Genomic DNA, 141598 nt, shown 5'->3' with positions numbered 1-141598 from the left:
TGTACCTGTAAAACAGAATAAAAAACTAATCCTCACAAAAGACCTGGAATAAACAACAGAATAAATAAGCAACAATTTAATTTGCTTATTATCATTTCAGGCTGTTATTATGAGGAGCAACTAATGTGAACATAATGTATTCTCACCATAATAAAACACTGGCTTACTATGGAGCTATTTTTTTATAGTGAATGGAAGTATCCTGAAAATTAGATTGCTCCTCCTACTCGTTTTGATAGGCAGAACTAAAATCATTCCTAAGAGTCAGAGAGCAACACTCTCTTACAGCTACAAAATCAAAAATCAATAAGAGCTCAAAAAGATTTCAAGAGGAAAAACCAGACAATATGTACAGTATTTTTCTGACTATAAGATGCTCCTGACCATAAGACACACCTAGCTTTTGGGGGGAAAAACAAGAAAAAAACCTGCTTCTTCCGCCCAGCAATTTGCCTCCTTGCAGGAAACAGCCTGGTCAGCTTTAGCACAGTCTGATTTAGCACAAGCAGTTGATTGAATTAAGGACATACCATGGAGATTCAAAGGTGACAAAATTTGGATCAAATTGGAAAGTCAAGATTTAATTTCAATCGATTTATCATTTGATTTAGTAAAATGTCTGACTCTCGTGGAAAAGTATCAAATGCCTGCAGCTGGTTCCTCCCCCCCACCCCGCCTACAAAGGAACAAAAGTAACAGGAATAGTAGACCTTTTAGAGGACATTAATCCTGTTTCAGCCAGATAGTTGAAAGGCTTCTGCTTCAAACAGCCTTTCAAACAGCCTGGTCAGCTTCAGCACAGCCTGATTTAGCACAAGCAGCTGATTGGCAGTTGGTTCTGCCTCCTAGAACACCTCTTGTAAGCTGTTCCAGGCTACAGGGATCACCACAGCTCATTGCTGGCTGTCACCACTCATCACCACTGCTGCCTAATGCCACCCCACGCACCCTATTATCAGCCTCCGCATGCCCCAATTTTCAGCCCGTTCCAGGTGGCAGGGATTGCTGCCTATTCCCGGCGCCTGGAACAGGCCAAAAAAGGGCGCACAGAGGCTAAAAACGGGACACACGGAGGCCGAAAATGGAATGTGCGGAGGCTGAAAATGGGGTGCAAGGGGATGATTAGCGGCAGTGGAGACGGCAATCCCCACAGCCTGGAACAGCTAATAGGTGGTATTCTGGGAGGCAGATCCAACCGCCAATCAGCTGCTCGTGCTAAATCAGGCTGTGCCTAATCTGACCAGGCTGTTTGCTGCAAGGAGGCAAAGGCCAAAGGGTAGGGGGAACAAGATTCACTATAGAAGATGCAGAGACATTTCCACTCCCTTTGGGAGGGGAGTAGTGTTTTTTATACACTGAAAAATATTACAATAGAAGTAATTTCCTACAGCAAAATTATCTCACAAGAGATAAACAGATACCCACTGTAGAAAAGAAACCATCAAAGCAAGTTCAATGATCCATTTTCGTATAGTGGAGAAAAATATTCTGAAATTGTTTCATAAAAGAAATTCAGGACTCAATCCACTTTGAAAACATAGGTGGGGAGGCATTACTTTTCAATATGACCTGAGAAGATATACTGTAACTTGTACTAGAAAGAAAGAAGTAATGTGTGTCTTACAAGCTTATCTGCTGGACTTATGTCCAATCAATGTTTGGCTTAAATGTAAGCAAAAATTACTGCAAAGCAAAGTTAGAAAAGTTTATATGCAATTAAAGATTAAAAATTAAAGGACAGTAAAGAAACATATGAACTCTGAAAATAATAGAAACATGTTTTTTTCTGATGAATAGATATTGTTGTAAGTTGAAGACTGTATTGTTAAGTACAATCACCTCCTTGTCACCTGGCATAAAGTAATGGAAATCACTTTCTGATAATGTAGAATGTGTTGCTGAAGAAATGAAACAGAGACTAAGCTGGGATTTTTCCCAAAAAGTTGGCAAACCACTTTTATATTGTTGCCAAACCCACAATATAGATATATGAACTCACAAGTTGAGTTCAGTTTGAAAGTGTCTTAGCTTTTACTAGAGCAAGTGAGAGAAGCAAACCAATATACAGGGTAGAATTCTCTGTTGTATCGAAGTATATACCATATTTTTCGCTCCACAAGACACTCTTCCCCACCCCAAAAAAATGGGTGGAAATGTCTGCGCGTCTTATGGAGCAAATATTGTGTCCCAGATCTATTTTTCTTATTGCCCGCCTCTTCTGTCTCTTTTCTGCAGTGCAGGAGTCAATAGGCAGAGCTGGCACATGAGGATACCTATCTGTGGTCCTCTCAGGCTCCGTCTCCTGCCCTCATTACACTGCTGCTCCATGTTCCCCGTTCCATATTCACACTGAGATAGCAGTCCATATTCATTTTTTTTTCTTGTTTTCCTCCTCTAAATCTATGTGTGTCTTATGGTCAAATGCATCTTACAGTGCGAAAAATACAGTAGATAGTTGTGGAAAGAAAAAAATATTAGCCTTCAAAAGTAAAGCTAGCATTTTGTGTGTTTACAAATGCTTACTCTGTAATAAGATCTTTTTAATACATAGGTAAAAATCTTAAAACAAATTGCATTCAGAGGCAAATTGTGTATTTTGCTTTGTAGCATATGGATAGATGTAAGCAGAATGGAACCTCCGGATACTAATTTCTAAACAATTAAATTTCTTTTATATGGTTAGAATATGGTAATTTCACTCATTTTTGTCAATGAGTTAAAGATTATATTCAATTAATTTCCGGGCAGCTTTTTTTCAAATGCTTCTTTACATGGGTTCTTTACGTTGTCTCACATTTATTCTCAAGGAACAAAATCAAAAGCAAACGATACATTACAGCCTCAAATGTAATATCCCCCATTTAAAAAATAGGAAAGTTGCTGTAAAGCTTTCAAAGGAATATAAGACATAACAATTGAAAGGCAAAAATTGAGTATTCCTGTAATGGTGGCTGATAACAAACTGATAACAATTCATATGGCCATTGTCTATGTATTTGAACGGAGATCAGTTTAGGTTCCATTCCTTAATTATATCTTAAAGTTATGAGAAACAGACCCTGAAAGTCTTTGTCCTAATGTAGAGTTACATTTTGATTCTAAAGGAAAATGTTTCATTTGCTGGCATTTTTTCAGCATACCTGCTTTCATCTTAAGAAAACTTATTTTTTTAAAAATGGGGACATTCATGCTTGGGAAGAAATCAGTTTTGATTGAGACACCTGCCAATGCTCTGGCATTCCCTTGTAAAATACTGGATATGGCGTAGGATTTGGAAATCCTGAGATCTCTTCCAAAATCTGAAGTGTCTTATTTAAACAATGGGTTAACATTAAATCCCATTTAATTGTTCTTAAGGATGCATTTCTACATCTGAATCATTCATGGAATTAAACATTCATTTAAATAATCTTGACTTCAATTGTTTTATCTTCCATTTTAAATAATTTCCTTATAAAAGTTTGTCGAAGAATAAATTTAAAAAGTTAGAGTTCATTGGATGGGACCAGTTAGTTACAAAGTTCTGATGAGTCTGACTTACATTTCTTTAAAGTTTCTCACGCCAGAAAATATTTTGGGTTATGGGTACTTTTTAGAGTCAATATCTACCTTTATTAAGCGTACATCCCATGAAAAACCACAAATATAGTAAAAGTACCACATTATCGGTAGAAACGATTTGCTATTTATAATGGTAACAACTCACTTGACAGAGCTTTTCTTCACTGTCAGATTTACAAAGTCTCCAGGTATGTCAATATAGCAGGCACCTGGGCGTCCATAAATACTGGTTCTGACAGCCTAGATTGATTAGAGAAGTTGGAAGATAAAATACATGGCAGTAATCGTAATTAAGATTTTATTTTATTTTTAATTACACCAGCTCTTATTGATAAAAATGCATTAAGTAAACAATGGACAAAATAAATATCCCTCTACTGAAGAATGAATAACTTGGATTCAGTCTGTAAATAAGCATATCCATGATTTATTTAGCTCTTTGAACAAATAAATTTGGAGTCATCAATCAAAATCCTTGGCTGAATTCTACAACAAACATGACTCCTAGATAGATATTCCTTGAAAATGGGCTTGTTTTTCCTGTAGCAAGTCTTCTGTATCTTGGGGTTGTGCATAGCAGCACAGCCATGCTACAACAGTGACTTCCCCCTCAAAATGTAAATTGAACTACAGGCTCATTTAAAGACTCCTGGAGCAAAGGCTCTAATGTAAGGATTCTTATAAATCATTTTTATGGTCTTTTGTAATTGACAGTTAGAAATTTTGTCAATGTACAGTTTTTCTAAGCTCTGATAACCACTAGGACCAGCATCTCTGGTTTATGCCATTATTATTATCATGGTTGGTTGAAATCAACCAGATGTTTAGACTGGATTTTCCATTTTTATCCACTATTGAGTCCTTCCTAAGGACCTGAGATAGGCAGATGTTGTTTGATGATGTTATAGGTAATATTGCAGAATGTAAGCTGTTCCAGTAAAGCTGCCTTTAGCAATTGACTGGTGGTGATTGTGTCAATCAATTATATATTATAAGCTAAGTGTGTATGTATACATTATTATCATCATTGTATTGTATACAATCATACTGTATAAAATTACATAGCTAATATATTTATGAAATAATATTAACATATAATGCTATCATCTTAAAAGATACTGGTCATTTTCTAAAGTTAGATGCTGTTTTGATTATTTATTACCCTGAAATATAAATAACTGAACCCATTCATTTATTCAGGCATCACCAGCCATATGACAATTTTCCAATGCTATTTGTGCCTCATAGAGCTACATGAGAAAGAATTATGTATTGCTACTTTTTATCTTTTACCTTCTCGATAATTGCAGGAATAGCTTCTAGACTGCTTGGTCTGACAGAAAATTTGCTAAAAAGTCTACATGCTTCAATCTGAAAACAAACACATATAATATTATTTTTTTAAATAACAAGAGATTTTACAACAGGAGTTGATCAGTCCAACAATCCATCTAATTCGCGTCCCACTTCCACAAAAAATAATGAAAAGCAGGGAACTACCGCAACTGCTTTGCAGAGATATCCTAGAAATTAACATGGAGGTTCTATTTATAAATGCCACAACTATTAGTTAATTACAGAAAATGCAAGGATTACTCACAATTACTCTATCATAATTATCTGCAGAAAAGCTTCTTTATAAAGATTTTCAATCACACATTACATAATATCTACTCTTAACACAAAAGGTTATGATTTGTAAAACATACAGCATTGCCATTTCAAAAGTTATGATTATTTGAAAAATTAGGAAATGACGTTTTATATTTAGAAACTCAAATAATCCTAAAAGATGGCACAAGCATCCATGTAAATTGAACAAATAAAATTAATAGCATTTGGCCATATGTGGGGCAAAGGACACCAGATCATATGTCATTTTATAATTGTTTATTAATGGAATAAAGTCTTAATATCATTAATGCCCCAATATTCCAAAACTGTTCCAGGGGAAACTTAAGGTATCCATGAGAGGGGCTAGGGAGGAGAGTAAGAAAAAACTATGTGTATATCTGCTTAATGTTGATTTTTTGGAGGAGAAGATAAATCAATTATCAATTGCTGATGATCACAAGAATAAATCCCTGAAGTTTTCCTGGTCCAAAGTCACTTAGCTTCCTTGTGCTAATGCAGACCAAGAACACAGTATCCCAATTTCTAGCCCAGTACCTTTAATCCCTATACCAACTGGCTCTCAATACTGAATATAATGTTAATATTAATTAAGGTCAATTTGAGTCCTTATAAATGAAGAAATGAGGTTGGAGAAGATCAGAAAGCACTATAATGTAGCAGAAGATACCAGAAAAGACTAGGCAAAACAGCTGTCCTTTATATTTACATTACATTAATGTAATGTAATTTCTAATTTACATTAAAAAGAAACAGAAAGCAGTTTTCAAAGAGCCAAGTAGTTGCAGATGACAAAGATTAGCTGGTGATGGTGAATATTGATTTTTATGTAAAATATTCAGTAAAGGGGCTCAGAGAGTATATTCTTATAGGTAAAAACAGGAGAAAGGAAGGTTTATTCAATTCAATCTGGTTTTTTTTTTCATTTTATGCCTATCAATAATATTTATTGAGATATGAAAATCTTTGTGAGGAATACATGGTATAAGAGCATCAGCTACAATAATGTTTCTCAACCTTGACAACTTTAAAATGTGTTGACTTTCAACTCTAGAATTCCCTGGAAGTTGAAGTTCACTTGTCTTAAAATAGTCAAGGTTGAGAATTGTAATTGGAAGATGGGTTTCTAAAGTATCCAGGTACTCTTTTATGAAAAAAAACAACAGAAGAGATGTGCACCTGTGGGAATTCTTGAAAAGCTCCCATAGTCTCTTGATTTCTGTCAGAGGAGCCTCCAATGACAATCAATGGCCTTAAAAAAATTAAACAAAAGTTTAATTCCTTAAAAACAAAAGCTAGATTCACTTAATTCTTGAATAAGCAACTTATATTCCTAAATACTGCTTGCTTTAACATTCAATTAAAACTGATAACTTATTGCCTGGGAAAGATGTTGTAAGAACTTGTTTCATCAGTTAGATCAAGTCTTTTGGGAACTTTCATCGATTCAAAAAGAAGGAAAAGATAGTAAGGAGAAAAAAGGAATTAAATACTGCTTCACTAGTTTGTTCTATATTACTATTGTCTAAGTTTGTCATAGCTTTTATCCGAAGGAGCAAGTATCCTTTAATTTCATGGCTGCACAGTATGCATTGATTTTGGAGCCCAAGAAAATAAAATATGTCACTGCTCCCATTTCTTCCCCTTCTGTCAGGAAGTGATGATACTGGATGCCATGTTAATTTTTTAAATGTTGAGTTTCAAGCCAACTTTTGCACTCTCCTCTTTTACTCTTATCAAGAGGTTCTTTAGTTCCTCTTCACTTTCTGCCCTTAGAATGATATTCTTCTGGATATGATATTTCTGCCGGCAATTTTAATTCTTGCTTGTGATTCATTTAGTGCAGCATTTTGCATAATGTATTCTACATATAAATTAAATAAGGAGGGTGACAATACACAACCTCGTTGTACTCCTTTCCTTATTTTGAACTAATCAATTATTTCATGTCTTATTCTAACTGTTCTTTTTTGCATACAGGTTTCTCAGGCAGTGACGTGCAGTCAGGGGAGGCAGGGGAGGCGGAGCCTCACCACTCTCGTCATGAAAATAAAAAAGAATTACTCCAGGAAGCCGTGAAAGTGGCTGGGAGAGGCGCGCGGCTTGGTTTAGCCTCCCTGGACATCTCAGCAGCAGCCCCAAGTGTGCCGATCTCGCCATTTTTTACATCGGGCGAGCCCAGGATCCTTGCAAGGGGAATGGGACCACGTGTGCAGGAGGCTCCTCAGCTCCAGCCTCAATCAGCGCAGCCGCGGTCCCCTTCATCTTGCCTCAGGAAGGAGGGGAATGGGACCACGTGTGCAGGGGAAGGGGATCGCGGCTCTGCTAATCTGAGGCTGTGTGCTGAGGAGCCTCCTGCACACGTGGTCCCATTTCCCTTGCAAGGATCACAGGCTCGCCCAATGCAAAAAATGCCTAGGTACCATGTTTCCCCGAAAATACAACCTGTCCTGCGCTCACTGACCTAGCGTTATCCCGAAAGTACCAAGTTACAGGAGCCGGGGGTGGGGGGAGCGCTCACGTTGCTTGCCGCCTTCAATATACCGCTAGGTTGGGGAGTGGCGTTCTGTCCGGCCAGAGGGGAGAGTTGCCGGGCGGCTGCTCTCTTGTGAACTGGCTCCCGAAGAGCCGGGCACAGCCTCAGGGGCGAAGTAGCCATGAGGTAACTATGCTCACGAGCAGCCGCCCGGAAAATCCCCTCTCTAGCCGGGAAAAGCGCCATTCACTGACCTGAGCAGCCGCCCGGCAAATCCCCTCTCCAGCCGGGAAAAGCGCCATTCACCAAGCCCTTGCGCAGCTCTCCCAGGCGACCGCCGCTGGCTGCTGCTGCCCGCCCCGCCCGCCGCCCCGCCGCTCCGCTCCGTGCATAACTTCCAAACTCCAAAACTTCCAGCATCGCCCGCTCTAGGAGTGCTCTCTATGGTGGGCCGGCTGCTGGAAGACTGTCCGGAAAACTCTCTGTCCAGCAGCCGGCCCACCATAGAGAGCACTCCTAGAGCGGCCGATGCTGGAAGTTTTGGAGTTTGGAAGTTATGCACGGAGCGGAGCGGGGCGGCGGCGGGCAGCAGCAGCCAGCAGCGGTCGCCTGGGACAGCTGCGCAAGGGCTTGGTGAATGGCGCTTTTCCCGGCTGGAGAGGGGATTTGCGGGGCGGCTGCTGAGGTCAATGAATGGCGCTTTTCCCGGCTGGAGAGGGGATTTGCGGGGCGGCTGCTGAGGTCAGTGAATGGCGCTTTTCCCGGCTGGAGAGTTTCCCGGCAACTCTCCCCTCTGGCCGGACAGAACGCCACTCCCCAACCTAGCGGTATACCGAAGGCGGCAAGCAACGTGAGCGCTCCCCCCACCCCCGGCTCCTGTAACTTGGCGCTTTCGGGATAACGCTAGGTCAGTGAGCGCAGGACAGGTTGTATTTTCGGGGAAACACGGTACCCAGGCATTTTTTGCATTGGGCGAGCCCGGGATCCTTGCAAGGGGAATGGGACCACGTGTGCAGGCGGCTCCTCAGCGCACAGCCTCAGATTAGCAGAGCTGCAATCCCCTTCCCCTGCACACGTGGTCCCATTCCCCTCCTTCCTGAGGCAAGATGAAGGGGACCGCGGCTGCGCTGATTGAGGCTGGAACTGAAGAAATTTCTCCGTTTGGGCTGCGCCCCTGCGATCGGAGCAACCACGTGGTTTGATGACGTCACCAGCCTCACCAGTCATAAACGTCACCGCACGTCACTGTTCTCAGGAGATAGATAAGGTTGTCTGGTAACTCCCATATCTTTAACAATTTGCCCAGTTTATTGTGATCCATAGAGTCTAAGGCTTTAATGTAGAAATAGATGTTTTTGAAGCAAATGTTTTTTGGAACTTGCTTGTTTTCTCCATAATCCAGCAAATGTTGCCAGTTTGGTATCTAATTTCTCTGCTTCTTTGAAACCCAGCTTATACTTCTGGTAGCTCTTGGTTCACATATTGCTGAAGACTAGCTTGTAGAATTTGAGCATGATCTTGTTATCATTTGAAATGAATGCAATTGTATAAGAGAACCACTATCTTTATCTTAAAGCAAACATTCTTATGTTTCTATCAGATAATTTGACAGTTACCAAAAATGACTTACTTTTTTTTATAAAACACAACACATAAAATCTTCCTTCTTTACATACTGTAGAAAGTGTATCAGTTGGTTACAAAATACTTTTGTGCATCTCTTCCACAGTCATCAAGCATAATTCATATTAACTCAAGTATTTTAACTCAGATATTTATACATGTTACCGTCATCATACCTCCATTTTCATTTGGCTATAACTGTTTAAACGTCCTTCGTCATAAAATATACCAAGATTTAATACATGACCACATACTGCCATTTCATTTACTATTTCTAAAATCCTCCAATGACACTAAATCCTTATGTCCTATTCTAGCTAGACATCCATAACATTTAATAACATAATTTTCTAATCCTTCTTTCCAAATCACTGTTTACAATTTATATCCCATTTCCTTATGTTGTACCCATACATATATATACATTATTATCATTATCCCTCCTTTATTTGACTATATTCTGCATCATATCATTTCCCCCCTAATAATCAAAACTTAACTGAATCTAACTTAATTCTTTTTTTATTATTAACCTTTATATATAATCCAAAAGAGTTTATAATCTTCCTTTCATGGGTACCATTCAATATTCATATCCAGTTATTACTTATCATAACACTACACATTGTATACATTATCATCATTATCAATTATTTATTTAACTATATCTATTATCACTAAATTTCGCTAAGTTTAGCTAGTTTTAAATTATACTCTTCCATCTATCAACCTGTATCTTTCCAATAGCAAAACAGTCTCATATCTTCTGCCATTTGTGGTGTCAGTCCTCTAATCATCTCCTTAATCAACTTTGTATGGACTCCTCTTAGCAACTCTTTGCTTATAAAATCTCTCATGTAATTTTGATGCCCTTCTTCTGTTTCCTTAATCAGCTTATCTTTGATTGTCGGTAGTGTTATCAATGATATTGCTAATAAAATTTCTCTCTTTAAATCCATATTTTTTTTTGTTTTCTCTTCTTCTATATCTTGCCATCCGGGGTAGATTTCCCCTCCATTTAATTCCTCTTTCAGTATTTCACTCTTTCCCTTTTCAGAGACAAACCAATCACCATAAATATCAGCAATTTTAATTTCTTTATATTCATTTTCCTCTTTCGTTTTTTGAATTTTAACTGCCACTTTATCTATTTGATAAACATATTTAACTTCATCATATTTTGCTGTTAGGTGGACTAAACCTTCCAACTTCTTCTCTATCCTCTCACGTATAACTGATAATTTCTGTATTTCTAAGAGTATCTTTTGCAGACTTAAAACTTCTTTCTGCTGTTGAAATTGTGTCATTATCTCCAGTTAACAAATACTGCTGCTCTATCTTAGAAGGTTTTAACAGGATTAAGCATAGATTCACAATAACATTTCACCTTTCTCTGGTTAAAAATATACTTCAAAGGAACATCAGTGTGCTTTTCTTCTAATCACTCTTTATAAACAAGCTGTGAGACTTTGAAGTGCCAAGCCAGGATAATCAGTGGGGAAAAAAAGTGTTTCGTTTCCAATACACAAACCTCCAGCCTTCGAGTAGCAGTGTTACAATGTTACGATTTCTTTGTTTCTTTTTGTATCTTTTTTGTATTTCAAGTTTTTAAAAAGTCCGATTCTTAAATGAGTTAGAAAAACACTCACAGTAATGAAAGAGGAGAATTTTAGTCCATAGATTAGAGAAAATAGTAAAAGAAAAAAAATAGAAGAAGGAATCTTAATCCATTCGTTTTAAAAGGCTTGCATAAATTCCATCCGTGAAGACAGCGTTCAAAAAGTAAGATAACTCACTGTCCAAAACCAGTCCAAATTTAATTCTGCCACTTATTTCTTCTGTTCTACAATTTAAATTAATTTTAAGTTTTTTTATAGGCAGTCACTTTTAAAACAGTAAAAATTCCTCACCAGCTGGAAACACTTTCTCTTTCCATATCCTTCCATTTTGGAGCCGGCCTGATTTCATCAGCCAAATGGCTGGATTTTTTGTCACCGGCTTGAAGAACTTCTCTTGGATCAATCAGGGACTTTGCGGTGTCCCTGAGATCAGCAAGACATATTCTTCCTGTTCACCGTCTCTGCGGGACGGTTTAGGTCCATTTGGACCACCCAGTGACAAAAGTATCGACTGCTATCTCAGAGCATTGAGATCGCACGTCGTGACGTTGAGACTTCGGCTCCCCCCCCCCCAAAAAAATGACTTACTTTTTAAAGAAGCACCAAGTGGTATCATCAACTTCTCAAAGCCAGGGAAGGTTATATGCAATATACGGTTAATAAAAGGCTGCTACAAAAGCACAAAATCTTTATGCAAAATCTGTTTGGTAATCTTCCCCAATCTTCCAGTGTTTATAAGTCCCATCATTACTAGACCATAGAGATCACTCACTAAAATGGGGAAGGCAATGGATTAAAGTACATTAAGACAATCCTTAATTCTTGTGATAAAACATGTCATATTTGTGTTCTCCCTTATGTAGATGTTATCTACTTAAAACTGAATAAAATGGGAGGGGAAAGGTGATGAGGATATGATATGACTATCTGCTTTGCTGATAAATAGTATTTGAGTCTGTGTATTTGGAAATAAAAGAGAAAATACAGATTTATTACCAGCAATTCATGTTTGCATTTGCCATTCCAGCCAGAGCATTTACAAGACCAGGGCCAGAAACAACAAGGCATACGGCAGGCCTAGAAACAAAAAGAAAAGCTGCTGAGGTTTTCAATTGAAGCAAAACAATAACTTCGGAGGCATCATATACAAACATTCCTGAAGGATTAGTTTGAAAGCAAGGCAAATTTTTCATTTTTATTGAACTGGAGTATTTTAAATCTACTTTCTGCCCTCAGCACAAAAGAGAAGGTCAAAACATTGTAATATATAAACTAAATAGAAAAGAAATAAGAAAACTAAGTTGTAGGGCAAGTTATCACTCACGTTCATCTACAATGCTGTTTACAACCATAAAATATAAAATAGATTTAAATGTAAATGAAATCATTTACAGGTCAGAGGTGGTACGAATGTTAAGCAAGTTCAGCATTTTTTCATTTTTGTTTTTATTTATTAATATGCACTTATCCTCAGTGATAGAAAACTGAGGTTGTGGTAGTGGGACTAATAGAAACACTGCTGCATAAACTACAAAAAGCTTAGATGAACTCAAAATTCTGAAATACTATTATATCAAAATCTTAGAAGCCAAGAGAATAACTTTTATAATAAACTTACCGGGCAGTCAGATACCCCACAGCAGAAGCTGCATAAGAGGCCTATTGAAAATGAAACATTAATTAACATCTGAATGGAAAGAGGTAGTACACCAAAACAATAGATTTATATACAATTTTGTAAGGCTTAGCAAAGCATTTGAAAGACTGGCACAAATGAAGCATCCTCCATTCAAAAGATTTGATGCAACTGTTTCAAGGGTCTTTCCAAATTGTCTCTGCATTGTATAAAGTTATTAACAATTCTCCAATGTCTACTAGTGAAGTGAAGTGGTTATGTGTGCAGAGATGATCTGGTTTAATTCTAATATCCATATCAATACTTTCAGAGGCTGCAGTTGACTCACAATTTCAATCAACGTATATAATGTCCTTTACAAAGAAACTCTTCAGGTATTTTTCATAATCTATAAATCAAAAGCTTGCCTATTGATGAGACTGCTATTTTGTATACATAGAAGCTGTGCCTATTTGATTTCAGACTTCAGTTGCCTCTTTGTCACCACTGTCATTTTCAATCATTAGCCCTCCCACTGCAGCTATTCATTTATTCCATTTTACTTAATTGAAAGATCTCCCACTCTTCCCTGCAGGATTATTTGACACTGGTATTTTCCCATTTCTTTCTTTAAACTTTTTAAAAATCCTATTCAATAGTGTCCTATTTCCTGCAGTTTTCTTGGCAGGATGTTTCAGAAGCGTTTTTGCCATTGCCTTTCTTTGGGCTGAGAGAAGGTGACTGGTCTAAGGTCACAGAATTGGCTTCATGCCCAAGGCAAATTCAGTCTCCCGATTTGTAGCCTAATATCTTAACTACTATGGGTTGCGAGTGGAGAAAAAGATAATTCTGTCTAGAATCAGATCAGCTATTTTCTTGTGTAATGCAACAATTGGCAGATATTTTCCATGCTGAATTGTGATGTGCCGAGTAACACCAATGGAGAAAACCAATTTCCTTATTTATAATTATTGGAACTTGCAAAAATCAGATCTTGAAAATCATTTTCTGGCAGTAACTTGGACAGAGACTGACCATCAGATTTAAAAAATTATGTTGATATTACTTTGTGCCAATTCAAAGATTGTGACAGCTTTTTAATTTAGCAGTGGGAACAAAAAAAATTAACAAATGAACTCATCTTGAATTCATATTGATAGCTTTAACTGAAAGTTTTTTAATGGGATATTTTCCATCCAAACAATACACAATTTAGGTACAAAACCAGGTTCATAAGCTTCACATTGAAAATATTGTAATTATTAAATTATTTAATTGCAATTAAATAACTATTATAATTACATATAGAAATTCATATAAAATATAGAATACAGTTTCTTCAAAAATGATTTGACTTCTTTCATTTTTCTAGATTAAAGCAGTATTTTCTAATCTGGTGCTTTCAAGCTACAATGACTAAAGAATATGAAGTTTAAGTCTCATATAGCTGCATGGTACTAGGTTCGGAAGCCCAGCCTACATTAATCTAACAGAAAAAAACATGCTATTTTTCATGCTGAGAGTTGAGGATGGATGTAATAAGCTTTTGGGTTTTGGCCTACCTTAATAAACTACAATTATTTTATTATAAATTTTAATTAACTTTGCCATTTTGGACGTTTAGAGTTACTTAGATCAGGCTGGAAATTAATATAGCAAAATAATAGGATACATCTTGTCTTTTACAGTATTTATGCAGCATACCTTTAGGGAGAAGAAATGATTCCCCTCCCACCCCGCCCTCAATGAGGTCTAGCCATAATATACAAAAAGCTTGTGAAAAAAATTATACTTGAGAGACTGATGATTTCATGAAGCGTCATTAGAAGACAATATGGGACATAGTACAAGAGTTAAATTACTAAAATTGCTAATCAGATTTAACATGATGGCTGTGAGTGGCACGATGGGTGCAGTACTATTTTTTATATAACATGTTTCAAAAATTAAAACTTAAACACCAGAAGGTAATTTATGCATTTCCATTCTATTTCTGAAAGAAAAACATGCCAAGTAATGTAGAAACAGTTAAAGATACCCAGAGTGGGTGTTCTATTGGCAAAACTGTTTGTACTTAAATGCCATGATGCCATGACAACACATTGTCAAACCAAGTGGCAAATTAAAATGCTATATAAAACTTTGCAGATGCCTGGAATGATTATTCTTATATTATGTAATCATTTTTGCTGATTGTAAAAGAAAAATGTGCCACTATTTGTAAGTATATTTTTTGTTATGGATAAATTTCAGATATATTAATGCATGTCATTATACAGATAATAGATGAAAAAAATCAGCAAATGCGTGCCCAAACTTTTCTTGTGCCAGTTTTTCTCCAGCCAATAATTTTAAGCCTTTGGTACAAAAAATACTGGTTCATCATTATTATTTTTCTTTTTAAACAGATTATGAAACTTCAATACTTGATAATACATTTCAGTAGTATAAAATGTCACTGGAAATTGGAAAAGGAAATGAATCCATGGTTTAAATATCAAGAATAGTGAATATTAAGGAGTGCTCTTCTGCTGCAGAATAGTTTCTACAACTAGTATTCAATCAAGCAAACAAAATATAAGAGAAAAACTGCACGAGATAGAATTCTATATCATTTATTTTTATATAATGAGAGAATAATATATTAAGTCAAATTCTGATTATTCAGGCTTGACCAAGTGAGTGTGTTGGACTCTACTTTTTTAAGTAAACATCTGCAGCAATCATGACATGTACGCAATCTTCATGCAAATCCTGCCCTTATACACTTGCATCTTGAAGTCTGATGCAAGTACATAGGTTGCAGAATTTGTAGTAATATTATGCAACTGCCATAATTTCCCTTGACCCTCTCTCCTCCCAGACAGTTGCCGGATCTTTCCTAGGAGCATAGAAAAAGGGAAAATGTAACTTGTGACACTGCAAATAATTAACAGCAACTCATAATTCTGCATGCACCGGGGAACTGCTCTTCCGGTTTCTGGCGCTCCATGTGCTCCTGCTTCATGCTCCCCCGTGTGCTCCTGTTTCGGCACTTGATGCCAAAAAGATTTCCCAACACTCCCTTATTACAACAATGCTGTAAGGCACACTAGACTCCCATTCCATTATTTCCAGAGAATGCTTTGGGGAAAAACCACTTTTGTTAAAGACAAAAAAGTGTAGAAATTACCATCTTTCTGAGGCAATTCAGCAATAAGTAAATAAAAGTGTTTGATTCTGTGCTGTCAGTATGTCAGATTATGTAACAGTAAAATGAGCTTTTAGCATTGAATAGTTATTGAGCAAGCAGAGACACTAATTAACCCCCAAAATACTTACAGCTTGTTCATTGCGCATTCCTATATATTTAATTCCACTTGCTTGTGCAGCAATTGCTACTTCTGTTATAGGAACACCAACAATGCCAAACATATATTCAATTTCCTGAAATAAATAAATTTTATTTTAATGCATCTGTTTAATTTAACCAACTATCTTCAATGTCTCATCCCTATCCCCATTTGGAATTTTATATAATCTGACAATATCAAAGGCAAAGTGAGATTGGCTTTATACACAAGGCAAAATTAGAATTTGTATAATCTGTTCCAAGTGAAACTGCCTTTTGCAACTGATTTTGATTTTGTCAATGCCCATGGTGTTGAAATGGTGCTCCAGTCATTCTGCTATTGCACTCAAGAAGCCTATCACTATTGGAACTACCCTTGCGTTATTGTTTTTGCCAGTCATTCTATTTTTTCAGGTCTCTGTATTTTGTTATCCTCTACAGTAATTTTCTTCTATTCTACTGTCTCCATGTACTCTCATGTCCACTATTTTATTCTTATTGTCATATTAAAATTATTGGCTTTTTATAAGGTTAATGACATTATGAGATATATCTTATTAATCACAAAATGAGTTTGTAATTCAAAAGAACCCATTTTCCCACAATGCTCTTTTCTTGCATCTATTTTTCTAAGTACTATTTATTTTTGTTTAACCATAAAATCTAAACTTATGGATTCTGTTCAGTGTTAGTTTCAATGTCCTAGACTCTAGGACCTAGAGTTAAGATAGAAATAAATATATCAATATAGAGCAGGATAAAGGACAATAGTGAAACAACAGTGGTTAGTTTAGTTTAAAATAAACCAAATTTTCTTTGTCTACAAATCACCTCCTCTGCAGAATTAAGGAGAAAAAACCCCACCAGTACCTAGACTGAAAATGCATGTAAGGCTTTGTTGATCAGAATAGAATTTTCTTCTAAACAAATGCATAGATTCCTAGTGTGAGTAGTGTTTATAACAGTCACCGGGTGAGTATCCCATAAATATTCACACTTAAAATAATAAACATTTAGAGCTTTCTAGAATAGGTGCAGGTAAATACCATGTAATTTTCTTGCATATTCCTGTAATTACCATAATTATCACTCCTGCCTTGGCAGATGTATCACGAAAGTTTACGTGGATGTTTTAAAGCGAATCTTCTATGTCTGTTTCGTGCCATTTGATTAAGATTAACAGCACTATGTCCTGATTCGCACAAGAAATATAAACTGCTTTCTTCGTATTGATCCTGTACAGCAGGAGTCCCCAAACTTGGCAACTTTAAGATTTGTGGACTTTAATTCTCAGAATTCTCCAGCCAGCTGGCTGGGGAATTCTGGGAGTTGAAGTCCACAAGTCTTAAAGTTGCCAAGTTTGAAAAACTCTGTACAGTGTGTCAATATACTCCATTGTGGCTTATTCAATAAACCGTTCAAACAAAACGCGTCAGAGGCAAGTTTTGTCCGTGCAAGGGAGGAGTTTAGCAGCGGCAGAGATCTTCTGATCGCTTTGCCCGCCTCTTGGAATTGATTCCACAACTCGGCACCCCTCGGCACTTCGAAATGGTCTTTCCCATCCCGCTGTTCAGGGTGAAGCCACACTCGGAGTTACCCAGCGCTCTTACTTGTATCTTTAGGGACTCCGCGATAAGCTGAGCCCCGCTGACGACCTCATCTTCCTCCAACAATAGCAGATTTTGCGAGGCCATTTTCGGTGGAATGGAGACAAGGACGATAGCCCCGCCATTTATGCTGAGGTACGTTTCTCTCAACCAATGGGAAAAACCTAGTCTAGGGTTTGGGGGGGAAAGCCAGCCATTGACGAACTTGTGGGCGTGGTTTTACAGAGATTCTTGTGAAACGGCGCAGCCCCAGGAATGTCAAAGCAGCTCCCTCTGAATTTGACGGCTGGTCACGTGACAAGAGGACGTGTCAGATCAATTTTCTGATTGGCCGGCTTGTGCCAACCCACTACCCTTCATTATTTGCCAATCTGTTGGGAAGAGGAGAAAGTCCAAGGGTTTTTTAGTTCAGGGATCTGTGGAAGAAGTCAAAAGCAGCGATTGTGTAATGCAGTGTGCTTGAAATATGTGACAATAAAGAAGGTGTACATCCCAACGAAAACGAGTTTTGTGACTTTCTTAAGCACTACAGCACTGAACTAAATCTATTAATTTGACTTATTTTTCTGAATTTGCCCAATCCTACATGATAAATGAACATAACCTTTGGCTGCTAAAGGGTGGTGCCAGTCAGTATGATGTATGAGTACGGCCTATATTTATAAATTCATAAATAAACTATCCTGAAATGCTGAACTTGAAGAATATTTTAAGAAACAAGTGAATGTAAAATTAGGAGTTAAAATCTGGATAACAAATATTGCAGACTCTCTTTGTATTATATCTAAGAAATTTAGAATAACATATATTATCCCAATACACATATTTCTTTCAGAGGAACAGATACTTGATTTATTATTTCATTTTTAAGGACATCCATCTCCATAGCAACCTTGTACAGCTTACAATTTAAAAAAAAACAAGAAAAAAAAAGAATGTTTTCCAAGGACTGAAGAACAAGCAGATTTTTAGCAGTTTACAGAGACAAAAGGGTGGGAGCAAATATGGATTGTGGGGGTTGATCCATGTGGTGAGTTTGACAGTTTATTGGAAATTAGGTGTGTTAGATCAAGTAATGGACAAGTACACACAGGCTAACGGTAACAACAGCTCTTTATTATAACACAACAAGTAAGAACAATTCAGCGAAGGTTGAGTCTGACAGCAGCCCTTTTATAGGGAGCTGTCAGACCCTTCAACCAATGAGATTAAACCTCTGTTCCCACCGGAACAGAGGACCTTGGTGGAAACCATTATAACTGAAGCTAGTATCTAACACCCCTCCCCTTTTAGATGGAATAATTGTACTAGTAACATAGTCACGCAGGTAGGCGGGCTTTTTCGTAGCTCTGCTTGACCTGCGCAGTTCAGTCGGAGGGTGTTCTTCGGACAGGTCGGACGGACCATGATGCTTTGGAACAGTCCAGGGGCGATACTAACTCCAAATTGCAGGCGGTGACATTTGAATGCACCCCTGTGCGTCACAATGGTTTGCGCCTCCTCATAGCGCCATCTACAGGCAATTGTTGGTATGCCTGCGCCATGTCCAATTTAGCAAATACTTTGCCGGGGCCTAATGAATATAATAAATGCTGTACAATAGGTACAGGGTAAGCGCTTTGTTGTAACGCTTTATTGATTGTGCATTTGTAGTCCATGCAGATGTGGACAGACCTGTCAGATTTGAGATGTGTCACTATAGGGGTCTCCCAGCATGCATGATCAACCGGCTCTAGGATTCTTTGGCCTACGAGCTTGTCAATTTCCAGATTAATTTTGGGGCGGAGAGCAAACATACTCTCCTGAGCTTTAGCCTTATGGGAACTATGTTGGGGTCCAAATTAAAAGAGATTGGAGTCCCCACATATTTACCCAGACCGGTGCCGAAGATGTCCTCGAACTCCTTAAATATTGCTTCGGCGCTCTCGTCTTTCAAGGCTTTGATACTGGTCACTTCTAGCCCCAGGGCTTCGAACCAGTCAAGCCCCAGGAGGTTCTGCAGATCCCTGCTGACCACTGTCACTGGGAACTGGCTGCTGTAGTCTTTGAATTGCACCTGGAAGGTGCCTTGGCCCACGATGGGGACTCGGTTCCACTGGTAATCGCGGAGGCAGATGTCGGGGCCACGTGGATGCTGCTTCTTCAGGCTAGAGATAGCCCGCTTGAGTGTAGACCACAGCATGATGGTCAGTGATGACCCCGTGTCGATCTCCATCTCGCATGGAGAGTCTTTGATGAGGACTGTGACCTTCAGCTTTTTTGGCTGCCTAGTGCGGACTTGGCTGATTGAGGTGTGGTACGTGACTCTGGTGTCACCCTCTGAGCGCCGTGGCGACTTCTGCCATGCCCCTTGGTTGGGCCTCTGCTGGTGGTTAGCTCGGCTTCTTGGCTGCCAGGTCGTCATGAGGTGCTCGCTTCTGCAAACTTTAGTGATGTTCCCCTTTTGCTCACAGTGCTGGCAGATAGCGTCACGGAAACAGCAAGCCAATCGGGCATAATCTCCGCCGCAGCTAGTGCTAGCCGGGAGTTGTGGTTCAAATTCGCGTGCCGGCTTGGCGCGGCTACTGTGCATGCAGCAGCTGTCATCTTCTTCACCTTCAGAGCTCTTGGCCTCTGCAGCCTTGCGATGTATGCGTGTGCTCTTCCGAGCATCTTGCAGAGTGCTTTGATGCTGCAGGGTCTCTGTAGACTTGATGGCTGATTCTGATGCCCTGACTTCGTCTAAGGCAATTTGTAGAGTGAGGTTAGATTTGGCAAGTAACCTCTTCTGTAAATTAATGTTCCGCACACTGCATATGATGCGGTCAAGAATAAGTTCATCTAGGTCTCGGAACTCGCAGTACACTGCGGCCTTTCATAGCGCCGCAACGTACTCATTGATCGATTCGCCTTCCCTCTGGTTGCAAATATTAAATTCGTGCCGGCGGACGTGCTTAGATGGCTTGGGAGCGTAGTGGGTTCTCAGCATCTGCTGGAGCCCAGACCAAGCGACCAATTGTAGCGGCGTTGGTTCTGACAGGTCTTTGGCAGTTTCGAACACTTCCCATCCACAGTAACCAAGGAACATGTTCTTCTTGCGGCCTTCAGAAAGGCCCATGAGGCCGTTGGCTTTGAGGAAGCAGTCGAACCTCAGCATATATGAGTCCCAGTACTTGGTGACTGAGTCACATGGAGTTGGTGGGGTGTGTATGGCCATTTTGTGTTCTGAGGGCGTTTTGAGTTTGCCGCTCAAAAATGGCTGCTCGAAGCCGTGCTGAGCTCCGGGCTGGATGTACTTGCTGGATTGCTACGCTCTTTTTTGGTTCACCTAGTTGCCTTCCAATCCCATCCTCGTCACCAGTGTTAGGGTAATGGACAGGCACACACAGGCTAACGGTAACAACAGCTCTTTATTATAACACAAGTAAGAATAATCCAGCAAAGGTTGAGTCTGACAGCAGCCCTTTTATAGGGAGCTGTCCGATCCTTTGACCAATGAGATTAAACTTCTGTTCCCGCTGGAACAGAGGACCTTGGTGGAAACCATTATAACTGAAGCTAATATCTAACAAGGTGCCTCTCCCTTCTGCTCTGGAGATTTATTATCCCCAGGCAGAATGCTTGTGAGGTATCAAGTAATGCCAACAAACAATTGTAAAACATATGGAAGGAAAATAATTGCCACAGAGAAGTCCTGGGGTTTTAAGTTACCAATAATTAGTTAAGTTGAACAATAAATATAGCTGATTTTTAAAATATTTTGTGTCTTATTAACCTGAAAATGAGAAGGCTAGATTATCAGTTTTGTTAATCCATAGGAGGGTGGTTTTTTTTTTACAAAATAAAGTTGTTACCAATATAATGCTACAGGTTTGAGTCAGATTTAAATCCACATATTTAATTTTTATTGAAGTTTTCTAGAATTTCCATTCTTCTTTGATTAGAAACAAACCCGTATGCATATATTTTACAAAAATAACAACCAGGATAAAAATATGTTCAAAACAACTTAGTGACATACAACAATATATTTTACACATTTCTCCTTAAATGTTTATTTCAGTTTTAGTCGTTTACATTGCTACTTTTTCTGGTTGTTGCTGATTATATATGGTATGTACTACTTTTCAGTTAGGTTTGGCCTCTTGTTTTTTCTATAATTTTTATTTCACTTACAGGGAGCAAATTCCATTTTACCTTCTTTTTAGCCTCTCTTTATCCCTAGTGTATGTTTTAACTCCATTGACATGAAAGATTGGCACTCATTTTGACAAATCACGACACGCGCATTCAGGTTTGGGGGGGGGGGTTTGCCTTAACTGACTGGTAGTTTTTTGAACATCTGGTTTTCTACTTGTCATACAGACTATGAAAAACAATTTTACATTAGCTAGTAGTAACATTAACCAGTAATAAAACAGTTTCATATTGTTCTGTTAGTTGTGATAGTTGTGATTTTTTTTTACTTATTACATTTCAAAAAGTATGCCAGGATACAAAATCTGTAATCTTGCAGATACTGTTCTTGCCCATGGGTTATGTTTGCTGGACTTGTTATGATATATCTTTGATGATATTTAAAAGGTCACCGATTCCCCATATTTGATATAAAAAAGCAATACTTTTGAATGTAGTTAGTATATGAAACAAACTTTTAACATGTTAGTGTTAAACTGGAAAGAGAATTTGCATACAGTTCCTGTTAAAACCGTGGATTCTGTTCATATTTTTTCAGTGCATTTATTAATAATAAATAATAAATTTAATTTGTTAGCCGCTCCCTCTCCACAAGGGACTCGGGGCAGCGTACAATAAAAACATACATAAATACATATAAACATACACATACACACATACACATACATATACATACACGGAGGAGGTAACAATTACATATATCACAATAATAATAATAAAATTAACCATTAAAAATACCCCATAATAAAAGTACAAATTTAAAAGGACTGTCAGGAGGAAAGGATAAACTACGGTTGAACCAGGCCAGATAATTGAAAAAGGTGGGTCTTGAGCTTTACACGGAAGGAGCGGAGATCGGAAGTAATCCTGATGTCAAGGGGGAGGTCATTCCACAGGGCTGGGCCCATCACAGAGAAGGCCCTGCTCCTGGGTATCGCCTCCTGACACTGTTTAGCGGACGGCACCCAGAGAAGTCCCTCTCTGTGTGAGCGGATTGGTCGTAGGGATGTATGGGGCAGGATGCGATCCCGCAGGTAACTAGGTCCTGTGCCATGGAGCGCTTTGAAGATCGTAATCAAAACCTTGAAACGCACCCGGTAGACCACAGGAAGCCAGTGCAGCTCGCGCAGGAGAGGTGTTACATGGGAGTACCTAGTCCTCCCCATAATCACCCGCGCGGCCGCATTCTGGACCAACTGCAGTCTCCGAGTGCATCTCAAGGGAAGCCCCATGTAGAGAGCATTGCAGTAGTCCAGGCGAGACGTCACCAGCGCATGGGTGACTGTGCGTAAGGAATCCCGGTCCAATAAGGGGCGCAATTGGTGCACCAGGCGAACCTGGTGGAACGCCCCCCCTTGCCACGGCTGTTACATGGTCATCCATGGACAGCCAGGCATCCAGGAGGACGCCCAAATTGCGCGCCCGCTCCATGGGGGCCAGTTGCTCGCCCCCGATGGCCAGAGATGGAAGTAACTGGTTGAACCGGGGAGCCGGAAGCCACAGCCACTCCGTCTTGGAGGGGTTGAGTTTGAGTTGGTTGTCACCCATCCAGACCCGTACGGCTTCCAAGCACCGGGACATCATTTCGACGGCCTCGTTGGGGTGGTTCGGGGTGGAAATGTATAGCTGAGTGTCATCAGCATACAGATGGTATCCCACCCCAAAGCCACGGATGATCTCGCCCAGCGGTTTCATATATGTGTTGAACAGGAGTGGCGAGAGAACCGACCCCTGTGGCACCCCACAAGTGAGGCGGCTCAGGGTCGATCTCTGCTCTCCTGCCAACACACGTTGCGTCCGGCCGGAGAGGTAGGAGCCGAACCACCGTAAAACGGTGCCCCTAACTCCCAACCCCTCCAGCCGGTGCAACAGGATACCATGGTCGATGGTATTGAAAGCCGCCGAGAGATCTAATAGGACCAGGATAGAGGAACAACCCCTATTAAAGGGTTGGGATGCAGGGAGATGTTTACATAATAGCAAATGTCATCCTAATGTATGTAAGATCCCCAGCCAATAATTTCTTGAGATCAATCCTCATGTTTGCACTCTGATACCAAAATCCAATCAATGGAACAATGCAAAGTAGAGGAACCAATAACTTGCAAAGTCAGTGAGGTTAGATTTCCATTTCATCAAACAAGAATTTTAAAAACAATTTTCTTCTTTTGAAACTTAGCTAAGTGTTGCCAAATCTACAGTAATTAAAACAACTTGTTTTATAAATGTCATTAGAAATCACAACCATCTGTGCTAAGAAATTAATAAACTTTCCATCCTTCCGAGGTTGGTAAAATGAGGAGCCAGATTGTTGGGGGCAATATGCTGACTCTGAAAACCACTTAAAGGACTGTAAAGCACTGTGAAGTGGTATATAAGTCTAAGTGCTATTGCTAAGTGCTACACACATTTTCAACAGTGTAAATACCGTTTTTCTTCTATTGCATGGCCTATCAAATAAAGCCAATGTCAGCAGACATTTGGCTAGAATCCTGATAAGTTTTTTTTAATGGAATTTCACCTTTATTTTCTTCCAGAAGTCTTTGATGCTGGAGGTCTTCATGATAATCATTATATAAGTATGGGTAATTCTTATAATAATGTACTGTCATACTTGCTGTTCGGCCAGTCTATGTTGCTAAAAGATATTTCCCAAGTGATTTCCTAAGTACCGTAACAGCTTCACAGAGACAGGTCTAACAAGGCTCATGAGTTGGCATATACTCCTATGTCTTCATATATTTTTCTTTCTTTCTTTTTTTAACTTTCCCCCCTTTATTACACCTTTTTTCTTTGTTTGTTTCTTTTTGTTTTTCTTCTTTACTCTCTATTGGTATATTATATTAAGTTTTAATAAAAACATTACTTTTATTTTTATTTAAGTTTTAATAAAAATATACATAAAAATAGCATATATTTCTTATGTGCCTTCCTTACCAATTGCAACAAGTAATTAAAAGTGTATCCTTTCCCTGGGCAGAATAACATCATATATCGCTCGTCTATATAGTAATATATTACATTACACACACTCTAACTGCATCTGTATTTTTTAACAGGCTTTGCACAAAGGAACATTTCTTCTTGTGTTTAAGCTGTTCAAACTCTTCTGTGTGTTCAAAACAGCAGCTGAATTGTTCTCTTAGAGCAAGTAAATCAATTACCAGAAGAGAACATTCTTACAGGAGGCCAAAACAGTGTAGCCAGAACTTGCTTTAAAATAGCTTATGCTAATAATCACATCTATTACAATAGCATTTCCCAATCTAATAGCTTCCTGACGTGTTGGGTGTACTACTGTCAACTTTCTCAACTCACATTGTCTTGAAATTGTGGGTGCTGTAATCCCAACCGTTTTAGAGAATATTATATTGAAAATGTGGTTTGAATATTAGGTGATATATATTTTTGCCCAAAATAACCATTCTGCTTTATTGTCTCCTTGTTATGTTATTGTATAAAATGTATTAAGAAAATTGTATTAAATATTGAATTGATCTGTCCATTATGAAATGGACAAATAACTTTCCATGCTGTATGTCTTTGAAATTTTATTTGGTATCGTTGTTTTTGTATGTTCTTGGTTGCAACTTTAGATTATCTTTGAAGCTGAGGCTCACTAATGATTTGTCAAGCTTAATTTTTTAAAAAACTAAAAGTTAATAACTAGTTTCTCTTCTACAATCTAGTTCCCTTAATTTAATTGACATGAAATCCCCAGATTTATGGAAAGAGAAACTAGAACACTGATGGCAAATCTATGACACTTCTGGTTTGCTCGAAGTGTTGTTTTGAGCATTCCGAAGGCTTCAGGGAAGCCTCCGGATGGTTCCTGAAGCCTTCGGAGCGCTCAAAATGACCCTCTGAGCAAACTGGAAGTCCGTTCTCAAACTTCCGGTTTGCCCGTAGGGCCGGTTTTTTACGCTCTGGAGGCTTCACAGAAACTCATGAAGCTCCGGTGGGCCTCCGGGGGGTGGGGGAGGGTCTTTTCGCCCTCCCCAGGCTCCTATAAAGCCTCTGGAGCCTGGGGAGGGTGAAAAATGGATTTTAAAAAGGGTGAACTCAGCTGGCGAGCGCGCGCATGTGCGCTGGCCAGCTTACAGGGCAGCGCCTCGCGTGCCCTGACAAATGACTCTGCGTTCCACCTGTGGCACGCGTGCCGTAGGTTCGCCATCACTGGTTTAGGAGGTTCTTGTACAATTTTCTTTTTAAAAAATTTTTTTATTTATTTTTGAATAAACACAAACAGACAAAACACAACAAACACCACAAAAATATCTTCCATTACAAATTGTAAAGAGTGTGCCAATTGGTTACAAATTGGTTGTGCATCCCTTCCACAGTCATCACCTACAATTCATATCAAGTTATATGTTTTAAATCAAATATATTTATATATATATTGCTATCATCATACCTCAATCTTCATATGGCTATGCTTGTTTTTATGTCCCTTTATATAAAATATTCCAAAATTTAAATCAAAACCACATGATGGCATTCCGTTATCTATTTTCAATATCATCCAGCAACATTACATCCTTATGACACTTTCTAAATAAAAATTAATTATGTTTAATAACAAAGTTTCTAGACCTCCTTTCTTAATCACTGTTTACAATTTATGTCCAATTTCCCTTTTATCATGTCAATACAAATATTACATTATTATCATTATCAATCATTTATTTAACACTATCCATCATAATTTCATTATTATTTTTTTGGTCTTAGTTTAACTAAATTTGACTTACCCTTTTTTTATATTATAAGCTTTTATACATAACAGAGTTTCTAAATTTCCTTTCATGATCACCATTTAGAATTTATACCAAATTTCCTCTTATCAAACCAATACATATGTGTACATTGTTATCATTATCAATTATTTATCTAACTATATCCATTATCACTTCATTTTTAACATAATGCTCTAATTTTAACTAAATTTGACTAATATTTTATTAGTTTTCATATCTCAACCTGTGTCTTTCCAGCAATAGTGCAGTCTTATGTATTTTTCCATTTATGAAATTAATCTTCTGGTTATTTCCTTAATCAAATTTGTGTGGACTTCTCTTCGCAACTTGTTGCTTTTTGCATATCTTGTAAAATATCAAGACCCTCCATCAGCTTCTTTAATCAGCTTATCTTTGGTTATCAGTAGTGCTTTTGTCAAAGTTTCTCTCCTTGAATCAATCAATTCTTCTCTTTCTTCTTCTATACCTTGAAATCTGGGGCAGAGCTCCTTTCCATGTTCCACTTTTTCCATCTCCAACCACACTCAGTTCACTGTCAGTATCCACAATTATCTTGCCTCTTTGTTCATTTTTTCCTTGGGTTTTTAGGACTCTAACCTCCACTTTTTCCATTTGCTGGATATCTTCATTTTTTCCATCGAATTTTACTGCATTACAATCTATATTTTCCAATCTCTTCTCAATTCTCTCTGTTGTTTCTAACAATTTTTGAATTTCAAGCATAATCTGTTGTAATGTAATGGTTTCTTTTTGGTGTTGTGCCATACTTCCAATTAGTAAACACTGCCACTCTAGTTTCAAAACAAGGTTTTGTTTTCACTTCTCTCCAGCTGCCAAAGAGCACCAAAGAGCACCTGTATAAACAACCCATGCTCTTCTCCTTATCTCTTCTGTAAGCAAGCTGAAGCCTTTTTTTTAAACAAAGTTTTATTGGTTTTTAAAAAAATAAAAAGGAAAGGGGTGGTGGAATAAGTTACAAATTTTGGCAGTCACAACATGTAGGAGGTGTCCCCACCCCCCGTGCTCATAATTTCCATTTATACATAAATCAGTTTAATACTAGGTAACAATATTTTGTCAGCATGTAAATTCAAATAATAATTTCAATCAATTTATATCAAGCAGATTTTCTTACTCATTTTTGTGATCTGAGTTTTCTTGGTATTGCCCCTTCTCCCCCCGCCAGCCGGGCTCCGGCCCCTCCTGTGTCCTGTAGGTCTGGTGTAGAATCATCGGATTTATCTAGGAGTACTTTATTTTTTTCCATAAAGGCCTGAGCCTCTGTGGTTGTGTTGATTCTAACTCTTGTATCCTCCCAGAATATTAACATGCCTTCAGGCATCAACCATCTGAACCACACCCCCTTCTGGTATAACTTCTTCGCTAATTGCGAATAGTTTTTTCTTTTCTCTCTCACCTTCTTAGGGATCTGTTTCAGAATGGTTATTTCTCTATCTTGATATTTCAAAGCTTGCCCCCTTTGTGCACTCAGAATCTCATCTCTTGTAGTCTTTCTAAGAAATTTAATGTGTACCTCCCTTGGAACATTGTGTGTTCTAGCGTATGCTGAGTTTACTCTATAAACCAGATCCAAGTCCCACCCCATCTGTTGTTTTTCTTTTTGAATATATTCAGCCAAAAGGTTTGTCATGATGTCCCTTAAATCTTCATCATCCGCCTCAACCACATTTTGAAACCTAAGGAAAAAGGACATTCTTTCAAATTCCGTTTTCATCTGGTGGATCTCAAGCTCTTGATTCCCCTTCTGCACCCCTTTCACCTCCCCCCTCATCTCAGCCGTCCCCTCCTCCAAAAGATCCAGTCTCTGTGAGTTTTTACTCGTCTGGTCTTGGTTCTCTTTAAGCTGATCTTTCATCTCCTTAGGTTGACTTTTTATGTCCTCCTGTCCCTTTAAAATTTGTTGAAACATCTGCTGGAAGTCCGTTTCAGAAGGTTTAGGCTGTAACAGGGAGGTTAGGGTCTGTTGTCCACTGGGACTGGATACTGTAGATGTCGGGGCGGAGACAGCAAAGCCCGGCTTCCCCGGGGGTGGTCTTTTAGGTGGCATTGTGATGAGCAGAAAAAGTACAAAGTCAATACAGAGAGGAAACAATTAGAGAGGAAAACCGCCAAGAGAGATTAGGAGGCAAAGAGTCCAAACAGAAGGGAGCTCTTTCTAGTTATAGCTTCTGGCAATAGAGTAATAAAATCCTTTGTTCCAAGCGAGTCCAATATAACAAGAGATTTATCTGAGTGTCACGGAGACAAAGACTAGATGCCTGAAGTTCTATGGGTGGAGTCAAATTTCAGTGTCTGTGAGGACGACGGAAGTGTGCCATCTTGCCCTGCCAGCTTCGGAGTTGAAAGGCATAACAAAAAGTTTTCAAAGTTTCCAAAGTTTTCAGATCATCACCTTATTTATAAAATTACAATCCAAAATCCGCCTTTGTTATGAGCGTGAATTCATTATTTGGCTCTCCCCCTTCCTCCTCCTCTAGAGCAGAGGGCGAAACCGTTTATAGCCGCCTGTCCGAGGGGGGGGGGAATCCCCCTCCCTCCAGTGACGCTTCTCCAAGCCGAGTTGAAAATGACTCTAAAAGCAGCTGGCAATTTTTTTTCCTTTTTCAAGCAAGCAAGGGAACGGGGGGAAGTTTCCACCTCACCACACAGCAACTGCGTCCTTCAGATCGTGCGTTCTTCCAGCTGCCTCCTCACGAAGACGCCGCAGCGCCTCCCCATCATGCCTCCTGGTGCCTAGGGCGATGCGAGGAGCCCCCCTGGCTGCCGCCGACTCAGGGGATCCCCCGCTACGCTGCCCCTTCGGCAGGAGCCCCTCCAGGGTGTCCGGTGCCCCCCAAATAATGGGAAGCCCACCAGAAGAGCGTGGGGCGAGCAGAGCCTGCCCATCGTGATCAGCAGCCGGAACCGGAAGTCAGCAAGCTGAAGCCTTTGAAGTGCAAAGTCAAAATGATCAAAGAGAAAAAAGAGAAAGCAATGTTTCCAGGACTCAACCTCCAACCTCCAAGTGGCAGTGTAACTTCTTTTCCTTCTGATGTTACTACCCTCTTTATATTCCTTTTATATCTTCTTTATATTCCAGGCTTAAAAGAAACAAAATTCTTAAATGGAGCAAAATAAAGAGAAAAAGCCCATCCAAATCAATATTATAAAAATAAAGAAAAAGATTTAATCCATAGGTAAAAAAAGAAATAGAAGACGAAAAACCAATACTTTCACTTTAAAAAGTAGGAAATATTTGCTAAACTTCCATCCATTAAAAAAAGGATAGCACACTGTCCAATATTGCTTAATTTCGCTGCTTTTTTCTTTTCTTTACAAGTTTAATTTAGCTTTGATTTTTTGGGGGCAGTCTCTTTTTTAACAATAAAATTTCCTCACCAGATGGACATACTTTCTCTTTCCGCTTTCCTCCCATTGCGGAGCTGTCCCAACTTCAGCAGCTTTTGGCTGCGCTTCTGTCACTGGCAAGAAGAGATTCTCTTGGATCAATCAGGGACTTTGCGATATCCGTGAGATCAGCAAGACATACTCTTCCCTGTCACTGTCTCTTTGGGGTGGTTTAGGTCCAAAAGGACCATCCAGCGGCAAAAGTATCAACTGCGATCTCGGAGCTCTGAGATTACACGTTGTACCATTGCAACGTCAGCTCCTGTCTGCAAGGTTCTTGTACAATTTTCAAAGGCTGCAGATATTGTGCAAGAGCAGGCCCTTTCACGTGACTTAAAGAAGGTGTGGAGGCCATGCAAGAGCATATCACATTCTTATGTGGCCTCTGCAGCCTCCACAAAGTGTGTGATTTGAATTTCTGAAGCCTCAAAAGGCCACACAAAAATAAGGTATGTTCTCACATGGGCCCCAAACCCTCTGGAGCATCCAAAAGTCACACAAGAAAGGGGCTTCTTGTTCTGTTGTTTTTTTGGAGGCTGCAAGGCTACACAACAGCATCTCTGACATTTCCAAGCCTCATGTGATGTAAAGCTGCTTTAGATGCAAAGATAAATTTGAAAAAATATTTACATTTCTTTTTTGTACATGCCACCCATAACATTATCTAAAGTGACACTTTGTTATGAACTGTTTTTCTTTTGACCTGGGAGGAGAGGGGTTAACACTCCAGCAGAGTCAGGTAACTTATGCTTTTTTGACACTGCAAGCTCATATGGTTCAACATTACTGATCTAGGATGTTATTGGTCATGGTCATATTCATCTGCTTTCATTTTAGGTTCATGGCAAGTGTCATCTTGTTTGTTCTTGGTCATCAAGTTCTTTCCATAGATATTCAAAGAAGAAAACATTATGTTGCTGCTGTATATGAACATCATGCCATTCTGAATCCCAATCCAGCGGCCATCATTGATCGACAAAATGCATTACAATTAATGAAGATGAATCTAGACATTTATGAAGAGCAAGTAATTAATGCAGCAAAACAGGTAGAATATTAGTCTTTGCCATTTTTAATATAAAATTTGACTACCATTGGAAGTCAGTTGAAAATATCTTATTGTAACACTCTAAATTGGCACAGACCTAAATAACAGTGAACAGATTAGCTTCAATTTTATAACATAATACAGTAGTATTATTTAGCAGTATGGTAGTATTATAGTCATTAAGTTATTAAAATGTAGATTTCAGATATTTGGACTGTTAAGAGATTATCACCTTGGTTTCTATTATGAGTTCCCAGAATCTTAGATCACCCCTGTGTTTTTTTTTAGATTAATTAAATATGTGACGTTAAACAAGATGCCTTATACTTATACTGTAAGAGTTTGTTTAGGTGTCCTATAAAGTGCTTGAGGAAGGAATGGTTGCATTCTGTGTCTACATAACATAGATTTGTTCGTTTCTAAAATTAGTATGTTTCAGTCATAATTTCCATTTAATTTCCATTAAAATACAAATACAATCTATTAATTTCTCCATAATTATGTAATTATTTGTTAATGAAAGCAATTATATGCCTTAAACCATAGTTATTTAATAAACAAATCATTTTGTTTCACTTTTGGTCTTTGGCTGATAAATATTTTTTGTTACTGTTAGGGAGCCCAAATAATTATCTTTCCTGAAGATGGAATTCAGGGTTTCAACTTCACAAGGGCATCCATTTATCCTTACCTGGATTTCATTCCAAACCTGGATTCTCTGACATGGAATCCATGCAAAGAATTTTACTTATTCAATGACACTGAGGTAATTTCTTTAATCAATGTAATTTTTTCCTCTATTTTCTTAATGCATTCTTCCAAATAAAAATCATTTAAAAGCTAAAATTGTACCTACCGTATTTTTTGGTGTATAAGATGCACTTCTCCCGCAAAAAAGTGGGTGGAAATGTCTGTGTGTCTTATACAGCGAATGTTGCCAAAGCCCCCCCCCCACCTTACAGCACCCACCAGAGGTGGTATTCAGCAGGTTCTGACCAGTTTTGGAGGACCGGTAGTGGAAATTTTGAGTAGTTTGGAGAACCTCTGACTGACCCCGCCCCATCTATTCTCTGCCTCCCAAATCCCAGCTGATCAGGAGGAAATGGGGATTTTGCAGTAACCTTCCCCTGGAGTGGAGAGGGAATAGAGATTTTACAGTATCTTTCCTCTGCCATGCCTACCAAGCCATGCCACCCCCACCAAGCCACGCTCACAGAACTGGTAGTAAATTTTTTTGAATCCCACCACTGATCCCCATACTTCGGCCTCTGCCTCCCAGCAATTTGCCTCCTTGCAGCAAACAGCCTGGTCAGCTTCAGTACAGCCTAATTTAGCATGAGCAGCTGATTGGCGGTTGGATCTGCCTCCCGGAATAATGCCTATCAGCTGTTCCAGGCTGCAGGGATTGCCAACACCTGTCACCACCCATCACCTTTGCTACCCATTGCCATTTCCATGTGCCCCATTTTCGGCCTCCATACATCCTATTTTTGGCCTCTGTGCACCCCACTGTTGGCCTGAGCACGTCCTGTTTTTGGCCTGTTCCAGGCGACAGGAATCACTGCAGTCTATCCGGGAGGCAGATCCAACTGCAATCAGCTGCTCGTGCTAAATCAGGCTGTGCTGAAGTTGACCAGGCTATTTGCTGCAAGGAGGCAAACTGCTGGGAGGCAGAGGCAGATTTTTTTTCTTGTTTTCCTCCCCAAAAGCTAAGTGCGTCTTATAATCTGGAGCATTTTTAGTCCGAAAAATATGGTAATTCAATAGTCAGTTAACACAATACTGTAGCTAAATGTTTTTATTTTTTATATAAGATAACATTCAATTTTTAATATTTTAAAAACCTTTTGCTTTTATAGGTTCTCCATCAACTCAGCTGTATGGCGTTGAGAAACCAAATATTTTTAGTTGTAAATTTGGGAACTAAAGAGCACTGCATGCAAAGTGATCCCCACTGTCCACCAGATGGAAGATATCAGTTTAATACCAATGTAGTATTTAATGACAATGGCACACTGATAGCCAAATACAGAAAACAAAACCTATACTTTGAGTATGCCTTTAATACTCCACCAGAGATTGATTATACAGTTTTTGATACACCTTTCGCAGGCAGATTTGGAATCTTTACTTGCTTTGATATTTTATTTTATGAGCCAGCTGTAAATCTTATAAAGCAATGCAACATAACCCAGGTGGCATATCCTACTGCATGGATGAATCAACTCCCACTTTTGTCTGCTATAGAATTTCAACAAGCTTTTGCAATTGCTTTTAAAATAAATCTTTTGGCAGCAAATATCCATCATCCTGACTTGGGCATGACAGGCAGTGGTATATATACACCATCAAAATCTTTCACTCATTATGATATGGAAAGCATTAACGGGAAACTTATAGTTGCAGAAATCCCAGTTATTACATCAGATCATGAAACTAATATGGAAAACAATGCAATGTCCCACAATGGTCAAAAGAGTTCTTTGAATTTTTATAGAGAGAAACAGATTTGCCATAAAGATCAAGAAACTGACTGTAAAATAGAAGAAAAGCCATCCCAAGAATTTTTACCAGTATTTTATGGAATCATGATGTATGATAATTTTACCTTAATGCCCATACTAAATGCAGAAGGAAATATAGAAGTTTGTTCCAATACACTTTGTTGTAATTTAATCTATAAGCAATTAGAAAAAACAAATGAACTTTATGTTTTAGGAGTTTTTGATGATTTGCATATAGTGCATGGAACATACTATGTTCAAGCCTGTGTATTAGTTAAATGTGGTGGACTTAACTATTCAACCTGTGGGCAAGAAATCACGGAGGCATCTGGATTGATAGATTTTCAGCTCCAAGGAAATTTCAGTACTACTTTTATCTTTCCTCTCTTGCTAAGATCTGGGGTCACTCTAGACTTTCCTGACTATTTGGGCTGGGAGGGAAAATCCTATGTCATGTACAAAATGGGAGGATCTTCTGGTTTAATAACAGCTGGGCTATATGGGCGCTGGTATGAGAGGGACACAAATAGTTTTTGATACCAATATTGTCTCAAAATTATTACTGCAAGGACCCAATAAATATTCTTCAATGTGATTATTCAAAGCCTTTGGACTTTTATGGCACATAAACAGTATATGGAACATACTATGATTAAAGTTGAATTATTTCATCAAAATGCCTTGTCCGTTAGAGAATTTCACAGGTGTAGCTTCAACGTAGCAGAACATGCATCTCTGACATCGTACACTTGGAAGCAAGTATATATTTGGTAAAAATCCAGGCGTAACTCCAAACTGCCCTTTTTTACTGGAAGGGTCATTTCAATTTGCTAATACCTAAAATTCAGCATTTAGCAATTGATTTCATCTTTCAGCTCTTTCACCCCTCTGCTGTGTTTCTTCTCTCCCTGTTGTGGCAGAGGATGAAAAAGCTGTTGCACTGTTGCGGCAGAGGCAATGAACAGAGCCTTAGTGCAGGAGAGAAGCACTTTTGTACTTGCCTTTGTGTGGCAACAAGCTTCCACCTTCATCATGGTACATTTGCTGTTGCTGCGAGCAGAGGGATGTAAGAGAATGGTGGGGGTAGATCTTGTGGGGTGGGGTAATCCCCCAAGCTTGGTCTTCCTCTTCCCTTGTCGGTTGGGCCAAGAGAAAGAAGGGGGCGGTGTAGGAAAGCGATCCCCTCCCTGGCCAAGCACCGAGCACAAAAGCCCAGCAGAAAGTGGGGCGGCTGGCCCGGCAGAAGTGCTCCCATTGGTGAGTCAGATGGTAGAGAGGCTTGGCCTGGTTCTCACAGCAGGACCCTGTTTGGCACCTTCAGACACGAGCTGCCACTTTTGAAATGCACTGCGCTTTTGAGGAAGCCATGCAGTGATGGCTGGGGCTGTGGAGGCGGCGGAAGCGGAGGCAACAGGGCTGTTCTCCCCCTCCTCAGCAAGCTGTGCCTGGAGGAGTACCTGACAGCTGGAGTGTCAGGAGACACACTATGATGTCACCCCAACCTGCATTTCCAGTGTGTGTGCCTCTGTCCCAAAGTGGGATTGAGTGGGGGGTAGGGCAAAGGGAGCAGGGAGCAGGGGGAAGGGTGGGGAGGCTTGAAGGAGGAGAAACTTGGCTTGCTTTCCTTTTGGTGTGGGGCAGGGGGAAGACCCAATACCCCCCCCCCCAATGCCTTGCCTGTCAGGCCTGCAAGCCATCTTTTCTTTTGGACCTCAGACCTGCCACACTTTCTATTATTCTACTATGCATTTTCTATTGTGGGAAAATTAGAGGGGGATTATATGGAGCTGTGTGATATGCAGCAGTAACAAAAAAAAATTATAGAAAGCCAAAGTCATCCTTTGTCTCTGCAACTCTGCACGTGACTGGAACTGGATGGGTGAAAGCTGCCAGTATGGCAGATTAGATCATGTGATGGACTTGTGGGTGTGGGGGTAAGATCTTGAACTTTCAACTGGGTGGGAAAACCGGGAAACTTTCAGATTTGGGTTTTCGTAGATGTACCAACATGGCTCTCTTTATAAATTGGAACTTTGAGGAATCCTTTGACTCGGACTCTGATTTAATTTTGGATGCTATTTGGAACCTTGGCACTGCCTGCTGCTCTCGCGCCTTGTGCAGCACAGTGAAAGCACGCTTCACAATGGGGGAGACTGGGTTCCCTCCTCCTCCTGGAGTCCATTACAACTCAGAGCCACAATGCCACCCTGCCACACTCGCCCCTAGCAACTCTCTTTCTTGGGCCAGAGAGCAGGTCGCACATCTAGCACCAACCAAGTTCAGAAGTAGTTACCCGCCATTTCCTGCTGCAGTCAAGCAGTGAGAGAGACTCACGGAGACAGATATGGCTTGATTTGACCTCTTCTGCTCTCTGCCTTTGCCCAGTTTTGTAAGAATTCAGCGGACACTGCCTTTGTTATGGGTGGGGGTCATCCTGTACTTTGCCTGACAAGTGTCTTCAGGAGCGTCTGGCAACTATATTTTCTGGCCATTTTGGACTGAGTTGCAGGATGCATGTCTGGGGGACTGTGCTGCTGCTTGGGATGATGCTTCTCTGAAGTGCGTATGGTTATCTAAGGCAGCAATCTCGTGGTGCTGTGATGTAACAGCCTGGCAGTCACTCCTTTTGCAATGCAAGATTTATTTTTGTTTCTTTCCAGAGACAAAACATGGCTGAATTTCCTTAATTATTCCCTGGGAGTGTGTTGGGAAGTGGGGGAGGGGGAGTAAGAGAAAGAAAGAAAAAGAGAGATGAGAGGGGGGGAGATAGAAAGATGTGAGAGAAAGATGAGAGAGGGGGAAGGACAGGGAGCAAGAGAGGGGGAGAGGGAGAGGGAGATAAAGAGATGGGGAGATAGAGAGAAAGAAAGAGATGGGAGAGAGAGAGATACCGGTTCCTATAGAAAACACCAGAAGTCACAAAACCTGGGTAGGCATGGCTGAGTGGGTCATGTGACTGGGTGGGAGTGAGTGACATTAAGTTGGCCGCACCCAGCGATTTTGTAACTCCAGGTGTTTTATGTGGGAAATGGGTCCAAATGGCTCTTTGAGCTTTTAAGGTTGCAGACCCCTGATCTAGCACTGTGTTTCAGAATGTCAATCACATGGTTTCATTGGTAGAATGTAAGAATGGCTTATCACGGCAACCTTCTGTACTATATGAAATGATGCTCTTATCATTGCCACTAATCATCCATTCCCAGCATTTTCCTACATTATTATTGCCCAATATATTGCCCCCCTCACATCCACACATGAAACAAACAGTGCATAACATCTCAGATAAGATCCTCACCAAAGCTGAAACCAATGTCCTTGCCAGAGGATTCAACTTTGCAGTTGCTCCCAAACACATCCCCACTGAAACCATTATATGCGGAGTTGAAACCAGCCTGACCAAAATCAACCCCGATGACGCTAACAGAATCAGACTCGAAATCACCAACATCCTCTGCACCAGCAAGCCCCCCAAAAGCAACTTACCCAAAGAGGAACAGACAGCACTACTTAACCTAAAAGAAGACACTAGCATAATAATCCTTCCAGCAGACAAGGGGAATGCCACGGTGGTCATGAACACATCTGACTACCAAACCAAATTAACCAACCTACTCCAAGACTCCACTTACAAACCCCTAAGCACGGATCCCACCACCTACTTAGAAAAAACCACCAGATCCAAAATAAAAGCCTCCCCCATCAGCGAAGAGATCCAGCAAAGAATCATTCCCAGAGAAAAATCATCCAGATGCCCTAAGCTCTATGGTCTCCCCAAGATACACAAAGAAGGAACCCCACTCAGACCCATAGTCAGCTCCATAGGCTCACCTCTACAAAACCTAGCCAAATTTCTCACCAAACAACTACAGCCCTATGCAGAATCCATCACCTCACACGTAAAAAACTCATTCCAGTTCATAGAGATCATAAAGAAACAAAACTTACAGCCCAGCGACCTACTCGTGAGCTTCGATGTTGTATCACTCTTCACCCAAGTTCCAATCAAAGAAGCCTTGACAGCTATCCAAAACAAATACAACCCCCCCAAACATATCCTAGATCTGACCAACCACTGCCTATCCAACACATACTTCATCTATAACGGACAAAAATACAAACAAATAGAAGGAGCACCCATGGGATCACCCCTCTCACCCGTCATTGCTAACCTCTACATGGAACACTTTGAAACCCAAGCTCTAGAAAAATCCGATCACAAACCCAAACTCTGGCTCAGATACGTAGACGACACCTTCATAATCTGGCCACACGGGAAAGATAAACTGGACAACTTCCTCACACACCTCAACAGCCTACACCCCAAAATACAGTTCACCATGGAAACAGAAGCCAATAACCAACTCCCTTTCCTGGATGTCTTAGTCTATAAGAAATCCGATGGATCCCTAGGACACACCATCTACCAGAAGAAAACACACAAACCGCTATTTGCACGCACTCACACCACCACCCAGCACAGATCAACTCTGTAGCCAAGACACTCATCTCCAGAACAACACCTCAAAACCGAACTACACACTCTCACCAACGTACTAACATCCAACGGATTCCAAAGAAACAATATCACTAACCTAATCGAAAAAGAAAACCCCACTAAAATCCAAGACAGTGAACAAGAAAACGGCAAAGCCCTCCTCCCATACATAAAAGGCACCACAGACAGAATCAGCAAGATCCTCCACAAACACAACATCAAGACAGCATTCTACACAAACCGAAAAATATCCACCATCCTGAGAAACCCCAAAGACAAAATAGAGTTAGAAAATCAAGGAGTATATGAAATCCCATGCACCACCTGCCCCACCACATACATCGGACAAACCAACAGAAGAATAATGCCCACCACGGAGATGTGGCACGACCACAAACGCGAAGCCAAACAACAGTAACGCAGCTCACCAGCTCAAATCCCTCTGCAACTCAGACTAACACAAGCACAACCAGGCCCCCACCCAAACAGAACACGCCCCCATCCAATCAGAGCACAGCCAAACTCCCATCCAATCAGAGCACAGCCAAGCCCCCTACCAATCAGAATACACCTCCACCCAATCAGAATGCAGCCAAGCTCCCACCCAATCAGCACAAACCCCCACTGGCAGTTAAAAAGAGGAACCGGCTGAGATCTCACATTGCTCCTGGAAGCACCAAGCCAGAAGCACCAAGCCGGAAGCAGCAGCCTGAAGATGATGAATGAGACTTCATCGAAACGTCGTGAAGATACTTCCAATTCTACGCGGGAGAAAACCCGAACAACCAAATATATATATATATATACCTTTCCATCATGATAAAGCACCACAATATGCCATAGCTCTGGGGAGAAAGTAAAGTAATATTTGACCTGTAATCAGGCAAATAGATTAATTGGTCTCTTTACATAAAACAAATGAAAGTTTTTAGTTATGCAGCTTAAAACACTGCACTCAATTTTGTGTAATCCTCTTGAATAAAATGCTATCCATCTTTAATATGCAGACATCAGTATTGGATAAAATATTGGATAAAATAAAATATAAAATATTACAAATACAACTATTAATACAATAAGATAGAGTTTAAAGCAAAATGAAGAATATTAGTAATTTGCTGGTTTGTTTTTTTTTTGAAAAAAAAATACCAGCAAATTTCTATTCTGAGATCCAGGTATTTAAGGTTCTACAAAAAATACTTATACATTATTATTCTTTTGAGCAGTGATGTGGCCTAGAGGTGGAGAAACTTGCTTCAGATGGTTGAGAGTTCAACCCTAGGCAGCGGCATATTTCTCTATCAAGGGCACAAAGAGAAAATATCTGCTGCAAACTCCACATACATGTCAGGAAGGGCATCCAACCGGTAAATACTCAGCTCCACTCAGGCACCTTGTCTCCAACCCAAATAAAGTGATTACAGAGTTGTAAAAGAAAAGGAATACATTATTCTTCTTTTATTGAATTTTGTTGAATCGATTCATTCACTTTTTTAGAAAATCAAAATAAAACTTTACTCAAAATTATTGCAATCTTTAGTGATAACCTTTTTTATTTTTTCAGAACTCATATTCTGAGGTTTGTGGGGAGGATGGTATAAAATGTAAACATAGAATTACCATTTCCAAGGTATACATATTAAACAAAACTGAACTTTCTTAGAACTAAAGGGATCTTTTCAGGTTTTTTGAACAGGACTAATTTAAGACTTCTATTGCATTGTATCAAGTGTTGAATGTAACCTCTGCTTTTTTATATATCCAATTCCTTGTAGAAAAGCACTTATTATAGAAGCATATTCATTTCAAATGCTGTGTCAACCCCCTTTGCTTTGGCATTACATTCCAATTGTAGGTAAGAAACTGACTTAAGTAGATGTCCCTAGAACTGAAACTAAAAATAATGCATTGTTGGCGTCTTGGGATATAAACTGGACTGTAAGAAGTTGATGTAATGTTCAAGGACGAACAGTGTATTTGCATTTTTCATGAGAGGACTGGGGTATGTTGAGACTTGCTCATCTGCAATATGAAGTAGCACATATAATAGTTTTATGTTGTTTCATACACTGTCTTTTACATTTGATGGTGAAATAGCAAAATTGGTACCAAGTTTTGGAATATTACAGTATTCTTTTTATTCTGTGCAAATATTATACTCATTACGGTTGTGTTTTACTGTTCCAGAATGGCCTTTGTCTTTGTGTGTCCGATATAATCTTCTAAATTATCAAACTAGTTGGAGCCATATTTTGTGTCTACCTTCTTTGTATTGCCTGCTTATATTCCAAAAGGCACTGTATTAGATCAGAAAAAAAGCTTTCACAGCATTTCAATTCAGGGAATTATGTGCTCTGAATATAAAGTTGGAATCCAACTGATTTTTGTTTTGCTTTTTATTGAGGATTTAAATGAAGAAATAAGGAATACATTATTTATCAGTTTTAGCTGCTCTGGATTGAATTATAAGAATCTGAATAGAATTGTATGTTTTTAAAACTGACTAACATAGATTTTATTTTGTTGCTAATTGCTGATGTATAGATCAATGAAAGATATTGGAAGTTATTATTTAAATAGGGTAAATATGACTTTACTGTTTTATTGTGTTTTCTTTTTCCTTCCTAAAGATTTTGAGAAAAATACAAGACAAATCAATGATTTGATTGCGTAAAACAAGTAACTAAATGTCTCATAGTTCATCATCAATTCAAATGTTCAAAAGGTTGGTAGCTTCATTTATAAAATAAATATTGATTTCAGAGTTAATTGTGAAGTAAAAAGGAAGTCTTATGAAGAGCATGTTGATACCCAGCTAATTAATTACTAGACTTTTATATTATTCCATTTTAGACATTACTGTATATAAAGTGATACAGAAAAGAAAACCTCAGACTTTCAAGATGTTTTCAACTGCCCAATAATAGCTATGATTCTTTCAGAAATTAAATCCAAATTAAATAAAAAGATAACAAGGTCCCCAAAATATATATTTAAATATCTGAATTACTGCTAATTCAGATACCAGTTAAGCTAATTATTGCTTTAGAATAAAGGGAAAAAAAGCATTGCACAATAAGATTTATAAATCTGAGGTTTCAATACAATAAATTTGAATTAATTCTCAATACTCCATAATGATACATAAATTATTCATTATACAATTCTCACATTTGGATTTTATTATATTCTGTAAAATATACACAGTAATCTTGATGTACTGAAAGAGTGCAGGTAAGTACAGTATTCAAGCAAATGCTATTTCTATGTACATGCTCGTTAATTCTTCAAAAAACCCACAAAATTATCAAATAGATCAAAATACTGTCTTGTGTTTTCACACTATGTTCAGAAAACAAGATGATAGTTTACAATGGTATTAAGGTTTCCAGTTTCACAATACAAAAAGAATAAAAGAAGGTAGGGATCCATTTGCTATAACCTTATCATGCAAGATAGTCTTGCATGTACATAACCAAAGCAAGTAATAATTATACTATTTAATTTTTCAATTAAAGCAGAACCAAATAAAGTTCTATTTGAACAAGTTCTATTTTAACAAACCAACTTGAGGGGAAAATGCCATTCTTTCATGTTTATATTTTTTACAGGAGCCTATTATAAATTAGACCAACACAGATAGTTTTTTACTGTAACAGAAGGATCAGCATCATTTGAAAAATTATAAAATGAACCACTTCTGTTTGTTTCCAAGATCCGACATTGTACCTTTTTGGTAAAAGTATTTTATTGTATTCTGTTCAGTCATATTCTTAGCCTTAAAAAACATTTTTAATTATATGTACACCATAGAGGCACCAATATCATTCATTAAATTAAGTAAAATATTGGGTGAATTTAAGAAATAGTATTCTATAAGGCAGCCTAATAAAATACCAGGATATTGCAGTTATATTTTTGATGGTTTGACTTGCCCAGAGAATCCCCCTCCCCCCAGTCTGTATTTGTGTGTGTGTGCGTATCTTTGCATCCCTCTTTTTTCTTTGTGATAAATAAAAGAAAGCTGAGCAGTGATTACTACATTGCTGCATTTGTATTCATTTTACCCTTAAAATTCCTGGTTCAGCTAGTAACAGCTTTAGTACCGTAAAAGTCTAACTAATTAAAAGCTGTATTTTTATGGTACATTTAATAGTGTCGGAAGGCTATCAGATGATTAAAAACAAATCAATAGTTAAAACCAATTTGAGATTAATTGCTAGTTGTAATTTAAGGGTTAAGACTACTACTTGTTTAAGATATTCAAGTGTTATCATAAATGGTTTTTAAAATTTAAAAAAAGTCTTAAGTTATTTGGTCCTTTGGCAATTTGCAGCACAAACAATGCCTTCTGTACCAAACTCAATTATTGCCTTCAAAATGATCTTAGTTTTTATAGTTAAGATTTGAATGTATTGTCCATTTTGATGTATAATTGCATATTTCTTTATACAAAGATGCACCACCATTGGGATTATTAATTAAAACCAGTACATTGCAATTAAATAACATTCTCGGTAACTTTTTCAATCATAGATTCCAACCATTTCTTTCATAACCAGCTTTTAAAAAATCTCTCGTCATATTTTTCGTATATCCCCATACTTTTGTTAAAGAAATCTTCCCCTTGGGTTGTCCTTTTTTTATATTCAGCAAGACATCTTTCTCCAATAACAAACTGGAAATTCAGCAAGTAAGTTTACTTTTCAGACTTCTAACGAAGCTTTTTAATAGGTTTCCGAATCAGAGTCATTAAGTTCATCTTCTTCTGTATATGAATAGCCATCTTCCCTCCCAATGTTGTTGAAACTACAAAAAGAGCTATGTTCACTTCGAGTAATTGGTGAAGAATCAAAGGTAACCGCTTTTGAACTGGTAGTATAATGATTAATGGAATTAAATGTAAGAGAAGGTATTTGGCTGCTTGATGAAACAGGCATCATTGTAGCCAGAATGAGAGCTAAGCAGTCAGCCACATCTTTATTTGGAGCACAGGCCAATGCTGGTGTATAACCTAGAGGCGAGAGAAAAGTAATAATTTTATTTTACTTTCTTTGAGTTCTGCTGTGGATGTAAAAGCAAAATGTAACATTTTTATGCTTAAAAAATAAATATATAATTCTAACTGGATTATAATTTTGCATTTTAATTTAAATAATTATGGGGCCACCTCTAAAAAACATTAGCACTATATTCCTGAAATCATTAAAAAAGGAAATGAATCAGAACTTCTAATGTGAAAGATATAAAATCTATCACAACTAAACAATTTTCTTGGACAAGTTGGTTATTAAAATACCTAAATAATGGGTAATATGTAATAGCCAATATATTTAATTTTGAACCTCAATGCAATTAAACCTATTTTTATTGAAAACTGGTAATGCAATTTCATAAGAAATACTAAAAATATTATATTATAACCCATAAAACAGCCCGCTGGACATCAAATATTTGTCTCAATAAAGGAGAATATTTGTAGCTTAAGGTTGAAATAAAGGGTCCTTGGTGCTCTCTGAGCTTGCTTGTTTTCTTTTTTCATTCTCTAACTAGGTAACAGCATTAGTGCTGGTCTAGAGACTCTAGACCAGGGCTGTCAAACTCCTGGCCCATGGGCCGGATGTGTCATGCACTGACCCTGCCCTTGCCCGATTTAGCAAAGGGGAAAAAAGTCCCAATATCTCATGTGACGCCACCGTGACGTGAGTTAGACACCCTGCTCTAGACTAGCGCTGATGATGTTACCTAATTAGGGAATGAAACAAACTCAGAGAGCATGAAGGACCCCTCAAATATTTGTCTATTCTTTCTTTATAGAATATCAGTTTTCCTCTAAAGCAAATACAGAGAGAGGAAGAGAGAGAAAAAATACCTATAAGAAACAATGAAAGGTGTACTCATGATGGGACATTGATAAGCAACCTTCTCAAATACCCTTTCCCCCACCCTTCACTTTAAGGAACACATATTTGGCAATATTGATTTATAAATCTATTCATAGATTACTGCTATAAAGCAATAGAGAGAGAAAAAGACCGTTGTCTTACCTGAACGGTCGTTCTCTGGGCGCTGCGGGACAGTCCAAGCATGGGTTAACACAGTCTAACTGCCCTAGGACTGAGTGAGTTTTTTATTGTTGACCACGCCTCCCTTTGCCTCTGCAATTCAGTTTTAAAAACGAAGACTTGGAACGTAGACCTGTTGCCTGTAGCTCCTCAACCCCTGGGTGGGGTTGAACTGTCCCGCAGCGCCCAGAGAACAACCGTTCAGGTAAGACAACGGTCTTTCTCCTGTGCGCTTCTTGGACAGTCCAAGCATGGGACATACCCAAGCTATTGTGTCCCAGGGCGGGTAGATTCCAACGAGTCTGAAGCCTCAACCACCTTCTGTAAGACCCTACGTCCAAAGGAGGCTTCAGCTGAGGCAAAGGTGTCTATTTTATAGTTTTTTATGAATGCTGTGGGAGAAGCCCACGTGGCCGCTCTGCAGATATCAAAGATGGAAGCCTGGGTCGCCCATGCCGCCGAGGTCGCTGCGCTCCTTGTTGAGTGCGCTGTCACGTTGCCAGGGGATGCCTTGCCTTGGTGTTCATAGGCAAGTTTTATGCAGGCCCTCAACCAGCGTCCGATCGTGTGTGAAGACACCTTACGACCGAGCGACCCAGGCAGGAAGGAAATAAAGAAGGATTCGGAATGGCAAAATTCCTTGGTCCTCTCAATGTAAATGCGCACTGCCCTCCGCACGTCCAATTTATGCCAAAGTTTTTCTGTTGGATGAACTGCTTTAGGGCAGAAATTGGGAAGAATCACCTCTTGTGATCTGTGAAAGTGCGTATTCATCTTTGGAATGAAAGTGGGATCAATCCTTAGAATGACCCTGTCTGTATGAACAATACAAAGGTCCTCCCTTACAGACAACGCAGCCAGTTCAGATATTCTGCGTGCGGACGTGATGGCTATAAGAAAAACCGTCTTGAGTGACAAATGACGGAGACTAGTCTTACGTAACGGTTCAAATGGAGCCCCGGTGAGTGCTTTTAATACTAGGGGCAAACTCCAGGAAGGGTAACGATGAACTGCCTGGGGGCAGATGTTCACCGCACCTTTCAGAAAGCTTTTGACTTGAGGATGTTGGCTCAAGGGTCGACGTGAATGACATGACAGGATGGTGGACAGCGCCGCCACCTGCCTTCTGAGCGTGTTAGGCGCTAAACCCTTGTCCAACCCTTCCTGCAAAAAGTCAAGGTTAGGAATTGAAGCTGAAGTGTCCTGGACACCGTTCTTGCCGCACCAGGCCGAAAATGCGTTCCACGTGGCCTCATATATTCTATTGGTGGAAGGTCGCCTGGACGCCTGGATAGTTTGGATGACCTTGTCAGAGAAGTCCTGTTTCCTCAGGAGATCCCCCTCAAGTGCCAGACGGCTAGTTGTAGCCACTGGGGGTCCGGATGACTGATGTGTCCCTGGCTGAGGGAGATTTGCTCCTGAGGTATTCTCCACGGGTTGCGAATGGAGAGACTGACAAGGTCGGCATACCAGGGCCTCCTGGGCCAGTGAGGCGCCACAAGCAGGAGTTCTGCCTTTTCCGTTAACAGCTTTGACACTACGTGTGGAACGAGAGGCAACGGCGGAAAGGCATACAGAAGGCCCGGGGGCCAACGGCTCCTCAGGGCGTCCGTTCCCTCTGCTAGAGGAGTGTAATAGCGGGAGAAGAATCGGGGGTAGGTGTGTGTTGTTGTGTGTGGCAAAGAGGTCTACTTGCGGTTCGCCGAATTTCTCCACGATCTGACTGAAGATGTCTGGATGCAGTCTCCATTCGGAGTGATCGATCGTCTGCCGACTCAGCCAATCCGCTTCCCGATTGCTTGTTCCCGCTATGTGGTCCGATCTGATGGACGACAGATGCCTCTCCGCCCATCTGCCCAGTGCCTCTGCCTCTCGCATGAGGCTTCTGGAGTGCGTGCCGCCCTGCCTGTTGATGTGAGCCTTTGTAGCAACATTGTCTGTTAGTAACAGTACATGATGGCCCACAATGTGAGGAGCAAATTGACGGAGTGCGAGGCGGGCCGCTCTCAGTTCCAGCCAGTTTATGCTGTGGCCCGCCTCCCTCAGTGTCCACGTGCCCTGAGCAAGTTGGCCCTGACAATGTGCTCCCCAGCCCAACAGGCTTGCATCGGTTGTCACTACTAGTCTTTCGGGCTCCTTGAAGGGAGACCCTTTTTGCACTGCTGCTGTTCTCCACCAGGCAAGGGAGCGGATCACCTTGGGTGGCAGGATTACCTTTCGTAGTGAGTTGCTTGTTTTGGCCCTCTGCATTGGCAGGAGGAACCACTGCAGTTCCCTGGCATGAAGTCTGGCCCAGGGAACCACTTGTATGCACGAAATTATGATTCCCAGAAGCTGGGATAGATGCAAGATCGGCACTGACCTTTTCCTTTTGCACAGCAAGAGTTTGTTTTGGAGGTTTTTCATCCTGTCTGGCGACAGGAATACCTGGCATGTCTTGGAGTCTATGACGGTGCCGAGATGCTGGATGCGGGTCGTCGGTACCAGATGGCTTTTCTCCCTGTTCACCGAGAAGCCGTGTCTCTCCAGTGTCTGGATGGTTGTCTGAAGGTCTCTCCGCGCCTGAGCAAGGCTGGACGAGTGGATAATGATGTCGTCTAGATAGCATTCTAGACGAATCAGTCGGTTCCTGAGGTGGGCTGCCAGAACTGCCAGTATCTTTGTGAAGGTCCTGGGGGCAGACGAGAGGCCGAAGGGCAGGGCCCTGTACTGATAATGCCTCCCGTCGTAGTGGAACCTCAGGAACCTTCTGTGTGCCAAATGAATTGGGACATGCAGGTAAGCCTCCCTCAAATCTATTGACGTGAGTAGATCTCCCTGACTTGTGCATTCTAGGATGGATTGGAGGGATTGCATCTTGAACCTTCTGTATGCTAAATGTTGATTTAGACACTTTAGGTCCAAGATGGCCCTCCATCCACCCAAGTTCTTTGGGACCAGGAAGAGGATGGAGTAGAATCCCCGCCTCTCCTGATCCCTTGGAACGGGTTCTATGGCTTTTATTGTGAGCAGATGGTCAATTTCCATCTGCATGAGAATCCTTTTCTGGGGATTTTTGGGGATTGGGCAACGGATGAACTTCCGTTGTGGAAATGATAGGAACTCTAGTACTAGGCCCTTCCTGATTGTATTCAGGACCCAGGAGTCTGATGTGATCTCCTCCCACCTGTCGGCGTACATCTGGAGCCGACCCCCTATGGGAGGTGTCCCTTGGTGGTCATTTCCCTCTACGAAACTGGCGGGAGTTGGAGCCGCCACGAAATGGCTTCCGAAAGGACTGCGACTGGTGTTGCCTGCCCCTGGTACTGTAGGAGTTCCTATCCTGACCCCTATCCCCCGTCTGAGAGAAGTTTCTCTGGTAGGTGCCTGAAGTGGAAGCTTGGTTATTCTCCTGAGATCTAAAGGTCTGTTTCCTGAAGGAACCAGGTCCTTTGCGATCATGCTTCTTAAGGGTGGCTGGTAGTATTTTCCGTTTGTCTTTGGTCTCAATGGTAAACTTATCCAGAGCCTCCCCAAAGAGCTGTCCCCCTTTGAAGGGGGCGGAAGCGAGCTTCCACTTCGCCTTCATGTCCGCCTGCCAGTGGCGTAGCCACAGGAGGCGCCGGGAGGTAACATTGGACGCCAAGGCCCTGGATGCAAATTTTGCTGCGTTCAGGGAGGCATCCGCAGAATACTCTACCGCCGTGATGATTTTATTGATGTCGTGTTTCCAGCGAGATCCCCCAGAAGGGGGTCTGGATCTCAGCTGGCGGAGCCAGAGAAGAGAGGATCTGATAAAAAAGGAAGCAGAGGTGGATGCTCTGATGGCCCAGGCAGCCGCCTGGTGAGTCTTATGACATGCCTTTTCAGAGCGCTTGTCTTCTGCTTTGAGACCCTCTAGCAGGTCAGCTGGTAGATTTTGGGATGAAGTCAGGGATATGACCGGGGCATCTACCTCAGGTAACTTTAATACCTCTTCCATCTTAGATTCTACAGCGTAAAGTGATTTGTCACCTCCGCTGGGATTAGTGAGGGTGCCTGGTTGAATCCATTGCCTCTGGACCACGTCCAGAAATAAATCTGGCACAGGGATTTCATCTACAGTGGGAGCTGGCTCGTTAAATAGTCCCTCTTTATGGTCCTTAGAGGACGAAGAGGAAGTGGTGGTACCTTTTGGAGCAGCACCCAATTCAGTTGCAGCCTTTGCCTTATGCAGGATGGATTTGAACAAAGAGGGTTTGAACAACCCCGTGAAGGCTGGCTTATCAGGGGGAAGGTCCTCATCTGCAGATAATTCAAAATCATCGATTTCACCCTCTTCCCATCCTGACTCCTCAGTAGCCACTGAGGTGCCAGGAGACGGGGGGTTTTCCTCCCTATTCTGAGTCACTGGGGTTTTTGGTTTGGCTCCACTAGAAGTGGGAGCTTCCCTCTGCTGTAGGCCCTCAGCAATGCCTTGGGAGATGGCCTGAGAGATTATTTCTCTCATTTCAGCAGACAGATGGGACCCTTTGTCCTCCCTGGGACGGACTGGGGTAGGAGCGGGACGCTTCCTGCCCCTTCTGGTATTGTAATAGTCCCCTTCAGTGTTGAAGGCCTGACTTGGGCCCAATTCCTCTCTGATGGAGGAACTGGGAGAATCGGGATATCCCCAGGAGGCATCTGGAGAGGAGTCCCTAGATATTTCCCCCGAGGAGGGGGGTGACCTGACCCCTGGGGGGGAAGCAGGCCTTTCCTCCCTAATTTGTTTTGGGGATCGGTCTGGTGAAGGCTCCATTCGGTTTGGAGACCTATCAGGCCTAGGAGGTTGTGGGGCCTTATTCTTTCGACTGCTTTCTTTGCCCTTGTCCCCACAGCCCTGGGGATCTGGAGATGCCCTTCTAGTACCGTTCCTGCCCCCTTTGCCCCCACTAGGAGCTAGATCTAATTTGCTCCTCTTTGAGGAAGGCCCAGCCTGCATTTCCCCTGACCCTTTGTCTGCCATGGTTGGAGGTGGCAAAACAGGGTAAGATGGCTGGGATGGAGGTGGAGAAGGGCTCAAGGCGTGGCCAGTCGGCCTGAGAACGCCTATCAATTTACTGAGGGTTAGGAGGGAAGCCCGAGGGACAGTACCCTCTAACCTGTCGGTGCCGCCTTTAGATTAGGTGGAGATCTGTAGCCAGATGAGGTGGGCCTAGCTGGACTCCCAGACGCGGCCCTCGAGTCGTTGGTATTCGTCACTGAGGCGAAAAACACATCTTGCGTTGTGTCTGCTCTCCTCGGAGTGCCGTTTCACAAAGAAAATGGCCACCGCTGCGCGCGCAGCTCTCAGCCCTGAAATTGCATGGTTTGCGGCCAAAAAGCGCGCAAAACCTTGCAAATGCAAGTGGTGAATCAGGCAAGCGGCAAAAAAGCGTGTGAAAGCCTTAAAATGGCCGGCGCTAGTTCGGGGAGGCGGCGAAAGGTGCGCGAACCCCCTAAGGTAGCCACCGCAGCCACTGGACGAGGGAAATCCCTTCGCTACTCTGGAGAGCCTCAGCGCTCCTCCCAGGTAGCCTAGAAACGCGAAAAGGGGCAAAGCTGATCGATGCGGAGGTTTCCCGCCCTCAGCTCGAGCGCCGGCAGCCGCCGGGCAGCTCACAGAACCCCGCGCTCCTTACTGACGTTTCCTGACGGTCACTCCGGCTGTAGAATTTCTCTTCCAATTCTCCTGGCGTGTCAACCTTTAAGGAATTTAATCTATCATTTGATTACTCGTTAATTAATTTTGGGGAGTACAGTATAACTGTCATAAGACTGAGGAACTCCCCTGCAACAGTCCAAACGGGCGGACTGAGTTTTTAAAACTGAATTGCAGAGGCAAAGGGAGGCGTGGTCAACAATAAAAAACTCACTCAGTCCTAGGGCAGTTAGACTGTGTTAACCCATGCTTGGACTGTCCAAGCAGCGCACAGGAGAATCTACAATTTGTCATGGACTTTTTCAGTATTTTTTTTAAAGAAATGTGATTTGTATAACTATAAATATTTTAAAAATAGGGAAGAAAATATTTGAAGTAAATTTACTATGCTCATTTTATAGCAACCATCAAAGAAACAATTAAATTCATGGATGAATCCCAATTATTATAATTTCAAAATAAAGCCAACCTATCTAAAATAGTGTGCCTGTTTTCATCCACTTACCATTTTCATCTACTGCAAGTACACTTGCTCCTTTCCCCAGAAGTTCTTGAACTACAACCGTTAATCCATTTCGTGCAGCAACATGTAACGGCCTGTGCAGAAAACCCACAAAGTATGAAAACACTGCAACAAAAAATCAGCAATGTACACAAGGATCAATCTACAGATATCTTTTACAGCTAGTTATTTCTTTTTCTGTATCCTTAGCACTAAAAATTTGGATGCAAAATGTAACAAAAACAAATCCCAGGCATTTCTAGAGCAGGAAAAAGAACAATTTTCACTTTATTAGAATAAATTATCTAAAAATGACTACATGATTTAAGCATAAAATATTTGTAACAAATAAACATAAATATGAAGCAGATATGTAAATTGCTTGTTGTATGTCTTAAGAGTTAATAGTGAGAATATGTAAATAGTGAATCTATATTGCACGAAAATCAGCAGCTATTTGGATTTCAACCTACTTGTATCTAAATGTTTATTGTTAATACTATGGTTATATTATTTGCATTAAATAGATTGCTTAGTCCAGTTCCCTTATGAAAAAGCACCTTTGGGACAACCATGACCTGGATGACTGAGAATCTCTACAGACATAGATTGCTTAGGTTCAATGACATTGATAAAAGCATTTAAATCCATAAATTATTATAATCTGTTTATAAACAAAAGTTAATATTTTTTTATTGATTAAATGACACAAAATTATGATTAACTTTATAGCAGAAGGGTTTTCTCTCAGCTATGAGACCAAGAGCACATTAATCAAGGTTAATCTTTCACTACAAAAATATGGTGTAATATTAGGCCAAACAATATTTGCTTACGTCTGCAATGCTGTATTGGTAGCATTGATCAGATTTCTATCTGTAATCTTCTCTAATATTAACAAGGCACTGGTTTCATGACCCTAAAAAGAGACAGAAAGAAAAATTGGTATATTATTTATCTTTTAAAAAGTAATATTTATTTCTTCAAGGCTTAGAAAACACCAGCTTCTACTCTTGAAACAATCCATAACAAATGCAGACACTTAAGGAACATATAGCTGTAACTTAAAGATGGAGTTTTATTGACAAAATAAAGAATAATATGGTATACTAGATAGTTTATTAAAATAGAGTTCATGCCTGGCACAAGATTTTTGAATATTCTATATAATACTTCACTTGCCTTTACCCTAGTGGCTATATTTCCTGTTTCTAAAAAAAAATCTCCCTTCATCCCGTTGAGGTATCACCCTGCTTTTTCTTTGGCCAAATCCAGTGATAGATATGTTTTATGGAAATGGAACTGATATATAAATAAAATAGATAAAGAATAAAATAAATTAAGCTCTTAGATTCTTGTTAAAATGTGTTTCTCCCTCATTATCTGGTTAGACCAAGAAATAATAATCAGAAAAAAAATCCCCTATTCTCATCACATATAAGTGTAGAGAAGAAATATTTACTTCCTACTGCAGTTGAAATGGTGTACTGCCACTGCTGGTCTGGAGCAGCTTAATTTATGAGGATAAAATTACAAGAACAGCAGCAGCAATACATCACAGAAGCTTCAAATCAGAAAATCATATATACCTTGCTGCAAGCCAGATGTAGTGCAGTGTTTTTACACTTATCTTGCAAAGTCAGATCAGCTTTAGCACTGCTAACCAATACCTCTGGGGAAAAAATAGAATACTATATTAACTAAAAAGCTAAATTTGTCAACAGGCACTTGCATGGTATACATTTATACTCTAAAATTCATTTCTTATCAACAGAGATTCATGGCTCTGATTTGTAAATAGTTTGAAAGATTTCTGAATTATTATTTTTTACACTGTAATGCTGATAGCACTTCATTCATACAGTGGATATATAAAGTCTATACAGCCCTGTTAAAATGCTAAGTGTTTGAAATGTAAAAAAAGTCACACCAAGATAAATTACTTCATAATTCTTTCACTTTTAATATACCATTTAAGCTGTACATTTCAATTGAAAAACAAATTAAATTAATGAGGAAAAAAAAGAATAATGTGGCTCATAGGTGTTCATACCCTTTATAGGTAGGGATCAACCAATTACACTCAAACTGATGTTAAATTGTTGTCAATACACACCTCCATTCGCTTAAAGTGACTCTGTTCAAGCCCACATAAAGTTCAGTTGTGCTAGTAGGATTTTTCTGACATTTACTCAGTTGTCTCTTACAGCACAAGCCATGCTCTGCAAAGAGCTTACAAAGCATCAAAGGGATCTTATTGTTGGAAGGTATCAGTCAGGAGAAGCATACAATTTTTTTCCAATGCACTGCATATACCATAGAACACAGTGAAGACTATCATCCACAAGTGGAGAATATATGGCACAACAGTGATCTTATGAAGAATTGGATGTCTCTCCAAAACTGATGAAAAAACAAGAAAGAAAACTGCTCTGAGAGGCTGGGACGAGGCCTATTGCAACATTAAAGGAGCTGCAAGAATTCTGGTAAGCACTGGTTGCGTACTACATGTGACAATAATCTCCCATGTTATTCTGGGCTGTGGGTAAGTTGGCCAGACGGAAGCCTAAAGAAAAACACCCAAGCACAGCTAAATTTAGCAAAAACCTATATAAAGTCTGACAAAAGCATATGAGAAAATATATTATGGTCGATGAGACCAGGATTTAATTTTTGAGGTCATAATTCCAAAAGGTATGCTTGGTACAAAAACAATATTACGCATCACCAAAAGTACACTGTACCTACAGTGAAGCATGATGGTGACAATATTATATTTTGGGGGTGGTATTTTTCAAGTGGAACTGGAGGCTTAGTCAGAATGGAAAGAATTACGAACTGTTCCAAATTTCAGTCTATTTTGGCACAAAACGGTCAATCCTCTGCTAAAATGTTAAAGATGAATTTCACCTTTCAACATGACAATCACCCAAAGCATACCTCCAGACCAACAAAAGAATTGCTTCACCAGAAGATGATCAAAACTTTGAAATGGTCCAACCAGAGCCAGGATCTGAATCCAATTTGTGGACAGGAGATGCCATTGCAATCTTAGGAAGTGGAACACTTTTGTGAGAAAGAGCAGGCAAAGATTTCCAAGACAAGATATGCCATGCTAATAGGTTCCTATCCCAAAAGAATGAATGCTGTCATAAAATCAAAATATGCTCCAACAAAATATTAGTTCAATAAGGTGCATCTTTATGCAACCATTGTATGTTTATTTTTTCCTTAAAAATTACAATTTGTTTTTCAATTGAGCTGTATAGTTTATATATTATATTAAAAGTAAAAAGAATTCTGAAGTAATTTATCATACTGATTTATTTATATCTCAAAAACCTGGCATTTTAACTGGAACATATAGACTTCCTATATTGACTGTATAAGTTTCAAATGCCCCTTGAAAGGTAAAATTAATTTAATCCTACAACTAAAATTATGAAACTGAAAAGATAAGAAAAATTAATATTAAGATATATTAAAGGTGCCATGGGGATGATAGTCAGGAGCTATTGTCCACGGCCACCAGACAGTAGGAAAGAAATAAGGGATACAAATTGCAACTACAGGTACTGCTTTGTTTATTCGGTCATATGGTCAGCTACCATTCAAAATTATGATAGACTCCGAAATGAGATGAGTTGACCCTCATCAGTTGCAAGTTCTGATGATGAAGACAAGCTGGAACCAGGATCATCAGAAAGAGGCATCATGGATTCTAGGGAGCACTCAAGAACCTGATGGCTAAGGAGAATACAATCTCTGGACTATCGAACATCAGGGAAAGCGCCCAACCAGATGACTAGCCACTCGCATGAGCAAAAGAAGTAGAGGTACGGCTGCCGCTGGTTAGTGCTGTAGAGTGGCAACAGACTGCCTTCAATGAAGAACAGCTGCCACACCCACCCAATCAATTGACGCGAAAAACGAAACAAAGGGAAGCACAGAGGAGGTTGGCAAAGCTACTTGCGAGGCAGCAATCTCTTCCCTCCTAATGAGAAACATTGCATTTGGAATTATTTAACCAGGTGCATGAGATGGAATGGAGATAGTCATTCACTTTATCAACGCATATTCTTCTTCAGCTCCATGATTCCAGCACCCAGCTCTTGTCTGTGAATTTGGACTTGTCTTGCTAGTTCTACAGTTCTTGGAATTGGTACTTGGACTGCTCATTCCTGGACTGCCTAGTGGAACTTGCTTATGAAGTGTGCATCTTTGAAAACTTGGTAGATCAACCTATTGGCTATGTTATGCTGATGCTCCTGTCAGCACTGGAGACTTATGATTAGTCCTCAAAATTGCATTCATTGCAGTGTTCTCATAGCCTTATGATTATAATTTAGGTGCTTGGATACTGTTTGTGATTATGATGGTCACAGCATCTTATTGGCACGATTGCCATTTGAGAGAATGGGACAACTTGCCACAGCCAACTTGCTGCAGTTCACCATGGCCAACTCGCTGTGGCCAACTTGCACAGCCAACTCAACACAGGTAACTTGCCATGGGCCAACTCGCCACGGCCAACTCACCATGGAACAACTTGCTGCAGGACAATTTAACAATTCTATGTAATCATTTAAAATAAATAAAAAATTATTTTAATTTTTGCCATTTACATTTCATTCTGTCCCTCCTTTTGCATCCTTTCTTTGATGACCTTAAACACTCAAAGAACCATTTGGACCCGTTTCCCACAGAAAACAAAACCACAAAATCTGGGTGGGAATGGCCAACTCGATGTCACTCATTCCCACAGTCACATGACCCACCCAGCCACGCTTACCCAGGTTTTGTGGCTCCTGGTGTTTTCTATGGGAAACAGGTATCTCTCTCTCTCTTTGTCCCCCCCTTCTCTTCCTCTCTGTCTCTGCTCTCTCTTTCTCCCTCTGTCTGAACCCACCACTGGCTGGCCCCGCCTTCGCCTTCCCTTCCCAGTCACTCCTCGCCTGGCCTGAGAAGGTAAGGGTGATGACGGGGATGAAGACTCGCTTCATATTCCTGAGCGGGAGTGAAGCGTCCCTTTAGTTGCCTCTTCTTCCAGCCCTTGTTGATGCTGCGCACACCTCAGTCACTTGGACTTGCTTTTCGTCCAAGACATTGGCCCAGCCTGCCGCTGCTGTTGCCACATCCACACCCACTATTGCCTTGCGCAGCAGAGTTAAATTTGGCATGCTTCACAATTAGGGAGATAGTCTTCCCTTCTCCTCCTGGAGCCCATTACAACATGGAGTGAGTTTCCAACCCCTGCCCTCGCCCTTACCTTCTCAGACCAGGCGAGGAGTAACTGGGAAGAGAGGGCAAGGGGCAGGGGCAGCCAGTTATGGGTTCAGCTAACAGGGAGTCACAGCAGGGGGGCAAAAGAGCTGCATGTGGCTCCAGAACCACGGGTTGCCAACACCCGTGTTAATGTAACTCTTATCCCGCACCGAGCTGTCCTGTGATGAGATGACCACAGTGAGTGTCTTGCAGCAAGTTGGCTAGGGCAAGTTAACTGTAGCAAGTTAGCCACGGTGAGTTGGCCGTAGTGAGCTGGCTGTGGTGAATTGTCATAGACCCATCACTTGCAACTTTCAGTGCTGGCTACCAACAAGCAAAGTCAATGGAAAAGCTGTTGAAAGGTTGCAAATGACAATCACATGTTTTCATGATTAATATCTGTATGGGATTCACTTAATAACTTGCAACTGGAATTGCTGACATAAGTTGGCCCTATCATATGATGTTTTACTTTACCACTACATTGCTTAGCAACAGTTCTTGGTACCAACTGCCACTAAAAACTATATTTAAGTTTACTTCACCATACAATGGAGCTTAAAAGTTTGTGATCTCTTTAAAAGTTTCGGTATTTCTGCACACATATGGCCTAAAATGTAGTATGTCCTTGGTACAAGTCACAGATGAAGATAAATCTCCCAAAATACTACACATTTCGCTCTTGAATTCCTGGAGAATTCAATGGTGCTGATTGCCTTCATTTGTATATTATCTGCCTGATGGTGAACTAGCTGAATCCAAAATCTTTGAAAATAATTTTGTTAACTGTTTTTTGGAGATCTACTGAAATCAGGTTTTTTTTGAGTCTTTTTTAAATTATTTTTTCCCTTCTACAACACATTACAGTTATTATATCAACATTGCTATGTCATCATATCTGTACATGTATATACCGTATTTTTCGCCCTATAAGACACACTTTTTTACTCCAAAAAAGAGGGTGAAAATCTGGGTGCGTCTTATACGCCGAATGTAGCCACCTGGGTCATCTAAAAATGGGGCAGGCAAACACCAGTGAGGAAGAAAGTGATGACAATGACTGCGTGGATCTGTCCTTCCTCATTTCTGATAGCAGCGAAGAAGAGGAATTCTTGGGGTTCGAATAAAAACATTACAGCCTTATTTTTGTTACTTTCACTGTTTACTGACTTTACTGACTGTTAATGAGAGTAAAGATAGTTCTTAATATGTTACATAGTTGACATAAAATTGTTCTTAAACTGCTGTTAACTTTATACAGTTGATATAAAATATTTTACTACAGTATTTGGTTCAGAATCTTTTTTTTCTAGATTTTCCTCCTTTAAAATTGGGTGCGTCTTATATTCCAGAGCGTCTTATAGGGCGAAAAATACGGTAATATTTTGCTTCTATATTTACACACCTTTATACACAGTTCTATATGTATTATTTATATATGTTTTTTAGCTTAATTAATTTTCTTGTTTTGCAGCCATTTGTACCAATTGTTCCAAATTTCATAATATTCCGACTCTTCTTTATCTTTTAATTTCAGTGTTAATTTGTCCATCTTTGCACAATCCAAAGTTTTTTTTAATCACTAATTCATCCGAGGGGGTATTATTTTGTTTCCAGCATTGGGCAAATGCTATTCTAGCTGTAGTTAGCAAATGTGTTAATATGTACTTAATTTTTTTTTGTATATTGCCCTTTGATTATTCCCAGCAGAAAGATTTCGGGTTTGTATTTTATTTGTTCTCCTGTAATTTCTTGCACACATTTCCAGATTTTTGTCCAATATTTTTTGTTTCCGGGCAGGTCTACCATATGTGATAAAAAGTCCCATGTACTTTTTTACACTTCCAGCAGGTCGGCTTCATGTTTGGGTACATTTTAGCCAATCTTGTTGGTGGTAAATACCAACAATAAAACATTTTGTACATATTTTTTTTAAAGTGCTGCTGATCGTGTTAGTTTATAATTTGTGTTCCAAATTCTTTCCCAATCCACTAAATCTATGTTGTAACTAAAGTTTTTGGCCCACCCTATCATGCAACCTTTAACTTTTTCTTCTTCTAATGTTACTTCTAATAAGTATTTGTAAATTTTCGTTATGAGTTTATTTTTTTTATCTATTTGTTGTAATTCTGTGTATATTCCATATTCTTTTACATCTTTTTTGCATCTCAATTGTAGTTGGAGATATGGCCACCAATCTATATTTATATTTTGCTCCTTTAATTCTTGATTTGTTTTCAAATTCCTTTGGCTGTCTAAAATTTCACTATATTTAACCATTTTCGATAGATCTAGTGTATTGGGATGTGTCATGGCTTCCATAGTGGAAAGCCATGTTGGTGTTTTCATGTAATGTTTTTGTCTAATTTTATTCCAGACCTGTATCAGTGTATCTCTAATATAGTGTCTGTGAAAGTATTTTTGTTTCTTTTTACCCTCTTCCCATAGGAAAAAATGCCATCCCATTTACAAATCGTGGCCCTCTAATGTTAGTATTCTTTTATTTTTTAAATTTATCCAATCCCTGATCCATGTTAGTGCTGCTGCTTTGTAATAAAGCTCCCAGTCAGGGAGTCCCATACCACCTCTGCTTCTGTCATCCTGTAGAGCTTTCAACTTTATCCTGGCTTTCTTCCCTTGTCATATAAATTTTAATATAATCTTATTCAATTCAGTAAAAAAGTTTTTTCCTAATTTTATGGGGATTGTTTGAAATAAATATAATATTCTCGGTAGTACAGTCATTTTTATCGCTGCTATTTTCCCTAATAATGATAGTTGTAGTTTCCCCCATAAGTCTAGATCCTTTTTTATTTGTTGCACTAATTTTGTATAATTATTTTCTTTTATAGTTGAGCACTTTGCAGTTAGCCATATTCCAAGATATTTAACTTTCTTTGTCACTTGCAGTCCTATTATTCTTTCTAATTCTTTATTTTGTTCTTCCTTCAAATTTTTAGTTATCATTTTAGTCTTTTCTCTATTAATCTTTAACCCTGCTACCTCTCCATATTTTCTTAATTCTCGCATTAAGCTATTTCCTGTTTCTAGTGAGTCTTCTACAATGAATACCAAATCATATGCAAAGGCCTGAATTTTATACTCCTCTTTTTTAATTTTAGTTCCTCTTATCTCCGAATTTTGTCTAATTCTTATTTAAAGACTTTCAAGTGTCAGGATAAAGAGAAGAGGTGATAGTGGACAACCCTGCCTTACTCCTTTCATTATTTTAAAGGTCTCTGTACTTTCCCCATTTAATAATATATTTGCCCTTTGGGTGGAGCATATCGTTTCTATTAAGCTTTCAAATTGGTCCCCTAATTTCATATTCTTAATTTGTTGTGTCATGAATTCCCAATTTAAATTGTCAAATGCCTTCTGTGCATCCAGAAAGACAAGTGCCACTTGTTTCTCTGGATGCACCTCATAGTACTCTAAAATATTTGCTATTATTCTAGTGTTATTCCTGATTTCTCTTGTTGGGAAAAATCCATTTTGGTCTGGATGTATATAGTTATTTAATACTTTTTTCAATCTCTCCGCTATTATTGTTGTGAATATTTTATAGTCGGCATTTAACAACGAGATTGGCCTATAGTTTTGAATCTGTTTTTTATCTGCACCTTCTTTAAATATTAATGTAATATGTGCTTCCCTCCATGAATCCGGTATTTTTGCTTTCATCAGTGCCTCATTGTACATCTCCAACATCAAGGGTTCTATCGATTCGTTCAATTCATCTATTATTTTGTACCATTCTGCTAGGACTGAAATCAATTTTGTTTGAGCCATGGCATATCTCAATAGTCCTGCGTTATGAAGATCATATTTTGATAGTGAATATATCCAGTATTCTGTTCTTTAAATAAGCCAGGGCCTCTCACACTCAAGATTATCATTCCATTGATTGAAAGACCTGATTTTAATTTCCTATTCAAATGATAACATAGTTTTGGATTATTTCCCAATTTACACTTTTGTGTGCCATATAATTTTGGGTCAAATTTATGCAGATATTGAAAATTCAAAAGGATTCACAAACTTTTAAGCATAACTGTCAGAAAAGATTTGCTAATGGAAAGATCTGTAATAGTTTTAAGTGGCTGCTGGACAGCTACCGCCTAAGCAGAGTTTAACCAATTTCTTCCAATTTCACAACTCTATGTAGGACTACTAGATCTGGCCAGCAACAATACAGATGATCATTAGATGGTACCAAAGAATCAGAACTGTCTGTATCTCTTTGCCATCATTCACAGGTTGTCAGTTTTGCTGCACGGATTTGTTAATTCTACTTCAAGGAACACTATGCTTATACAAAGATTTATATTTTTAGCTAGAAATCCAATTCATTTATTAAGAAAACAGAGAATATCGTTGCTTGAATTTTTGGGTTGACCTAGGTACTTTTTATTTAAAACTTTTGATCCTAATGCTGTGTTTTTACAGTAGTATATTATTGGTTAACAGTAATAACAATAAAAATTAGCTTTCATCTTACCAACTGTATTTGTTTGCCCATTTTCTGCAGCCATCATTAAAGGTGTCTTCCCAGAAGAATCTACAGAGTTTACTTGTGCATTATGGCTAAGCAAAAGCTGTAAACATTCTACGTGATCTGTAAAGGCTGCTGCATGTAGGGGAGTTCTAAGAAGGAGAAAAAAACATATGTTCTTAGAAACAAAAATCAATTGAACTCTGATATAGCCATTATTTCATATAGAAGAGCCTGTATTAATAAATCTTTAAAAATGCTTAAATGTATAATCTGGAAGAACATAAGGGAAGAACAAGAATAAATTATAAAATGTTGTAGCACATGGTGCTCACATAAAGAATCACTAGCCTCTAATTTAAATTTATTATAGCCTTCTAGCCAACTCTGGACAGTTTACAAAATGTAATACTAAACTAAAGTAATGAAAATGATAGACAAAACAAAAGATCTGACTAAAAGCGACCATTAAAACAAAAAATCACACACACACACACACACTACATTAACCACAGGCCTAGGACCAAACCAAGATTAGAACAGCAGCAGAGAGGATGCCATTCATACTCTTTGGGCCTGTGACAGAAAAGGCATGCTACTTAGATTCTACAAGATGGGAGCAATTAACAGAAGTGACCTAGAATACAACCACTTTGTATGTAGTGGTGGGCATAAACAATGATTTCTTCAGGTAACTAGATCCTATGTTATGAAGGGTTTCAAAGGTAACAACCAGCACTCTGAATTGCACCCAACAGCCAACTAGCAGTTAATTTAGCTCATATAGTAGTGGTGACATATGAGCAAGAGAAGTGCCCTTAACTGTTTGCATTGATGCATTGTGAATCAATTGTAGGTTCTGGATGATCTTTGAAGACTGCCGCATAAAGAGCATATTGCAGTAGTCCAGTTGTGAGGTGACCAAAATGTGAATGACTATCTGTAGGACTCCCTGGTTAAGGAAGGGATGCAATCAGTGCACAAGATGTATCTGTATAAAGATCTCCTGACCACAGCTGATATCTACTCTTTGAACAGAATCTATAGTTCCAGGAGGACCCCCAAATGTGCATCAGTCTCAAATAGAGAAATTCAACCTTATCCAAGACCAACAATAGACATATATCTGTCAAAGGAGGGACATGGCACCACTGTTATGTCAGAATTGAGCCATAGTCTGTTCCTCCTCATCTAGAGCTGAGTGGCCTCCAGTCACTAGATCAGTACCTTGACAGCTTCCTTTGCTCAGCCTAAGGTAAGGCTGGGTAGCATCAGCATACTGATATTGACTTCAAACCAGATGACTTCATTCAGCAGATTCATGTTAAACAGGAGAAGGGAAAGTATCAACCCTGGGGTACCCTAGAAGCAAGGAGTCATGAGCACCATCTCTCCACATCTTTCAATATCAAGTGGAACACTGCAACCATGTGCCTCTCATTACCAACTCCTGCAGTTGATCCAGAAAGATATCGTAATTGATGGTGTTGAAAATTACTGAGTGATTAAGAATGGATATGAAAACATGTCTGCCAAATGTTGGAAATGCAATCAGATACCAGGTTCGTATTATCATATGTAGTAGACATGTCCAAAAGCAAAAAAAATTGGACCAAAATACATACATGGTTAGAAAAAATTATAAAGCAACATATTGATTTTAAACCATATGTTAACAGCAGCAGAATTGTTTTTGCGCAATAGTGGAAAAATGAAGACATCCCTTCAGATGGAAGTGTCATAAAAAAGTATTAGAATGTGCAGAGATGGACAAATTAACATTAAAAATAAAGGAGAAGGAAGAAACAGAATACTTTTTAACATGGGATTTGTTTTACCAATGGCTAATTAACAGAAACAGAGGTTAGAAAATAAAATTATTAAGGGAATGATTAATTATATAATAAAAGTTTTCTAGTATGGGTAAGTTAATGCCAATATTATGTGACCATTATCGATATGCATATTATGATTACTACTGCTTACTGTCTTTTTGTTATTCAAAATGAATAGTAGTCAGACAACACACTGTTCATATAGATATTTATTTTATGTTTTAAAGAAAAATATATCAATAAAACATTTAAAAAATGGATGTATTGCCCTCATCCTGTTCTCAGATTACTGACAAGCACAACTAACAAGTTATCTTCCTACACTGAAGCAGGCTCAGATAATACTTTTTTTCAACAACCTAACTGCAATTTGACCACCTTCTCCACAATTTTCCCACAAAGAGAAGATTGAAAACTGGCTGATAGTTGTCTAAAACAGAAAGATGCAGAAAATATCTTTAAGATATACTTTTAATTTTTTTCTTATTTTTCCTTCATCTTCTTCTCTTGCTCCTATTTTACTTCCACTTCTTTATTTTTATATCTTTAGAAATGCTGAGATTTTTCTAAGCCTACCATGTCTGTTGCCTTCTAGATGCAAATCATGCAGTTTTACTGACAGAACCTGGTTTGGACATTTTTAAAGAGTTCTATACATCTTTTTCATATACAACTCAATAGGGGGCTCATTCCTCCTCTTATAACAGCAGCAGCCCTGTGGGGTGAAATGAATTGGGCTGAGAGAGCACAATTGGCCCAAAGTCACCCACCATGTTTTTTAGGTCTAAGGCAAGACTAGAACTCACAATCTCCTGGATTCCAGGCCAGCTTTAACCACTACCTCAAATTGGCTCTCTAGCTAAAAAACAGTTAGAAACTCAAGGTAAAGAGCAACCTTTGTTATATATTAGATCCACAGTTATACCTATTTGGCTATAGTTTCATTTTATTTAATATCTATATAAGATTAAAAAAATATCAGAATTAAGTATTTTAAAATATTCTTCAGTTTAGTATTTTCAACTTTACCTTGCCTTTGCATCTGTAGAATTTACAATTTCTGATCCCAGTATATCAATTAGCATTTCAGCAGCACCCTCGTTATCATTTATCCTATTAAAGAATTTTAAAAGAAATTAATTCCACAACTGAAGTTTGATTAAAAAAAACCATAATGAAGTATTTTGGAGTCACACAGAAGTTGCTTACACTGCACAATGTAATGGACTGAAAGAATTGCCTTCCATTTTCTGAAAAACTTCCTGATCCAAAAGAAATTCCACACAGTAATCATGACCTAAAAGTTTTAAATACCAGAGAATAAGCACATAATACAGTTCATTTTTATAATTAATGAACATTTATATATTTAACCCACAGTAATATCCTAATATTAAAAAGCTCCCTTTTTATGACCCTGTAATCCCTTAATTCTTGGTAGAGTCTGGGCGACCAAATAGAGCTAAGCATTTATGGGCTGGAACCCCTTCCAGACATCATACAGAGTTCACAACAGATATTTTTTCTTGCTCCCTAGGAGAGAAATATCAGCACTACTTAGGATTAAATTCTCAACGTTCCAAGTGGGAGATGAGCATCTTCACTACGAAGCTACCATGTTGCTCATAACTATTCTGGTGTGTGTGTGTTTCAGATAGCCAAGAGCAATAATTATAGGATGAAATCAAGAATGGAGTTGTACATGTGTAGGTTTTCCTATTTCTTTAGCTTTTCACTTAAGAGACATTTAAAAATCTGCCTAAACTTCAGAATTGGTTTCTGTTTTATAAATTTACTGATTATATATTGTGTGACTAATCAGTTTACCTCACTTTGAAGAGATTTAATGTATACATATCAATATAGCAAGTGTCTGGAAACAAACAACTGCTTTTGGCAAGTATCTTTTGAAATTCCTGTACCATTTTAGGATTTTCATTTATTTTCTACCATTCTTCCACCAAAACAATATTTATTTTCTTACCATTGTAACAGGCCCAGTGTAATGATGTATATCCCTGATTGTCAGCAGGTATCATATCCCCAGGTGACAATGATTGTAAGAGTGCTCCTAATACCCCAATATGTCCACAAGCAGCAGATAAATGTATAGGTGTACGTCCTCTGCAGTCTCGTAATGTGGATTTTGCACCATGATGAAGAAGTGCTTCTACGCATTCCTCATGCCCAGTAACTGCCTGAGAGAAAATTAATAAAATATGCATTAAGCATGGATATAGGCGCTTGCAGATATGAAAAAATAAAAAAGCTGTTCTCCTCAACCAACTTTCATTTATTTTACTACAGTTGCTTTACTGATATAAAAACTAATAAGCAATACAATTGCTAATTAGTTTTTATATCAATAAAGGACAAAGCTACTATAGAAAAAAATATTTGTAACTCAGGATTGAACTATGGAGTCCTTGGTGCTCTCTGAGCTTGGCTATTTTCTTCCAGACTTTTCATTATCTAATCAGGGTAATATTACTGCATTGAACATCTTCTAGGACACTGAATGTCATTACCAGTACCTAATTTTGTAATAACACACACACACACACACACACACACACACCCCAAGCTCAGAAAGCACAATAGAGCAAAGTTAGATAGCTGTGGATATAAAAAGTCAGATGGGATCTTGTGATTAAGCTAGCTTGTTCCATATTTATCTTGCTGGACCATGCCTTTAACCAAGTAAGACATTCAAGCACATCTTAGCTAAAATCTAAACAATTATAGTCAGCTGATTTCCTGTATTACACTAAAGCATCTACATTAAATTGTAGATGATATACAATGAAGTTAAATCAGAAGTATAGATTGATCAGCTTGAACTCAGTTCTCCAACTCTAGAAATATTTTTGCTTTGGACAAATTTTCTGTCTTCATCACATTACAAAGACTTAAGATCTTGATCCCTGACATTCAAGGCATGGATTTGCTTCCCACCCTAGTAACATATTCTTAAATATTAAGATTGTTGTCTAATTATTGTTTGCTATGAGTATCATTTTAATAAATGTCCATTCTGTTTTCTGATAAAAATATTTTCTTGTATTCCTTTAGGTTTTTTTTTTCCAGCCTAGGATATCACACAGAATTTAATAAGAAAATAAAGAAGATTTGGGCAATATTCTTAGGTTATAAATTATCAATTCCATAAATGGTGAGATTCTGAAATAAAAAATAAAACATATTTAGCGATTTATTCTATCTCACAAATGCAAGCAGTATTAAGAACATTTTTCTGTAAGTTTGGGGATGCCTACTGTTGAATTCCAATTCTCTGTACTCTATTTTCCCTTCTTATCAGTAGCTCCCTAGAAACTAAGTTGCCCATTACTGCAGTTCAAATCCCAAATGGCAAAGAGAATCTGAAAAAAGAGAAAATATATTCTGCCAGACCAATTGTGATGAAAATATGAAGTTGGATACAGATGGAATATTTCTAAAGAATAAGATAATACATTGAATTTTTTGGGGGAAGAGATACTTCCATGGTAATGTAAATTATATTTTTTTAAATTATAGGAATTATATAAGATTTATACATTCACTGTGAATAATGTAGATTAATACAGTAAATTGGATTTAGACTATTGCAATACATTTTAATATAATCTATTGCATTTATAAGTTATTATTTCAATGACACCTGCTTAGTCTGGATCCAACATAATATTTCTGTTACCTTAGTTGGAATTGCAGCAATGCTACCTATCGAAGCAAAGAGCAGGGTGGGGGTAGGAGGACACACCTGTTGTCTCTCTTACCCCTCTGTGTAATGCTGTTCTTCCCCATTTATCTTTGGCATCTACATTTGCTCCTTTGTTGAGTAGGGAATAGACACAATCTGTATGCCCATTAAGAACAGACAACATCAAAGGGGTTCTGAAAGAGAAAGATAACATAATGTACAGTAACAGCATCATTCTGCTATCATGCTCATAACCTGCTTAAATAGGCAGTGAGAAGCAATATAAAGAAACCTGATCTATGAGTTGTTATACCCCCAACAGCAAAGGTCCTGTACATTTAAATGACAGAAATCACATTCTTTTCAAAAGGATCTTGTATCTTTTACTACCTGGGTGGGAGATCACTGCAGGCAATCATGATTGCTGACCAGGAAAACTCAAAAAGCAACCCTTTCCCTTCATTTCTATATTGTTACCAGAAAACTACATGAGCATATCTGTGAAATCACCAGGAGTCCACCCTATTCCAAAAAGTACTATGAAACAGAACTAGGGTTCCAGGTTACTATACTTTCTGTTCATTTTATTGTTTTTAGTAATACAATGTTATTCTGGACTGTGGAGTTTTTTTCCTTTAAAAAGAACTGCAAAAATGCTAAACTCTATTTTCATTTGCAATATTCTCTAATGTACAGACTTTGGATACACATTTCTGTAATGTATATATGGTTTTAAATTGCATTCCCAAATAAAATAACCATTTTCTTTGATGTTTTTATTACAACCATTGGATTTCTTGCCAGATGGTCTGAAACTTTGCCCTTTGGGTCTGAATGGGGAGGAACAAGTTTAAAGACATCTGTGATAAAACTCAGTGGCAGCATATTGCTAATTACTTTGATATCATGGATCTTTCATCTTTAGTTCTAAACGGGCTATTATGTATGATTTGATAAAACTGATGTGCAATTTTGGTTTTTTCCTTAACTTTTAGCTCCTGCTCAAATAGTAGATGATATCAGTGCCATAAAGTGAACTAAACCAAGAAATCAATTTCACAATTCCAGCTAAAGCTGCTCTTTATCTGACTGTTATGGACTTAAAATATATTTTACTCTTGCTGCCTTGGCAATGAAGCTGGTGTTATTCCACCAGAAATTCTTTACTCTGAATAAGGGTAGCTATAGCCAGAAAGTCATCGCTTCCACCAATTTGGGCTTTTCCTGGATTGGAGTTCCTTATCATAGTTACTTGTGCACCAGTCATTTCTGTATCAACCATAGAACATTCTTGATGACTTTGAGCCAAACATGCCTCCTCATAGTCGTTGTTATGAGGATATAATTTAGGGAGACTCTTACTGAGGTCATCTCAAACTACCCCACAAAAAGGCAATATATAATCAGAATAATAATTATATTCTATAATTTATATTATGTTATGTAATAATAGATAACATTTAATACATTTATTTTATGTATTTGATATAACAATGCATGCTAATAAATACATTAAAAGGCTAATACACATTATAATTACATTGCAGTTATCTGCAATAGATAATCCCACTTTGCAACTTTTTTCACTTTAGATACAATTATTTGAAACTTACTGTCCATTTCCATCTTGAATGTCCACAGCATTCTGTGGTTCTGCATTTCCAATTAACAACCGTAAGCATTCTGAATGACCATTTGTAGCTGCAAAATACCATCAACAAATAGTAATCATAACCAGTGATTAAGAACAAGTCTATTTTGAAGAGTTACATTTACCATACAAAACCATTTTAAGATGTAATAGATATAAAACTGATACATCAGTTCTTGTTTTATGAAAGACACGAATCACCTAGCTGAAATTAATAGATCACCTCAAATCTAAATACATCTGTAGTCAATCTTCTTTATGCAAATATTTTTTTTATATTATGTAATCATTTGAAATGTATTCTTTAATATAAAACTTCCTTATTTAATATTTAATATTTAAATGGTAACCAGACCATTTAATGGTCTGGTTGCCAGCATATTTACAGGTATGATTCAAAATATTAGTTATCATCTACAAAGTTAAATGACATAGAAATAAGTTATTTGAGATCTGCCTATGTCCTATGATTTCTGCCAATAGAAACAGATCAAGTTGGTGTGCGCCAGTTCCACTTGGTTAAATAGTGCCATCTATTGGAAGCCAGGAAGTATGCCTTCTGTAATGGTACCTGTGCTTGATGTAGTTCCTGGAGACCCTAAAGATATGACTGTTCTCCCAGGGCTTGGATGAGGTGTTTGTGGAAAATTTTGCTGGATATATTTTGTACATTGTTTTTTTGCCAAGTACACAGGTTATCATCTTTTTAATCTATTTTATATTTTGATTTTATCTTGCTTTTGTTATATTGGAAAGTGCCCAGATTCAGTTCAATGAAATAACATTAAATAAACTAATTTCTTTTAAACATAGAATTATGTGATTGTAACATAAATTAACAGTTTATTCTTATGCATTCCTTGAGAGAAAAGTATATTAACAAATATATTCTATTTTGCACTCTAGACAAAGACAAGCAAAATGATACTGATTATCATTATTTTAAACATTTTAAAATGTTTGAAACATTTTAAACTGAATTTTTTGTAATATATTGTAAATGTATTCAATATAGTAAAATTTTCTGTGCATAGGCTTATAATTAGTGTGTGTGTGTGCATACACAAACACACACACACACACACACACACACAATAAGAAAAGGAAGAAAATTTTACCAAGACCCAAATACCTAAAACATTTCTACAATGGGCCTGTTGGAATGAAAACCAGAAAGGAGAGGCCATAAACACGCTTCCATCTGTAAAATAAACTTCCACTATGATAGAAAAACTATGTATTTACCAGCAGCATGTATTGGTGTTCTCTTTATAACGTAGTCTTTTACCAAGATAGAAGCTCCCTGATTAATGAGTACATCCACACATTCAACATGTCCCTTAAAAGCTGCAAGATCCAAAGGTGTTCTTCCATTATTGTTCCGGACATCAAGATCCAACAAAGACTGCACTAATACTTCCAAAGCTTGGTGATGTCCATGATAGGCCTAAACAAAAAAACAAAAGAAGACATTGCTCATACCTTAGATGTCCACAAAGGCAAGTAATTACTAAACTATAAATATTAAATCATACAGATATCAGGTAGCTTTAAATAATCCTACATTGAATATTGGATACAATGAGTACTTACAGCTAAATGCAATGGACTAATTGGTGTCCTGTTGTCTGAATCATTCAGCATGTCAGACCCTGATGTTTCCATTAACTAAATAAAAATACAGTTGATAATGCAATCAGATGTTTTTAGTTTAACATCAATACCTAATATTCCATTTTAACTAATGGATAAAAAATATCAAAGTTCAGTCTATAAAATACAAATGTCTTTGCTAAAAAAATTCCAAACATTACATGACAAATGATGGACAGGTAGACGAGTGTATGGGTGCATGACTGGACACATGATGTTTCTAGCTATCAGGAGAGTAATAATCTGAAATGCTTTGGATTCTATTGTAAAAAGCTGCTAGTTCATGTGGGAATATGAAGATAGCACCTTTCTGCATCTCTTTATAGCAGCAAGATACTTGTCCGGTTCTACTATTGGACAAGTACCTTTCACAGCAACCAGAAAAAATGAAAGCTGCTTCAAAAGGCTGGAGACAGATATATATGAATGAATGTGCATTCTGAAAAAACTTTTAATAGAATCATACGTATTGTTTAATAAAATATATCTGATTTCTCAATCTGATTTCCACATTTCAGAATATTTATGATTTCCGCAGCAAAGATTCTTGTACTTACAACATCTAAAGGTGTTTCATTGGCAATCTGTAATGAAATCAATTTTAATACAAGTTAAGTCTGAAGTGTTAAAATGTAAGTTATTCAAACAATTTAGAATTAAGCAAGATAGCCCTTGCTTAATCAATCATTCATTCAGCAATCATCCAAGGTTACAATGACACTAAATAAATGGTAGTTATGAACTGTCCTTGAAGTTAAGAGTAATTTTCAAAGCACTTGCTAGAATGCAAGTACATCTGTAATGCTGGGTATAACCATAACTATATATTTTTTAAAAACAAGCAGATTCTAATTAAAATGTATATGAAAATAGCTAAACAGCTAATAGATAAACAGTATTTATCTATTAAATTTATTTTCTGCTTATCTCATTGTGAAACTACTCTAGGCGGCTTCCAACAATAAAAACAGAGAAATTAAAAGACGTGTAAACATTACAGTAGCAAAATAATGAAACAATACAATAAACAATGAAAACAGTTTATTTAATAACAGTTTATTTAATAAACTAGCAAATAATTAAATAAAATAATAATGAGATTAAAAGATGGGCAGGAGAAATCAGGGAATGTAGGGGGAAGTTAGGGTTTGCTATTAGTCTAGTAGTCACCTCTAGTAGTATCATATTTAATGGATACTGTCTACTAATTTAATCAAATCTTTAATATTATCATTAGCTTGTAATAAAACATTCAAATATGACTGAGACTGGGCTTCATGCTGTTTAGAGTTCAAATAAAAGTATTACATGATTCCAAGAAGATAGCACAGAATGCTCAAAGGCTTCTAATACAGTATAATGACCTCAAATTCATATGAATAGATATAAAAATTTTCAAATTTGGTTTAACTTTTCAAAACTCAATACTAAACTTCTGTTTTCTGCACTAATTTAATTATCCATTTTTTTCTTTTGAACTTTTAAAAATAATTTATCAAAATTTATTTCTAAAACAGAGTTTTGCATTAATGATTATTTATTTCTAAACATAGTTCATATTTATTTTTCCTACCAATTCAAGGCATAAACGATGTCCGTAAGCAGCAGCATAATGAACGGCATTGTAACCTTGCTTGTCTCGAATCCCTGGGTTTGCATCATTTCGAAGTAAGTATTTCAGGCACCTGAACAAAATGAATAAAATTTTAATATAACTATTCAATGAGAAGGGACAGCCTAACATGAAATAGTCACTTTTGAATCTTCTCCCTACTGATAGTATTATGAAATATGGCAAAGACCTATATTGCTGGGAATGCAAATCTAGTCCAATCTAGAATATATTTTCTTACAAGATTTCTAGGTCTGTGAAGGAATGATATGCTTAAGCTTATTTTCCTGTGTGCATTACTATGTCCCTGCATTCTAAAAGATCTAATCTAATGTTTTTCAAACTAAGCAACTTTAACTTAATGTGGATTTCTGGCTGGGATATTCTGGAAATTGAAGTCCATACATCTTAATGTTTGAAAAACAGTGATCTAATCAATATTTATTTTTAGTGTCCTTTCACAATTATCAACAATATTGCAAATAATTTGTTTCTATGAATGTAATATTCTTTGAATTTAAATAACATCAACCAATGTTCTTCGCACATTCAGCAGTTATAATATGGGAATCTAAAAACAAGTAGCCCACAAAAGTTTTTGATGTTATAGTCAGTCTATATTTTTTTTAAAAAAGGAAATTGTTGCAGTAGAATTAAGAACAAGCAAGTGAATCTTTCATTCTACCCTGTTTTCTGTTACTGGAAAGTTTAGGAGGATAAGTGCATTGGTAAAAAGCTACACTATATTATTAATTTCTCATTATGTAACTATATAATTAATATTTGATTACCAAACTATACTGAGAATCATAGAAACTATTGATTAGCACAATTTGTGAAGAGAGAGGCTTGAGGTAAGATCTGTGTTTCAATTACAATTTTGTATATTTAATCTTACAAGTCATAAACAAAAAATTAATTAATCGACATGGAATGTGTTACATACTTAATGTCTCACATACTTTAATAGTAGGAATTGGGTTTTTTTTCTATAACAGTGATGGCGAACCTATGGCACGCGTGCTACAGGTGGCATGCGGAGCCATTTGTCAGGGCACGAGAGGCACTGCCCTGTCAGCTGGGCAGCGTGCATGCGCACGCTGACCAGCTGAGTTCACCCTTTTTTGAAGCCATTTTTTGCACTCCCCAGGCTCCAGAGGCTTTATAGGAGCCTGGGGAGGGCAAAAAGAGCCTCCCCCCCGGAGGCCCTCATGAGCGTCCCTGAAGCCTCAGGAGCGCAAAAAAATGACTTCCGGTTTGCTCGGAGGGTCGTTTTGATTGCTCTCTAGGCTTCAGAGAAGCCTCCTGAAGGTCCCTGAAGCCTTCGGAGCACTCAAAACGGCCCTCTGAACAAACCGGAAGTGACTTCCGGTTTGCTCGGAGGATCATTTTGACTGCTCTCGAGGCTTCAGGGAAGCCTCCTGAAGGTCCCTGAAGCCTTCGGAGCGCTCAAAACGACCCTCTGAGCAAACCGGAAGTGACTTCCGGTTTGCTTGGAAGGTCGTTTTGAGTGCTCCAAAGGCTTCAGGGAAGCCTCCTGAACGTCCCTGAAGCCTTCAGACCGCTTAAAACAACCCTCCAAGCAAACCGGAAGTGACTTCAAACTTCCGGTTTGCTCGGGGGGTTATTTTGACTACTTTGGAGGCTTCAGGGAAGCCTCCTGAAGGTCCCTGAAGCCTCTGGAGGGCTTCTGGGGGTCGGGGGAGGCTGTTTTCACCCTCCCTATGCTCCTATAAAGCATCTGGAGCCTGGGGAGGGTGAAAAAAGCATGCAAAAATGGGGGGGTCGCACCTGTAGTGCACGCATGTGCACTGGGGGGTCGCATATTGATTATGGCATGCCTGCACATGACCCCCCTGCGCTCCCCCCACTTATGGCGCATGAGCCAAAAAAGGTTCGCCATCGCTGACATATAATATCCTTCATAATCATACATGCAGGAGTAACATCATAATTATCATAATAGGCTGCTCTCTTTAAAATTATTCTTCTTTTAAATATAAGATAATCTGTCAAGAAACCTTTTTGGAAGGAATTTATTGCTGTATTGCAGCATGCAAATATTACACATTATTTTAAATATTTATAACAAATCATACTTCATTTTAGTCAAAATAAAATTCAGCGCTGAATCAGGTTTATGTCCAAGTGAGAAGCTATAGTAATGAAGTTTGCGATTTCAAAAAGAACGCCATACTTACTTTCCATCAGTGTCTGATGCAGCTGCATAATGTAGTGGTGTACAACCTCTTTCATCAAGGTCATTTACACTAGCTCCAGAACCCACAAGGGCAAACAGACACTTGTAATTACAGTTGGCAGCGGCATAGTGGAGTGGAGTTCTGTAGTATATAAATATACATATATTTTTTAAAAGCACAGAAATGTGTATAGTGTTATATACTGAAAAAAATATCTCCAATGCACAACTATCTAATAAACATTCTCTTTCCAATTCTTATTTTCTGGAGGTTGCTCAAGGATCTGGTGGGCAGTTCAGTTGAAACTTCTCACTGTGAAGCAATCATATCAAATACCATGGCTACCCTCCTGTTTCAGTAAGTGAAATACCAGGGTAGCCATATTATTGGACATGATTGCCTCACAGTGGCTTTTATCTTCTTGCAGATCCATGGGGGCTCCTTTGTTCTCTGAAGAATTTAGGGACATAAAGTGGCCCAGGTATCCGAGTTATGTATTTTTATTGTGTGACAAAGAGGTAATGCAGTAGAAATCCTGACCCAGTGCCAGTTCAGGGTCTGAGTGGAAAGAAACAGATTTAGAATAAACATACTAAGTGGACCAAACCATTTCAGGTTAGTACCATCTTTTGCTCTGAAGAGAGTTCTATTCACCTATTGAAAAGTGGTCTGCAAGTTGAGAAATTCCTAGATTGAAAAGTTGTGCTTTGGGTTAGCACAACTGAGAGGCATTGATAGAATTGCATGTCATATGCTTACTGTGGCCAAGCCTGGATTTAGAAGCCCTGCTTATAGTCACTCGTGCTTCAGTCATTTCCTATTTGAATTATTCTAACATGCTATACATCAAGCTCCTATGGTTTTCCCAGTAATAATGTATGGCTGTGAGAAGAATTGATGTTTTCAAATTGTGGTGTTTAAGAAGACAATGGAGGATCCCTTGGACGGCAAGGAGACCAAATCAGTCAATCCTGGAGGAAATAAACCCGACTGTTCCTTGGAAGTATAGATACTGAAGCTGAAGTTCAAATACTTTAGTCACTTAATGAGAGGTTAGAAGAAAAAATCCTGATGTTAGGAAGATTGAAGGCAAAAGGAGAAGGGTACAGCAGAAGATGAGATGGTTAATGTCATTGATGCAATGAACATGAATCTGAGCAAACTCCAGGATACAATGGAGTTTGGAGGGGACTATAGTCCATAAGGTTGCAAACAGTTGGACATGACAAAGCAACTAAACAATACAAAATATGCCAGTTTAGACAGTAATTGGTGTTTCTCTTTATATTTGAATATATACTGCTCTAGGAGTGTGTGTGTCTGTGTGTGTGTGTGTGTGCATCACACACATACACACACACCTGTCAGTTGGTTTCTGGTTGCTAATAAAATACTGGTTTTTACTTTTAAGTTCCTACTAGCTCTGGCCTAGTTATGTTGTAGGATTGCCTTCTCCAATAGTTATTTGCCTGTCCAACCTGCTCAAATAGGATAAACTCATTCCAGGCCCAAATATCTAATAATGCCATTTGACAGAACTTAGAAAATGCTTTTTTAATTGCTAGTCTGATGCTTTAGAGCCTTTTTTTCTATGAAAAGCTTGTTAACTCTTTTTTGGGGGGGGTTTCAAGAAAACAGACCCGGCTTTTCTATCTAAGGAGAAAGACATGTTAAGAATATTGGGATGCACTGTCAGACATATATTTTCTGTATCCTTTATTTATTTATTATAATTATGATTTTAATGAGTCTATTTTTGTTGAGATGAGCTTTACTTTACTTTTTACTTTTATTTAGATTTTTATACCGCCCCCCTCTCCCCAAAGGGACTCTGGGCGGTGTACAGTCAAATAAAAACACATCAATAAATAGAAAATACAAACACAAAGAGGAGGCAATAAGAAACTGTACATATCTGAAGTAAAGTAGTTAAAAGCAATATTTAAATACCCTAAAAATACCCAATTAAAATATCTGCCAGGAGGTAGAATAAAACTATAAATGGGCCAGGCCGGCTAAACGGAACAGGTGAGTCTTCAGTTTTTGTCGAAAGGAGCGGAAGTCGGTGGTGGTTCTGATATCGGGGGGGAGGTCATTCCAGAGGGTTGGGCCCATCACAGAGAAGACTCTACTCCTAGGCGCCGCCCGTTGGCATTGCTTAGTGGACGGCACCCGGAGGAGTCCTTCCCTGTGAGAGCGAATCGGTCGCAGGGAAGTGTGTGGTAGGATGCGATCCCGCAAGTACCTAGGTCCTGAGCCATGGAGCGCTTTAAAGATAGTAATTAACACCTTGAAACGCACTCGAAAGACCACAGGCAGCCAGTGCAGCTCGCGCAGGAGCGGTGTTACGTGGGAGTACCTAGTACTCCCCATAATAGCCCGCGCGGCTGCGTTCTGGACTAGCTGCAGTCTTCGAGCGCGTCCCAAGGGAAGCCCCATGTAGAGGGCATTGCAGTAGTCCAGCCAAGACGTCACCAGTGCATGAGTGACCGTGCGTAGGGCATCCCGGTCCAGTAGGGGGCGCAATTGATGCACCAGGCGAACCTGGTGGAACGCCCCCCTTGCCACGGCTGCCACATGGTCATCCATTGACAGCCGGGCATCTAGGAGGATGCCCAAATTGCGCGCCCGTTCCACAGGGGGCAATTGCTCGCCCCCTATAGTCAGTGATGGAATCAACTGACTGAACCGGGGTGCCGGTAGCCACAGCCACTCGGTCTTGGAGGGGTTGAGCTTGAGTCTGTTGTCCCCCAGCCAGACCCCGATGGCTTCCAAACACCGGGTCATCACCTCGACAGCCTCGTTGGGGTGGTCTGGGGTGGAAATGTACAGCTGCGTATCATCAGCGTACAGATGATACTCCACCCCAAAACCACGGATGATCTCCCCCAGCGGCTTCACATATGCATTGAACAGAAGGGGCGAGAGGACCGACCCCTGAGGCACCCCACAAGTGAGTGACCTCAGGGTCGACCTCTGACCCCCTGCCAACACACATTGCGTCCGGTCAGAGAGGTAGGAGCCGAACCACCGCAGAACGGTGCCTCCAACTCCCATCCCCCCCAGCTGGCGCAATAGGATACCATGGTAGATGGTATCAAAAGCCGCCAAGAGATCTAATAGGACCAGGATAGAGGAACAACCCCTATCTCTGGCCCTCCAGAGATCATCGACCAACGCGACCAAGGCCGTCTCTGTGCTGTGTCCGGGCCGGAAGCCGGGCTGGCGTGGGTCTAGATATTCGGATTCCTCAAGGTGTCGTGGAAACTGCTGTGCCACCACATTCTCAACAACCTTCGCTAGGAAGGGAAGGTTGGAGACTGGACGATAATTAGCTAGCTCCATCGGGTCAAGGGAAGGCCTCTTGAGTAAGGGCCTCACCATCGCCTCTTTCAAGGCGGCAGGCAAGGACCCCTCGCTCAAAGAGGCGTTCACCAAGCCCAGTAGCCAGCTTCGTGTCACTTCCCAGGATGCCAGTACCAACCAGGAGGGACACGGGTCCATTAAACATGTGGTCGGTCGCAGCCGTCCATGCAACCTATCCAAATCCTCGGGGGCAACAGAATCAAACTCCTCCCAGAATGGTCTCACAAGACTCACTGTTGGCGGCTCCTCTGGTCCACTGAAGGGGGCCCATCCGCTCCGGATCTGAGCGATTTTGTCCTGCAGATATTCCCCAAACTCCTCTGCTCTGCCCTGTAAAGGGGCTTCCCGCGTCCTCTGTGATAAGAGAGAGCGGGTCACCCGAAACAGGGCGGCAGGGCGGTTATCGGCGGACGCAATAAGAGTGGCGCAATGTCTGCGTTTGGCCACTCTTAATGCCACAAGGTAAGTCCGTGAATAGGCTCTTACCTGTGTTCGGTCAGATTTGGAGCGTGAGGACCTCCACCTGCCCTCTAGGCGTCTCCTATGGCGCTTCATCACCCTCAGGTCCTCGGTAAACCAAGGAGCCCGGGTGGGTCGTCGCCACAGCAGAGGCCGCAAAGGCGCAACTCGGTCCAGGGCCCCAGCGGCCGCCCTATTCCAGGCGGCCACTAGGTTCTCGGAGCAAGAGCGGGTCAGGGCTACAGGGAATGGCCCAAGCTCCGTCTGGAACCTATCTGGTTCCATCAGGCGCCTGGGGCGGTACCAACTTGGACAGTTTGGTTCCGCCTCCTCACGGTGGGGGGTAGCGCCAGGGAAGTCCAGCCGGAGACATGAGTGATCTGACCATGACAGGGGGGTAATGGTTACATCCCCTCTTCCCAGATCACTCGTCCACTGTTCAGCAGTGAGCTAAAGTTACTCAGAGCTCTTAGGAATGAGCAAATGCAAATATAATTAATTAGTTAGTTAGAAAAGTTAGTTAGTTGGTTAGTTATAAAGTGACACACCATTTTTAACTCCTGTTGCAACAACATTCCTGTTTAGACAACAATAAACTGATCACATTCATAGCTTAAATCAGGCAGCCATGGACAGCTTGTAATGAGGACCTACAAGTTTATAAACTTTTAACATTATTATATGCATTTATATACATTAGACAATAACTCTTCACTCAATGTGGCCTAGGCAAGCCAAAAGGTTGAACATGCCTGGTTTAAACAGTCTTCTATTTATACCACTGTATGCATATTTACGTAGAGCTATCCTTGTAGCAATTCTCTCTTACCTTCCAAATTTGTCTTTTTTATTAAAATCCGCACCTGTGTTGAGCAGCAGATTAAGGCACTCCAAATTTCTGAAAGTTAAATTAAAAGTTAATATCAGATTATACTTTTTTAAAAAGCACATGACCTGTGACTTAAGACTTTGAAATAGTATTTTATAAAATAGCATTATAAATGCTCTAATATTTTAGATTTCTATGCATAATTATATCTCCTTGTGTTTATGCCAACAATGTTAACAAGATTGTTTTTTCCTTTACCCCAATTATTTCCAATTCTCATAATACAAAACATTCCTGCAGTTTCTTTGGTAAGGTTTTTCAGAAGTGATTTGCCATTGCCTCCTTCTTAGGAATGAGAGAAACTGACTAGCCCAAGGTCACCTACCTGCCTTTATGCCTAAGGTGGGACTAGAATTTACAGTATCCACGTTTCTAGCCTGATGCCTTAATCACTACAACAGAATTGCTCTTAGAAGAGGTATATAAATCAATACAATACAATACAATACAATAGCAGAGTTGGAAGGGACCTTGGAGGTCTTCTAGTCCATCCCCCTGCCTAGGCAGGAACCCTATACCGTTTCAGACAAAAGACTTCCAGTGTTGGGGCATTCACAACTTCTGGAGGCAAGCTGTTCCACTGATTAACCGTTCTGTCAGGAAATTTCTCCGCAGTTCTAAGTTGCTTCTCTCCTTGATTAGTTTCCACCCATTGCTTCTTGCTCTACCCTCAGGTGCCTTGGAGAATAGTTTGACTCCCTCTTCTTTGTGGCAACCCCTGAGATATTGGAACACTGCTATCATGTCTCCCCTGGTCCTTCTTTCTATTAAACTAGACATACCCTGTTCCTGCAACCGTTCTTCATATGTTTTAGTCTCCAGTCTCCTAATCATCTTTGTTGCTCTTCTCTGCACTCTTTCTAGAGTCTCCATATCTTTTCTACATCGTGGTGACCAAAATTGAATGCAGTATTCCAAGTGTGGCCTTACCAAGACATTATAAAGTGGTATTAACACTTCATGTGATCTTGATTCTATCCCCCCGTTTATGCAGCCTAGAACTGTGTTGGCTCTTTGGGCAGCTGCTGCACGCTGCTGGCTCATATTTAAATGGTTGTCCACTAAGACTCCAAGATCCCTTTCACAGTTACTATTACTGAGCAAGGTACCATCTATACTGTACCTGTGCATTCCGTTTTTGTTGCCTAAATGTAGAAACTTACTCTTTTCACCACTGAATTTCATTTTATCAGAAAGTGCCCAATGTTCAAGTTTGTCAAGATCCTTCTGTATCTTAAGCCTATCTTCTGGAGTGTTAGCTATTCCTGCCAGCATGGTGTCATCTGCAAATTTGATGAGTTCCCCATTTATTCCCTCATCCAAATCATTAATGAAGATGTTGAAGAGTACTAGGCCTAAAACAGAGCCTTGGGGTACTCCAAGTAGATGCAGCTCCGTTGAGGACTACATGTTGAGTGTGGTTGGTTAACAAGTTACGAATCTATCTGGTGGTGATTCAAATCTATATTCTTCTACTTTATCTAGTAGTAGGTACCTTATCAAATGCTTTACTGAAGTCCAAGTAAACTATATTGACGGCATTCCTCTGGTCCACTAATTTTGTCACATTGTCAAAGAATGCAATAAGATTAGTCTGGCATGATCTGTTTTTGACAAACCCATGTTGGCTTTTGGCTATTACTTTGTTTGCTTCTAGCTGTTCGCTAATTTGTTGCTTGATTATCTTTTCCAGAATCTTTCCTGGTATTGAGGTCAGGCTGATAGGTCTGCAGTTTCCTGGATCTATTTTTTTCCCCTTTTTTGAAGATGGAAACATCCTCCAACAGAATGTAGTTTTAATTGAGGATACTTTCAAATCCAAAATTTTAAACTTTCTTGAACTATAAAAATACATACCCTCCAGCTGCAGCTGCATGAAGGCAAGTCCTGCCAAAGTCATCTGAAGTATCTATTTCAAAACCTATGAAAGAAGGATTTTTTGAAACTACTAATAAAATTCATCAACTTTATCAATTTGTAATAACATGCCATTAGGCAATCTTTATTATACTGTAACACATTCTTTATAGAACCATAGTGTTATAAACAGGATGCTTATTTAATATGTGAAAAGTGTTTTTATCTTAATTTTGAGAAATCAGTAATTTTATTTTTAAGATAGAATACTACATTATGGTCTACTGCAGCGGCTCCCAACATTTTGGGCACCAGGGACCAGTTCAATGGAGAAAGGTTTTTGCAAATGAAGGATGAGGTTTTCGTGCTGCCTGCATTCCATGGATAGGGTTTCGTTTGTTTGTGCATCCTAGTTGCTGGTATGCTATGGACTCCTGGTCTAGTGTAATGTGAAAGAGATTATGAACATACAGTTCTGCCTGTCTCCTTCTTAGCAAAGCCAGAAGATAAAGTAGAGACATGTTAAAGAAAAGAAAATCAATGATATATATTTTACTTAAAATGAAAATAATTTTCTTTTATCTCTTTCATATACCACTGAAGTGATCAAAAATAAAATAATTATTTTTTCAAATATCTATTCTATTCAAAGTTTTGTACTTTATAAAATCAGGAAAGGATTATATTAATTTCTAGCGCAATTCTCACTTAATATAAAATTTCATCAAAGAGATACAAGATTTGAATGTATAATAATTTTCAAGAATAAATGCTTATGCCATATACGTACGTATTCACTACAATTAAAATTGTACATCCTTCAAAAATTAATTTACGAAAGTGTAACTGAATCTTGTTTTAGTTCTAGGAATGAAAATTAAAATAATGCACGATAATAGAGAAGTCAGGAGAATAGAAAGTACTTATTTTTACTGTTTAAAAATAATACTTCAAATTAGAGTACTTTTTCCTATTCCATTGTCAAAAATGAAATAGTACAGACTTAGTAGTAGGCAAATGGGAATCTTACCTTGACCACTCTATCCCCAATCAATTAAGTTAATAACACTGTAAACAAACTCATAATATTTGTTAAGTATATACTAACATTCTTATTTCCTCCACTCAGCAAAAAATATTAATATTGATTTAATCTATAGTAAAAATTAAAAGTGATTATTTCTTTTACCTAGAAAAAAATAAATTTAGTATAAATCTTGTCCACTAGTTGAACTGTAGATGTCATGTATAGTTGTGAAAAGTAAGTACTGTCTACTAAATGTTTTACTTTATCAGTAAATTAAGATATTTGATCTTAATTTCAACAATATTAATAGATGAAGGGGATATTAGTACAAATATTATGCAGCATATGCAGCATATGTATGTATGTATGTATGTATGTATGTATGTATGTATGTATGTATGCATGTATATTTATTTATTTATTTATTTATTGTATGTGGAAAATACGCAGGTAGTCCTTGACTAACCTAAAATTAAGCCCAAAATTTTACCCATTTTATGACCTTTCTTGCCACAGTTAAGTGAATCGTTGCAGTTGTTAAGTTAGTAGCAAGTTTGTTAAGTGAATGTGGCTTCTGCGTTGACTTTGCTTGTTGTAAGGTTGAAAAAGATGATCGTATGATCCTGGGGCATTGCAACTATCATAAATACATGCTAGTTACCAAGCACCCAAATTCTGATCACATTATCTTGGGATGCTGCAATGGTTGTAAGTGCAAAAAACAGTCATAAGACACTTTTTTCAATGCCATTGTAACTTCAAATGGTCACTAAATAAGTGGTTGTAAATCAAACACTACCTATAAGTACATTTCTACATATATCATGTTCTTTTACAACTCCATAATTCCTTGCAGGTAGAGTCTAGGCAACAGAATGGAGCTAACAGAGTATTTATTGGCCGGATGCTCTTCCTGTCATCAATGCAGAGTTTTGTTCAGCAGATATATTTTCATTGTGCCCAGAGAGAGAAATATCTGCATCTACCTAGGATCATACTCACAGCCTCCTGATTATGAGGCAAGAGCTCCAGCTCTAGGCCACCGCACCACTCCACATTTCTACATATATTACCTCAAATATCTGAAATTATAATCAGGCACGCTAAATCAGATTCAAATGATTAGAACACTGCCAGAGAGGATATGGGAGGGGCATGTTTTGCTTACGTTTCAAACAAAATTTACATTTTTTTGGTAAAAACTACATTTTTTTGGTAAAAACTACATTTTTTTGGTAAAAATTACATTTTTGGGGGGGAAATTACAAATAATTGCCCAGGCAGCCATCCCTGCAAGTGTAGCCCAAAAGCCAAAGATGCTGAATAACATCACGATTCACAGGTGTTCTCATCACTATAATGTCAAAGTACATGAGGCTACCATTAGAAAGAAGCTGCATAAGTTAGATATATGGGAGGTATGCTAAAGAAAGCGAGAAAACTTCTATCTGGAAAAACATTTGAGCAAGATTAACATTTGCTCATGAACATCTGAACATCATGACAATTCCAGGATTTCTTGAACAGTGTGCTCTAGACAGACAACATAAAGATATAGAGTTATATAACCACAATATCAAAAGAAGTGTTTGGTGAGACCATCCTTAAAGTCTGGTGATGAAATCTTATGATTTGGGGCTGTTTTCCTGCATTAGGGTGTGGGCAGCTCCTCATCACAGAATCCTCTATAAACTCCTTTTTGTACCAGAAGCTGTTTGACAACAATCACATTTAATCTAGAGTGGCCTTGTTACATGACAATGATCCTAAACATTTCAGTAAATCCACCAGGAATTCCTGAAAAAAAAGAAATAAATGGTTCTGGAATGGGCAAGTCAAAGCCTGGATCTAAATCCCATTCAGATGTTGTGGATGATTGAAACACACTATGCTTTCAAGAAACTCTCAAACATTGACCAACGCCAACCCCACCCACCCCGGAAAACAAATTCTGCATGGAACAGTGGGGGGGAAAATTCTCCCAGTTGATATCAGAAAGTTATAAGAAATACCTACTTAAGACTTTTTGATTGCAAAGCCATGCTTTCATAGGTTTTTTTATTCAACGTTCATAGGTCTGAAGATAAAATATACACTTGTTCATATATGTTAAAAAGTAAAACACTGTACATGAGATGTGCTTTCTCTGTAATGACTGTATGGTTTAAGGTAGTGTGATTGCAAATTATTTGAATATCTCCCTCCTTCTTTTGTATGAAGTGTGAAGGGCTTTCCTTAAAGGGCTTTAATCAGGCTGTATTCTGCCATTGCTTTATCTTCCCGGGAAAGTCTTATCACAATAAAAGCATAGTAAGACAGCTGACATCTGCCTTCAGTTTGAGTATAAATATGCTATGTCTAACAAGAAACCTGACCTCTGAATTTCTGTCACTTCCAGAGGCAAAGTCAACCGAGCTACTTTCACATTCCGTTCCCAGCTCTGAACTGGAATTTAAATACATGCCTATGAATCTCTGCTCTGACTTTCTGGCAAGCAAAAAGGAAAACCGAACCTTTGACCTTTCTTCTAGGTCAAGCTGCTGAATTGAAATTTTGTTTATGCACTACAAGAATACCCCTCTAAGCTTAGGACACAGCAGGAATTCCACAGCTCCAACGCTGCATTTTAGATATACAACAAAAGATTAGGGACATGATTCTGTCTCTGGTGGAGTAGAGTAGAAATCTGGTACCAGAAAATACTTGGCTAGCAAGACCAAGCAAATTTATCAGCTTCCATTTTAGACACTTTTCCAAATTGCAAAATAAAAATCAAAAATTTCAACTTTGGGATTTGATTATTACAACTATTATTATAGCAGTACTGTGTATTATGGTAATTCTGGAAAAAAGATTAATGTTTTTATATTTGTATCTGTACCAAATAAAGTGTTTTCTGTATTTTCTTCCCAACCCATCTGATCAGACTCATCAGATGGCTGTACACTGATCAGAAGGCAACAGTGTGAATGTTCTTTGGTACCACAGATTAATTCAGGTTCAGTAAGAGAATTAAACAGAGATGTATTTTATCACCATTTTTGTTTAATCTGTACACTGAAGTGATCATGCAGAAATTAGACCTAGAACTGCCTGATTTGGGAGTGAAGATTGGAGGAAGAACCAGAAATAATTTGAGGTATGCAGATGATACAAATTATTGGCTGAAAATGAGGAAGAACTGGACAAAATGATGATCTGGAAAATCAAGGATGAAAGTAAAAAAAGTAGGATTGAATATTAACTCCAGAAAAACAAAGATAATGACAAAAGCTGCAAATGTACACGAAATGTTTAAAATCAACAAGGAGGAAATTGAGTTAATTCAAGAATTAATTTTCTTTGGATCAAAACTTGTTCAAGATGGCAGTTGTGCAGCTGAAATTAAAAGCAGGATAACCTTAGCCACACTGCAATGGTTAAAATGAACAAGATGGAAAAGCAGATATATTGATATAAATATAAAAAGCAGGCTAGTTGGAGCAATAGTCTTTCCTAAAAGGATGCATAGGTGTGAGAGCTGGACACTAAGAATGGCTGACCGAAGAAGAATTAACATCTTTGAACTGGGGTGCTGATGTAAATTATTGGGTATACCATGGAGAGCCAGAATAACTAAAAGCGAGATGCTGAATCATATAAAACCAGAAACATCACAAGACTACGTCTGATTTACTTTGGCCACATCATGCCTGCAAATTCATTCGAGAAGTGAATGATGCTAGGAATGGTTAGCAGATCAAACAATGATGTGGAATTAGAGTAATAATTAAGAACAGTTAACAAATTTTATTTAAGAATGCATACGAAATCTAACAACTATTTGATTAAAACAAAAGATTTATGACTAGAGAAATGAGGATTTTTCTATAATCAAATCATTAAATCGCCTCTTAAAACTATTCTATATAAATTAAATAAATTTCTGGATATAATCTATATTACTAAATTAAAATGCTATATTTTTCTTAATTATAACTTTATAAACCATCTTTTATTGTTTATATTCTCATAATAATTCTGAATATTCACATGATTAAAAAATAAATACCAAAAATGTGATTTCTAAAAATTAGTTTTGATTCATAATACAATGGAGAAAGATTTATATATTTTTATACATACTGTTTACTTGATTATTATATCCCACCAGAATTGCTTTTAGTGAGATAGGTGGCTATACAAATTTGATTAATAAATAAAAATAAATAAACACTGAATAAAAGATATCAATAGTATGCTATAGTGGGGAGCACCTGGCCCTTTAAATCAAAAGCCAAATTTATTTGCCCAAAGGCAGTCACCTGATCCCTAAGGACCAATAGGTGGGGGAAAGGGGTTCTGAGAGATTCTGGTAAGAAGAGTTATAAACATATTTTCTGAGGGAGCTGGCTAAAGTCCTGGATAAGACAGTTGCTTCAGGTGAGGTTGAAAATTATTCAGCCATGGTTAGAATTGTGTTAAGATATTTTGCACTTAAATTATATATAGTGTTTATGGAAACATGGTATTTTTTAATAAAGCCATTGGGTTTTATTTTTATTTCAGTCTTAGAATTGACCTTTTATCTGTCTCAGCTTGACTGAACTACTGACACCTAAAGTTTTTATTTTATTTTCCTCTTTGTATTTATCCAGACCCAGAGTGGAGCAAAGATTTCCTCTTAGATCCTCTCCTGGTTCCCCAAAAGACTAGTGTGGAAGATAAAACCATTTAGTTTATATTGAAGGGTGATGGCAGCAAAGAGACTAATTTGCCAGTTGTTGCTCATCTAGAGGAAGGGCAGATTCAACCCTGATGGAGTATTGTTCCCTTGTTAGACATGCATTTATTTAACTAATTTTTTTAAGAAGCACTATCTGAGAGGTAGAATTTGTAAACCAAGTTATTGATTTTTCCCTGTGGATCAGGGATAAGGTCATAACTTTCAATAATTATTAGTGCCTAGTTCTACTATAAAAATCTTTTATAATGTATTAACCTTGATAAAACCAAATTTTATTTTTCAATGTGATACAAGCAAAGTTTAAAGGAGAAGAGTTAAAATTAATTTAAATGGCTTACCTGATGAAAGCAGCTTTCTGCAACAGTCTGAAAATCCACTTAATGCTGCCAAATGGAGAGGAAACATTCCATGTATACCCCGCCTAAGATACACCACAATCAGACATCATAGTCTTATTACAATACAATATTGCAAGATGTCATGCCAAATTCCATTTTAACGAACATTACCGTATTTTTCGGAGTATAAGACGTATCTTTTTTCCTCAAAAAAGAGGCTGAAAATGTGGGTGCGTCTTATACACTGAATACAGTATTTTCTGCCTCCCGAAACCCCACCCCCTTCACCAAAAAAACTGTGCATAGCCTTTAGGAGGCTTTCAGAGTGTTCCTGGGGGCTGGAGAGAGCAGAATTGAGTGGAAAATGGGCCGTTTTTTGCTCAATATTGCCCCCCCTCCCGGCAGCACTCTATAAGCCTCCTAAAGGCTATGCATGCCCTTTTTTGACAAAAAACAGGGCTGTTTTTGCCCCCACCCCAACCCGGAGCACTGTACAAGCCTCCTAAAGGCTATTCATGCCCTTTTTTTGAAAAAAAAACCCGGTCCTGTTTTCGTGAAAAACGGGCCATTTCCATTCCATGACTTTTGCATACCCACACATACACTACATTTGGACATAATTAAAATGTTTAAATGTTACTTACTTTGCTATATCAGCACCACTTGTAATCAGTGTGTTAATGAGCAGTTCATGGCCATATCTAGCTGCTATGTGTAATGGTGTATTCCCATTTTTATCTTCACAGTCTATTTCCGCTCCTAAATATTAAATTAACGTTAAGTATAGTCATTTGAGTGTATTAAATGTTAAACAAATACATTCACAGTTTAAAAGATCAAATGGTGAAGCGGAGATTAAAATCTATGAATAGTCCAACTATATAACTAATATCTATTTCTCTTATACAAAGAAAAAAGCAAAAGTAAAGAGTACACAGAATGACTATACAAATATGTTTTGCAGTGTGATAATATTTTAACATTTTTTCTAAGTTGAAATAGTTTTATGATTTAAATAACAGCAAAGTACACATGTATTTTATTTTTGTGATAAGAGTGATATTTGTTAGTTTCACAATTCCAAATCCTAGTTTTTTCTGAACGTAACACTATCAGCTAATTTGTCCCACAAATTACAGGCTGAAATGAGAAGACAAAAGTTCACCCAGATAAGTCTTCACTATTTTTGAAATTTATTCATTAAAAATTCACTATTTGTAAAACTAAAAATAATGACATTGAGTTTTAGACTTAGGAGTCAGAATATAAAATTAAAGCTAAGGTATAAACACTATCAAAGTAAAAGTATAATAGAACTTGGACTACTTAAGCACTGAAGGATAATGAAATTTCAGATATCTAAACAAGCGAAACAATATCCTACAGATTTTGTAGTTTGAAATCCACATTTAAAATATTCAGATTTATATAATTATTCATTTAAGCAGATCAGATAGATAAAAATTAATTATTCTAAATAATAATTCAGTCAAATAATGTGCAATACTATATCTTTTAAAATTTTACCATTGTGGATGATGGTTTGTGATCTTGAAAATCTTCCATGAATAGCTGTCATATGTAAAGGTGTTTTTCCATCTTTACTCTGGGAAAAAAAGAAATCAAACCCATGACTATCAAAAGACCATTTACAAAATTAAATACAGAATTTGCTGTTTATTTTTCTTTCCTATTTTTATATATATATTTACAAACTCTACTGGTAATTGCAAGTCAAAAAAAGCTGTAGATTTTTCAAGATGGTAATTTTGCTATTCTTATTAATAGCCAAATCATCATTACACAGGACAATTATTTTGGTCCCTTGATATGTAGTTAATGATAGCAGGTAAGTTAAATATAAAACATACATTCATCTTTTACATGAAAGTATATGTTTATGCTTATTCACTTGCACATTTAGCTTTAAGGCTGTAAATAATGTAGTAAAGGGCCACCTAAAATTTTATCTAATTATTAAATACATAAAAAAACATCCTTACAAAATTATTTTAGAAATGCCAATCTTAATATATAAGGATGTTTCTATTTTCCCACCCCCAAATGTTTATTATATATTTATAATCTTCAATCAAAATTAGCTAACACAAACTTCAGGAAATATTTTCATATGTCTACTGACCCCCAAAGGGGTCCCGACCCACAGGTTGAGAACCACTGATTTACATGATCATAATATCGTTACTGCTTGATAAACACACATTTATTTAACAGGCTAGAATAACCATCCTGGATTCTTCTGTCAATACCATGGAGAACTCAGCCATTCTTTTACTTATTTTCTAATGAATGAAAGTTTATGTTTGATTATTTTGCATTGCATAAAATTTCTCTTTAGTAATATTCATATATTTTTAAATGAACATTTTAAAAGTGTTTAAAGTTGCTTATTATTATTTGTCAATATACTAAACATATATTTAAAAGGAAGCTTTAGATATACAGGTTGAGGATACATTGTAAGTCACCTTTTTCAGGGTCATCGTACCCTGAAACCATTGCTAAATAAATGGTCATAAGTCAAAACTTCCTTAACAGATGAATATAATTCTTATTCCCTAAATATCCACACAATAAAATATATTTGTTGAGCATTAAAAATGAATGTTTTATTTTCTATGACTTTCATAATATGTCAATATTAATATATGAAGATATTCAAAATACTATTACAACATTTAAAATTCACCTTTCAGTTATTTTACCTTCGCATTTACATCTGCACCATTACAAACCAGGACCTCTAAACATAAAGCTCCATGAGTTGATGTAGCAGCAAAATGTAAAGGTGTAAATCCCTTCTTATTCATCTGATTTACATTAGCACCACGGTCTATCAGTTCATTTACTACAATATCTTGTCCATTGAAGCAAGCAATATGAAGAGGTGTATTACCATATGCATTTGGTTCATTGATCTGTTAAAGAGTAAAAGCAATGATGTACATTTCATAAAAACTATCTGTCCATCTGTTCATCCATCCATCTGTCCCATATATTTTTATTCCATCGCAGCAGAACTCATACTCAAAGAGTTTTAGGAATCATGGTGTTTCTTTGTATTTAAAACCCCCCAGAATTTCAATATAAAAAGCTAGTCAAAGTTACATAAAATTTAATTTCTTCAAATATATCTCAGATTCCCAGGAATAACAAATCCTACTTCCTGTCAGTGCAGATTAGACTATGGTAGACCTATGGTATCGCTAAATAAAATATATTTTAGGTATGTTAATTTGAAGAAATAAGGCACGGCACATGATAGGACATTCCTCCTTGCTGAGATTGTGTTGAATCTCAGCAATATTTAAAACAATAAGCAACCAAGAGTTCAGATAACGGCAGCAAAAATCAGAAAATAACAAATATTTTCATTATTGATATATTTTTTAAATCTTTCTTTTTGCATTTTTCCACTGTGATGTTGTTTTAGATTTGTGAGATAATGAGCAAAACTGGTTGTTTTTTTGAATGGTGTTTAGTTGTATCTGCTGTGTAAATTATCTTTATTACTTTTTATATATTTCATTGTCATGAAAATATTTAGGCCTTATCCTGAAGACTAGTTTTAGAGAATAATGATTTTTAAACACTTTCTGACAGAATTAGATTGGCACAATGCTGTTTGAAATACAAGTCTAAGAAAACAAACTACAATCTATCAAGTGACATTTAAAAAAGAAAACTGAAATGTTAGTAATTCTTATTTAAAAGTACTAGTTATTTATAAAGATGTTATATTATGGCAATATACCATTTAAATCAAATGAAATAATGTGATTTAGGATTATTTCTACTTACATCAACTCCAAGATCAAGAAGGTACTTGACTACATTAATCATATCAGCAGATGCTGCAGCATGTAATGGTGTATATGATTTCTTGTCTTTACATGTCACTTCTGCTCCGTGAGCTACAAGCAGTTTTACCACATCAATATAACCTCAACAAATAAAATAAAATAAAATTCATTCATTCATTCATTTTATGTGACTACCCATCTGGATAACAAGAGTTCAAAACACCACAAAATACATAATGCACACATACAACATACACCTAATCAGTATCTGTGGTAAAAACAGACCTACTGACACAAATCAGTAGAATCATTATACAGACTTTGTCAGCAAGCTCAGTGACAAAACCATCTTTAATGCTTTATAAAAGCCAAGTTGAGGGGGCAGATGATTCAAAGGATAGGTGCCCCAACAGAAAAGGTTATGTTACTGGATTTCACCAGATGATATTCCCTAATACTAGAACCCAGTACATGCCTTTGCTGCTGGACCTAATGGAATGAATAAATGTAATTGGAGAGAGATGGTCATCAAATAACTCAGTCTCATGCCATGAAAAGTTTTATGGGTTTACTATAGGTAATCCTCGACTTAAGAACCACAATTGAGCCCAAAATTTCTGTTGCTAAGTGAAACATTTGTTATGTGAGTTTATGACTTTCTTGTCACAGGTATTAAGTGAATCACTGCAATCCATTCAGGACGTAACCTTGGCATTGTGTGGTAATCAGCTCTGCCCAGGAATATGTGCAAATGGTGCACAATACAAAGTTGTGTAAAGGTTCCACTGCCCTCACCTATCACCTGTTCTTTGAATAAGAGCTGTGAGTGGAGGACCTTAAATTGCATACTGGTTAGTGCAACCCCACCAAGATATTCAGTCCAAAGAAAAAGCAGGTCCTAATACCAAAACTATTTAGTCTTATTAGGGTTGAATTGAAATATTTTGTTCAAGCTTTTGAAAAGATTTAATTTATAGCCTAATCAGTTAGTTTTAATACTTGGATGTAGATATTTTTGAAAAATTGTTATAGTTCTGATGTTATAATATATAATTGCAAAAGAACATATTAAAAATGCCTTTTCTTTCTATTATTCCTTACAATACAAATTATCATCTTTAAATATTTAACCAATTGTAACTTTGTCAGAGTTTTTAAATTCATAGAAAGAGAACTCTAACTTATAACACCATGTGACTGTCTGTTGATAACAGAATATCATGATTTAAAATTAGGTGATCCTTACAATACTGGTAGAGCAATAACCTTTCATCTGTATCAAGAAGGAAATATACTGGACATATGCCCCCAAATATCCATTCAAACTTCATGCAAACTATGCAGGAAGAAAATAGCATGCAAATGCCTGCTTTAAATAAAGTCAAGAAAAAAAAGTTAATTTACATACCCATATAGGCTGCCCAGTGGATAGCCCGTCTATCTTTTTTATCAAAGGCATTGATATTGGCACCTCTAGACAATAATAAATTGACCATCTAGAATGAAGACAGTTATATTTCTTAATATACAGAATTATTTGGGTGAAATCCAATCTTCAATGCTTGGGTAACATTTTTAAGCAATAACATTTTATTTATAACAAAGAAAGAATATTATCACATATATCATAATATTTAAACTCATTTAAAATGTACTGATAGGTGAGAATATCAGTACTTCAAGGTAAGCCAGATCAAAGAACAGAATCTTGAAATGTTTCTCCCTGCCCCCTTTCATTAGAAACAAAATCAAGTCAGTGTTATCCTGAATATCTTTCTTACCCCATTTTCTTTATGAGACTAATTTGATGTCTATTTAATAGTACATTGTAAGTTTGAAAGGTCACTGAACAAGTTATCATTAAACTTAAAACCACCATAATGGAATGCATATTTAATCTTGAGGAAAAGAGAGAGGAGATGCCACCTAGTAAACCATCAGACAAGAGAAGAGGCAGAAGCCTGTAACTGTTTAGCAGCCAAAGGAAGAAACGTAGAAAGGTTTCCCCTAATGAGTCCACTATTTAAAAGTGGCCGGCAAAAAATCTGTGCTTTCAGATCTGAAGGATTCTGTTAATGTAGTCTTATAATAAAGTAAATTTAGCTCATCTAGTCGTGTTTCCTGTCTGGTTTTTCCAGGAAGGCCAACATCACCTGTAATAAGAAAACAGTAAAGCCTAGGTGCATATAAAGTAGAACACTGTTGAATCTTTGCTTGCTTGGAACTGGATAGTGTCTTCTATAAAATTTGCTTGGTAATTCCATATTTAATTCCTTGTGTTCCACAATGCAATAACATCAACTGATTTCAAATTTAAAAAATAATGGATTGATTGAAAGACCATTTGAACATGCTAGCTATATGATGATTTCCTATCATATTTGAAAATTCAGATATGTTTTGTTACTTTTTTACATGTACCAGTAAGATCAGATAAATGAACACCTGCTTGCAGTTAGCTGACTGATTTGGGGAATTGAAAATAAGTCATTTGTACCTGAACTTGTCCACTCAACGCTGCATAGTGTAATGCTGTTCTACCAGCACGATCTGATACATTTACATTACTAAGTAGCGGCACCAAAGCTTCTGCACACTTGACAGCTTTCTTTGTAGCTGCTATGTGTAATGGTGTTTGCCAGTTTTTGTCACGGGCATTGACATCAGCTGAATGCTTCAACAACACCTGAACAGCATCCTAAAAAATAACATGCCATTATATAATATAATTACTAATGATCTTCCCACTCTTAACATTTCCTTAAACCAAAACCCAAGATATTATTGAAATCTAACCTAATTCAAGGGAGAGTTAAGCAAAAAAGGCCAATGAAAAATCAAAAAATAGTATGCGACTGATTTCTAATCCTATGAGGTACTTTTGACAAATTTTATCTTTTAGAATAAAGCTAGCAAAAGTCCTAGTTTTGATGGACCTTTAAGAAGATAAGAAGAAAAATCCATATAAATGTACTTGTAAAATAACTGTGGTATTTAGTTATATGGATAAATGTTTTCACATAGGCAATTGTCAGATTTATTTGTTTCATATCACATCCTACATTTTGGCAAGCTCCTACTGAGCTACACATGCTCACCCCCACAATATGTTGCTTTTTGACAGTAGCTACTAATTATTTTCATAGCAAAACTAATGCTTTAATTGTTACATTTTTGGGGGAAGCAATTCTATCTGCCTTTTGGTTATAGCAAACAATAGCTAAGTTAGGACATATATCAATGCTCGGCTATTCTAGATCTTACCATAGTGTAGTCCTGATAAATGCCATCTATCTCTCCAACTCTTTGAGCTTCCATTCATGAATCATAGCGAAATGTCTTTATATTAGATAAATAATCCAATGAAGAACAGAGGCCCTTTTAAAATTAACAATTCCTATTGAATTATATCCACTGAATATTATACTTATACCTATAATTAGTAGTAGTCCCAGAGGAAAGTGATATTCCAACTATAATACAGATATATTGGAGAAGACTTATTTATTTCCATTTTGTGTTAAATCCAATTAATATTTATTTTAAAAAAGCTATTTTTATATATTAAAGTAGCACTAGTGTGGAATATCTACATTATATTGTCATTATTGAATTCTCTTATTCCAATCATCCTTTAGAATCAATCATGACTGTGATGGTATAATACCTAATATAAATTTTTGCCAGCATCATAACAGGAAGATGTTATATATCAACTCCATATAGTTTGCAAATGTGCCAATGTATGAGTAATACCAATCCTTCTCCGAGTGCTGCAAATTGAAGATTACAATACAAAGATATTCTGAAATAAAATATATTTTAAGTGGTTAAAAAAAAACTTGCATACCTCACTACGTGTTGCAACAGCTCGGTGTAAAGGAGATAACCACTTGTTGTCTTTGGCATTAACTCTAGCTCCTGCAAATAGATGCACAGAAATTTACAGTATTAACTTTTAGGAAACTACAACTGAAGGTCCAAAAAAAAGATATATGAATTAATACAGATTAGAAATCAAAATTGTAATTCTTTATATCTTATCTAGAAATAAGATCCACTGAATACAGTGAGACTAGTTTCCAAGTAACATTCATAGTTACACTGCAAGAAGTGGAAGTTGCAGAGCTTCCAATAAACTACATTCTTGGAATAAAAGAAAGAAGAGAGTTTTTGGAAGAAAAACAGTAAACTGTCCAAATTTATTTCCTCTCACATTAAAACATTTTGTTAAAGTGAAGTAATACTAGCAAGAGCAATATTAATTCTCAGGGTTTTATTTAAAAGTCACATTAATAATACTATTAAGAACTAACTTCAGTTTATTAACTGAGCTATATCCCTAGGGATAAAATTCTCAAGGCAGGTTTTGAAGAGAGTTAAAAAGGCTAATTGGACTAAAATAAATAAAAATAAAATGAATGCATGCATTACTATTAGAAAAACATTAAAACATGAGATAGGTGTATAAAATTGCATGTTTTCAAATCAAACGATCAATGTATCTTTAGAAAAAAATAAGCAAACCTATTTCCCCATCAAACTCCTGTTCTAAGAGAGACTTCTACCTTTTTTAAAAAATTGCAGTACTACATAACATGTACCACATGCCTTACTGATCATTTATTTAATCCTCTTATTCTGATCTTTCAGAGGTTATGATACATTCAACTCATTGAGGTACACCGACAGACTCTGACTTACAACCACAATTGAACTCAGAATTTTGGCCATAGGTCATGATCATTAAATGAGGCGGACTAGTGTTGAGGGGGGAGAGACCTTTATGCTGCTGAGTAGCTGAGGCTTTCTGGCTGTGCTGGGGCAGGGAGAAAGCAAGGTCTCCCAGGAATGGTGGGAGAAGAGGCCCATGAAGTGCTGGGCCTAGCCAGTTAAGGCAGTCCAGGTGTAGTGGGGCAGGGTGAAGCCCTGAACATTGTTGGATGTAGCCAGCAAGGATATTTGGCCTCTGGCAGACTTCCGTATACTTAAGCAATTGAAGCTTCTGGGCCCAAGGGATTGAGGAGGAGTTGTGCTCCCATGTCCCCCTAGGTGGCTAGTTAGAACTTCAGGCAGGGCTTCACTACTTCTACTTTTAGCATGTTTACAATCATTAAAACAACTGAACTTAATACATTTTCCAGTGTAGAAAATTTGGGATATTCTAGCAATACCCCAAATTCCTCCAATCAAAAACAGTTTAGAAGCCTTACATTTTCATATAAAAATATTATAAAATATTGTTTAGCAGGTAGATTTTCCTAATACTTATTTCTAACCATTGTTTTTAATAAGCTAATGCATAACATGACATTTTTTCTCTATAAAATTGATACTAACACTCCTGATACTTTTTCTAAATGTTATATTTTTTGTTGCTTGCTTTAAAAGGAATATTTTGGTTTATCTGTGATATTTTTTGAATCACAGAAGCAATATAATTACCAGAAATGTAGTATTATACTGGCATTTACATCTCTTTAGAAATGGATGTCCACAAAGTTGATCTTTGGTTAGTATTAAAACAGTTAATATATAAAATTAGAGTATCAATATTTTATTACATTTGAAAGGATCTGTAAAAAAGATTTTCCATATGAAAAGTTTTCCCCATATAAACAAAAAGTTTCATACCAGATAAAATAAGCAACTCAATAATTTCTGCATCTCCAAAATATGCAGCAGCATGTAAAGGGGTCCGCTTTTCATTATCCTTTATTAAGAGAAGAAATATATTAAACTTCAGTAACCTCACTCATAAAACTATTTACAATTTAAAATTCTGGCATAAAATATTTATATGTTTGCTTTTAATTTTTTTTATTTAAGCAGTATATTAAAACTGAAAATATAAAATAAAACAATAAAACCCATGTAAGCCAAAATTATACAGGAGAAAATATATTTTAAAATTCATACAGATGTATATATAAATACATTTTTAATTTTCATTACATAAAATCTCCTTTTATTTAAATGGGATATTTTAATCAGACAAAAAAATCTGAAGTTTTTGTCAAAAATTTTGTTTAAAAAAGAGCACTGCTTAAATAAATAATTCTATTTGTTAAGTTACTTGCTATTATGTAGATGAATCATAACTTTAAAAACCTAAATAAGTGTCCTCACTCTAAAAATAAAATAACAAATAAAGCACTGATTGGATAAATAAGATTATTGGTGTAATTTAAAAAGATGGTAATAGCAGGAATAATTGTATTAGTAACAGGAATAATTGTATTAGTAATCTTCTAAATATCTGTAGTGATTAATTGAACTAATTAAAACTTATTTTAATTCTAATAAAGTATTTATTTATTTTATTTATATTTAAAAGATTTGTATGGCTGCCCATCTTACACAATTCTGGTGGCTCATAACAGCAAAACGTAACCATAAAACAGTAAATAAAATAATAAAACAAAAACAAAGCAAGACCCAGGTGTCAAAGAGCTTCCAGTGTCCAAGAGACAAAAAGGCACAACTACCTTGCGAGGACTGAGTCAAAATCAATGCATCCTCATCCAGAACCTTGCAGTGTCCAGGTACTTAGATAGCACTGGAACAGCATCATGTGTTCAATCAGAAATAGAGACATAAAGCTGGATATCATCAACAGATTGATGACATCGTACCCTCTGCCATCTGATAAATTTACCCAATTTCATGTAGGTATGGGGAGAGAGGAGGGGAAAGGAGCCTTTGGGCACTGCATGCTGCATGATCCTCGGGCTTTACCTCTCCTTACCCATCAACATCAACTGGAACCAGTCACAAAGAAAGAAGAGTCACGGTAAATTGATGTCTCCCATTCACAATCCCAGTGACAGTCCAGAAGGATCCCAAGATCAATGATATTGAAAGTCATCAAGTGACCCAGTAGAGCCAAAAAATTGCACCATCTCTGAGCCCTCCAAAAATTATGAACAGATGCAATCACTGCTGCTTCAGTGCTATTTTATTTTTATATATTTAATTTTATCCCTTTATTATTTTTACAAATAACTCAAGGTAGCAAACATATCCAACACACCTTCCTCTTCATATTTTTTCCACAATACTATAAGATAGGCTGAGAGAGGGACAGGCCCAAAATTAATCAGCTGTCAACCAACTAAGGCTGGACTTGAATTCATGATCTCCTGTTATACCCAGTCTAAGCCCACACTAACATGGCTGGGTACACCCACATCTTTTGAAAACAATCACACCACATCTTCAAGGCAGGCAGTACTACTTTTTTCCACCAAGAAGCATTAACCACTGCTTGGGCCTATCCGTATGCCACCTCCTGGGAGGCTTTAACCAAGGAGGGACAAGGTTCTAGAATACATTTAGCCAAACTCACACCCATTAAAACCTTGCCCACTTCCTCAGGATCAATTGCTTTAAACTCCTCCCAGATAATAGAGCTCAGACTTGTTTCAGTACTTCTAAAGGATCTGCCTAGCCAGAATTCGACTCTGAAAAGTCAAGTGATTGTGTCTGACAGATGCTAAGAATATTCCTTAAAATGGGCTTGCAGGAGCTCCCTGATCACCCGAAACAGGGCTACTGAAAGAAATCTGCAGGGTGGAGAAATAAAAAGTATGCTTCTCCCACTATTGCCACAAGTTTAAGTCCTCATATAAGCTCCTACCTATGCTCATTTGACTTCACTCTTGATCTTCCTCCAGAGTGCTCTAGAAGCCTCTTTTGTTGCTTCATACCAACAAAATACTTAATGACATATAAATCAATAAAATGAATGTTTCCTACATTTATTCAGGAAATTCCATTTGCCAAATGATTTTTTTTTACCAAATGAACAGATAAAGAACAGATTGTCATAGGAAAATTTATCTACAATAGGACCTCTGGTCACGAATGCTTCTAATCACAACTAAATTGGGTTCCTACCAAAAAATTCACAATTTTTTTCCCGCTGATTTCCTCTTCCACGCCACGTTGTTATAAAATATTTATTTATTTTGAGGTACTTGGGCCCCATGTAATTTTTTATATTAATGGAACAATATTTATGATAGAACACTGAAAGAAGTATGCAACACTTTAATGTTTTATTGGAATTTTTTCTCTAATAAAGCTAATAACAAATGAAAACTTACTCATACTAGTAATAAGATGATTAGGAAGCTTTGGTATTCATGGTATACCAAATGGTATTGGGAAGCTTTTTTGCATTCATGAAAGAAAATGAACTCCAGTTCTACTAAATTGCCGAATAACTTTTTCAGAAATTTTTTGATAGTGGAATATCAACATGGAGAACAAATACAAATAAATTATATGACTAAATACAGGAAAAAAATGACATTTGTCATAACAATTGTCTTTTTTGCATTTTGTCGATGATAATTGAATCTTTAAAAATACGGTTTAAAAGTCTGAGAGACCTGTTTAAGACTGGTACACTAAAAAGTAGCTAAAATCTGTCAGAGAAAGTGTTTTCTCCGTGTATTTTTCATGCAAGCTTTACTTGCATGAATTGAATTTACTAAGATTAAATAATATCCTAAAAAGGAGAAAGCACTATAAGGAGAAAACAAATTTGCTTACCTGAAAATTGACATCTTCTTTTTTAAAAATTAGTGCACGAACTTCATCAGGATCTCCATTAAATATAGCTTGGACAAGTGGTGGCTGAAATAAAATAACAATACATTTTAATTTTAAACTAGGTGTTCAAAGGTAATTATATATTAAATCACGAATAACTAAAAATATTTAGAAAGTTATCTTAGAATGTTATAAAAACCATCATTAAAAAATGTCCTGCTTAAACAACTGTACTATTTTCAAAACTAAACTAAACAAATATGTACTGCATGGAACGTATTGCCACAGAAAGAAAAGGATATATAACCTTACCAAATTACTTTTAAAAAATGCAATAACACGTACACTTACCAACAGAAAATACAGGAAAGTTTATGAAGTTATTGCGATAAGGAAATGCAGAATATCTAAATTATCTGATAATATTCATTACATATTTGGAAAAGTATCTATTGCACATGTTCGATCATCATTACAAAACTTGCCAATACAAAATACAGGGACATTTATATAGTTTTGTTACAATAAGCAAAGAAGTCCAAAATATCTAAATTATCTCATAACAATCATTACATATATCTAAAAATATCTATTGTACATATTTTATCATCATCACAAAGCACTGCACATATGCCATAGTATAATGAATCAATATAAATCTTAATAGAACATTAGCTTCAATTACAAGATTAAATAGTTTAAAACCACAGGATCTATGTTTACATGTTTAAAAACAGAGCGTAACATATGAGTTCTTAAAAAAGAATTCTCAGCCAATTAGAATCCATTAAACTAGCAGATGATGCTGATCATTAAGCATTTCCCCTTTTTATTTCTAAAGAAAATCGCCACAATAATCCTTTTTAGAATGTTAGAATATACAGATTTCCATAAAATAAGAATTAGATAGTATGTATTGAATTTTTATTAACTTCTATATTTTGACAATGAATATCAATTATATTTTATATGCAAAATATTTATATCAAGTCAAGTGATTTGAACCAAAATTATAATAAGGCACATACAAGAGAAGTCCCTTACCATGCCATATTCTGAAGCTGAAGGATGTTGAGATAAGTTTTCCTGAGGCAGTTTGGAAATAAACGTGGGAGAATCATCTTCCACTTCCTCCAAAACAACAATACACACTCGACTCATTTGATCATTAAAAAAACCAGCAACTTAAATTTGCAATTGCCTTGTAGTGAAGCAGACACAGAACATAAAAGTTCTTTTCTTCTAACCTAAGTTACAAAAAGTACTCCCGTGTTTTCAAATTTTTAACTCACACAACTAATACGTTTACTAGTTGCCAATTCAATTAACAAGGTATTTTCTAACAATGTTTTCAAGAAATATTTCATAAATAAAAAATCTGTTCCTACTGAATTTTTATTCAGTATTGATCTTCGTCCAAACAATATTAAAATATAAACTACAACAGTACATATATTCTATATCTTACATCAAATACATTGCTTTTGTTTAATTTCTACAGAACAGTTTTTTTCTAAACAGTATGCTCGTTGTTGTAGACAACATAACACCATTCTGTGCAGAAAGAGACAATTGCTCTGGCAGAGATAATCACAGCTCTCCCCAGTCCGGCAAGGTCAGTGTCCAGTTAATAGTAGTCAGATTTCTACCAGAAAAAGGCACACATGACTAATCAAGTGCTTCCATTCGTAATTCATTTTAATTAACAAAATTTTAATCTTCATATCTAAAATCCACAAGTAAAAATTATTTTTCTGTATTCAAAACCAGATCTTCAAGATTAATATTTCTTCATTTAAAAATTCTTGAAATGTACAGCTAGGTTGCAGTACCTTTACACGTAACAATTCAGACAATAAAGGACAATGAAATGCAAATAATGATGATAATACTCTTTGTTCAACCCAGATTCTCTAACAAACCTTAACAAAGAATGCTTCACTCTATCAGGCAGAAAGCAATGCAGTACATTTGTTGTCAGCCCACTGCTCTAGCTACTCGAAGAAGGCATAAAAACAGCAAGTACAAGCACTTTAGGAAAAGATTAAAGCATAAGCACTGGAATTATTGCTTTAGACTTTTCTCGCAGAAGTAGTTCATCACTCCAATGCTTCTTTTCATCACTGTGAATAAGTTCTTCTTATAGCTTCATTCAGATCAAAAAAAAAGGGGAAAAAAAGAAAAGAAAGAAAAGAGGGGGAGCAGTAAGGGGGGATCAGGTCCTACATGTAATCTTTCAGTCAACTTCTTTATTCAAAGATCTATGCTGATGCCACCTTGGAGGTTGCTTCAGGTTAAATGCTCAATCCAAAAGCTGCTATTAATTTATGATGTTTGATGTAGTAGACGCAGTGCCTTAAAAAGATAATTACAAAAGACACTAACAGGACATAAAATTGCACCCACAGCAGTATTCCAATCAAGCGATCATCTAAACAGCAGGCTGCAGAACCGCAGTATGAAATGCCTAGTAATGCTCACATGTTACACTTACCAAAGAACTGAGTTACTGCTCTAAATGCAACTTCCTGTGCAGAAAGAAGAAAGAGCTTTTGGGCAGTTCTCACAGAGTATCCATGCCAATTGTGTATGACTAATTCAGTTCTAACATAAAAATTCTGTTGGTACTTTTAACATTTTCCACTAAAAGCCACAGAAAGACTAGTATACTGGCACAGCTGAGTAACAATATAGGGAAACAAACAATTCCAAACCCCTAACTACTTTCATCTGTTACTCTATTTTTAGAGCAGTCTCTGTTAACCCACTATGAGCATGAAATGTTTCTGACAGATAGTTATAGAAATCAACATTAAAAAAGCTTCTAAAGAGACAATCCATTACCACCAATTCTATTTACTAGAAAAAACTGCATGTAAGCTGCAATTTTAGTATTCTTACAAATGCTAGAAAAAAACTGTATTCATATAGAAAAAAATAACCCATTACCTGAATTTATATTTTAGTTCTAATATGCTCAATGACAACATTGATCTGTGAGGATATCATTCAGGATATACTGTATGCCCAAAGCACTAAAAACTGATTAATTATAAAACATGTTAATGCTTATTAAGTAATTCTAATAATAGATTTCTATCCTTTACTGAGAGACAACATAGATGCCAACTTTGGAAGTAATGATTCTGGTCACATTGCATTTCCTCCCTTTCCACTGAAACTAAAAATCCTTATTAATTTCAAAACAGAGTAATCTGCTGCAATGTTTGCTACAACCAGGGTTCACCATCCTGAATAGTTATCTTGCTCTAGCCTAGAATTCCCAATTTTAATAATTCAAACTAATATCTTGTACTCCAAAATATCCCTTAAAAATTATTGTTGGATAAACATTCATGAGATTGGGTTGGCATGTTCATACAGTAAATCAAAATAACAGAAAGAAAATAGCAAAACAAATAAAAAAATCCATGTGTAATTGGAATTTCTTCAGCTCTAAAGGAAACATTCTGAGAGATGAAATTCAGACTCAACTTCCTGCATATCCATAAAACTCATTGAGCGATTTCAGCCCGGTCACTATGTCTATGTCTTGAGTTATTGGGAAAATAAAATGGGGAATGAACATTTAAGCATGCTGTTTTAAACTCAGAATCTTCAAATACACAAAAAAAAAATTGATTAAAAGGAACAAAAGAATTATGAAAAATGGCTTGATGGAATCCTCAATACAATTCACCTTCAATTACTCAATATAATTCAAGCTTACATGTCCCTCCTCAGCAAATACCGGCATGTTCTGATTTTCCTCTTTTTAATCCCTGCATGCCGGCTGGAGTCACCTGTGTTAGATGAGTGACCATATAAATAACATAAATAAATAAATATTATAGGTAAACCAGAACATTTCTCACTTTTTAAATATGTGGATGGCTTAGGCCCGTGAAGGTGAAACTATGTCAGCTCCACTGTGTATGCAGGTGCACCTTCCACTGGCCAGCTGATTTTTGGGTCTCTGCTAGGAGTCACATGTGTGCATGCGTGGGGATGGAGCAGCGGTGGGTTCTGGATCCCGTTCCAATCGGTACTGTTGGGACGGGCCCAGCGTCACCCACATGGATGCGTGTGGTGTGCGCGCAGATGCATGCGGTACACGCATGCTTCGTACCTGCCTGCGACGCTTTTGCAAGCCTCTGCGATGCTCCAGCTGCACATATGCACCATGCGTATGTGCGGAAGTGCCAAAGGCTTAAAGGACAGGTAAGGAGCTCGGGCGAGCAGGCGGGCCCTCCAGAGCACCATATTGGAACAGTATCCGCTACTCCGGGCAGCCTCCGGTACACCCGTACCGAGGTGTACCGCCTGCAACCCACCATGCACATGTATGGGGCGCTGGGGGGGTTGCGTGCTAGCAGATCTCCCTGAAACCTCCTGGGTCCAAAAATGGGGGGGGCAGTGCAACTTTGGTCCTAGGGGACTTCAGGGAGGCCTGCTAGCACCAAAATGGGGGTTGCGCATGCATTTGCAGGGGCAGGGGTAGTGCGGAGGGTCACCCATGCATGTGCGGGGACCTGCAGGGGGGCGTTGCATTATGGTTGTCGACACACACATGCTTTTGGCACCCAAGGAAATAATGGTTCGCCATCACTGGCTTAAGCATTCTGAATATTCCACATATTTAGAAACCACTAAGTGCTCAGTTTAATTGCTTACAATTATGATACAAGTTCTACTAAATACTGATTTAATATTTAAAATACAAAAATATTCCTGTAACTATTTCCATTTCTTGTATTAAGTTTCTAAAAACTATTGAGAGACACAAACACACATGGACACATTTGGAGTTTAACTCTAAGATCTAGTTGAGGGATTGATAAGACTACTTGGGCAACATGAAGCCATATATACTTTAACTAAAAATAAGTTATAAAATAAAAATAAATTGTGGGTTTTTTTCTTGGCTTCTTTTATCAGCATTCAAAGTTATCTTGTTTCAGATCTTATTCTAAATCCTTTGATATTTAGCAATTCATATATCTATTCATTATGCCATATGCTTGGGCTTCATTATTTATGTCCTTATTATTTTGATGGTTGCTAAATAAAGACCTAATATGAAATAAAGATTTTCAGAATATCAAGAGTTGCAAGGGACCTTGGAAGTCTTCTAGTCTAGGGATCGGCAACCTTAAAACATTCAAAAGAGCCATTTGGATCCGTTTCCCACAGAAAACATCTGGACCTACAAAATTAGTGGTCATGGCCAACTCGACATCACTCACTCCTACTCAGTCACATGACCCACCCAGCCATGCCTACTCAGGTTTTGTGGCTCTTGGTGTTTTATGTGGGAAACAGGTATCTCTCTCTCTCTCTCTTTCTTTCTCTCTCATCACTCTCTCTTTCTTCCTCTATCATTTCTCTCTTTATACTTCTTTCTCAGAGAAAGTAAGGATGACGACGGGGGATTCGTTCCATATTCCAGAGTGGGAGCAAAGTGCCCCTGTACTTGCCTCTCCTTCCGGCCCTTGTTAGTGCTGCACACCCCTCCAACACTCAGAGACATACGACTTGCTCTCCACCCCGAGACACTGGTCCGGCTGCAACCGACTCCCTGCTGTTGCCACCTTCATAGCCTGCCTGCTGCTGCCTTGCACAGCAAAGTTAAATTTAGCATGCTTCAAAATGGGGGAGACAGTGTCTCCTTCTCTTCCTGGAGCCCTTTACGACGTGGAGCGAGTCTCCATCCCTTGCCCTCGCCCTTACCTTCTGAGTCCAGGCGAGGAGTCACTGGGAGGAGAGGGCAAAGGGAGGGGCCAGCCAGTGGTGGGTTCAGCCAACAGGGAGCCACAGCAGGGGGATGAAAGAGCCCGCATCCAGCTCCAGACGTTGCCGACACCGTTCTAGTCCAACCCCCTGCTCAGGCATGAAATCCTGTACCATTTCAGAGAAATGGTTGTCCACTCTTTTCTTTAAAACCTCCAGTTTTGGAGACCCACAATATTTGGAGCCAAGTCATTCCACTGATTAATTGTTCTAACTATCAGGAAATTATTTCTAGGTTGGTTCTCTCCTTCCACTGCTTCTTGTCCTGCCTTCAGGTGCATTGCTCTTCCATGCTGGAGTTTACAACTCCATCTGCCCCAATCTCCCCTTTGTTGCTGGGTGGGAAGGAAGCTGGATGTTTGCAAGCTCCAACTGATTCATGCTGCTACACCTGCTTGATCTACACAGGGTAGATGAGTAGGGACCCAGTGGGGTAGATGAGTGAGTGCTGCAGAATCCCTGTAGTCCATCATAAGAGTAAATGACTGGGGGTGTTGCAGCAGTCATAACTTTTTTTATTAAATTATTAAAGATAAATTAAAACGTTGGACACAGTTAGACTGTACTAGCAGAATCTATGCCATACATGCTAAGATATTCACTTATACATTGCAGCCACCCTATTTTTTTAACATTTGATCCATACCGTATTTACAAAAAGAAAACAAGTAACCTATTTTCAGCCGTGTTAGTTGTGTTTATCTTATACATTCTCACCTTTATCATTTCATACATAATTCTAGGCTACATTCTATGAATCTTGACTCATGCCTATTTGGGGCTTTCCCTTTTATATTCCAACCATCGATAAAATTTATCCCAGATCTTATCATATTCAGATTCATCTTTATTCTTCAATTCCCACATCAATTTGTCCATTTCAGCGCAGATCAAAATTTTCTTAATTATTTCCTTCATTTGGAGTTCCCTTGTTTTTCCAATTTTGGGCAAAGACCATTCTTACTGCCATGATAATATGTATAGTTAAAATACAACCACCTTGTTGTATTTCTTGTTTATAATTCCCAAGAGAAATAGTTCCGGTGTGAATTCTATTTCCTCTTCGTTTATCACGATCAACCACTTTTGGATATTCTGCCAGTATATTTTGGGGTTTTGGCACGACCACCACATATGGTAGTACGTGCCTGGTTCTCGGTCTCATTTCCAGCACAGCAGTGATAACTTTGACAGCAACGTTTAACAATGCTTATTTGAAAAAAAGTCTTTTAGATTTCAATAGTATTTTATTTTTCAATATTACATTCAAATTGTAAAGTTAATTACAAATAACTGATATACAACTGTTTGCTAAGAAATCCACTGCATTTTTTACTTTAATTTATTAACAAGAAATCCTTTTACAGTTTGACCCTCTGCAGGGCTCACCCACCTCACTGGGTCACTGCAGCCACTAATCTACCCAATATATAGTTCAGGAAAGTATTTCCAGGATTTAATTTGTATTCATCAGTTCCTCCCAATGCTGTCTAGCTGAGGAAAAAATAAACCTCTAAAATATCTTCAATTTAAATACATACATTTTAGCAGATTACTCTAGCTTGGTGGTAGAGAAAGAAAAACAGGAAAACTTCTTTATGGTTAAAATACGTTGCTAGGGTTACAAAATGTTTATCTAGACCAACTATGGGCCACTTGGAAAAAATTCCCTCAAAAAATCCCATGGGTGTATCAGCATGGCTATTTAGAAGTTGTTACCAATACCTTACATATATTTCAGGAATATCCACCACTAAAACTACTTGGAAAAAGTGAAAAATAACATTATTCTGAAGGATAAGGAAAACATAGTCATTACAACAATTTAAAATGTTCAGCAATGACTCACATTAACAATGACTCAGAATAACACATTATAACACAGTCTTTTAAAAAGTAATATCATATATTAATAAATGAGCTAGTATGTACTAGTTATAGCTTAGAACACAACTATGTAACAAAATACTATTAGCATACAATATGCAACTAAAACACACTGTAATTTACTTAAAATAAATGTGTATGTTTACTTAAAATAAAGCCACTATTTTCAGTAAAACTGTTAAGAATATAATAATCTTTCTTACATATACCTATCTGAAAATAACTTCAGAATATGTACACTTACAGTTTAAATAATTGGATTGTGTGTTATGAAAACTGGAAAATGTCATTTTTTTCTTGACTAACAAGGGAGAGAAGGAAGGCTATATTATTTGCACATTTACTAACTCAGATCTTTGGCAACTGATTCATATTTATGATGGTCGCATGATCTCCTTGTGCAACTTTCTGACAAGGAAAGTCAATGTTGAAGCAGATTTTACTTAATAACCATGTTACTAACTTGATAACTCCAGTGACTCAGCTAACAATTGTGGCAAGAAAAAAACATAATATAGGACAAAATTCACTTAACAACTGTCTTGTTAGCAACAGAAATTTTGGGCTCCATTCTGGTCGTAAATAGAGGACTACCTGTACTAGAATATAGGTAGGTCTTGGCTTTGATAGAAGGAGCGTTTTCTCTGTGACAGTTAATTCTGCCTGCCCTGGACTGAATTGAAAGATCTTCGCTGCTGGCACCTCAGATTTTTTCGATGAAGGAGTGGACCTGTAAGTCTGTTCAACAGTGGTTCCGTTGTGTCTGTCATAAGCTCAAGTCAAAGTTAGTTTACATAAGTCAGTTGTGTTTGCCATAAGTTCAAATCAACTTAGTACATGTAAGTCGTAGGTCAGAGATAGATCATGTCGACGAAGTTGGAGTCTGTGAGAGATCCTAGGGCAGGGTTGGACTTTCCCGCAGCGCAGAGAAGACCATTCAGGTAAGCCAATGCTCCTTCTCCTGTGCGCTGCTTGGAAAGTCCAAGCATGGGACATACCCAAGCTAAATGTCACTAGGGCCGGGAGCAACCGAGTCACTGGTCTGTCCAGCGGAATGGATACCCTGAAGGACTCTTCTCCCAAAAGTTGCTTCTGCTGACGCGAACTTGTCTAATTTGTAATTTTGCACAGAGACGGCAATGCCCACGTTGCCGCTCTGCAGATTTCTTCTATGGGTGTTTGGGTCGCTCAGGCTGCTGTGGAGTGGGCCGTGATGTGGTGTGGTACCTGCTTGGACTGGAGCTCAAAAGTAAGGGCGATGCAGGTGCGCAACCATTGGCCAATGGTGGCAGAGGTGACTTTATGTCCCATAGTGGCCAGCTAAAATGAAATGAAGAGTGATTCTGCCGCCTCAACGACACCATACGCTTAATATACTTGCATATGGCTCTGCACACGTCAAGCTTGTGCCATCTGCATTCTCTAGGATGTCTCAGATGAGGACAGAAGTCCGGAAGGATAACTTCCTGGCTCCGATGGAACCAGGAATTGACCTTAGGAAGAAATGAGGGGTCTAGATGGAGAAGAACCCTGTCTGTGTATATGAGACATGGGTCCTCCCTGACGGACAGGGCCACCATCTCCGAGATCCTTCAAGCAGAGGTGATAGCGGTCAGAAAGGCCATTTTGAAAATCAGGTGTTTTAAGTCACAGGATCGGAGGGGCTTAAACGGTGGACCGATCAGTGCCCTGAGTACAGTGTTCAACTCCCAAGTCGGGCATCTATGGACAACTGGGGGCCTCAAGTTGGTGGCACCCTTCAGGAAACTGCAGACCATGGGATGACGTGCCAGGGAGAGGTGTTCGCTGGAGGCCGGGCCGGTGGACAGCGCCGCAACTTGGCAATGAAGCGTGTTAGCAGCCAACCCTTGGTCCAACCCCTCCTGCAAAAAAGTCCAAAATTTGCGGTATGGAATTGGAAGCGGGATCGATCTAGGTTTTTATGCACCACTTTGCGAAGGCCGACCAGGAAATATCATAAATTCTGGTAGTCAATGGTCAACGAGATGCCTGAATGGTTTGGATGACCTTAGTAGAGAGCCTGTCCCTCTCTAGGAGGTCTCTCTCAAGTGCCAGATGGCCAATTGGAGCCACTGAAGCTCCGGATGGGATAGGGTCCCCTGGCTGAGAGAGAGACCTCTTTTGGAGGGATTCTCCACGGCTTGGCGATTGACAGGCTGACAAGCTCGGCAAACCATGCCCGTCTGGGCCAAAACGGCGCTACCAGAAGCACTTCTGCTTGTTCCAGGAGGATCTTGTGAATCACCTTGGGAAGGAGTGGCAACGGCGGAAACATGTAGAGTAGGCCAGGTGGCCAGTGGCAAAGTAGGGCGTTGACACCTTCTGCTCTTGGGCATCTGAATCTGGAGAAGCAGTGAGGGAGATGTGTGTTCTCCGAGGTGGTGAATAGGTCAACTGACAGGTGGCCGAGCTTCTGTGTGATCCTGAGGAAGAGGCCCGGGTGCAGGCTCCACGCTGAGTGATTGATTGTGGCCCTGCTCAGCCAATCCGCCTGGATATTGTTCACTCCGGAGATGTGCTCCGCTCAAGAGATGACAGGTGTTTCTCTGCTCACTTCCCCCGGTGCTCCATCTCCGACTTGGATCGGGTGCCCCCTTGGCAGTTGACATGCGCCTTGGTGACTACATTGTCCATCAGAAGCATTAAATGGTGGCCCTGAGTGGTTGATTGACTGGAAATGAGCTAGTCTTGCCGCTTTTAGCTCCAGCCAGTTTATGCTGTGCTTGAGTTCGCTGGTGAATCACCTGCCCAGCGCAACCTGATTGTTGAGATGGGTCCTCATCCAAATAGGCTGGCATCTGTTGAGATGGTCTCGCGGAAGAGACTGCCCTTGGATAGCGCAGAAGACTGCCACCACTGCAGGGATAGTTGAACCTTGCGAGGGACAGGAATCAAGGCAGGAGAAGAGTTGCTGGCTTTGGCCCTTTGATGGGGCAGGAGACACCATTGCATTGCCGTGAGTGCAACCTGGCCCACAGCACAATCGACAGGCAAGAGATCAATTTGCCTAGGAGCTTCGAAAACAGGGCAATGGACACACTTCGTGAAGTCCGCACTTGGTGTACCAGGCATCTGATGCTGGAAATCAGTTCCTGAGATAGGGAGACTTGGCAACTGGCAGTGTCTATTATGGCCCCAAGATGCAACAACTTGGTGGTGGGAGTGAGGTGGCTTTTCTCCAGGTTGACGGAGAACCCATGGTCTTGAAGTGTTCTCATCGTCACCTGGAGGTCTCGGAACACTTGTTGGCAAGATGATGACTAGATGACAATGTTGTCCCGGTAGGCTTGGAGCCGCACCAGACACGACCTCAGTGACATCAATACAGCTGCCAGGACCTTTGTAAACGTCCTGGGGGCCAATGACAGAGCCTTGCATTGGTAATGGTGGCCTGCATAATAAAATCTCAGGAACCTGTGGTGAGCCCAGCAAACTGGGATGTAGAGGTACACTTCTCTGAGATCTATTGATGTTAGCAGAACTCCTGGTCTGATGCAGCCCAGTATTGACTGGAGAGACTGCATTTTGAAGTATTTGTACGCTAGATTGTAATTTAACTTTTTTAGATCTAATATCCCCCTCCACCCTCCCGAGTTCTTTGGAACCAGGAACAGGATGGAGTGGAAGCCTGATCCCGCTTGTCCCGCTGGCACTGATTCTATGTCCCTTATTTCCCGAAGGTGCTGAATCTCCTGCTCCATTAGGGATCTTTTGGTCAGGGAGGAGAGGATGGGACAGCGGATGAAGTGGAGGAGTGACAAATTCCAGGGTCAGACCCAGTTGAACTGTTTGAAATACCCACTGGTCTGACGTGGTCTGCTCCCATCAGTCGTGGAACAGCTGCAGACAGCCTCCGATGGGAACCGTCTGCTGGTCATTACTTGTAGCGACGGAAGAGCCTGGAGCCTGATCCGCCACAAAAAGGCCGCTTGGTAAAAGTCTGTTGACGGACCCAACCCAAAATGTCTGATGGTCCTGGGACCGATCGGAACCCTGAGCATATGGACAGTGGTCCTGTCCAGTGCTAGTCGATGGTTCAGAGGCACGAAAGGACTGCTTCCTGAAAAACCAGAACCTCTACGCTCCACCTTCTTGATTACAGAAGGCATGACCTCCTCTTTATCTTTATTTTCAATGAGGACTGGATCCAAGGCCTTCCCAAAAAGTTTCGCTCCCTTGAAGGGAGCAGATGCCAACTTCCACTTGGACCTCATATCAGTTTTCCAGTGAAATAGCCACAGGAGCTGCCTAGTGGTGATGTTAGATGCTAGGGCCCTGGAGGTGAATTTAGCGGAATTAAGAGTGGTATCCGCCGTGTACTCCGCCGCTGCTATCATTTTGTTTAACTCCTGTCTGGACTTAGTATTGCCCACCAGAAGTTTGGAGGAAAATTGGTGCAGCCAGAGAAGGGACGCCCTAGACATGAATGATGCAGAAGTGGGCATCTTTATGGCTGCCTGATGGGTCTTATGACATGCCTTTTCCAATCTCTTATCCACCTTCAACCCCTCTAGGAGGTCAGGTGATAAAACAGAGGAGGATGTGAGGGCTTGCACTGGAGGATCTACCTGAGGAAGCTTTAAAAGATCCTCCAAGGTGGGATCCACTGTATAAAGTTTACTATCATTGTTACTAGGCGTGGCGAGAGTGCCAGATTGCGCCCACTAGTGTTGTATTCAAGAACAACTTGGGAATGGGCACAATTTATTGGGGAACAACAGGCTCCTCAAATAGCCCTTCAGTGGGATCTGACGGATCAATAGTGGCCTGGTTGGGAGCAGAGACACTCAAGCAGGTAGCGGCCTTGGCCTTATTCAAGATGGTTCTGAAAGAAGTAGGCTTAAAAAGGCTGGCAAATGCTGGTTTATCAGGAATGGCCCCCTCATCCCCAGATAATTCCTATTCTGGCAGGACATCCTCATCCACAGTCAAATCTTCGCTATCCAGTGAAGACTGGTGTGAAGGTGACTCCTGGGGCGCCTCCTGAGGGGAAAGCCTACTGGAACTAGATCTGTGTGGGTGCTTAGTTAGTTGTTTAAGACCTTTTGCAATGCCCTGGGAAATGGCCCTGGCTATCACCTCCTGCATTTCCAGGGATGGAGCAGCCCCCTGATCCTCTACAGGCCTAGCCCATTTCGCGAGCTGGAGTAAAGGATGCTGGAGCGCCAGGGGCAGAACTGGCGGGGCATATTTCTCGGCCTCCAATGGGCAATGAAATAAGTCTGTATTGTCTGCCATGGATGGCCTAGGAGAGCCTGCAGAAACCAATGAGGCATCTGAAAAAAAATTCCTGACCTTCCTCCTCACTATCCGACACAGTGACAGGGGCTGGCGCCTCGGGTGAACCTCCTGTGGCTTCCAGGGAAACAGTCACAGATTGGCGCTGGACTTTTTCAAACTGCTTCTCTAGCATCTTTTGGCGTCTAAGGGCTACCTTGTCTTGAGTATTGGCCTGCTTCTTAACCCCTGCCTGTTGTTATTTGCTGAGAGCATCTGAGGCTGCTTTGCTAGCCTGCCTAGTAAATCCCCTGCTGGTTGAGGGCCTTGGCTGTTCTGAGTCCTCAGCTGCCTCTGCCATTGTGGGATTGTGGTAAAAATCCACAGCAGGCAGTTGTAACCCCACTCACCACCAAGATAGTATGGTAGAAAGTGTGGTGGCTGCTATGCAGAGAGAGAGCCCTGAATTGATGAGCTGACGCTGGCAATCGATGACCTGTGGAGAGATTCAAAAGTCCCTCAGCGCCCTGCAGATTTCACCAACTGGAGTATGACCCTAGGACAGCCACAAAGTCTGCTGCTGCAACTCTGAGGACAAGAGACCACTCTGCTGGCCTTTGTAGTCAATCCACTGCTGAGACGGACAGAGAGACTCCACGCGGCAATCTGACGAGAGCAACGTCCGTCGGGCGGCTCCAATGATAAGTGCGGAAGAAGGCACAGTCTAAAATAGCTGCAGGGTTAAATGCTATGCAGAAACAGCCACTGCACTGAAAAGCGCAGGAGAATTGCAGTTTAAAATGGCCATTGCAACCATCCAGCCCCTGCAGTGAGAATTCAAAGCGAAGTTCGGCACTAAAGGGTGGGAATGAGACAATGACACAAACGACTGGATTCTCACACCACTGGCCACTGCACAAGCCGAATAGGGGGATAATGCTAGCGGCTGGGTCCCCACACCGCTGACCGCTGCGCTAGAAGCTGGCTTGATTGCGAGGGCATCGGCACAAGCCACTCGCGTCACCTTGCCACCCGGATGACCGCACGCGCCCAAGCTGAGCCCGGGACACGTCGGCGAATCTACTGACGGTAGGGAACACAAAGAAGGCTCACCAGACCTTGCTCTCTGTGAAAGGACAAGAAAAAAGAGCAAAACTGGTAGGTTGGAGAGTCCAAATATGGATTAATAGAAGGAACCACTTGAAACACGTCCACTGGGCTAGACTGAATTGAAAAAATCTGGGGTACCAGCAGCGGAGGCGTGGCTAAAGATATTTCAATTCAGTCCAGGGCAGTCAGACAGCATTAACCCATGCTTGGACTCTCCAAGCAGCACACAAGAAAACAATGATGCAGGACAGCTTACTTTTGCATTTCAGCCTTAAGAACAAATTGGACTTGAAAGTAAAAAGTTCAAAACATTAGGATCCTTACCCTATTTATGTCCTACTCTTAACAACTGACATTTATTAGTATTTACATCTCTTTCGGATCAGAGTTTTTAAACTATCTGTAACTGGAAAGATTTAATATTTGCAGAACTGGAATTCATAGTTAGTCTATAAGATACCAGATAGATATTATTTTCTTGCATGGGTAGTCCTCAATTTACAACCACAATTGAGCCCAAAATTTCTGTTGCGAAACAAAACCATTTTAAAAAACAGATAAATAAGAACATTATTTTAATCTTTCTGAAGAAATATACACATGTATATATGAGTGGGTGCATGTATCTGGGGACTAGAAGAAATACTCATGTGTGTATATGCATCATACACACAGTTTAAACATACATGCACACATATAAATGTTCCAGAACATTTAAGATCTAAATCGAATTATTGCAACACTAAAATAGAAATCTTCTAAGTTATAACCACATAAGTCCTAATGGTATATTTCTTTCAATTACTGTAAAGCACAAGGGAAAGGCATATAAAAGCCATTTTAAAATGAGCTCTGAATTTGTTGTGCTGAAACTAGCAGGATAGTATAAAAAGTAGACGACTGCCCCCTGCTGTACAATTTCAGAATATCATCCAGTATGCTACTGTATTTCAATAATTATATTTATAGTATGCAAGTAAATTGTTCAAATATATGAGTTATATAGACATGTTTCATATGTTTTACATATTAAACTACAGGGAAGAAGAGTTGGACAGACCAAAATTGAACTAATAATTCTAGAGTTTCTATGTATTATCAAAATAGAATTATTTTCCCCAGCTATTTCTAAAAAATTGATTTAAAGAGATAATGTATCTAATTAGGTTGACACAAGAAACTGTCATCAGACTTCTGAAATTCAAAGCTGTTAGTTCATTAATGAATAAATTTAGAAATCTACAAATAGCAAAAACAAAAACAAAAAAACCCACACACAAACCACAAAATTCACTTTAAACAAAAGTGCCAATGAATTTGAGTACTTGAATTTAAGCCAATATCATCCCATTACTTAGATCAATGATAGAACATGTATTTAACAAGAATGCTGAAAACTACATTCTGGATGAAACATGTTTGAAATCTGAAACAATGTTCAAGTATTGCCTAAACAAAAGGTCTGAATATAAATCAAGCTCACACAGTGCCCTTGATTCTCCCAAAATTAATGAATCCCATTTTGTAAAATTTCTTATAATTTTGATAATGGATTTGATTGTTTAATTATTAAGAGTATTCAGCCCTCCAAAAGGATACAATTCATATCTCTGTACCCTCTATATTAATCTGGACAAAAGACCCTTTGATCCAACTGTACTGAAGAATTTCCTCTGAAGGACTTCAGATGGATTTTGCTGAAATATACTTCAAAAAATGTCACCAATTTCTACTAGATTTCTGGCTTTGCAAGGTATGGTCATATCAATGACTCGATTTATTAAGAAGGAAGTGCTCTTCAGTGGAATTTTAGTCCACCTAGCATTTACTTCTTAGTCCAGTTTCTTATTGATCCCTACCCACCATCCCTTTGTAATATAAGGCTGACACATCTAATTTTGCTTTGGCAGTTGTATTATTCCAAACTACTTCAGAGTTTCCAGGCAGTGCTACCTTGTGTGCATATCCTTCCAAGTAGGTGCTGCTGGCTGAATTTAACAAGGACCTTGCTTATTTTTCATTTATTTTAAACAAGGTTTAGAAGGTTGCCTAATTCAGACAATGTGACTCTGGGCAGCAAACAAAATAAAAAACAAACAATAAACCAATCCTTACCACCACCATCATATACTGTAACCTTAAACAACAAAGTGTGTGAAATGCAAAATATTAAAACATTTATCAAATTCATGTGGCTCCTTATTTCACACAAAGTGTGAAGAACATTAAATAAAACATACAATATAAACTATATAACTATATAAAAGTAATAATTAAAAATAACCATTATTAAAAATATAAATTAAACACAATGATAGTGCTACTTTAAAATATCTCTGATCTCTTGGGACCCTCAAGCCTCATGACAAAGTCAGGTCTTCAAAAACCTACAGAACATTAACAGGGATGGAGCCACCTCATTTGGAAAGGGGAAAGAATATTCCATAAGGCGGGTGTCACAGCAGGGAAAGCCTGCCTCTTGGCACCTGAAAATAAAAGGCTCTTGCAGGCAGGACCCGAAGCATGCTGTCTGCCAGATGTAATGGGGCAGATACATGCAATTGGGGAGAGGAGGTTCTTCAAATAGCCTAGTTCCATGCCATGTAGTTTGAAGTGGTCCCAGAAGCAAACTGAAATCAATGCTGCTTATGTGCTGTTCTAGAAACAGATAAAACTGCTTGTGCCACTTCCTTCTGTATGGCACTTACAGTCTTCCAAAGCCAGTCCCATGTAGAGTGCATTGCAATAATCCAATCAGGAGTCGACTAGGACATGAATGAATGTGAGCAGAACATTCCAATATAGGAACAGGTGCACAACACAAACCTATGCAATGGCCCTTCTATCAATTATCGCCACTTGTTTCTTGAACAATAATCATGAGTCCAAGAAGAGTCCCAGATTCCACACCAATTATGTCTGGAGCAAAGAAACCTCATCCAGCATCAAAAATGACATAGTCCTAGAGGCATCCGATTCCAAAACCAAAGCTACCCAGTCTTGCCAGGGTTCAGCTGAAGCTTACTGTTCCTGATACAGACTGTCAGAGCCTCCAGGCACCAGAATAAGACATTCAGAGTATAGTTTAATTTGCTAGGTACTGAAATATACAGTGGACATCCTCAGGATGCTGATGACACCTTACCCTACAATGTTAAATGAGTATCACATCCAGCAGCAAGTTACATAATAGCGGTTAAGGGCAGGCTAAGGTATTCTCCCCAATCAACACCAGCTGAAATCAACCCTAAAGGAGGAGGCAAACCAGCACAATTGTGTACTTCCCATCCGTGCTCCTTGTGAGCTGATCCAGAAAGATATCAAAGGCCACAAAGAAACAGGGCAAGGATAGATAGATGATCAAAGATAGATATTAGAGAGAGAGAGAAAGAGAGAGGGGGGAGAGAGATAAAATCTGCATTCTGTTTGACACTAATTAATTTTTAATTCCAGGCTAATAAGGGTTTGTTATTCTTCATTCTTCAACAAATTACCACTAATATCAGTAATGGAAAGCAAACATGATTTTGGAAGAAGACAGGAAAAAGAGAAACTGAGCACAAAATGGGCGGTGGTTCTTACCCGAGACGCCTGTTCTCATGGTGGTGGAGATAGCATCCAAGAATGGGTTTACTCCATCCCACATCCAATCGGACTGAGTCTACAAACTGTGATATCACACTTCCTATGGTAGCTTTTGACAAAGGTGGTCTATAGACTGATATGCAGGAGAATAAAGCCAAAACCATCTCTCCTCCAGTACACTATCTAACTTTGGTCCGGACCAGAAGAAAGGGTGGGGCTGGATGTTATCTCCAATGCCATGAGAATGGGCGTCTCAGGTAAGAACCAATGCCATTCTCCAAAGTTGGTGGAGATAGCATCCAGGAATGGGACATACCTGTCCTGTCCTTACGGGGGAGAGAGGGTCAATGTCTGGGCTGAACTCCCCTGTACTGAATGGACCTGTTGTAATACTCATCTGCCAAAGGCAGCCTCCGCTGACCCGTACCTATCAATAGCGAATAAATGGGGATGGGGATGGAGATGTCCACATGGCCACCCTACAGATCTTCGATAGAGGCCTGAGTGGCCTAAACTGCTGTGATGGCTGCACTCTTGGTCGAGTGGGCCATAATGCATTGAGGAGGAGCCAACGAGTGGGCATGTAAGTTTTGGTAATGCATGACTTGATCCAACACCCACTAGATGGGGGAGGGGGCTTAGAACTTAAGTCTTCTTTTTCTACCTTTTTTTTCTGTGACTCTCTGTGATTTATATACCAAAGATTTCCTCTTTCATCGCTGTATTTTTTTTAAATTCATTTAAAAACTGGACCTCTTTTTCTAATTTGAAATATAAAACAGATATAAAAAAGGAAATATTTTAAAAGCGCTACGTGCTGGGAGATTTTGTTAATTGGAACTTTGAGTATTCAAGCGGAACTTTTCCCTTTCTTCACAGTTTGTTTTGACGGCTCGTTACAGAGCGATAGGGGTAAGCCAAATGTCCCTTTGAAGCGTGTTTTCAACCAGAGAAGAGGGGGAAAAACGGGTTTTGTGAATCCATGTTTTAATTTTTAAAAAATCTTCCAAGTGAGAGCACTTTTTTTAAGATGGCAGAATATCAAGAAAATAGAGAGATTGTAAACTTGCAGACAATATTTTCAGAATTACTAAAACTAACAAACACATATGAGAGAATTGAACAGAAACTGGAATATTTGAAAGAGCTGACAGAAAAACGTGACAGAAAATTTGATGATGTTCACCAAATGCAAAATGAGGGGATTAAAATCCAAAGAATTGAAGTGGAAAACGAATATAAATCAATTAAACTTGCTGAAATCTATGGTAATTGGTTTGTTTTTCAAATGCAAAGAATGGAAAAAGGAAGTAAATGGAGGTGAAACCTATTTTAAAGGGCAAGATATAGAAGAAGAAGAAAAAAGTAAGGAATTTATGGACTATGAAACTTTATCAACGAAAATATGGATAACACTGCTGACAATTAAAGACAAGCGGAATAAAGAAGCAGAAAGAGGGCATCAGGATTATATGAGAGATTTTACAAGCAAGGAGTTTCTAGGACTAATTCATACAAAGCTGATTAAGAAGAAGCTTAGAAGATTGATACCACAAATGGCAGAGGACATAAGATTGTTTTGTTACTGGAAAGATACAGGTTGATAGATGGAAGAGTATGATTTAAAATTACTAGCTAAACCTAGTGAAATTTAGCGATAATAGGTATAATTAAATAAAAAATTGATAATGATAATACTGTATACAATGTGTAGTGTTATGATAACCAATAATTGGATATGAATATTGAATGATACCCGTGAAGGGAAGGCTAGAAATCCTTTTGGATCATATATAAAGGTCAATAATAATAATAACAATAAAAAATAAGAACTAAACTAGACACAGTTAAATTTTGATTATTGGGGGGGGGGGGGATGTTATGATATAGGATATAGCCAAATAAAGAAAGGATAATGATAATAATCTATATGTATGTATGGGTATAATATAAGGAAATTGGATGTAAATTCTAAACAGTGATTTGGAAAGGAGGATTAGAAAACTTTGTCATTAAATATTATGGATGTTTAGCTAGAATAAGATATAAGGATTTAATGTTAATGGAGGATTTTACAAATAAGTAAATGAAATGCCAGTATGTGGTTATGTATTAAATTCTGCTATATTTTATGATGGATGTTTAAACAATTATAGTCAAATAAAAGTGGAGGTATGATGATGGTAATATGTATAAACATTTGACTTAAGATACTAGAATTAATATGAATTATACTTGATGACGGTAGAAGAGATGCACAAAAACCTTTTGTAACCAACTGATATACTTTCTACAGGATGTAAAGAAGGAGGATTTTTAGGTTTGTTTTGAAAATTAAAAATAAATAAAAAAGTTTTTGGCAAAAAAAAAAGAACTGAGAAAGGCTGTTTGGAAAGACACAAATAATGCTTCAGTGTGACGAAAGGGAGCAGTTCTCCTGGTGTAAATGCAGCGAGCTCGGTGAACATCAAGGGTTTGTGTTCCAACCTGTGTGTTGGATTGGGGCAAAAGTTGGGCAGGACTAGTTCCTGTGTTTTGTGAAAGGTAGTTGACTTTTGGAATGAAGGTCAGATCGAGACGAAAGACGACTCTGTCTGTGTAGAATACGCAGAGGTTGTGCCTGATGGACAAAGCAGCAATTTGCTAAATTTGTCTCGCTGATATGATGGCTACCAAGAAAGCCACCTTCAAGGTAAGATATGCAATAATATAGTCTGTAACAGTTCAAAAGGTACCTCAATGATAGAATCCAGGACCTTGGGTAGGTCTCAGGTTGGGTACCTGTGGGCAATGGGAGGTTTGAGATTGGAAGTGCTCCTGAGAAAACAGCAGATATGCGGATGATGAGATAAGGATTCAAAGGATTGGATGATAAGGACCGATGACAAAGCCGCCACTTGACAGCAGAGGGTGTTTGGGGAGAGACCCTTTTGTAGGAAATCTGGAACATCCGGAATGGAAGCCAACAAGGGGATGATATTGCTTCTTGTGCACCAGGTGGAGAAGGCCCCCCATGTGGCATCGTATATTCACTTAGTGGAAGCGTGCCTAGACGCTTGGATAGTCCGAATGACATTATTAGAGAGGTTGGCCGCGCTTAGGGCCGCCCGCACAATCTCCAAACGGTGAGCTGCAACCACTTAGGGTCTGGATGGTGGATTGACCGTTGGCTGAGTGAGAGCTTGGTCGGGGAGATTCGCCATGGAGAAGCCATGGAGAGATTTACCAAGTCTGCGAACCAAGGTTGGCAAGGCCAATGAAGAGCCAGGACAAGAAGCGCTGTCTCTTTCTCCATCATCTTTCAAATGACCCTCTGCACTAGAGGAAAGGACAGGAATTTCATTTCATTTCATTTATTCGATTTATAAACCACCCCCTCTCCCCAAGGGGACTCGGAATGCATACAGAAGTCCGAGGGGACACCGGCAACAGAGCGCATCCACTCCTTCCGACCGTGGTATAGTAAACTTTGGTAGTTGAGATGTGTAGCAAAGAAATCCAGAACTGGAACACCATACCTGTCGGTCAGGTCCCGGAAGAGGTGTCGGTGGATGCTCCACTCCGCATAATTCACCTGAGAGGGTCTGAGCAGCTATTGTTGGCCTTCTGATGCGGGAGTAGAAACCATTGGAGACACTGACCCAGATGACCTGTGTTGAAGACCCGCTGCAATCCCCAGCCTGATAACTGCAGATATGATAGCTGCCATGTCGGGAGGATTGGCTGAAGAAGGCTGGAAGCCTTGAAACTCGGGAATAAAGGAAGCCGGGTCCACATCAGGGGTGGGGCTCCTGCTGCCCAAAAACCTATTCCCACTGATAGGGAGATCAAAAAAACCCATCTCATCCCCTGGCTGGAGGGGAGAGGCAGGAGGAGACAAGTTGTCCTCACTGTCAGGAGGTTCCACAGGTTGAGGTCGGTGGGGATAGGGATGGCTTGAAAAGGGTGGGGGCTCACCCTGCCCTGCGACAGATCTATGACCTTTCTGGCTGCTACCTGTTTGGCCCTATCAAATTCTTTATCCAGTGCTTGCCTTGGAGGCCTTGGCTGGGTGTCCTTTAGCCCTGGTATCGGTAGCTGCCCTTTTCCTGGATGCCCGTAGGCCCGATGGGCCAGCTATGGGGCTGTCCGGCGGAGAAGGCCGGGGGGGGGTGTCTAATGACAGAGACCACCCCCTCTGGGATTGGAAGCCATGTCAGGGCAATTCGGAAAGTCGAGGCACAGGGCACCACCCACGGGCTAATGCTGCTAGCGTAAGGCCAAAGGGCTTTGTCACTGACCATCTGCGATGTTTTGCTGACTTAAAATGGCCACCACAGCCACTTCCCGCCAAAACAAATGCCCACCGGGTGTTTGGGTCTCATCAGGACTGAGCAAGGCTTCCAACAACTGAGCGGCCTCCGCATGATGACAAAATGATGAGGGTGATGTAAGGCAGAGGCCGCAGGGTTTTCAATTGTGGGCTTGCCTCCTACCCTCGGCAGCACCAACAATGCCAGAAAATACCCCAGACAGAACACTCCAGTGCTAGCTCGTGGCACAGCTCTCCGTGCGTGATGCAAAGAGGTCGCTTCATCCTGCAGTGTGGGGGGAAAAAACCAATCCGTCAGTAATCTGCCCTGCCTCTCAAGATGTTAATAGAGAAGGCATAGGTAGAATCAGAAATAGGCAAAAGTAGGAAATATCTAAACTCTAAAGGTGGAGGAGAGAGCTAATTGCACATCCAGTCCAAGGATAGACTGAGTCTAAAAGCTGGGAGGAACTATTACAGGAGGTGTATCATCACAGTTTGAAGACACAGTCCGATTGGATGCTGGACGGAATTAACCCATTCCTGGATGCTATCTTCACCAACTTTGGAGAATGATTACACAAAAGTGGGAAGAGCCTACAACTAATTAATAGACAGAAAAAGAGACTTAGAAAGGATTCACTCTTACTGGTCAGGTAACTAAAAAAATACAGCAAAAGATCTGTACTTTCAGACTTGCAAAATTCTGTTAATGTAATAAATAGAATTTGTTCATCTTGTTATGTTTCTTGATCTGCTTGGGATACTAAAAGTATTACATTCTGTAGGTAGATATTGTAATCCAGAGTGTAAAAAACGTGATTGCAATAATTATTCTTTAGGAAGTCCTACTTTTTCTACTTATTAAATAAAATGTTATGTTTAAGATATTAATATTAAATAACTTGTATTTACTGTCTCCAATCTATGCTCAAGAGCCTGGTCATAATTTCAAATGAGTCAGATCTAATCATCTTTCAGAAATTATATTATTCTCACCAATTAAGATTTAACAATATTTAAGATTGATCTATGTCAAAAGCAATCGCATAATTTTGTTCTAAAAAAAACCCCATGCTATTAAAAATAACTGCTTTTACGAGAATCTTAAAAAAACTTGAAATAATGATTTTGGATTTGAACAATGTATTTCAGATAAACTCTTTGAGACATTAAAGGCTTTGTTTTTCTATTTCAGCTATGCATCTTTCACAACAAATGTTACATTAGTTTATTATTCAGATTTTTTAAGGCATGCATAGTGTAAAATTAAGAAACTAATTCCTGCTAACACAAACAATGGAAAACTGAATTAGATCTTTGGGTGATAAAGGTAAGTAAAAATATGCTCTGGCTGGTTTCTACTCCAACCTTAACAATAAAGCCAGCTGGGTGGCACCTTGAACCAGTGACCTAGCAATGAAGCAATGACGAATGACTTCCAAAAAACTTTGCAAGAAAGCTGCAGAGTTGTCTAGGGAGCCATCAGAAATCAACATTGAAGGAAACTCCCCCACCCCCACGAAAAAACTCTGATCCCAAACCCAAATAACTTTACTAGGAACTAAGAGCTTTTCTTTAGATCATTTGAATTTCAGAGTTAATTAATTCTGACTATTAGTCTTCTGGAAATCTCTTAAAACAAGTTTTTCTAATAATCTTGGGGATCCCATGGAAATAGGGAGCTGAGTTATGATTATATTATGATTAAAATGTTGCTCCATTCTCCCACAATTTTATTTATATTTATTTTTAATGCCTGTTTCGACTTGTTTTTAACTATTTGTTTTAATGCACACTTCCCATAATCACATTTGTGAACTGGGTGCTATAAAGGCTGTTCTTGACTTATGACTGGTTACTTAGTTACTGCTTGAAGTTACAACTGATGTAATTTGGGGTTGCTTATGATCCTGATTTGGATGTCTGATGATTGTAGCCCACTCAAGATCACGAGCTCAAACCTCAGGCACTTGGCAAAATGGCAACATTTATGGGCATTTGCAACGTCCTATACTCATGTGACCATGTTTTATGACGATTTTAAGCAAAACTGTTTCCATTGGTTTGCTTAATGATCATGGCATCTAATGACATGTTTTATGATCATCACCACTTAACTTACAACCATGATGGACAGACATCATTACAGCTGTATATCAAGGACTATCTGTTTACACTTCCTCTCCTTATTTAGAAACAGCAATCACAAACTGTTTCTTAAATTGGAAGCAAAATGCTCCATTAAACAAAATGGTTGATATGTGAACATGCAACTAAAAGAAAAGACGGGGGGAAGGGGAGGAAGCAGCAAAGATCACTAGCTGTCCTTATCTCAGTTAAAGTTCTCCTGTAAAGCTATGCTAGTGTTTATTTATTTATTAAATGTATTTATTAAATGTATTTATTAAATGTATTTATTAAATGTATTTATTAAATGAATATGCTGCCCATCTCACTACCCAAAGTTACTCTCATATGGTATGCATTGTTGTCAGGATCACAAAATTTGGTTATAGGTGTGCATATTGTTGGAAAATGATTCTTTAAAATTGTTGTATTTATGAATGGTCCTGAATGAGGTAGCTGTGAAACAAGGAATAGCTACATGATTTTAATAAATAAGAAATACAATTAATTGTACTTACATGTAACTCCAAACAGTTATCAAGTTCTTTCACCTAAGCTCTGAAGAAAGTAAGATGAATCAACTGTAAAATGCAGTGTTTTTAATCCTTCTCAGGACCCCTTCCTACTTTTAAAAATTATAGGATTCCAAAAAATATTGTGTTAAAAATTAAAATTGACACATTCACTGCTACTACTGCCTTTTTTTTTTGTTCTTTCAGTGATAAGAGTGAATACAAGTTCTAACCACCATCATATGGAGTAAAGATTTGGAGGAAGAGAAGAATCAAGAATCCTGCTAAGAAAAAATAAGTTGAAAAGATGAAGAAAAAAAACAACTTTTGAAAGAAATTAGAAACAAACTAATAAAAAAAACAGATTGAACTTTATAAAAAAAGGACTATAGCTCGATAGATTAACAATATATAGGAATTAAGACAACAGAATTCAGCAATAAACAGATATATTGGAGATATAGAATAGAAAGTATATAGTAAAACTGGATTTTAAAGAATATAGTATGCATAAGGAGTATATAAAATAGAAAATAGTTTTATTAAGGTCAATTTATAAACTAATTAAAGACATTTATTAATTTACCATTCTATTTTATTTGTAAGCTTTCCTATTGTACAATAGATAGTTTTCGCTTAGCAACCACAACTGGAACCTCGGTAGCTCAATGTTGTGCTATTTGGAAAAGTATGTGACCGAGAGGCTTACAATCTTATTTCTTCTTTGGTTAAGCAAAGTGCCACATCAATAAGCAAAAAAAAAAAAAAAATCACATGACCCATGACTTATGATTTTATTTCCATCTTCTGTAGTCTCTTCTTGCTTCAAATCAGTTGCAAAGCCCGTAAGTGATCACATGACCACCAGACACTGCAACAAGTCATAAAAGTATACTCGTTGAAAAATGCCCAAATAGTGATCATGTGATAACAGGACAGCAGGATGATTGTAGATATGATGACTGGTCACAAAGCTATTTGTTTTACACTGCTGTAACATCAATCAGTCATTAAATGAGACAGTCGGTAATTGAGGACTAACTTAAAAGTCTCCTTCAAAGCTATTGTAAGGAAATATAAAAACTTAAACAAATGTCCAAGTTTCAATTTTTTAATCTCTTGGGTTAAGGTCAATATGATTATGGATGATTCAGGAAGAGAGTCCACAAGAGACTGACATAAACATAAAGAAGATTTTTACAGAAAGTTTTCATATGAATATCTTCATATTAGTCTTCCTAATTCTCTATAATATAGCTGCTTATCTAACTTTCTTGTGTTTGTGTGGGAATGTGGAACAAGAGTACTTTTTAGCAATGTTATAGTGAACTTTAACAGCTACAGCTATGAAAACAGCAAAGACAACAAACAATTAAAGAATTTAAAAAAGCAAAGAACTGAAGAGCCTGTATGCCCATCTTCCTCAATCTGGGTTGAGTAGCAAAATATGAAAAAATTCAACTGACATTAAATTTGCTCTGAAAAGAACGTTGGTCTTACCTGAACGTGTCTTTTCAGGGTAGGAGGGGGAGTGGTCACGTGTGGGTATTCTCATAGCCTGATTGGTCCAAAGACTGAGAGCAAACGCTTAAATACTCCTGGCTTTCCTTTCCTTCCCAGTTTCCTCGAAGGCGAACAGCAGAACTGGAACAATAAACACAAACAAAACAATCTCCCTCCCCAGGAGGACCCCGGGCTCCCCTTGGCCCCAACAGTAAGAAAGGGCGGGTCGTGACCACTCCCCCTCCTACCCTGAAAAGACACGTTCAGGTAAGACCAACGTTCTTTTTCCAGTGTAGGAGGGGGAGTGGTCACGTGTGGGACATACCAAAGCCCAGTCCCAAGGGAGGGATAACTCAACCAATAACTATGGCCCAAGGGGAGTATCTGCTACCACCCTTTGCAACACTCTTCTCCCAAAGGCAGCATCCGCCGAAGCGAACAAATCCAGACGATAATGTCTGATGAACAGTGTCAGGGACGCCCAAGTGGCGGCCCGACAGATGTCCTCAAGGGGGGCCCTAGTGGCCCACGCCGCCGTAGTCGCGGCACTTCTGGTGGAATGGGCCGTTATCCCTGAGGGGACGGGACACCCCGCGGCCGCATACGCCTCTTGGATGGCTAGGCGCAGCCAACGGCCAATGGTGGTCGAAGACACCCTAGCCCCCAAGGTCCTAGGTTGAAAGGAAACAAACAAGGCCTCCGACCTGCGGAGCTCCGCCGTCCACCAGAGATAAATGCGCAAGGCCCGACGAACATCCAGACGGTGCCAGAGCCGTTCCCTATCTGAAAACGGCCCCGGACAAAAGTCCGGCAGAACAATCTCCTGAGCCCTGTGAAATGGGGTGTTCACCTTCGGAAGAAAGGTAGGGTCAAGCCGAAGCACTACCCTATCCGAATGAAAGTGGCAAAGATCATCTTTGGATGATAAGGCGCCCAGCTCCGAGATACGCCGAGCGAATGTAATTGCCACAAGAAAAACTACCTTAAGGGACAAGAACCTGAGATGAACCGACCTGAGCGGCTCGAACGAGGCCCCCGTCAGGGCTCTGAGGACCAGGGGCAGGTCCCACGTGGGGAACCTGTGAACAGGGGGAGGCCGGAGATTAGCCGCCCCCTTAAGAAACCTCTTGATCAGTGGAAGATAAGATAGCGAGGAGGACCCCACTCCCCCCAGAACTGAAGATAGAGCAGCCACCTGGCGCCGCAAGTTGTGGTGTGACAGACCGTCCTCTAAGCCCTTCTGCAAGAAATCTAAAACATTGGGAATGGTGGCCCTAGTCGGAGAGATCTGATGATGGGAGCACCTCACGAACGCATCCCAAGTCGAATTGTAGATACGGCTCGTGGACGGACGCCTGGAAGCCTCGATGGTATGGATGACCCCAGAGGACAGCTGAGCCGCCCTCAGCAATCCCCGTTCAACAACCATGCGGTCAGATGAAGCCACTGGGGCTCCAGATGGATCAGGACCCCCTGGCGCAGGATCACCTCCTCCCGTGGAAACCTCCACGGAGGGGCCACCGATAGTTGGGTGAGATCCGCGAACCAAGGTCTCCTGGGCCAAAAGGGGGCCACCACTATGACCAGAGCCTTCTCCGCCACCACCTTCCTGATAACCGCCGGGATGAGCGGAATTGGGGAAAAGGCGTATAGGAGGCCCGCTGGCCACCTGCTTCTGAGAGCGTCCGTCCCCTCCGCCCTCCGGGACTGAAAGCGAGTGAAGAACCGGGGCAGAAGCGCGTTCGTTGGGGACGCGAAGAGATCTACCAGAGGCGCGCCGAACCGCTGGCAAATCTTCCAGAAGAGGTCCGGATGGATCTGCCACTCGCCATTGTCCAGAGTGGCTCGACTCAGCCAATCCGCCTGATGGTTGGAGAGGCCGGAGATGTGCTCTGAGACCAAGGACAAGAGGTGCCTCTCCCCCCAGGCGCCCAGCCTCAGCGCCTCCAGCCAGAGCGCCCGAGACCGCGTCCCTCCCTGACGGTTGATGTGAGCCTTGGCGGCCACATTGTCCGTCAGAAGGAGCATGTGCCGGCCCTCCACCGAGGACCGGAAGTGTTGGAGGGCGAGTCTGGCTGCCTTCAGTTCTAACCAATTTATATTGTGACGGAGGTCTGTCTGGGTCCACCTGCCCTGAGCTAGGCGGGAGCCCACCAGAGCTCCCCACCCGAACAGGCTCGCGTCCGTGGTGACTGTCACTCTTTCCAGCTCCCAGAAAGAACAGCCCATCTGGATGGCCGGTGACGTCCACCACCGCAGGGATGTGTGCACCCCCGCCGGGAGGCGAAGGGCACGGAGCGAGTTGCTCATCCGGCCCCTCTGGAACGGAATGAGCTCCCACTGCAAAGGGCGGAGGTGGAGCCTGGCCCACGGCACTATCCCAATGCACGACACCATCTTGCCTAGTAACTGTGATAACGTGAGGACAGAAATGGACCGACTTACGCGGACCCTTTCCGCCAACTGGCGTAACCCGTCCTGACGGTCCTGAGATAGGCGCACCACCCCCTCCTCCGAGTCTATCACCGTCCCCAGATGAAGGATGCGAGTGGAGGGAGACAGATGGCTCTTGGGGAAGTTAACTGAGAACCCCAGGGACTGAAGAGTCCGGATGGTGAGCTGAAGGTCTGAAATCGCCTGCGGAAGGGACCCCGCCTGGACCAAGACATCGTCCAGGTAATATTGAAGTCTCACTGGAACAGCCCGAAGGTGCGCTGCCAGCGCTGCCAGCACCTTCGTAAAGGTGCGGGGGGCCGAGGCCAGGCCAAACGGAAGAGCCCTGTACTGATAATGTTGGCTCCCGTGCGAGAACCGTAAGAACCGGCGGTGAGACGGCAAGATCGGGATGTGAAGATAGGCCTCCGTGAGGTCTACCGACGCCAGGAAGTCCCCTCTCCTGATGTCCTGAAGAATAGACTTGAGTGATGACATTTTGAAGCGTCTGAACACCAGGAAACGGTTCAGACGTTTGAGATCCAGAATTGCTCGCCAACCCCCCAAACTCTTCGGAACCACGAACAGGTTGGAGTAGTGGCCCAGTCCCCTTTCCAACCGGGGGACTAACTCCACCGCCTGAATGTCCAGGAGATGTTTGATTGCCTGATCCATCAGGCGGCGGCACTCCAGGCTCCGAGACGGAGGGAACAACCTGAAAGAGTTCGGGGGTGTGGAGAGAAATTCTAACCTGAGTCCCTGGCGAACTGTGGACCTCACCCATGTGTCCGACGTGACGTTGTCCCAACGATCCGCGTAGAGGGACAGGCGGCCGCCTATGGGACGACTCGGGTTCGAGTCACTTCCCTCTACGGTACAGGCGACCGCTGCCCCCTCGAAAGGGCCGCCGGGACTGATGCTGGAACCTATTCCAGTCTTGATAGGGCTGCTGCGAAAACTGCCTGTCCGACCTGAAGGAAGAAAAGCGTTGTTGATGATCAAACTCAGATGCTCTATAAGACTGCCTGCGGTAAGGATGAGACCGGTTCTCTGACTTTTTCGTAGAAGACGGGAGGACCTTCTTCTTGTCCTTGTTTTCGACAAGAATCGGGTCGAGAGCCTCCCCAAAGAGGTTGGGGCCCTTGAATGGGGCGGCAGCTAGATCCCATTTAGCCTTGTTATCTATCTGCCAATTACGCAGCCACAGTAGTCGGCGGGAAGTCACCAATGTGGCCAGGGCGCTAGACGCGAACTTCACTGTGTCCAAGGTCGCGTCAGCGGAAAATTGGGCAGCCGCAATGATCTTAAACAGATCCTGGTGCAACCGTTCGTCGTGGATTGGAATGCGATCCTGGAGTTGGTGCAGCCACATGACCGTAGCCCTGTTGAAATACGACGCAGCAGCAGCAGCCTTAATGGCCCACGCTGTGGCGTTAAAGTTCTTCCGCAAGGTAAGCTACGCCCATTTGTCTTCGGGCTTCAACTTATCAGCCGCGTCCCCAGACACCACTGGGGAGGAGGAGACCAGGGTGGCCACTGGAGCATCAATGGAAGGTAGCTGAATGGCCTTCGCAAAAGTCTGCTCCACATTATAGAAGCGACGGTCATTGCTCCCCGGGTTAGGGAAATTGGAGGGGCGAGACCACTGGTTGGTCAGTACCTCCATGAACAAAGGGGGTGCCGGAATCTCTGCCTTGTTAGTGGCCGTGTTCGAAAACATGGCCATATCCGGGTCCCTCGGGGGAGGAACCGTAGGATCACCTGTGCCCACCTTGGTGGTCTTTCTAGCCTTGCTCAGAAGGATCTTGAACATGGCCGGGTGAAAGAGACCCTTGGGCAGAGGACTCTCGGGCCTAGCAGTCTCCTCATCCTCAGAGAACCCCATACCCTGGAGATTCTCCTCTCCCAAGGCTGAGGCCTCGCTTACCATAGACGGAGACGATGTCCTATACTGAGACCTAGCAGAAAGGGAACCCCTGTCTCTCTGGGCAATGCCCCTAGTAATAACAGTCGAAATGAGCCTCTTAATGTTCTCTGGGAGGTGCTCCAAATCCTCCCCCCCCCTCCATAAGAAGAGCTAGGCCCTTGAGGAGCCAGCCTACGTGAGGAACCAGGTCCCCTGGAAGTTCCCTCCAAGGGATCCTCCTCATCCCCCCTTGTTAACCTTGGCGAGATAGAGGGGGAAGGGGAGGGAGACTCCCTTCGCCTAGAATACCTACGGGACCTGGGGGCTGAATACCTAGGGGCTGAATCCTCTGGGAGAGGATTGGAACGATCTAGGCCTGATGGGCGAACGAGACCTGCTGGCTGAAGCCTGGCCTGCCTTTCGGCCCTGGCAAAGGTCTTTTCCAATGCTCTATGCCTCCTTGCCTCCTCTCTGGTGGAGGCCCTGGATGGCCACTGGGCCGTCCCTGGAGCACCCGAGGGATCCCCGGCCACCTGGGCTTGCCCCCCTTCCGCCTGGCCCTCGGCCTGGCCCTGGGGAAGAACCACGCCCTTTTCCATCGCCTTACTCACGTGTCCAGGAGATTGGGAATCGCGATCAGGAGGCCCTGTAGGCCCTTTCGGAGCCTGGACCCTTGCTGCAGCAAGGCCTCTGGCAGGTCGCTCGCCTGTGCTAGGCCTCAGTGCTCCCCAAGTCCAACGGGAGCTGCGCGCACATGGCGCAATCCAAGATGGCCGCCAGACCCAAGCGTGGCAAAGAAAATAGCCAAAAACCGCGTGTCCCGACTCTCCGGCCTCCGGCTGCAGCAGTAATGATTCGGCGGCACCCAGGGGCCTCGCGGCAGGCCCGCACACACTCCCCCCACTCGCCTCAGATAGTAAATTCGCCCCCCGAGTGAAAAACCGCCCGTTCCAGCGATCAGCGGCTTCTCTAGCCGCTGCTGAAGCCTCATGGTGCCGAAGGCTCCTTTTAAAAGGCAAAAGCTTCGGCGCGGCTGCAGCTGCCCAGAGCCAGCACCCCCGCAGTCCCGGGAGTCGGGCTAGGCTCCGCGCCCTCGGAAGGGAGGCAGGAACCCCCAAGAGGCCCCCCCAAACCGCCTAGAGGCAGAAACTGTCCCTTTGGGCCACAGCTGCAAATTTAAAATTGTTGGGAAACGATTTAAAATGCCCAATTAGCCAAATCCAGACCAAATTAGATAAAAGCAAACAACTCAACGATTTCCTACCTACACACAGATTCTCAAGTGATTGGACCAAAAAAGGCTGAGAGGAAACTGGGAAGGAAAGGAAAGCCAGGAGTATTTAAGCGTTTGCTCTCAGTCTTTGGACCAATCAGGCTATGAGAATACCCACACGTGACCACTCCCCCTCCTACACTGGAAAACAAAACTCTCTGGACAATTAGGAACACTTCTTTATTAAGGTTATTAACCACATGATTTCTGTTCATTGAGGGAGAGCACAGAGTTAAGAGGATGAACTAGTTCAATCTCTATAAAACACTGTGAACTATAAAACTCTTGGACAACTGAATGAAAAAAGGAGAAGCACAAAAAATAGAAGGAGGGACACATAACTAAGGTAGATTACCCAACAAATAACCCAAGCCTGCAAATACAAATTTAGAAAAGCTAAGAATCAGAACAAAATAAGACTTGCAACAAATGTCAAAAGTAATAGTTTCTTTCAACATATAAAAAAGCAAAAAAGTAAAACAAACAATTGGTCCACTAATGGGAGATGATGGCAAGGAAGTAACAAGCAGTAGAAGAGAAAACAAAACTACTTAATTCATTCTTTGCATCTGTCTTCACACAAAAAGATAATACAACCCAATTTATCAAAAACAGAACCATAAAAGAGAGGCTAGGAACGCAAATTAAAATAAGCAGAAATAAGGTAAAAGAACATCTGTCAGCTCTAGACAAATTCAAATCATCAGAACTTGATAGATTACATCCCAGAGTTCTGAGGGGGCTCGCAGACATAATCTCTGAGTCAGTGGAACTACCTGAAGACTGGAAAAAGTTGATGTGGTTCCCATCTTTTAAAAAAGGGGGGGGAGGGAGATCCAGGAAACCAATCAGTCTGAAATCAATACTTGGGATGAACTTGGAAAAGATAATCAACAAATATGCAAACACCTAGAAACAAAGTTATAATTAGAATCCAAGTCAGATTTGTCAAAAACAGATCATGCCAAACAAAGCTTATTTCATTCTTTGACAAAATGACTAAATTAGTGGATCAATGAAATACTGTGGACATAATAGATTTCAGTAAGGCATTTGACAAAGTAGACCACTACCTGTTTTTTGGTAAGCTAGAAAAATACGGGGCAAACAGCAGCACCACCAGATGGATTTCTAACTGGTTGATAAACCATACTCAACATAACTATATATCTACATGGAAAGAAATAAGTAGTAGGGTATCCCAAGGTTCTGTTTTAGGGCCAATATTCTTCAATATCTTCATAATGATTTAGATGAGGGAATAGAAGTGAAACTCATTAAATTTGCAGATGACACTAAGCTGGCAGGAATAGCCAACGCTCAAAAAATAAGCTCAAGAACCAAATGGATCTTGATAGACTTGAAAACTAGACATTGTGGAACAAAATGAAATGCAATGTGGATAAAAGTAAGGTTTTACACTTAGGCAAGAAAAACCAATTGTACATGTTCAGACTAGGCTAAACTTGTCTCAATACCAATAACTGTGATAGGGATCTTACAGTCCTAGTGGACAATCCCTTATATATGTGCCAGCAGTGTGCAGCCGCCGCCAAAATAGGCAATGCAATCCTAGGCTGAATTAATAGAGGGACAGAATCAAGATAATGTATTAGTACCGCTTTACAAAGCCTTAGTAACAACACACTTGGAATACTGCATCCAGTTTTGGTCACCACAATATAAAAAGGATGTTGAGGTACTAGAAAATTGCAAAGAGCAATAAAGATGATTAAGACTTATATATCACTTTACAGTGCTTCACAGCCTTCTCTAAGCTGTTTACAGAGTCAGCATATTTATCAAATAGGAATTTGTCTGTATGATCTATCTACGTTACTGTAGACATTTTGTGGCAAAAAAAAAAAAAAAACAGTATTGCAAGCCATAATATTAAAGCATGACAAATGTGGTAGAAATTTTTCTCCCCCTTAAATTCTAAGCTTTCTCCAGACATTGCTTCCATAGTTTCAAGGATTAACAAAAATCAATTGCTAGTATTACACTACCATACAAATGTCCAAGCATAATACAGAGTACACAAATAAAGTTTACTGAGTATACTATAAATTAAATTACCAAACTTTCATGATAGCAAGTACAATTTGAAGGTAATGATTGATACCCCTTCAAAACTCCTTGCTATTAGAGTACAAAAAACATCAAATTATGTCCTTTCCTGCATCCACTTTAGGGAAAAGCATACTATTTTAATGTAAATGATGCTGTTGGTACCTAGTCAGGAGACTAAGTAAAGTACTTACAAAATTCTCTGATTTAAAAAAAAATGAAACATCAATTTGAACTTATGTTTTGCAGTCAGCATTTTAAATCAACATTCCAGTTCAAACGTAAGAGAAAATTGATTTAATATACCAGAAATATGTACATGAAAAGAAAGAAAAGGGTAGGTTTAGACAGCATTTATACTTTTCAATTCCTTGCCTACTAACATCTACATTTTTAAAAATTATGAAATTAAAACAAGTTACTTAAGGCTGTATACTGCAAGTGCATATTATTTTGTATACATATCACAGGCACAGCATCTTATTACCTATATTATACATTCATCATTATTGGTAAGATTGCTATCCTGCTGTGTTTTACCGAGTTTTATAGTATATAACATTACAAAATTAAAATAAAGGGAAGAGATTCTATCATATGCCATAGTGGCACAATCCAAAAGGATAAACAATCTTAAAACTACCTCAAATGTTCCAGAACTAGGTTTTCATCACTCTCTGGAAACTCATCTGGGTGATGGTGGTCCATATAGAGGAGATCAAGTTATTCCATTAGAAGAAAGCCATCACTGGGAAAGCCTGATTATGAAATCATACAGATGATTAGGTATAAGGCTTCTCAGCAGGCTTTTCTCCTTAATCTTATGATTAGGCAGACTCTATATGGAGCAGATGATCTTGGAGATAATGAAGCCCATGCAGCACATTTAAGATAACCAGCATCTGAATTGGATCCAGAAGCTGATTGGCAGCCTGTGGAGCTCTTCCAGCTAAAGTGTTAAATTGGCAAATCTAGAGGTGTGCATCACTGTAAATTGAGCCCACTTAAGCAAGAACCCTAAACCAATTTGCAATGCATTGAAAAATAATTTATCCCCTCCCTCCACACCTTATGTTGACAAATTATTTCACCAAGGAGTTTTCTATCACTATTTAATAATAAGGAAAAAATAACAATGGAAAAAGGTCTAAGCTCTATGCTACCTCATAGCGTGGATTTAACCTTTCCTACCCATCTATTGGAACTGATCTCTCAGGAAGCAAAACCACTGGAAAAAGATGGCATTCAACCACTACAAAACATTATTTTAATCTATTTTTTTACTGCATGTCATAATGCACAAACCCTTTTAAACAAACATCATTTGAGCTTAAATATCTATGGAGATTCTCAAACATCTTGTCCAAAAGATGCTTATTCAAAGACACTGGACTTCCTTGGTTTTTTTCTTGACGTTTCACTTCTCATCCAAGGAACTTCTTCAATTCTGACTAAATGTTGGGAATTGTAGGATTCATATTCTTTGCACTCAATTGATCATTAGCACTCTGAAGGTTAGTAGTTAGATCTCAGAGTCATTGAGGTCACTTGGAGGTTATATGTACCCTCAGAATCACCTGAATCAAAGTGCAAATGGCTGTGGATTCTTTTAGAGACTGCTGAAAGGATTGTGTTGTAGACCAGACGTAAGTGGTGGTGTATCCCTCTCCCTTTATTGATAGAGGTATGTTCAATTTTAACATAGATGGCCTCTTTTACCCCTCCTTCAAACCAGTGGTCCTCTGTCCAGAATGTAGACTTTGCAGTTTTCAACAGAGTGACCTTTCTCTTCAAATGCAGATGGACTGCCAAATCGTGTCCTATGTTGTGCATACATACATTGTAACAATAGATTGCTAAATTGCATTTCTGTTAAGCTGTCAACTGACAATAGCCAAAACCAGGTACCAAAACCAACTACTTGGGCAAGATTAACCAAACAACCTGTTTAGTCACACTTTCCCATATCTACAAATAGGCTGCCCAGATTCCAAAACAACAAAATGCAAGCCAACAGATCACCAGAAAGGATAATTAAGATTGACCTTTTGACAATCACACACTATAATTGGCATGTGCACAATGATTTAAAAACTTTGTTAAAAGAAATTGAAAACATCTACATGAAACATAATTAAATAATTCTCTGCAAGCAAATATTAAAAAAGGGCTCAAGCATGTTGGATAGCAAAGAAGTAAAACCAGAAGGCTTGAAATAAAACATACAAAAAGTATAGCTAGGATAAATGAGGATTTCTGACATGTAGTAAGCTTATTTAGATTTTTTAAAAAGAACAAAATATGCATATTAAGAAAAGCAAGCCGATGTTTCCATTAACAAAAATATTTAAAAGAAAAAAAGTAAAAGCTACATTAATAATTTGTTTGGAATCATTACATTTTTAAAAGTTAAGTAAAAAGAAACCTTGATCTCTCTCGTCTACTCTTAGATGGGCAAAAATATAGTGATATTGATGCTGTAAATATGGTATTGGGTTATAAGCACTGACAAACAGAAAAACAATATAGAGACCCACTTTAGCGCAATATCTGGCAAATGTGAGTTCAAATCTTTGCTTCATTATTATTAACTTCATATCGGCACTGGTAATTCACTAAATCGCATTTGGATTATTCTTACTTTCATGAAACCTTAAATATCTCAGATCTGAGACCAATATACCTATTGTACAGTTGCAACACCTTAAACTGGATAAGACCTATGTCAAAGTAGGAGCTCCATTTTAAATATATCAGCTGAAAGGCAGATGCACCTCAACATGTTACTTCAGCCTCTTTGTGGAAAAACAACGCTTGTAGCAGTCTCCTTCCCTAACATTCAGCAGCAGCCTATGCTTTTAATGGAGGGATGCCCAAGAACACCTGGCTGAACTCGGGGGTGGGGGTGAGGATAAAGGAAGCTACATTACCCTTCGGTCGGATCCACTTTTCTCCTGTTTTTCGGCGACATACATAGGAGCAGCCGCTCTGGACATAACTACGGAGGGCAAAAGGTCATCGCTTTAGGTCCTGTCTCCGCAGCCCTGCCGACTACACAAAAACAGCGCACCTATCCGAGGTCCCAACGAGACACACTGGGCTGGGCGGAAAGGGGGGCGTGCGCCTGGGGCGTGCACGCGCGGCAGCTCTGGCCTTGAAGGAATGAGAACAAGGACCGGAGAAGGGGAAGCGGCTGGCTGCCACCTGTTAGGCCCAGGCAGGGGTAACCTGGGAAAGAAGGTGGGGTCTCGAGGGGAATGGGAGGGTGGGTGAGAAGAAGAAAAAGGAAAGGAAGGGTGTGTGGATTCAACAGCCCGCCACTCCTCGCCGTTTTCCCTGGCAGGCGGGCGCGCTTCCCAGCACCTCCGCCGGCACGCACGCCATCCTTCGGAAGACAAACGCGGTCGTCCCGTCCCCCCCACGCCGCCACTACCACCTCCTCCTCTTCTCCCACGCGCTCCCGCCACTAAACCTGAAACCGTTCGGCGCGGCACGGACAACCCCACCCACCACCAGCCGTTCCCAATGCCGCCATAGTGCTCCCCCCCCAACCCAGCCTGTCACCTTCTCCCAGGAGGGAAAACAGGCGGCCAGGCTCACCCCCCAGAAAGACTAAAGGAAGCGGAACAAGACAACACCGTTGACCCTCCGCCCGAGGAGCATCTACCTGCTCGCGCAGCTCGAGGAGAACCATAGTGAGGCGAGGTGAGGCTATCCCGCCTGAGGTATCCTTGTCCTCCGCCGTTTCAGTCACAGCTCCGGCTCCTCACTTCCGCCAACGATTCCTTGCCCAGCAGCCCCGCCTCCTCCCGTGTCTGGGCCGCGCAGCCCGTGCAGCAGGTCCCGCCCACTGCTCCACCTCCTTCGCGTCTTCTAGAGATCGCGGATGCGGGTTCCGCCAAGCGCGCGGAAAGATCCGGAGGGCGAAGGTGGCGGGGGTGAACCTTCTCAACCTCACCACTTCTCCAACGATCTCTAGCGTTCCCCAGAGTCCTTCCGCCGAGGGACAGAAACTGAATTAATCCCTTCTCCCTCCCCTTTTTATCGATGCCGCTACTACAACGTCCGTCATTCTCTAAAGCTGATTGGGCAGCTCGGTGTGACGAAAACATACATGCTCGCCCACAGACGTATATAAATAAAAGCAAAAGCAACGGTGATTGGAAGAGGGAGAGGGGGTCTGATGGGAGGTCTAATGTGATTGGTGGGAATTAGAAGAGCGAGGGAAGAATTAGGAGAGCGAATACTCGAGAGAGGCGGCTGTTAGGATAAGGAGTTGGGGGGGGGGGGTAGACGTTAGTATGGTGGAGGCGTGTTAAAATCATGAGGTTTCATCTTGGAATAGGGCAGTATTTCGTTTGCAACTTTTCCCAAACTGATGTTTTCTCTGGGGGAGTTGGACCGTACTTTCCATCGTCTGCTGTCCGCGTACTGATCGTATGACGGCCAACGCAATCCCTCACATCAGGAAAATGCCAGTTTATCTAATGCCTCTTTAACCCATTTTAGAAAAGGAGCTGTCCTGTATGTACACACCCCTAACTCAGAGAGTAGGAAGCAGGATGCTCTTCTGGACTTAATTGAAGAGTGCGTCCATTCTGGGGACCTATCATTTATAACTGGTTATCAATTAGAATGAAGTGTCCAGACATGCTAATGCATTATTATTTAACAATAGATGCATGAATAAATCATAACTGGGTTACATAAATCACCAAACTATAATATAATTAATGTCCCTTACTTAATCTGTCCATGTTTCAATTTGCAGTAAACCAGAAACATAGGTTTGGGATTGACTACTTAATTTGCTGATTAAATTGCTACAGTTCTCCAAGTTTATAGACAGCATATAAACGTTGTTTAAAAAAAATCTACTAAGTTTTGCTCTTAATCCTTGTCATTGCTGAGTCTTTTGTGGCATACTACATTTGCATATTGGATGCACTCAACCTAATGTTTGAATAATTCTAATAGACAATCCCAATGGTAGGTTTTAGAATCTAATTTGTAGTTATATGGAGGTAGATTTCAAGAAATCATTCCAATAACTGTTCCTAGTGTTAGCAGCTTCATCCCACCTGACAGGACAATTTATATTTGACTTTGCACCATAAGTCATGCTTTCCTATTCGTTTCTTCTTCAAAGATATCACAGTTATTCTAAAAATAACCTTCCCTCATACTTCTGTCTTGTTTATTAACCCAGAATTCCTGTAAACATTAGATCTACAACTTTAAAAAAATTAAAGGGAATATAGCAATTAAAATCAATTACAAGTATACAAGAATGATAAAAGGAAACAAATAATCCTGATTCAAGTTAAATACACAATGGTTTAAGCTTATCATATAATTCTATTTACTGTAATATTCTTCCAGTTTACATACAAAATTCAATTTAAGAATAGATCTTGAAATGTAACTTGTTATTAAATTGGGAACAATCCATATTGTGAAGCATATCACTTTCTGGTTTGTATCCTAAGTGCCAACCACATTTGACCACTGCTGCTAATTTCCAATTGCTGAAAGATGCCAAGGAAATTTGGGGAGAGGGAAATGTTTTCAACTGTTTCTGTGTACAACATTAATTTCAAAAGAATATAAAAAGGGACTAATTTTTAAAAGAAGTTTGAAATCTATTTAGGAGATCAACCCCTAAAGCCAGAGAAACGTCTGTACAGTAAGACATACCCAGTCAAATTCAACATTGTTTGTTTTTCCTGGATTTTCAGCTACATAGTACTATAAGATAATATCTGTGATATGATATCGTCCTATAAACTAGTCTGTGAGTATCCCTGTACCTGCTTTGTTTCTATATCTGGCAACAACAAATTGATACAGGTTTGTTTCAGATTTTCCATTTTGAATCTAAAGGATATAACCACACTCTACTAATCACTGTTTTATTCTCTATCCAATGCAAGGAAGGAACAATACTCAAGGAAATAGCTCCTCAAGTATTTCTCAAATAATGAGGTTCTCATTATTTAGATCAAGGAGACAAATACCTTTCAGACATTTTATGCTAAATTCTTTTGACAAATGAGGCAATAAATGTAGTCAGTGTAGATGCAGCAAGATTTTGAAATAAGTGCACTTTTTTGTTTTTCAACAAAATGTTCTGGAATAACTGTGTGAAATCCAAAACATTCTATGGTTCTGTGAGGAACCAAACACAGATGTTAATATTGTGGCCAGGTGGTTTGGAAAGAGCAAAATACAGGTATGTACCTTCAGAGAATTGAATCCTGGGGTGAATAGAATTTCTAGTCATGTGTGGGATTCTTTCTATATTTAATTATGCAATCTATTGCAAGGTGGAATTGATAGAAAAGTTGGAGACTTCCCGAATCTTTATTCGCTTTATCCATTGGAAATGTTAAATTATATAGTTTCCAACACTGCAGCTAATGAGAAAATTCTGGCAGTGCTTAGCAGGTTTAAGTTCGACATATACTTATTGATTTAGTAATTGTAATTGTTTTTAAAGGAATTTGTACAAATTATGTACAACCACAATTACCACTTCCTTTCATAGTGACACATTACAATTTTGTAATGTGTCACTATGAAAGGAAGTGATAATTGTGGTTGTACATAAACAGTGAACAATTAAAGTAAACTTAATCAAATTTACCTAACAATTTAGTACAGTAGTGGGCAGTTTTGTTTCTTGCCAATATTTAGTCTAGATTTTTTCTTTGTACTATGCTTGAACTTTTTACTTAATTCCTTATTCCTCTCTGAATATGTTTGTAGCTCAAAAGAGAAGTATTAAATATACTGTTACTCTACCATAAATTAGCTATAGCTTTATTGCTGTGATTTGTTGTTTAATTGAAAATTGTTTTTTTTAAATGTCTCCTGAATTTGTTTTGGTATAAACGAATGAATAAATATATAACTTTATCAATGCAATTCATTATTTTCCTTACATGAAAAATTCATGTAAAACAGCAATCTTTGTGAATCCCATTGAGTTTGATTTCCAGATACCTTTGTTAGAATTTGGTTCAAGATATTATAGAATTATATCTCTGTATATTGTAGAATACTAAGTATATTAAGAAGTATTTAAGGGTTCATCTGAATCTCAAAAACACTAAAGGTTTCTATGTAACAGTGCAGTTTCTAACTAGGAAATGAGAATGATATATTAGAGCACTATTTGAGTCTTCAGTCCAATTAAAGAGCAAAATTCATGGTTGTACAATAAGCTTATATTTAAAATCAATATCACGTCTAAAAACTTATATTACATAATAGTGTATTCATACTGCAACTCTATAGCTTCATTGTTCAAAAATCTGCTTTATATATAGAAATCATGCCAAATCTGGAACAATTTCTAATGGATATTTAGTTTCCTAGAAAAAAAAAAGTACAGTTATTGCTTTGCATTTCAAGCTCTATTAAATTGCTTTTGATTCATTTGACCAACATAACTTCTGATAATAAGAACTTTAAATGAATTTTATAATCTAATGAAATGTTATGCCATAACAGGTATAAAAGAACCACAATTTTTATGGTTTGTCGCACAGTCAGCCAAATGTTCCAACTAGATTTGGCATTTTTGTCTACCTATTGAGTCTTTTCCAAGGACCTGGAGAGGCACTGCTATATGGTTTGTACAGTCTGCTATAGTATCTTCTCCTCTCATCTCCCTCAGAGCAGACAAGCCCCACAACCACGTCAAGGTAGTGCCTTACTGGAGATGATGATAATGATTAAATTTATTTGCCACCCATATTGCACTTTAAGGGGACTCTGAGCAGTTATTTCCTCTCAATGTAGCTGTGGATAAAGTAAGGAATTTGAATCTTAATTTTGCTATTGAGAACACCACCACCCTGCCCCAAACCAAGTTGTGGAGGATAAGGGTACAAGTCTTCTATTAGTTGTTAATTCTAAAAAATGTAAAATACAATGTCAGATACGAGATACATCTCTGGAGACAAAGGATGAATATTCAATTAGGAATCACTATTAATTTGTATTTGTACTATGAAGAGATACTGGCCCATTTAATTATGACCGACAGCTTCCAGGCTTCCTGATCCTAGGTGATGCATGCCAAGTTGTAGTCATATGGTTTTACATGGATAGCCATAATTCTGACAGGCCATGAAGTGCACTAGTTGATCTCAAACAGCAGGCCAGTGATTTAGAGCTGCAATCAGATCTATCAGTCCTAGTTAGACATATATTTTTGAAACATTCTGCATATTGATTGTCTTCAATCAGCCAGATACCTAAGATGCATAAGGATTCCAAAATTATTTAGGCTTTATCCTTGGCTAGATTTAATGCTGCAACTATTATTGAAGGAACATTCCTTCTGAATAGAGAGACTGTCCATGTAGTGGAGGAGTATTTGAAACTATAAAATACTTTATTTTGTCTTGCTGCATTTTCATAGCTGCTTGCCAGGAATTATTATCACAATTCTTCTTTTAAATCCTGGCTGTTTTGATTCACTTTATCTTATGTTGTTACTATATGCTCATTCTGATTTCATTTTGTTGATCACAGCTAAGCACTGCTGTGTAGTTTATACAGTATGCTAAATATCTTCTCCAATTTTTCTTAAATATTTTTCACATTTTATGTGTTTCTCTTTTACCTTAATTAATTGTGATTTTGGTTTTATTTATTAGTTTATGGCCAAATAAAAATTAAAGAGACACTAACTTTGTTTACACACTATGGTGAGACATGGTGACTTTATTAGGGTTTCTTCAGTAAGCAACAATTGGATTAGCATAAGATCATGAAATATGGTTTAAAATTACCCGCAATACATTAAAGCCAAATTCATCAGAATATGGCTTAACTCATTGTGTGAACCCAATCCAAGATGAAATTCAATTATTAATTCTCTGCATGTTATGTAATACAATCAATGTTGTATTCACTTTTTGTTTCACAATGTTGTTTTCACTTTTTAAACATAGTATATAACTGTAGCCAAAAGAACAATGTGTCAATTTAAGAAATGGTAGCCTACCTTTAATAATGAAGTCAGTTGGTTTGTATATTGTTTTTCCATGAACATAATCTCAACTGTTCACAAAAAGCATGATTAAAAATAACTAAACCATAAAAATAAATAACTATTTAATATTGTTCTAAATATAAAATAGCTAAATATATTTCCTTATTATATTATTATGATTCATTGTTTCAGGTGACTCATCATTCTGACTGTCATTATACCATGGCTTAGGAATCAAATTGTTTCACTATATTTATTTTATTTTTATCCTGCCTTTATTATTTTTATAAATAACTCAAGGTGGTGAACATACCCAATACTCCTTCCTCCTTTTCTTCTCCCCACAACAACAACCTTGTGAGGTTGGGTTGAGAGAGTGTGACTACCCAATGTTACCAGCCATCTTTCAAGCCAAAGACTGGACTGGAACTCACAGTCTCCTGGTTTCTAGCCTGATGCCTTAACCACTAGACCAAACTATTCTTCTTTAGTGCTTGTATAAGCAGAGACACAGAATATAAATGTAACAATAGACTTAAAAATGGTTCAGGACAAGGTCTCATAATATGGCAGCAGGGGAATTTGGGGCTCTAGGAACCGTAAACTTGGATTATGGAGAGAGTCATATTTCATTCATCTAATAGATTAATATAACAGACCAGCAGTTTATAGCCTTTGGTCTACAAATGCTGCAGGTGTTGTAATATAATCTCACGCATTTCATATATAGTAAATTTGATCTTACATTATTTACAATGTCATTTGCTTCATAAATATCTTAGTTTAGTATGGCTTTCTCTGCATTTAAATAGAGATTCAACAAGAGAAATATATTCATTCTATATGTGAATGAACTTAATAAATTATTAACTGTATTTTAATACTCTTCATTACATAAATATATCTTAATAGATGTGAGAGGATAAATATTCCCTTTATATGATAGACAACATAATGACAATATCATGTTCTACATAAAAAAAAAATACAGCATTGGCAGTTAGTGTCATAGGCAACACCAACCCTATAGAATACTTGTATATTTCATTATGGTTTTAGTCTGAAGAATCATGTTACTCTCAACACTGGAAATATTTCAAATACAGGTTCACACCTGATCAATTAAATATACTGTAAACTTGGCCAAGGTAATACATTTTCCAAATATATATTACAGAAATTTGAGATACTGAGTCGATAGTTGTTTGAGATTCTGGAATATTATATAAAGCAAATTCTTTAACAGATAACAGGAGCACTGATTTCCACATCTTTCCCAAGATGATCTTATCTTTTCGCACCGAGAACTCCTATTAATTGCTTTCTCATTTTTTTCTGTCCCA

At 39.1% G+C, this 141598-nt stretch overlaps 3 protein-coding genes across 6 annotated transcripts in view; 1 reads left to right on the top strand and 2 right to left on the bottom strand.

Annotated features, from left to right (window-relative positions):
- The window catches only part of HACL1 (2-hydroxyacyl-CoA lyase 1), a 27184-nt gene extending 9587 nt beyond the window's left edge, over positions 1 to 17597 (bottom strand). The window contains exons 1-8 of the mRNA XM_081969836.1: positions 17468 to 17597; positions 15848 to 15952; positions 12530 to 12570; positions 11908 to 11988; positions 6373 to 6445; positions 4855 to 4932; positions 3707 to 3801; positions 1 to 5 (exon numbers count right to left, since the gene is read on the bottom strand). The exon at positions 1 to 5 is cut by the window's left edge and continues 108 nt beyond it. Of these exons, the coding sequence (XP_081825962.1) occupies positions 1 to 5; positions 3707 to 3801; positions 4855 to 4932; positions 6373 to 6445; positions 11908 to 11988; positions 12530 to 12570; positions 15848 to 15952; positions 17468 to 17551 (562 nt within the window). The 5' untranslated portion in view covers positions 17552 to 17597. The remainder of the gene's footprint in view (positions 6 to 3706; positions 3802 to 4854; positions 4933 to 6372; positions 6446 to 11907; positions 11989 to 12529; positions 12571 to 15847; positions 15953 to 17467) is intronic.
- Positions 17462 to 34037, top strand: BTD (biotinidase). Its single transcript, XM_081969837.1, has 4 exons — positions 17462 to 17599; positions 30646 to 30856; positions 31473 to 31622; positions 32716 to 34037. The coding sequence occupies exons 1-4, from the start codon at positions 17562 to 17564 to the stop codon at positions 33895 to 33897; spliced, it is 1581 nt and encodes a 526-aa protein (XP_081825963.1). The 5' UTR covers positions 17462 to 17561; the 3' UTR covers positions 33898 to 34037.
- A 5230-nt stretch (positions 34038 to 39267) lies between these two features.
- Positions 39268 to 135236, bottom strand: ANKRD28 (ankyrin repeat domain 28). Of its 4 annotated transcripts, XM_081969833.1 has the most exons (29): positions 134916 to 135236; positions 98565 to 98606; positions 97521 to 97604; positions 94596 to 94674; positions 92812 to 92882; positions 91459 to 91659; positions 90370 to 90457; positions 88960 to 89102; positions 87864 to 88076; positions 86665 to 86743; positions 85782 to 85896; positions 85138 to 85220; positions 79047 to 79110; positions 77130 to 77198; positions 72476 to 72616; positions 70236 to 70347; positions 69220 to 69246; positions 68603 to 68677; positions 68255 to 68456; positions 66972 to 67059; positions 65435 to 65552; positions 63640 to 63853; positions 62865 to 62952; positions 62685 to 62768; positions 59827 to 59972; positions 51650 to 51732; positions 50897 to 50979; positions 50064 to 50155; positions 39270 to 42869 (listed from the first exon to the last, which is right to left on the bottom strand). In XM_081969833.1, the coding sequence occupies exons 1-29, from the start codon at positions 134940 to 134942 to the stop codon at positions 42583 to 42585; spliced, it is 3198 nt and encodes a 1065-aa protein (XP_081825959.1). In that variant the 5' UTR covers positions 134943 to 135236; the 3' UTR covers positions 39270 to 42582. The 4 variants fall into 4 exon arrangements, with proteins under 4 accessions (XP_081825958.1, XP_081825959.1, XP_081825960.1 ...); XM_081969832.1 differs by lacking the exon at positions 134916 to 135236 and having other exon boundaries at positions 39268 to 42869; positions 98565 to 98696; XM_081969834.1 differs by lacking the exon at positions 98565 to 98606.
- Between the last annotated feature and the right edge of the window lie 6362 nt (positions 135237 to 141598).

The sequence above is a fragment of the Natrix helvetica genome (genome assembly GCF_964273705.1).
Source record: "Natrix helvetica genome assembly, chromosome: Z".
NCBI classification, from domain to species: Eukaryota; Metazoa; Chordata; class Lepidosauria; order Squamata; family Natricidae; genus Natrix; species Natrix helvetica.
This window is presented reverse-complemented; position numbering and strand designations above follow the sequence as displayed.

What these genes read in the sequence shown, in the direction of transcription:
- ANKRD28 (XM_081969832.1), bottom strand. Translation starts at nt 98,681, where the DNA reads ATGAGTCGAGTGTGTATTGTTGTTTTGGAGGAAGTGGAAGATGATTCT. An exon ending in AAGAAGATGTCAATTTTCAG is followed by an intron (nt 94,675 to 97,520) that starts GTAAGCAAATTT and finishes CTCTTAATAAAG; the next exon opens with GATAATGAAAAGCGGACCCC. An exon ending in TACATCTGGCTTGCAGCAAG is followed by an intron (nt 50,980 to 51,649) that starts GTATATATGATT and finishes GTCTCTTTTTAG; the next exon opens with GGTCATGAAACCAGTGCCTT.
- BTD (XM_081969837.1), top strand. Translation starts at nt 17,562, where the DNA reads ATGGAGACAAGGACGATAGCCCCGCCATTTATGCTGAG. An exon ending in GCCCCGCCATTTATGCTGAG is followed by an intron (nt 17,600 to 30,645) that starts GTACGTTTCTCT and finishes CTTTCATTTTAG; the next exon opens with GTTCATGGCAAGTGTCATCT. An exon ending in TAATTAATGCAGCAAAACAG is followed by an intron (nt 30,857 to 31,472) that starts GTAGAATATTAG and finishes TGTTACTGTTAG; the next exon opens with GGAGCCCAAATAATTATCTT.